Source organism: Notechis scutatus, chromosome 1 (assembly GCF_049901735.1).
Source record: "Notechis scutatus isolate UNSWTSFEM ecotype Mainland chromosome 1, rNotScu1.2, whole genome shotgun sequence".
Classification (NCBI taxonomy): Eukaryota; Metazoa; Chordata; class Lepidosauria; order Squamata; family Elapidae; genus Notechis; species Notechis scutatus.
Window position 1 is genome coordinate 319,771,567 of NC_142009.1, and position 115,358 is coordinate 319,886,924.

At 41.1% G+C, this 115,358-nt stretch overlaps 1 protein-coding gene and 1 long non-coding RNA gene across 5 annotated transcripts; both read left to right on the forward strand.

The window, feature by feature from the left end:
• Positions 1 to 35,114: 35,114 nt before the first annotated feature.
• LOC148133505 (uncharacterized) lies at positions 35,115 to 62,895 on the forward strand. Its single transcript, XR_015746919.1, has 4 exons — positions 35,115 to 35,215; positions 42,195 to 42,246; positions 42,750 to 42,800; positions 62,825 to 62,895. It is a non-coding gene; the product is annotated as an uncharacterized LOC148133505 (long non-coding RNA).
• An 88-nt stretch (positions 62,896 to 62,983) lies between these two features.
• Positions 62,984 to 110,552, forward strand: MIS18BP1 (MIS18 binding protein 1). Of its 4 annotated transcripts, none has more exons than XM_087952469.1 (16): positions 62,984 to 63,079; positions 67,294 to 67,874; positions 82,931 to 83,346; positions 84,529 to 84,611; positions 86,760 to 86,890; positions 87,772 to 87,862; positions 88,890 to 89,038; positions 89,794 to 89,960; positions 96,675 to 96,783; positions 100,428 to 101,274; positions 101,530 to 101,696; positions 102,224 to 102,363; positions 103,270 to 103,415; positions 103,844 to 103,919; positions 107,008 to 107,065; positions 109,949 to 110,552. In XM_087952469.1, exons 2-16 carry the CDS (start codon positions 67,304 to 67,306, stop codon positions 110,038 to 110,040), a joined length of 3,243 nt encoding a protein of 1,080 aa, XP_087808595.1. In that variant the 5' UTR covers positions 62,984 to 63,079; positions 67,294 to 67,303; the 3' UTR covers positions 110,041 to 110,552. The 4 variants fall into 4 exon arrangements, with proteins under 4 accessions (XP_087808595.1, XP_087808593.1, XP_087808596.1 ...); XM_087952467.1 differs by having other exon boundaries at positions 63,039 to 63,242; XM_087952468.1 differs by having other exon boundaries at positions 63,044 to 63,308.
• Positions 110,553 to 115,358: the final 4,806 nt, after the last annotated feature.

Sequence of the window (115,358 nt, forward strand, 5' to 3'; positions counted from 1 at the left end):
TATGATCAGAGCAACGCAGATGACATCAATCCCTTATTTCTGATTTTCATGTTCTCATTCATAATCAAACCTACAATTTCATTTTCCTATGCATATTCATGCATTCTGTTCATTCATTCATAGACATCTTCATTTTGATCTGTTACATCTTTCCCTTTTCTCTTAGTTTCACACACTATGGTTTTTGTTATGACTCCCCTTCAAATTCAAGCGAGCAAAACAAAAAGCAGTCGTTTCAGAAGTAATTCAAACAAAACAAAGTCCCACAAGATAACGGCTGGCATAAATACCAATCCACAGCATAAATCTTTACTCTGTCCGGCAAACCTGTCGTGGCAATAAATCTCAAGCCTCAGAGCTTCTGCTATAACGTCTTCACTCTCAATTAGTCACTTTGCTTCTGGCGAATTCTACCAGCCCAGCTGTGTCCTTTTATTCACTTAGGCAACGTGCTAATTTCCCTAATTATTGGCTCGCTCTCCTCCTTCTTTCTAACTGGGTTTGTCTCCTTAGTCTCCTTCTGTTCCTTACGTTTAACCACAAGTTTTCCAAATTCTCATCTCCACTAGAAGACTCTCTCATGCCTTCCCTGTCAGCCATTCCCGGCTGCTGATCAGATAAAGAACCAGAGGAGGTCAAAGGTCCTGACAACTCTAATACTTCAGGTCTGTCGTCCCTTGTTATATCCATCTCCTCATCCTAGTTACTATTCCAATCACTGAGCCATGCCGGCTCATATTTTTCTGCCATGTCCTCCTCACTTGAATTCAGCCACAGGAGCAGAATCCAAACCTGGAGCCACAACAGGTTTTTATCATCCAAGGCTTTCAAACAATGCTTTAGAGCAGCATTTCTTAAAGTACAGTCAAAGGATCCCAAGGGTCCCCCCAAACCCCTTCAGAGATCTGCAAAATAGAATTCATTATATTAGTGAAGATATTTGCAAAAACCTAAAACAATGTCATTCTTCTCATTATTATTTTTCTACTTCTGTTTTATTTATGTTAACATCTGTTGAGTTTTATACTGTTATTTCTACATGATATAATAAAAATTGATGCATGCATCCATTTTATTCTTTAACATAAGTACTGTATTTTTCGCACTATAAGACACAGTTTTTTTCCCACAAAAAAGTGGGTAGAAATGTCTGTGCATCTTATAAAGCAAATGTTGCCAGAGCCCCACCCATCCACCAGCCCCCACCCTTTGGCCTCTGCCTCCCAGTAATTTGCCTCCTTGCAGCAAACAGCAAACAGCCTGGTCAGCTTCAGCACAGCCTGATTTAGCACGAGCAGCTGATTGGCAGTTGGGTTGGTCTCCCGGAATAGTGCTAATCAGCTGTTCCAGGCTGTGGGGATTGCTGCTGCACATCGCCGCCATTACTACCGATTGCAGCCGCATATTGCCGCCTCTGTGTGCCCCATTTTTGGCTTCCACATATCCCATTTTTGGCCTCTGAACACCCCGTTTTCAGTCTCCGTATGTCCCATTTTCAGCCCGTTCCAGGCGCTGATCACTGTCATCTGGAATGGGCCAAAAACAGGATGAGCAGAGGCCAAAAACAGGATGTGTAGAGGCCATAAATGGGACATGCAGAGGCCAATAATGGGACGCACGGAGGCAGTGATAGATGACAGCTATGATCGGTGGCGATTGGCAGCGACAGTGGCTATGGGCAGCGGTGATTCCCGCAGCCTGGAACAGTGAACAGCCTGGATCGGTGCTAGTCTGGGAGGCCGATCCAACTGCCAATCAACTGCTCATTCTAAATCAGGCTTTGCTGAAGCTAACCAGGTTGTTTGCTGTTTGCTGCAAGGAGGCAAATTGCTGGGAGGCAGAGGCAGAATTTTTTTTCTTATTTTCCTCATCAAAAGCTAGGTGCATCTTATGGTCTGGAGTGTCTTATAGTGCAAAAAATACAGTATGTTTATATATTTAAGAGCCATGGTGGTGCAGTGGTTAGAATGGTTAGGATGCAGTATTGCAAGCTAATTCTGCTGATTCAAGGCTCCTCACTGGCTCAAGGTTGACTCAGACGTTCATCCTTCCAAGGCTGGTAAAATGAGGATCCAAATTGTTGGGGGCAATATGCTGATGCTGTAAACTGCTTAAAGAGGGATGTAAAGCTGTATATAAATAAAAATGCTATTGCTATTGCTATAATATGATCAATGTCACTAAATATAACCCATACAAAAAAAAGCTCTTTTAGGGTCCTCCATATTTTTTTAACGTGCAAAGCAAAAGGCTTAAGAAACTCTGCTTTATAGCAGGGGTCCCCAACCACCGGTCCACAGACCGGTACCGGTCCGCGGAACAACTCCTACCGGGCCGCTGGCTTGCTGGGCGCCGCCATCTTTTTGATGAAAAGTGCTTCCGGTGAGCTTTTCTGGGTACAAAGCTCACCGGAAGCACGTTTCATCAAAAAGATGGCGGCGCCAGCCTTCGTGAGCTTTTCCGGATAGAAAGCTCACGGAAGCACGTTTCATCAAAAAAGATGGCGGTGCCAGCGCTTCCGGTGAGCTTTTCCAGGTAGAAAGCCATTTCTACCCGAAAAGCTCACGAAGCGCTGGCACCCCATCTTTTTGATGAAAAAGTGCTCCGCTGATGCCGGTACTGGGCCACGGCGTAAAAAGGTTGGGGATCACTGCTTTATAGGATGAAAGGGAAGGGATATATTAAGTTACAGTCTTATATGTACACATGCTGTGTGCAGCATCCCTTGTTAAAGGTAAGGACAGTATTGATTAGTTTTAGCAAATTTTTGCTTAAATGCCACATGTGCAACCATACCTGAGTTTTCCATCAAGCACAAACATACCATCCCATACACGCTAGGATCTCCAAAATGATTTCTGAATGAATAGGATAGAAATATAAGTGATGTCACAAATATATAGCCATCAGTTCTGAAACTTCTAGAACTACATGGTAGCTGTTAGCAACAGGAAGGAAGGAAGACAGCAGGAGAAGGGAGAGACTGCAACAGCAATGAAGTTCTGTGCCAGGCTATTGTTTCTAATGTAAGAACCATGAATCCACCTTGGTCTTGGGATTCTTCTTGTAAAGAGCACCTGAATAAAAAACAAAGCCAGAAAGGTAAGAACATCTGGCTCAGATAATTGGTACCAAGGGGTGTCTTAGAAACTAATGCCTGGTGGACTGAGCAATCTTGTTTGGCCACATGTAGAGGAAAGAAGAGGAGTGAATGATTCTATGGTTGCTCTCAACTCAGTAATTCTTGAGAACATTAAAGAAATGGAAGAAAATGAGGAGAGTAACGGTGATGTACTACAACATAAAGAAAACGGAGACACTTCCCCAGTAATAGAAACAGATGTTCCAAAGGTGCAAGCTTCATCTAAACAGTTTGTAGATCAAGATACACAGTCTGATAGCAAAGTTAGCATTTTCAGACGAAAAGAATTCACAGACCAAAGTGATCAAACCTACACTCCTCCTACCTATGGAACCACTAGTATAGACTCCTTCAGAAAACAATCTAGAAATAGCCAGCATTTTGAAACTCAGGAAAAACAATTCCCAGGCCAGGAATCCCGCCGCAATAGTCAGCAACTCTCGGGCCAAGAATCCCGGCGTGGCAGTCAAGTGCTACCTGGCCAGGAATCCCGTCGCAGTAGTCAGCATAATCAGCATCTCCCATGTCAAGAATCTCGGCGAAGCAGTCATGGTAGTCAGAAGTCTTCTAGAACACAACCTATAAATGAAGCAGAAACAAAGGAACATCCAAGTTGGGTCAGTCCAAGGACAGGGAAAGTGATGAAATGTGAAAGCCAGCAGACAAGTAGAGTTTGGGAGTTCAAGCCACTTGCCGATATTCTTCAACCTTTTAATCAAGCAGTTCATAAAAGCAGAAGCATAAAGAAAGCAGCCGCTCAAATTTCTTCTCAGCTGGTAGGGCAAAAAGCAAAGATCAGCAGCCAAGAGCCAGGAAGTCAGGCTTCACAACAGGGTACTGAACAACCAAAAGAAGTTGTGTCTTGGATTAGCAAAAAAGGAAAGTTAGTAAAATGCACAAGTCAGCAGACAAGTAGAATCTGGGAACATAAACCCCTTGCAGAAATCCTTTCTAAACAAAAGATACAGAGCATCAGAGATACTAAAGAAAAGGCAATAACAGGAGGGATGGTTCTTCCCAAGGGGCCAGAAAAAGAACTGGCAGAAATAGCTAAGACATGGCTTATCAGCCAGGAAAGTCAAAAATTTCAGCAAGATGGTCAGAAAATAGAAGGACAGGAATCCCAGAAAGGGAGTCAGGAATTAAAAGGAAAGGAATCCCAAGATGACAGACAAGTAAAAGATTTGATAGCTGCAGCTGGAAAAGTAGCAGACATAAACTTACAGACTGACAGCAGTGTGAGCATTTTCAGACGTAAAGAACTGATGGACCAAAATGAACAAACAGCTTTGTCTTCTGGCAGTTCATCAAGCAGCAGAGGATCTATGCAAAGATTTCTACAAGAAAGACCACAACAAAAATCCCAGTTCGAAACTCAAAAGGAAGGGAAGGAATCAAGACGAGGCAGTCAAGATATGAAAAGTAAGCAGTCACTGCATGTTAGACAAGAATCCAAAGTTCAGGAATCCAAACATGAAAAGGAAGAATCAGAAGGTCTAGGATTTGTTGATGACAGTAAAAAAACAGATGCTAAAGTTCAGAAACCTTTAGCAGTATCTGGCATTGTTTCTGATGAGAAAATTGTCCGGGTGACTGGAAAAAGAGGTGCACAACTTAAATGTACAAGTCAGCAGACAAGTGAGAGTCTCTTCAAAGACTATCTAATAGAATTATATGGTTCAGTTCCTAAACAGAAAAAAAGCCAGACCCTTGAGAGAAATGAGTTCCTGACAGAAGGTCAAGAATTAAAAGTAAAAGCAGAAGTACAGCAGCATATTGTGCAGGAATCCAAAAAGAGCATCCAAGAGCCAGTCTTGCCAGGATCCAGAAAAGCCAGCCAACAGTTGGAAGCCCGAGGCTCTAGAAAGAGCCTCCAAGAATCAGAGGTACAAGGATCCAGAAAAGCCAGCCAACAGCTAGAAGCCCGAGAGTCCAGAAAGAGTCTCCAGGAAGTAGAGGTGCCTGGGTCCAGAAAAGTCAGCCAAAAGCTAGAACCCAGAGACTCTCGGAAGAGTCTCCAAGAGCAAGAGGTGCCAGGGTCCAAAAAAGCCAGTCAACAACTAGAACCCCAAGAATCTCGAAAGAGTCTCCAAGAGACAGAGGTGCCAGGATCCAGAAAAGCCAGCCAACAGTTAGAACCCCGAGAATCTCGAAAGAGTCTCCAAGAGGCAGAAGTGCCAGGGTCCAGAAAAGCTAGCCAACAGCTGGAAGCCCGAGAGTCTAGAAAGAGTATCCAAGAGGCAGAGATTCCAGGGTACAGAAAAGCCAGCCAACAGCTAGAACCCCGAGAGTCTAGAAAGAGTCTCCAGGAGCCAGAGATTCCAGGGTCCAGAAAAGCCAGCCAACAGCTGGCACCCCAAGAGTCTCGAAAGAGTATCCACGAGCGAGAGATTCCAGGCTCCAGAAAAGCCAGCCAACACCTGGAAGCCCAAGAGTCTCAAAAGAGTCTCCAGGAAGCAGAGGTGCCTGGGTCCAGAAAACCTAGCCAACAGCTGGAAGCCCGAGAATCTCGAAAGAGTCTCCAGGAAGCAGAGGTGCCTGGGTCCAGAAAACCTAGCCAACAGCTCGAGGCCCGAGAGTCTAGAAAGAGTCTCAGGGAGACAGGGGTGCCAGGGTCCAGAAAACCAAGCCAACAGCTAGAAGTCAGAGAGTCCAGAAAGAGTTTCAAAGAGCCAGAGGTGCCAGGGTCCAGAAAAGCCAGCCTGGAAGCCCGAGAGTCTCAAAAGAGTCTCCAGGAGGCAGAGGTGCCAGGGTCCAGAAAAGCCAGCCAACAGCTAGAAATCCGAGAGTCTCGAAAGAGTCTCCAGGAGGCAGAGGTGCCTGGGTCCAGAAAACCTAGCCAACAGCTGGAAGCCCGAGAGTCTCGAAAGAGTCTCCTGGAGCCAGAGATGCCAGGATCCAGAAAAGCCAGCCAACAGCTAGAAGCCCGAGAGTCTCGAAAGAGTCTCCAGGAGGCAGAGGTGCCTGGGTCCAGAAAACCTAGTCAACAGCTGGAAGCCCGAGAGTCTCGGAAGAGTCTCCAGGAGCCAGAGATGCCAAGATCCAGAAAAGCCAGCCAACAGCTAGAAGCCCGAGAGTCTCAAAAGAGTCTCCAGGAGCCAGAGATGCCAGGATCCAGAAAAGCCAGTCAACAGCTAGAAGCCCGAGAGTCTCGAAAGAGTCTCCAGGAGGCAGAGGTGCCAGGGTCCAGAAAAGCCAGCCAACACCTGGAAGCCCGAGAGTCTCGAAAGAGTCTCCAGGAGGCAGAGGTGCCTGGGTCCAGAAAACCTAGCCAACAGCTGGAAGCCGGAGAATCTCGAAAGAGTCTCCAGGAGCCAGAGATTCCAGGATCCAGAAAAGCCAGCCAACAGCTAGAAGCCCGAGAGTCTCAAAAGAGTCTTCAGGAGCCAGATGGGCCAGGGTCCAGAAAAGCCAGTCAACAGCTGGAAGCCCGAGAGTCTCGAAAGAGTCTCCAGGAGGCAGAGGTGCCAGGGTCCAGAAAAGCCAGCCAACAGCTGGCACCCCGAGAGTCTCGAAAGGGTATCCAGGAGCCAGAGATTCCAGGCTCCAGAAAAGCCAACCAACACCTGGAAGCCCGAGAGTCTAAAAAGAATATCCAGGAGCCAGAAATCCCAGGATTGGAAATAGTTAGCCAGCAGCTGGAAGCACAAGAGTCTCAAAAGAGTCTCCAAGAGTCAGAGGCTCCAGGTTTGGAAAAAGTTAGCCAACAGCTGGAAGCCCAAGAGTTTCAAAAGAGCATCCACGAGATGGAAATTCCAGCATCCAGAAAAGTCAGCCCACTGCCGGAAGCAGAAGAGTTTCAAGGGATTGTCCAAGAACCGGAGGTTCCAGTGTCCAGAGAAACTAGTCTTCAGCAGGAAGCACAAGAGTCTCAAAAAGGTGTCCAGGAGCCAGAAGTTCCAGGATTGGAAAAAGTTAGCCAGCAGCTGGAAGCACAGGAGTCCTACCACAGTATCCAAGAGGCAGAGGTGCTAGGGTCCAGAATAGTTACACGGAAGGAATCCCAACAGAGTAGACAACTGTATTTGGCTGATTTGACTAAACAAGTAGGTGCCTCTGAAAGCCAAGCAACTCTACATAAATTCATTGGTCATTTAGATAGGGAGAATAAAGCTTTGCAGACAAATAGCATAATTTCTATAGAAGATGGGATGTGGCTGAACAGAAAAACAGGCAAGGTTTTGGTAAGTCACACTCAACAAACCCAAGTTACCTCACGTCGGGACTCTAATAAAATAGCAGCAGAGGATGCAAGAATGGCAAGGCCTGGGAGCCCTATTGAAGGAGTAGGGCCTCAGTTGGAAGAATTAAATCGGACCAGTACTATAGATGAGGAAAAAACAGATAAGGACCAACAGCAACTTTTACACAAAGAATCCCCTCCTAGTAGCCAAGAAGTTGCTGGCCAGGACCAGCCTCCATTGGGGAAAGAACTTGAATCTGACATCCAGCAAGGTTCAAGTCAAGAACTGCTTGGTGATATAGAGAACCCACAAAATCTAGAACAAACTGAGAGAGAAGAGTACACAGATGATGTTGAACAATTGCTAACTCAGCACTTGAGTGAAGCAACCCTAGAAAATATAGCAACTGCTGAAGGAGATGATACATCTATACGGACATATAGTGCTGTCTCCTTAGAGGAAGGAAGCTGGGTCAATAAAAGAACAGGCAGAAAAGTGACGTCTCAGAATCTGCAAACAGAAGAATCTTCATTTGGTGGTGACAACCCACCAGAAGAATCTTCATTTCAGAAACATGAAAACACAGAGGAACCCCAGAATGGTGACAAGCCACCAGAAGAATCTTCATTTCAGAAACATGAAAACACAGAGGAACCCCAGAATGGTGACAACCTACCAGAAGAATCTTCATTTCAGAAACGTGAAAACACAGAGGAGCCCCAGAATGATGAGAACCCACCAGAAGAATCTTCATTTCAGAAACATGAAAACACAGAGGAACCCCAGAATGGTGACAACCTACCAGAAGAATCTTCATTTCAGAAACGTGAAAACACAGAGGAGCCCCAGAATGATGAGAACCCACCAGAAGAAGGCATGACTGAAATAACTGAGCCAAGTGGATAACACATGACAGCATGAGGAGATGAAGGAATGAAGAATGACCATGAACCCTAAGGCCACTATAACCAGTGAGTAATTAGCTCTTTGCAGAGTGATAGGCAGCACTGTCTTTTCCCTAAAAATAAGAATGGTGTTGAAGGTTTGCTCTGTCTTATTTAAAAAAAAAAGACAAAATATATGAAAAGGGGAAATATTTTAGGGAATCTGTTGGGTCTCTTTCATCAGAAAAGCAAAACTATAGTCGTGAAGAAGCAGACCTAAAACAGGACATATTTAAGCAGAATAATTATCTTTTGGGGATGGATAAAAAATCACTGCAAGTAGATCTGTATAGATTTAGTTAATTTTTGTCATTTTTAAAAAATTGAAACTACCAAAAAATTGCAAAATATAGTACAAAATGTAGAATTTCAGATACAAAAACATAGATTGGCAACTCCCTTGTGAACTGTATAAATTATACAATTATATTTGTATTATTCAATGTTTACATAATGAAATATGAATAAAAACTGAATCAAAATATCATCAATTAACATATGTTGCATTGAAATGTGTTGCTGATTCCTATGAATTTCAGCCTATGTAGAAATCCTTCAAGAATGCTGGAGAAGATGAGAGGGGAAAAATGTAGCCACAGATATGGAAAAGAGCCCCATTTACAATGAATGTACATCACTCAACATCTGTTCTATCAAAAGGAGCTGAAGTGTTGTCCACAATAGCAAATAGGTCAGTGGTCAGTGGTCCTCCAAGGATGCAGGCATCAATGGTCAGTGATTATTGGTATAGTGACAATTTAAAAATAAATAAAATTGTTTAAAATTATGACGTAGCCAGAATCATTGTATAATCTAGGACAGTGGTGGCTAATCTTTTTGGGCTCCTGTGCCAAAAATTGCATGTGCACCAGTGCGCACACACTTGCATGTCAGCACCCAGAATGCAATGCGGGCTCTCCCACCCCCTGCACATGTGTGCGCAATCCCCACCCCCACCCCCTTACCTGCACTGTGCCTTACAGCTGATTTTTCAGCTGGTTTGAGATCTTTTTCGGCCTCCTAGAGGCTTGGAAAAAGCCTCTGCAAGGCTTTTCAGGACAAATAATAGGCCCATTTCGTCACAGGAAGTGACAAAACAGACCTATTATTCATCCTGAAAAGCCTTGCAGAGGCTTTTTTCAAGCCTCTGGGAAGCTGAAAAAGGCCTCAAACCAGCCGAAAAATCAGTTGTGAGGCGCGCGCATGCGCAGTGAGGTAACTTTGCCTGCAGCTCGTATGCCAGCACAAATGGCTCTGTGTGCCAGTTGTGGCGTGCATGCCATAGGTTCACCATCACAGACCTAGGTCCGTGATGGCTAACCTTTTTGGCCCCGAGTGCTCAAAGCATGTGCGCATCCCCAAAATGCAATATGTGCATGTCCCTCGCACATATACCCCACCCCTAAACATGCAGGCACATCCCCCACGCATGTGCCCCTCCCCTTGCATGCGCCCCGCTCCCCACACATGTGCAGCAGAGGCCCGAAGAGCAGCTGGCCAGTGGGAGGCGCATGTGTGGCACAGCTGAGCTGGGGCAATAGCTCACTTGACCACAGAGAGGGCTCTGCGTGCTCCCTCTGGTACACGTGCCATAGGTTCGTCATCATGGACCTAGGTGAATAATGGATGGGGAAGAGAATAGCAGCAAGTTTTTATCATTCTTATTGAAACAACAAAGTATAAATATAAATAAAAGTAGATCTCGCCACTGAGATCAGGACACCAGAAATCCTTAATTGTAAATGTATGGATGGACCTTGTTAAACAGTTTCCTAAATTTCAGTAGGGAAGAAACCAGCCTGAACCCAGGGCTACCCAAAGGAGCCAAATAGAAAGTGCTCCAATCCACATAGGTTGAAAGAAATCCCAGATGACCTTGTAAGATGTTTCCCTAATTATCTCATTAGATTGCTCAAGTAGCATCTAATTCAGAGCAAATGTAAGTAATTATAGTTGCTAAGAATCTGGCAAATGAGTCACAGAAGCACGTGGAAAGGTCTCTTGGCTGGTTTTTCCACAACAGATTGCAGGTTATCCTCAACAAGGCTGCTAAAGGAGATTCTGCAGATGCAGAAAGAGAAAAGGAGGACCACTGTGCTGTTTGTCCTGCTGCGATGTTGGCACAAGCATATACCTGTATTTAATCATGTTCCTTCATAGTCGTCACTTTAGGCATCCTTTTTGTTGCCCGGACAAGGGAGTACTTTGAGATTAGTGAAAGAGAAAGACAATTTAGGAGTAATCATCTACACAGCAAGAGTGTCAAACTCCATTTTATTAAGGGCCACATCAGGGTTGTAGTTGACCTTGAGGGGCCAGGTGGGCATGACTGGGATGGGCATGGCCAGCTCAAGTCAAGAAGCACCTGTGGCAACCCAGGTGGGGTCGGGACAGCCCCTTGCTGTGTCCGGGGTGGCCCCATGGATCTAAGGCTAACCACGATCCTCCCTGGGAAAATATTAGATCAGCACCCAGCCAGCCTGAGCCAGGACCAAAGCATCTAGGGCCAGTCCTTCGTTGTTCTCAGGGCAGCCCTGTGGGCCAGATCTAACCACATCCTGGGCCAGATCTGGCCCACAGGCCTTCAGTTTGACACCTGTGATCTACAGTATTTTTGATGACTTCCATGGTAGAACTGGCTGTGATACACTGGAAGAACCCTCACTAACTTTCAGAGATCTAACTGGATTCAACTGGTCACTTGGAGTTGACCATTCAAAGGTACCTGGAATTCTGAGATTTATGAGAGATGTTTTACTTGAAGTGAAACCAACAATTCAGTTTTACATGAAAGTTTTTAAAAAATAGCATCAATTTTATCACTGACAATATGACCTATATCCTCCAACAACAAAAACAAACTATACACAAACACACACACACACAAACCACACACACACACACACCAGTGCATAAACATGAAACAATGGGTAAGGAATTGGAATGTCCAGTTTTGGAAGAACAAATGAGTTTCAAAAATTGTACAAGGTGCATCTCCTGACTTAAAAATGAAATGAATTCATTGAAAATGTTTATTTAATATTTATTGGACTCCTCAGATAATGTTTAAAAAAGATCAGATTTCTTGTGTTGGTAGTGTAAAAAATTACAATTAACTCACTTTATTTGCTCCTGTCCAGTCCTCTTACCTTTCAGTTTGAAATTTGACAACTCTGGCTTCAATTAAATGGGGCTTGCAAAGTGTTTTATGGGGATAGAAAATTTGTTATGCTTCTCAACTTAAGGAATGGATTCAAGAGATGTATTATTTATAAATGTTTGAAATGCCTTTATACTCTTAAATTGAGAATATGTGACAACATGTTTCTATATGGCCTAAAACAGCAGTGTCAAACTCAACTTCATTGAAAGCCGCTTTAGGGCTTGGTTAACCTTGGTGGGCAACTTTTTGCCTACTACAACATGCAGTCTTTAATAACAACTTTTTCCAGCTGATGGGAGGTCTCTTTATCTGGCTTTAGTTTAAGTACATGGCAGCAACCGCAGGACTCTGCAATTCATGTTCTCCCCCACCTTGTCACCTTGCAGCCACCAAGCCATATCAGTCTCCATCGATCCTGAGGCAGCCACTGACATTTGTTTCTTCTTTGCTATCCGATCTTAACTTCAACAGATGCAACAATAGCTTGATAGCACTTGAACTCAACAGGATAAGGCAGCTAGACCTGTTAACACATATAAAAAATATTCTGATTGCTAAATTGGAGCGTATAGAGTGGGATAAAAAGGAGAAATTATTTCTTCTATATTTTTTATCTTTTTTTGCTTTCCTTTCAGAAAATACTTCACTGCATGCAAGTATCTATTTTACAGTACAAACTGAAATCCAAGCAAAGACCCAATCCCCTTCTCTTAAACTGCCACCCAACAGAAAAATCAACCACAAGAGAATGTCAGCAAGAATTACTTCACATTCTGCTAAGCTCTGACAGCAAGTTCAAGCATTAGGTGTCCATCATCTGAGAGAAGTGACTGCTCGACACAAAGGACATGTTTGCCACTTAAAACTACTCCATGTTGAAACTCTACCCATATATCTGCAGTGTCTGTCCTAAATATGTATGTAAGAATGAGATGATGAACACAAACCTACTTCAATCAGGTCAGATTATCTATCTTAAGAACTCCTTACACATAGGAAGGGTCAACAGCTGAAATACATATTCCATCTAAGTCTGGTATCTTCTGCCAAGCAAGAGGTTTCTGTTCTACCTCCTTTTCAAGCTTCCATAGAATTTTAATAGTATTAATTTATTGTGTTTCTGAGTTGACTTTATGATTGTATGGTGGAGGGAATTGCTGTTCCCCCCTCTTTTTACATAAGGTCAGTCTGCCTCGGTTTCAGGATTACTCCTAGGCAGAAGTTCCTGGTATTGTTTTATGCTGGAATTTTATGCCAGTGTGAGATGGTTGGGAGGTTGACAATCGGTGGAGAGACCAATTGCCTAGGAATTCCTGCACAGTTCCATAATTTATGCCATCACAAAACTTAAGTTCAGTGCCTTAGTCCAGTACCCCATCTATGAAACAAAAACTCATAGAAAGTTTCTTTTCTTCCAAAAAAATCTAAAAAGCAATTCATTTCCATCAAATAGAATGAATATGATCAAACAAAAGAAAAAGTGCAAAGTAACTTTCAGCACAGCATTAGGTTTGCTTCAGTTGCTATAGGGTTTGACTCTTTTCTGTAGGTCTTATAATTTGCAGCAGAGATGCAGTCTGGCACTGTTGCTGACTCATCTCCTTTGGATACTCTGTATAGTCCTTCTGCTGTGCTTTGGTTAAAATCCTAAAACCAATTTATCACTGGTCTGTAAAACGTGGGAGGTCAGCCTATCAACCTATTCTCCAAAGCACCTGAAGGTGGAACAAAAAGCAATGGGTGGAAACTAATCAAGGAGAGAGAGCCAACCTAGAACTAAGGAGAAATTTCCTTAACAGTTAGAACAATTAATCAGTGGAACAACTTGTCTCCAGAAGTTATGGGTGCTCCAGCATTAGAGATTTTAAAGAAAAGATTGGACATAATTTGTGTGAAATGGTACAGGAGTCAGACTTATAGACCTCCAAGGTCTCTTCCAACTTCTGCTATTCTGTTAAACTGCAATGTTTCACATCAATTGGGCATTGCATTTGGGAGATGTTAAGATGACAGCCTTACAGCAGGAGTCAAAAATGACTCAGCAAACTCTTCTTACCTCTTCTACTGGTGTCAGATATTCATCCCCAGAAGCTGATATGGAAATGACTTTTGGATAGAAGTGGCACTTCGAGACCCAAGCATGATGTGACAGGATGTGCTCCTGTTCCTGCCCCAGGTCCTGCCAACCTAGCAGTTCAAAAGCAAACAAATGAAAGTAGATAAATGGGGGGCCTTCCTTGGGTTTGGGAAGGTGTTGGCCAAGGCTAGAGATGGCATGTGGAATATATCTTCACTTGATACCTCACATTTGTTTCTCAGTCCCCATACCAGGAGCCAAGATTCTAGATCTTTCTGTTTCCGTTGTTTAACTGGATGAACAAATACATAACACCCCTCAGAAGATACACCAAATATGTATTTTTCCATTGTGTCATGACAACAGCATGAGCTCAGGAACAGATGCGGTTGATGTTTTTAATACATGCTGCATTCTTCTGCAGATAGGTTTTAATCAGAGTTTGATATTCAGATTCAGAACTCTGCACAATCCTGGTGGGTAGATGTGGATTTAAATTAGCTTTCTGGTGGAAAAGGAGTCAGAAATCTGTGGGGAAGTTTCAAGATGTTGACAGGCTGCAGAAATTGCTTTCTCTCACACTATCTAGCCAATGAATCATCAGACAAAGCATCACTAAACAGGTATATTCTGAATTTCTCCCATCTTTTATCACATACTGCAAACTATATTTGGAATTCACTAAAGGCCTATCTCATTTTCATTGACATCTGAATTTACCTTTACTGTATTTTTTTTAAAAGTACACTTTAAAGACATAAACAGCATTTCCAGCTATTATATGTGGTGTTCCTTAACTGACCTTAAAAAAAAACCTTATTAGCCCAAATAGTTATTAATGTTTGAAAAGTATTAGTTATGCTATTGCAGAAGATCTATTAAGGGCAATGAAGTGATAGCTCCATTCTAGAAGAGAAAATAAATGTTTTTATATCTTCTGCTTATGGACAAATCACCAGGAGGGTGTACTTACTACATGCCAGATAAATCTTGTAAATTAAAATGCTATTCACCAAATTTTGAGAAAGTCCATCTCTCTGCATCAGCAACAGAATGATAGACAAAGTGTGATCTGTTGAAGAGAAAGGGAGAGAGAGAATATGAGGGAAAATACTAGTTTAAAATCTGAACAAGTTCTCTAAATATAACTTGGTTGTCTCTGGTAAAGCGTGAAGATCAGATGAAGATGACCTTTCATGGACTCAGCATAAAAAAGGGTTTCTTTGTGCCATGATTAAGGGCAACACGGAAAGGCCCTTGGGTATATTTTAGATAGCCTCAGTCTTAAAATTGTTTAAAATAATTCAGATCATCTTGGAAACTGAAGACCTGAGAGAAAAGATAATCTACAAAGCTGAATACAGTCTGTCAAAAACTTCCCTCAATACATATAATCCTCAAGTTATGACCACAATTGAGCTCAAAGTTCCTGTTCGTAAGTGAGACATTTGTTAAGTGAGATTTGCCCCATTTTATGACCTTTTTTACCACGTTAAGTGAATCACTGTACTTGTTCAGTTAGTAACAAAGAATCTGGCTTCCCTCTTGACTTTCCTTGTCAGGTCACAAAAGGTGATCACATGAACCCCTGGGACATTGCAACGGTCATAAATATGAGTCAGTTGCCAATTGTCTGAATTTTGATCACGTGACCATGGGGATGTTGCAATGATCATAAGTATGAAAAATGGTCATAAGTCTTTTTTTTTTCACGGCCGTTGTAACTTTGAATGATCACTAATCAAACTGTTTTAGATTGAGGACTACCTGTATTATGATGCAATAAAAGAGAAACTGAAGCTTGTTACCAGACGTGAGTTGCCAACTTTTTGATAAGGATGATGAGATTCATTATACTACAGAACCTCACTTTCATAAAATCCTCCCCCAGACTTTTCCCCTCTTCTTGCTTTTCCTAATTTCTTCTCTATGCAGCAGAGAAAAATTGCAATAATTAATATGCCTCCCTCCAATCCCAACACACATTTCAAAAGGAAATTGATATCATATTTGTATTGCCATCAATTGAGCATAATTTGTTGGAGTGATGTGTGCTAAAGGTGTCTGAACCAGACATCATGCAGAAGCAGCAAGAATAAATGCGTTGCTTGGTTCTGTATTAATTTTTCACCTAATTTTCATTCCCCCAGGGTATCAGATTCGTATCATTCACTGTTACCCTGTTTCAGAGCACTGGAAGAATCTTGTCCTATGATTGGTGTCAAATTCTTTGTAATTCTATTTATAACACTTCTGAAATTCCAGCTGCTTTCAGATTACCTGTTTTGTGTTAACTGGTTTTTCTGAAACCCACAAAGAAAACACCTGGACACAAGGTCATTTACAGCTATTAAACATGAACCAGCACACTTTACATTTATTCAGGAAGTTAAAATATGCATGTTTCTGATTACCTCATACAATAGACTCAGTTCTAAAGCTGGTTTAGTGAATCACCATATGCTAAGCCCAAATCATATGTGTGGTTCCAATATGCCTTATCATAATGCTTAATCATAAACTGCCCAAATCTATTTTAGCCTAATTTAATGTATTTTATAAATTCATCACCTAGTATTATGGATATATGTATGGGGGATGGCAATTACTTTTTATGTAATGAGCCGTGGTGGCACAGTGCAGTACGGCATGCTACTTCTGCTGCCTGCTGGCTGCCTGTAATTTGGCAGTTCAAATCTCGCCAGGCTCAAGGTTGACTCAACGTTCCATCCTTCCAAGGTGGGTAAAATGAGGGCCCAAATTGTTGGGGGCAATATGCTGACTCTGTAAACCACTTAGAGATGGCTGTAAAGCACTATAAATGCTATTATGTATTATTATTGTAATTATGGCACTTGATAATTAAATAAATCATTCTAGACCACCCTACTGACTCTCTTGAAAAAATATTGAACCAGGAAAGCAGAGTCACACTGAGAACAGTTTTTGTTCCCTGGGTGACAGTACAGGTTACATACATATAACATTGGCGGAGGGAAACTTGCTAGAGGGACTAAGTGAGCCTTACTACAGGAAATAACCTGATGTCAATTTCCACTTTCAATAATAGAACCCAAATCCTAAATCCTGTTAGATAGATTGTGGATGACTTGGGCTCATGTTTACTTCTGGTAAATGTCAGGTCTGTTGATGTCCGCCTTCTGAGGTAACCTAAAAGTACTAATTCTAGCTTTATTGTAAAAATACATTAATAGAATTTTTCAAGTCCTAAAGTACATCTCCCCTACCCTCCTCTTTACAGTCCAAGAAATGAGAAAAAATCCCTTCTGAGCTGTTTGCTACCCACAGTCCTTCTACAAGCTCAGCTGCTGCTGTCTGATCATAGTCTCATCTGTAGTTCTTCCACCTGTCTCCAAAGGAACTTCCTCATTCTGTAATAAACTTGGTTGTTAATGAATAGATGACCATGGCATATATTACTGAAATTTGGTTGGGTAAAAGCGGTGATATTGCTCTCTTGGAAATCTGCTCAGCTAGTTTTCAGAACTGGCAGCAACCATGAGGTCAGGATCAAGATAGTAATACTAACCTTACAGAATGGCTTATTAATGCAATTATATAATGAGAAATGAGGCATGGGCACCTGCATATTAAGTTAAAGTGAAAGAATAAGGCAAATATTCTGGTAAATCTGCTGACCTGCTATACAGGTTAGCATGTTACATGGTCTCAGTTAATTTGATTAACTAATGGTTTGAATTGGTCAGACTCCCCAAATGAGTCAATACAGATTAAGTATATTATGTGAATGCTCATATGTCATCTATTCTAAAACCCTCAAGTGTAATGGCTGGACAGGACCTTGGAGATCATATTGCAATCCCCTGCCTAGTGTCCTGATAACTCATTCTTACATTCTTTGACCTAAATTCATAATTTCTATTTGACAACTATTTTTGTGATGGTCTTTTGCTCCCCTAGTGAAATAGTCAAAATAGTTCCTTTCTTAAATTGCCTTTTTTCTATGAGTAACCAGCACTAGCTCCCTGTGAATTCATATCTTGGGATCAGTCATGATAACTAAATGGCAACATGATGAAGCATCATTTTGAGCTAAATGTTAGATCTGGAGGAGTGGGCGTAATAACGGAGACAAGGCATCGATAGTGACTCAACTCAATACTTTAATAGTGACTTCAGAACAGAGCAACAACAAGGGCAGCAGCAGCTCTTTTATAGAGCTAGCTGCTGTCACAACAACCAATGAATTTGAAGTAACCACTCTAAAAGCGTCCAATCGGAGACGGCCCGTTGTCAGCCAATCAGGTCAGCCAGAATCGGCCAATCACGATTCGCTTATCCGCGGGCCAATCAGAAGTGCAGGCTTACAAGCCTGCTGCTGAAGTAAGTTAGTATAGTTTTTGACGAATGAGTTTATTTAGTTCGTAACACCCCTCCCCCCTAGGTTCCGTCTGAGAGGTGGGGTGATGTATTCTCGTAAGTAGGCAGGCCGTTTCACCTGTCTATTTGATTTTCGCTGTTCCATCAGTTTCTGCTCTGGCGCTGGCTCCGGTGGGCTGTTTGTAGAACCGGGTGGAGAACACGGTTCCACTATTCCGCTCGGGGACTCAGGGCTGTCCTCTCTGTTGTCATCCGGGTTCCCTGGACTTGCTTCTATGGCCAGGCTGCTTTGTGGCAAAACAATCACCTGGCTCGGTCCACCTCCGGAAGGTGAGTATCCCATGGTTGGCTGTGCAGACTGCTGAGTGTCAGTTAGTGGGTCGTCTGCTATTTCTATTTCGGCCCCCTCGATTTCCCTTCCCCCCCCCCAGTTTGCGATTCAGGGGTTGAGATAGGGTTAGGTGCCAATCGGGAACAAAGTTGGTCTATATGGCGCTTCCATAATTTCCCATCGCTAGTTTGTAGACAGTAAGATCTGGGGCTCGTAATTTGAGTTATAGTAGCGGGGACCCACAATGGATCACCCGCGAAGTTTTTCGTGAAGACTAAGTCACTTACCTTGAATGCACGACACTTGCTACTGGAACCACAAGGTTTTTCTGGCGTGTAGGTTGGGTGTAGGTGATCGAGGTGTGAGCGAAGTTTCTGGCCCATCAGAAGTTCGGCCGGGGTTCTGTTTGTGATGCTGTGCGGGGTGATGTGTTGGAGGAGAAGCATTCGGGTTACTTTGTCGTCAATGTCTCCATGTTCCATCTTGTGCAGGTTCTTTTTTATGAATTGGACCATGCGCTCAGCCCTGCCATTGGCCGCAGGGTGAGCCGGCGAAGTTAAGGCATGGCGGATGCCCCGGTCGGCTAGGTACTGTTCAAATGCTAGGGCAGTGAATTGGGGACCGTTATCCAAGACTAAAACGTCAGGCAATCCGTGCGTAGCGAATAGTCTATTTAATTTTTTAACGACAGCTTCTGTGGTGGTGCTCGTCATTTTGTGGACTTCGAGCCAGTTGGAATAGGCATCCACAGTTATGAGAAAAGTGTGTCCCTTGGTGGGTCCCACAAAGTCAATGTGGATGCAGGACCAGGGACCATGAGGTGAGTCCCATTCAGTTGGAGGTGGGGTAGCGCAGATTTCCTGGCATTTGTTGCATGTGGCTACCCAGGCTTCTATCTGTTTATCGATACCTGGCCACCACGCTAACTTCTTGCCAATGCCTTCATTCGCACGATGCCTGGATGACCATCGTGCAGCAGTTTTAGAACGGTGTGTTGTAATTTTTCTGGAATGACGACTCTGTCTCCCCACAAGATGCAGCCCTTCTGGGAAAACAGTTCCGTCTGTCGATGTTTGAAAGGCGCGAAAGTTTCGTTGGGTTCGTTGTCAGGCCAACCTCGTTCCACCCAGCTGAGGACTCGAGCGAATACCGGATCCTTCTTTGTTTCTGCGGCGATGTCTCATGCAGTCAGGGGTGATGCAGGGAGAGTTTCGATTTGGAGTGCAGTTAAAGTTGGAGCTGGATCGTCTATGGCTTCCGGTAGCAGAGAACGACTCAAGGTGTCAGTGTGGGGAATGGCTTTCCCCGGGCGGTGTTGCAGTTGATAATCGTATGCGGCTAGAAACTCTGACCAACGGGTCATTCTGGGTGATAAGATGTGGGGAGTTGGTTTGTCTCCCGCTAAAATGCCAAGCAATGGCTTGTGATCGGTTATTATGGTAAACGGTCTGCCATATACATATTCATGGAAGCGTTTAATAGTGGATACAATAGCAAGAGCCTCTTTATCGAGTTGGCTGTAGTTTCTTTCAGTCTTCGATAAAGTTCGGGAAAAGAAAGCAATAGGTGCTTCATTTCTGTTTGATAGGGCATGACTTAAGATGGCTCCTACCCCAAACGGTGAAGCGTCGCAGGTGACCATTAAAGGCAAAGTCTCGTTATACTGCATTAATACAGCGTCTGAGGTTAAGAGATCTTTTACTTGCTGGAATGCTCGTTCTTCCCGCCTTTTTGTCGAGTAGTCTATGTAGGGGCTCAGCTACAGTCGCCTTTTGGGGCAAGAAGATGTTATAAAAGTTAATGAGTCCTAGGAAGGCTTGGAGGTCTGTTTTATTCCTGGGTCTTGGGGCGTTTTTTATTGCCGTTACTTTTTTTTCAGTGGGATGGATTCCCTTTTTGTCAAGAAGGTACCCCAGGAATTCAACCCTCTCCGTACAAAGTTGACACTTGTCTTTTTTTACTTTCAAACCGGCGTTTTTGAATTTCTGAAGAACCGTTCTGAGTCGTTTCTCTAATACGTCTTTAGTGGGGGCAGCTATCAATACGTCATCGAAATAAGGCACGACTTCTTTTATGCCTTGCAGCAATCGCTCCATCAGGCTTTGGAAGATGCCTGGTGCTACACTCACTCCGAACTGGAGTCTATTACATTTAAACGCACCTCTGTGCGTGACTATAGTCTGGGCCTCAGCAGTTTCTGCATCTACGGGTAGTTGCTGGTATGCCTGGGCGAGGTCCAATTTTGCAAATATTTTTCCGCCACCCAGGGAGTGAAGAAGATGTTGGACCACAGGTACCGGGTAAGCGCTCTGCTGAAGCGCGTGATTTAGGGTGGCCCGGTAATCCCCACAAATTCTTATCGATCCATCAGGCTTTATGGGAGTTACGATCGGGGTTTCCCAACGGGCGTGATCGATCGGTTCTAACACCCTCTGAGCTATTAATTTGTCCAATTGTTCATCGATCTTTGGCTTGAGTGCGAAAGGCACTCGACAAGGCTTAAGGCGGATGGGCGCAACATCGGGGTTGAGGCTAAAAGATATGGGGGATCCCTTGTACTTGCCTAGCTTCTCGGTGAACACGTCCTGGAATTCCTGGATGAGGGCCGCTTCCCAATCGCTGTTCCCAGTCTGGTGAATGCCAGCTAGTTCAATTCCCAGTGGAGCGAACCATTGTAACCCCAACAAGCTGGGTCGGTCTCGATCAACGATGGTAATAGGCAGAGTTGCGGTGTGGTCCCTGAAGGACACCTGGACGTGGCGGGAACCGGCAACGGGAATCCTGTTTCCCTGGTAGTCCCGTAATATGATTTTTTGGGTGCTGAGGTCCTGGCGACGGATGTCAGGGATCAGCTGCTTGAAGGTTTTCCACGAGACCATTGATAGGGATGACCCCGAGTCTACTTCCATTACGCATGGACGATTCTCAATGGCGACCTTCACTCGGATCTTTCTTGCATCCAAGGATGATGCGTGACCAATGGTAATGGTTTGATGCGCCTCTTCTCGCCTAGCTGACGCAGCAGGCACTCGATTTCTGTAGTGATAGTGGTTCCATTGGTGATTCAGATGGTCCTGATTTGCAGGTGGGCTGCCCATTTTTCTTCGGATTGGGCTTGACGCTCGCTTGCTTCTACAAACCTTTGCGATGTGGCCCCTCTTTCCACAGGAACGGCAGAGTGCGTCGAGGAATTTGCAGTCCGATCGCGGGTGATTGGCCCCGCAACCAGCGCATTGACGTGCAGGTTTCTGGCTCTTCAGGTCTCGCTGGTCGCGCTCTGACCTGAGTAGGTTGACCTCTTCTTCCTCACTATCAGACGAGGATTCGAGGTCTTCATGGTGAGCCTTTGTTGAGTGCCTCTCGGAAAAAGGCGTAGTGTCACTGGCGAGTTGGCGGAGCGGTGCGCTAGTGCGGCGCATTCAAGCGGCCAACTTCCTGGTTGCTTCTGCTGCAGTAGCGTCGGCGATGACATCCGCGAGGTCGATGTTCCCTTTAGCCATGATCTTGCTCTGCGCAGTGTGGTCATCTAATCCCAGAACTATGCGGTCTCTCATGGCTTCCTCGAGGTTTGCGAAACCACAGAGGCCTCCCAGGTTCCGGAGGTCCGCGATGAAGTCCCCAACGCTCTTGTTTTTCCATTGGTCCCTCTGGTAAAATTCGTGCCTTCGTATAAGCGTTGGTACCGTGGGTGCATAATGGGCTCGGAGGATCGGTGCGAGGGTATCCCAATCCATTGTTTTAACTTCTGCTGGTTTAGCAAGTACCTTAGCCATTTTAAAAACAGCAGGCCCGCAATGGGTCAGGAAGATCGCTCGTTTCTTGCCAGGTGCAGCGTCTTTTAGATTGTTGGTCTCCAGGAACATCTGGAACCTGTCTATATACGAGTCCCAGTCTTCGTTAGCTGGGTCAAATGGAGCGGGTGGTATGGCGCCGCTGGCCATCTTGCCATTGTTGGCGCGCTCTTAGCCACATGCTCTGTTCGGTACTCAGCGAGTGCTCAGTCAGCTCTATCGTCTCCGCATCCCACCTTCGTCGCCAGTGTTAGATCTGGAAGAGTGGGCGTAATAACGGAGACGAGGCATCGATAGTGACTCAACTCAATACTTTAATAGTGACTTCAGAATAGAGCAACAACAAGGGCAGCAGCAGCTCTTTTATAGAGCTAGCTGCTGTCACAACAACCAATGAATTTGAAGTAACCGCTCTAAAAGCGTCCAATTGGCGACGGCCCGTTGTCAGCCAATCAGGTCAGCCAGAATCGGCCAATCACGATTCGCTTATCCGTGGGCCAATCAGAAGTGCAGGCTTACAAGCCTGCTGCTGAAGTAAGTTAGTATAGTTTTTGACGAATGAGTTTATTTAGTTCGTAACACTAAAAATGTCATAACAGCTGACCTTGAGCTGCTGCTAATGAAAATGAACTAGTTTAAGGAAGCGGCCAACTGGAAAGCTGCAACTATAATTTTCTGAAGATGCTGAAGATACAAGGCCTCAGGGGTAATCTTTTTGTCAGTTTCTGGGGTATAATTAACTGTCTACATTTAACCATGATTAATAGACTTCAGATTCCAATGGGACATCAAATTTCTTTGAGATGTCATGTTTTTGGAAGAGTAGATGTCTACTTGAAAGAGGGAAAAACACCCTTAAACGAAACCCACCAAAGTTATATTAGTTTGTTGCCTTTTTGTAAACAAGAACATATTCTGTACAGGCCTGCAATATGAAGTGAAGCAGAACCAAACTTTTATGAGCCTGGGTGCCAGATGTCCTGTGAAGATCCTTCTTCTAACTGGTATTGAGCTTCTTGTATGGAAGAAGGGCCATGAATGCAAGTAAAGGAAAAATATTTCAATCCATTCAAATATAGCTCTTTGAATTGCTATGGCAACAAAACAGAAATGTGATTTTCTCCTCAAAACAAAAGAAATCTCTTCCAAATCTAGAGAAAGTCCAGCTTTCCCAGGTACGTTTTTGTCTCAAGTAGAATTGCAATTGTCAAAGAACTATAGCTTTCCCTTTTCCTGAAACAGCACTTTTTTTTAATATAACTAACGTTCCCCCATTATATGCATACAGGTCTTGGCCTTTAGGGAAACTGTCTCTGCTTAGGTGAAATGGACAACATTCAGACCTTCAATCCATCTGAAGGCTGTCATAGTGCAGAACTGGCTAACACATTGAAAATCAACTAGCTAACCTTCTAAACATGCACATTAAACAGTCTGATAATTGTATGACTTGTAGCTTTTCCAAAGAAAAATGAGACCTTCCTCTGTGCCTGTCCTAATAGTGGCATTGGAATATTACCCAGCCCACTGAGACAACCAGTGGAAGCAGGAAAGCTTAATTTGATAGGGCTAGGTGTTTCTAATTAGTTACCTCCTTACTTAATGATTTTATTGTCTGTGAAGTGAAGATAGAATAGACATCTCACCTGTAATATGTGTCTGTTCTGTATCCTATACAGATGCAGATAGATAAACTCCACAAAACGTCCATAACAAAGTACTTTTATTGGTTCATCAGGTATCCTCATAACTCACATTTGTGACAAAGTTCTTCTTTAATGACCAATCCTTTGTATATCTGTCTTGTAGGTAAAAAGATGATTTATCTTCTATCCTTTTTCCCTCATGTTGTAGCGATAGAAGTAGAAGAGTTACCACGAGTCCATGAGTTCAGCCAAGAGTGAGGAAAACCTCCCCCAACCCCTCGAGGGTCAATTTAATGATCAATCAGGATTACAGATGTGGTCATGTGACATGGACTACATTTCCCAGGATACCTTAATTACATTTACCATGATGCATTCCCTTAAGGGGACAGCTCACAAATGCTACCTAACTATCCAATTCCCATACACTGGCTGGACAGCACAGACTGCAACTCTTAAATCTCCATTTCAGTCAATACATATATTGGTTTGTTGGCTCGGGAACATGGGAGTTGTACTCCTGTACATCTAGAGGGCACCAGAAAAGATTAATGTAAGGTATATTGCAAAAGAAAGCAGTGTGACATAGCGAAAAAAATAAGGAAGAAATAATCAGGTAAGAGTTTATCTTAGCTTTGCTTTGAAGATAAGAAAGGTAGGGAGTGGAGATATGGAATGGGACAACTCACCACAGCCAACTCGCCACAGCCAATTCACCAAGGCCAACTCACCACAGGACAATTCTTTGCAAGACAACTCAACAATTCAATTTAATTATTTAAATTAGTTCAAAAATTATTTTAATTTTTGTCATTCACATTTCATTTTGTTCATTCTCTGGCGATCTTTCTTTAATGATTCTATTCCACTATTTATTCAATATTAATGTAATTCTTGTCTGGTGGGGAGTTGTCCCACAGTAAGTTGGCCTTGGTGAGTTGACTGTGGTGAGTTGTTGTAGACCCATGTTAATGACTAGACAGGACAGCCTAATGTAAGGCTCATCATACCATTGCAATGCAAGTTCCATCCTTCTTAGAATGTTGCAATGTCTCATGTACACCCACAGCTTGTAGCAGGACAGCATAATGCTGCTTTCATCTACTTGACAAAAGCAACAGGAGCCTGCAGACAATTGTAAACCTGCATTGTATAGGTGAATATTCAGATATGTTCCTCTGTATCTCCAGATAACAGGACTGGGAAAGTCCCTCTACTGATACCTGGACAATGACTTCCGGACTGTGTGGTCAATAGTCATCTCTGTTCCCAGACAGGAGGGATCCCAAAGCTTTATTTGGCCAATGAGTATTTTAACATATTGAGAGCACATCAGGGACACTGTCACAAAATATCTACCATAAGCAGAGTTTACCCAGTTTGTTCACAAATTGCAAACGTTTTACAGAAAGTAAACTGGTGCTAGCCCTTGTTACAGTTCTAGGCTGTTCCCTATTACTATAGCCTCCCTATTTTTTTCTAGGCAGGTAAGAATAATTCCAAACAAAACACTGATTTCGAGCTACCTACCATTTTAAGTTTATAATATATACACACAATGCTGGTAGGGGAAATTAATTTATGGCATGCGAGTTTCCCACTAATTTGTTTATGAAATTATGGTTACTTTTAAAAAGTTAAGAGAGGCAAGAGGATTTGCAAGAGGATTTACTTTGGTAACCAGGGCACCCACCCTGAAGCCCCCAGGATGACTTTTAAGCAAAGAAGATGAAAGAATCCTCAGGCTGGCTACATTCTTGGTTTTTAGCTTTTCTGTTTAATTTTTAATTGACTTCTAGCACTTCTTAAACTTTTTATTATATTGTAAGCCACCTGGAGTCACTGTATCAGTGAGATGGGCAGTAGAAGCATTCAATACATAAATAAATCCTCCTTGCAAATTTCCGTTTCACATGGAATTTTAAACTATAGCTACTTAACTAAATACTTACTATAGTTGTATATATTTATATAGTGATTATCTCACCTTTTCATTAGTTCAAAAACAAACAAACTGAAGCTAAGTGAGGTGTGCATGTTGCATGAATAACTATGTTAAAAGCAAAGAGAAAACACTACAGTGGGATCCAGTTTGATTCAAACAAGCTAATGAGAAGCAGAAAACAAATGGAAGCAGACTGCCTGAGAACAAGGACATTGGGATGGGGAAGCCATTTTACTGTGTATATTTTCTGACACACACACCCCGACACACTCACACACTTATATATAATCACATAAGCAATGTCCTGCTGGATTGGACCTTTGGCCAATCTAGACCAACAGACTGTATCCACTCTTTTCCACCACCTGCACAAAGAACTCACTAGGTTCATAGGAGGTGGCCTTGAAAGACAGTCCCATTGCCATCCAGGCTAATTACCACTGTTTGTTAATTTGTTTGTTTACATCCCATCTTTATTATTTTCACAAATAATTCAAGGGGCCAAGTATATCCAACACATCAGAGGTGGTATTCAGTAGGTTCTGACCAGTTCTGGAGAACCAGTAGTGGAAATTTTGAGTAGTTCAGAGAACCAGTAGTGGAAATTTTAAGTAGTTCAGAATACCATCTCTGATTGGCCCCGCCCCCATCTATTCTCTGCCTCCCGGGTCCCAGCTGATCAGCTGGGTCTTCTTTTGTTGCCCTGCACAGGAGAACAGAGATGGAAAGCAGGCTAGTGGGGTGGGGAGAGAAGGAGGATTTTACAGTATCCTTCCCCTGCCATGCCCACCAAGCCACACCATGCCCACCAAACCACACCCACAGAACCGGTAGTAAAAAAAAATTGAATCCCACCACTGCAACATATCCTCTCCCTCTGATTTTTTCCACAACAACCATCCTATGAGGAGAGTTGGGCTGGGTGAGTGTGATTGACCCAAGGTTCACCCAGTTGACTTGGATCCCTAAGATGGGACTTGAACTCACAGTCTCTTGCTTTCTAGCCTGGTTATCGCTATGATTTTCAGGAATTAGTCAAACTCTTTTTTGAAGCCAGTCAAGTTGGTAACAGGCACCACAACTTGTAGTAGTGAATTCTAAAGGTTTAATTACACCCACTGTAATTAAAGAATTGTAAGAGTCATGGTGGCACAGTGGTTAGAATGCAGTATTGCAGACTAATTCTGCTGACTGCCAGCAGCTTGATTCTCACTGGCTCAAGGTTGACTCAACCTTTCATCCTTTCAAAGTTGGGAAAATGAGAATCCAGAGTGTTGAAGGCAATGTGCTGACTCTGTAAACCGTTTAGAGAGGGCTGTGAAGCACTGTGAAGCAGTATATAAGTCTAAATGTTAGTGCTATTGTGCAAGAAAACATCCTTCTTTTGTTTGTTCTGATTCTTCCAGAATTCAATTTCATAGGGTGACCTCTGATTGTAGTATTTTCAGAAGAAAACAGTTTCTCCTTGTCCACTTTATCCACTGAATAATTTTGTGCACTTCAATCATGTCTCCTCTCATTTGTTTTTTTCTTCTAGACAAGAAAGCCCCAAATATATTTCTTCATTGAGGAGCTGCTAAAGTCCTTTGATCATCTGACAGACATACTGTTGTCACATCAGCCCTTTCTAGATATGAGCCAGATTTTTAAATCTGGATCTTTAAAACTCATTTCCTTGTACCTTGTTTTCATTAAGATCAGGTCAGAAAAATTTCTTCTGTAGCTAAGACCGTTATTCCAAAACTTTGATAAAACGCTAAGGCAACAGATGGGCATCACAACAGGCTGAAGCTTACACTACACGAGCTGAATAGATTTTGGTGTGAATGCAATCAGCAATCATTCAAACTATCCAGTTCTTTTCTATTACCTTCTTGGGGACTGAATTAGGACATTCACTATGCAAAATTAATGCTTTAGCATTGTAATGCTGTACACTAAAGGTCTTCAGCAGGGCTTCCATTTTAAAGCTAAAACAAAATCCTCACAATATGCAGCCAGAAAGATCTTTTTTTTTCCTGCTTTAATTTTCTATGGTGAAAAGTTCAACATTATTGAAAAGCTGACATATCATATTGTATGAATGTTGACTGATCCTAATTTCAGACGTTTTCCATTGTCTCAATAAATTTTCTTCTCTAGAGGTTAACTGTTTTGAGCTTTCTCTTTTGTTTTTCTTTCTACAAGCCTTTAAATAAAAAAAAATTAATGGGATTCCAAAACAAAAAAAAATCCAGGCTACCAAATAGGCATTGAAAAAAATCTCGAGTTCGAGGTCATTCATCACACATCAAGATTAAAATGGAAAAGCTTCCAATTAAAAATCATGGTATTTATGCTGTATGGAGTCTGTGATGAATGAAAATTTTATTGTGTCAATAACCTGTGAATAAAAGGTGTGGACAACGGTTTAAGAAAATATTGTAGGCTGAGGGAATTTTTTTACCCTACAAATTAAGCCACCAAACTACAACCAAGGGAAAACCAAAATAAAATTTTGATCACAAAATGATGAACAGGATCTTGGAGTCCTAGTGGACAATCACTTTTAATATGAGCCCAATCTGCTGCAGCTACCAAAAAAGTCTAGTCCTAGGCTCCATTAATAGAGGGATAAAATCAAGATCATGTGAAACATCAATACCATTTATAATGCTTTGGTAAGACCACACTTGGAATATTGTATCCAGTTTTGCTCACCACAATATTAAAAAGATGTTGAGACTCTAGAAAATAGTACAGAGAAGAGTAACAAAGATGATTAGGGCACTGGAGGCTAAAACATATGAAGAATGGTTGCAAGAATTGGATTTGTCTAGTTTAATGAAAAGAAGGACTAGAGGTGACATAACAGTGGTCCAATCTCTAAGGGATTGCCACAAAGAAGAGGCAGTCAACCTATTCTCCAAAGCATTTGAAAGCATGACAAGCAGCAATGGATGGAAACTAATCAAGGAGAGAACCAACCAGAAATAAAGATAAATGTCTTGACAGAACAATTAATCGGTGAAAGGGCTTGCCTTCAGAAGTTGCGGGTGCTTCGTCACTGCAGGGTTTTAAGAAGAGATTGGGCAACCATTTGTCTAAAATGGTAGTTCTGACCAAGGCTTCCTGAGATAGTAACAATCACATACTGTTCCCACAAACCTTGTTTTTATTTCAATGGCTGTAAATTATATGCATTCACAACCCATAATGAGTCCCAAACAGTTTATGAATAGTCCAACAGAAGTCTGTCACAGTCTTTTGGAATAAGGCTGATAAGCACCCACTTTTATCTCCCTTGAAATGCTGCCAATGATTAAATTGCCAATTAGCTGTACAAGGCCAAACGGAGCACAAAGTTAACATGGAGCTTCAGATTTTAAACCAACTAGAATGAACAAAGTTGCTTCCTGCAAAAGCTCATGTCCCTTTGCTCCTCCTTTGTCTTACTGTTGCAGCAGATCCTGCTTCCAAATCAGGACACAAGACCACAAAGGGCAGGAGAATACAGGTTTATTTACGCAAAAGGTTCAGAGCATTAGCATGGCAAATTCTGAACCCCCGGCTATTCCCGAGGGGTTACTTTTATGCAGCTTACAATCTCAGCTTTTCCCAGGGCAGTTTTCTTATCAGGCTATACCATAACATATGTACTACAAAAGGGAGCAGTAAGTCTAATTAATCATTTCGGACAATTCAGCATATACGTACTTATCTTACACCATCTGTTATTTTCCATACCCACCCTTGCCACCCTTGCCATTTAGCTGTTTACAGAAAATATCTAGTTCATAGGTCATTATACTTAGACTTAGATTCAGCAGATTTCCTGATTTTCACAATATCATATTAAGCAACTTCTATAATAATGTCTGCGATATAAGCTAAGAAACTTCTGCTAATGATAAGAATACTTTTCTGGTAACATTCCACCCTGATTCATTCCCCCCCTTTGAAACTTCACTTAAATCCTTAGATTACTGTGGAGTTTCATAGATGGGAGAGATATCTTCTACTGTGTTCAATTTCTCATATTCCCACAAAAACATAGCCTTGTCTGCAGCCTTATTTTCTACCAGCATAGAAAGACTGTTGGAGATTACTCGCACAAAGATGGGGAGAATACATGGTAGAATAACACATCCTGCTGCTATCATTCCAATGAGTGCAACTATGGCTTGGAGGCCGGGTAATTTAGGGAACCAATATCCAAATATCTCGCCAAATTCAAACCCATTCCATTTGTGAACAGGTACATGTGCAATGTTTTCTATATGTCTAGCACTTTGTTCAATGATTTCACCAATATCATCGAATTCCAGACAGCAATTTGTAAAGTTGAATTTTGCACACACTCCCCCTTCAGTGGCTAAGAGGAAATCTAGGGCCAGACGATTTTGGTATATTGCATCTCTAAACTTTTTCTGCTGGATTGCTATTGTACGTAGAGATGGAGCTGTTTCATTTGCAATCAATTCTATGACCGCTTATAATCGGATAATGCAGTTTAGCATATATATTGGGATGCGATAGCCATAACTGCTGTCAGTGGTCCAAGTGGCCGTGTACTAATACTGAATGACCCATTCGAGGGGCCACTCATCATCACTCCAGTCCCCTATCTTATAATCTGCTTTTAGTTGTCTACTCTTCCAATGGTCAGCCTTTACTACTTGGGGCTGATTAAGTGGTAACATAAAGAAGGCTGGGTTTATGATACCTAAGGTACATGCTCCATTCCATTTCAAGGGCAGAGTACTGTAATCCATAATGCCACAAATCCAGTGTACACTGGGAGGGGCTACAGTAATGTTTTCCAAGGGATAATTGGACCACAATTGGTTTGTATTATTTGGCCAGTACTGCCAAGAGTTAGTAGTTTGATTCCATTCATGTACCTCTAGACAGTCTGTTTCCCCTACTGATGGTCACTCCCCCTGTGAGTTTGCCAAACACCATTGGGCCACAATGGGAGTATCTAGTTCCCACCTGGACTGAGGCTGATGTCTGGGCATGGCCGTTAAATTATAGGTGATTGAGTAGTTCCATTCCTGGGCTGTCCATGGCCATTGGTCCCCCATTTTAGTACCCCCACATACATAGCAGCTAGTAATATTTAAAGTATGCACTATGGTAGAGGCCAATTCCAGAAATGAATTGTGGGCCTGCTGGGATGGTTGAAACTCGATATCAACTTCCTTCCAAAACTCAGATAAATATCTACTATAGTTTCTAGTAGGATAATACCTGGTTTCCAGAGACAAATGTATGATACCTCCCAGATCAGTGCCTTGTGTCCACAATCTAATCCACATCATTGACCCATATCTGGAAATCCATTGCTGAGGGTTAAGTATAGTAATGTTGACATAACTACATTGAAATGGCATACAATTTGTGAGCGCATGTACCCTTGTTATCTGGAGGTAAGTTCCCTTGCCCTTATTTGAGGCATAAGTGGCCCATGCAACACAATCCCAGGTTGGACAGAATCTCTCATCCGTGTTTCTACAGTCCCCCTTTCCAGTCCCTACTGGGTGGTTATAAGGGCAAATATAAACATCAGATTGGTTATACGTTCTGTGCCATGACAAGGAAGACCCGCAGGAAGTGGGCCACTGGGCCACTTTGCAGACATCAAATGAAATGGTACCTGGGCTAGTGGCTGACAATATCTGCATCTGGGAGATAACCAGGCCACTACTCGAGCCTCTACTTCTAGCTACCAACCATGTTTGTGCTGGATTAATCCTGGGGTCATAGCATTCATTCTTCTGGGCACAGATAGAGTACCAGGTTCCTTTATAGCAACAAGGAGTTACTTCTCCCTGACATCTGTAATGGGTATGATACACCAAAGTCGTGGTAACTGTTCTCCCTTTCAACACAGATTTAATACATACTGTGCAATTGTTGGGGCATAAGGGATTTTTAGTAGCTGGAGCACTTGATCTTTCAGCTCGCCTTTCTTTTTTTATGTGAAAGATAGGTGGGAGATCATCTCTATAACATAAAACTCCCTCCGTCCCATTACACCTTTTATATGTCCTTTGACCATATGCACAGGGGGGTACATGGAAATAGGTGCATGAATCTGGCTTCCCAATCCTGGCATGTAGAGCCCCTTCATTAGTTATGCATTGAGTACATGTAGCTAATCCTGTAAGTGCCTTTTCCTTAGGTGGACTTTCTTTATCTATTGTACTTTGGGGTATGCGGACATGCCTAATGGGTACCCATGGAGTGCGCAGAAGATGACATCTTATAGTGTTGTTGTACACGCACTGCCAATATCTAGTTCCCTCATGCTCACACTGAGGGAGATTAGTAGTGGAGCAATTAGGAAACTTGGTTACACTATAGGTAAAATGCCTGCCTGTAGGTAGTACCATAAAGCACATGTCACATGGCCTGGTGTCCCTTCCCTTATCCTGGTCCTCCTCCAGGTCCTGGGGTTCCTCCAGGTCAGTGGGGTCTGGTGAATACCACTCATCAACTGCATCCTTATCGAGGGGTATTTCTTTGTTTGTACTACCCTTCTTAGCCACCAACATTTCATATAAGTACATGGAGTTAAGGACAACACTTATTACTAACAGGATGGTTACAATCCAGATGGAGGGCATAAGGCCTCTGCAGATGCATGCAGTCTCCCGCATCCTTTGGTTAGCCTCCATATTGTAATGGGGGATATAGAATATCTCCCACCACCACCAATTCCCCCCTTTATAAAGAATTCCAATCCTTAGGTACACTTGACTTGCAGGGGAGGCCCGTGCATCGGGTGTTAGCTTCCAGGGTAACACCTGCAGGGGTCCGTTCCTCTTTGTCTCCCATTTGTAGAGAGACAGCTTCCAGAGTGTCACCAAAAGGGGAGATATACCATGTAGTCCTTCGGAGAGTCACCTTTAATGGATGAGTTGGGTGGGGTTCTACTTTCCACTGGGTAGGTGCAGCCAACTTAACTCGAGACCAGTGAATCCACGGTTTTATTTCAGCTACCTTAACAGCAAGGGGAGAACACATAACAACAGTATACGGCCCTTTCCACTTTGGGCTCAATACTTCCCTTTTCCAATCTTTAACCCAGACCTCCTGTCCTGGATGTATGTTATGTGGGGAGGTCACTAGGACATGGGGTTTACAGGTTAATACATATTGTTGTAATCTTTGGACTATCGTATTAAGAGCTTGTAGTTGTAGCATTCTAACTGTATCAGAAATCTGTACAGTATTTTGAATATTTGGATGAAGTAGATTGGGGACCCGACCATATAGTAACTCAAATGGTGAAAGTGAGACACCTTTCTGAGGAGCACACCTGACAGCGACCAGAGCCAAACTTAAAGCATCTGGCCATTTAAGGTGGGTTTCCTGACATATTTTGGCCAATTTTTCCTTAATAGTTCTATTAACTCTCTCAACTCTCCAGAGGGGGCATGGAAGCTACAATAGTGATACCCAATATCTTAGCTAATTGCTGGGTGGCCTTATGGATAAACTCAGGACCATTGTCTGATGAAATTCTAGAAGGTAGGCCATATCTGGGGATTATGATGTGGACTAGTGCCCTGGCAACTTCAGTAGCCTTCTTTGTGCGGGTAGGGATACACTCAGGCCATCCTGTGTAGGAACATACGATGACTAGCAGTGCATTGTAGTGGCCAGAGCGGGTCATGTCCGTGAAGTCAATCATTAGAGAATCAAACGGGTAACTGCCCCTTGGTTGGGGGCCTGGTGGTGGTTGGGGGCCTTGTCTAGGGTTATTTGCTGCACAAATTTCACACCTGGCACAGACGTTTGCTGCAATGCTGTGTATTTTGTTAATATAAACTTCTCTTTGCAAAGCCTTTGCTAAAGCAGTTTTTCCTAGGTGCAACTGCTTATGTGCTTGTTCTACTATGTCCCAAGCCATATGCCCTGGCACGAAAACCCGGTTGTCTGGTAGGATCCACCAGCCTCCTTCCAGTTGAGCCTCAAGTGCTTCAATTTGGTTCATGTCTTCCTGGGAGTAATGTGATTGGTGGTGTTTGTGTGGTATCCATACAGTAAGGCATTGTGCTTGTATTGTTGGAGTCCTTTGAGCCACCTTTCATGCCATTCTATCCGCTTTATCATTGCCTTTTTATATATCAGAGGCCACTTTTTGATGTCCTCGGCAGTATATGACTGCAACCTTCTGTGGGGCCCATACACTTTCTAGGAAGCGTAATATTTGGGGGCCATACTTAATATCCTTGCCTCCTGCCGTGATAAGTCCTCTTTCCTTATATAAGGCACCATGGACTTGAACCATGAGGAAAGCATATTTAGAGTCTGTATATATGTTGACACATTCTCCTTTTGCCAGCTCCAAAGCTCTAGTTAATGCTTGCAATTCAGCTAACTGAGCACTCGTGCCTGAAGGGAGGGGCTCCGCTTCCCAAACATCATCCAAAGTAACTACTGCATACCCTGTCCATCTGATTCCTTCGTGTATGAAGCTGGTGCCGTCTGTATATAGGGTGTAATTCGGGGAAGGAAGGGGTACATCAGTCGTGTCAGGGCGGCTGGCATACGTTTCCTCTATTGTGTGGATACAATCGTGAGTGGTTTCTGAGTTTGGTTCAGGCAATAATGTAGCAGGATTTAATGTGGTGGGTTGTATAATATTAATCATAGGGTTATGAGTGATTAAGCCTTGGTATTTCAGCATTCGAGGGTTGGTTAGCCACAGATGGCCCTTCATTTCCAGAACTGCTTTAAGGGCATGGGGAGTATAAATGTCAAGCTCTCATCCAAAAGTCAGCTTACTTGCTTCCTGAGTTAAGATAGCAGTCCCAGCCACAGCCTTAAGGCACGCAGGCCATCCTTTTGCAACATTATCCAGCTGTTTAGAGAGATAAGCTATAGGGCGATGCCATGTTCCCATTTTCTGGGTGAGGACACCCATTGCTACATTCAAGCCTTGAATTACATTCAAGAAAACCTAGAACTATGCCGTCTTCGGTCTGATTTAAGCATGGTATATAAAATCATACATTGCAATGTCCTACCTGTCAATGAATACTTCAGCTTCAACCATAACAACACAAGAGCACACAATAGATACAAACTCAAAGTTAACCGCACCAAACTTGATTGCAGGAAATACGACTTCAGCAACAGAGTGGTCAATGTCTGGAATACTCTACCCGACTCTGTAGTTTCTTCCCCAAACCCCAAAAACTTTAACCTTAGACTGTCTACTATTGACCTCACCCCTTTCCTAAGAGGTCTGTAGGGGGCGTGCATAAGCGCACCAACGTGCCTACCGTCCCTGTCCTATTGGCAAATCAAATAAATAAAATAAATAAAATAAAATAAATAAATAAACATTCTGTATCTACAAATAATTGAAACAGTTTATCCAAATCCGGGAGGCCAAAACTGGGGGCTTGCAACAGTGCTTGCTTGAGCGATCAGAAACTAGTTGCTTCCTGTGTTCACCACTGTAGTGGCTCCTTATCCTGTCCTTTGGTAGCTTCATAGAGGGGTTTGGCAATCAGGCTGAAATTGGGGATCCAGATACAACAAAAGTCAGTGGCTTCTAAAATCCCTCTCAAGTCTCTCCTATTGTTAGGTGTTGGGAGCTGACATATAGCCTCTTTGCGTTCGTGATCTAAGGTACGTTTTCCCTGTTCTATGTCATAGCCCAAATATCAGACCTTTTCTAAAACCAACTGTGCCTTTTTCTTAGAGGCCTTATATCCCAGGTCTTGCAAGAGAATAGCAATAAGCCCATCACTACATAAAGGCAGATAAAAAAAGATGTAAGACTTAAATCCAGAAGTTCATATACACTAGAACAAATTGGCAGATTCCTCATTAACTGGTCTTCATTATAAGTGCTTCTCGTATCTGCAGTAAAATTAGTGTTATCATAGCCTTGTCTTTTTCTATGCTAGACTCTGAATTCTGGTTAAATTTCTAGGGAGGCGTTTATTCCCATGTTCTGTGTGAAGCTCTGGCATCATAGTAAGGCATAAGCAAGCCACAGGCTTTTAAACTTTGTCTTAGAAATCCCAAAGGTTAAGTTCATAAATATAGCAGGGAAGAAAATCAACTGGACATATGCTCTTTCCTCAGGCATTAGGGACTAGATGAATGAAGTCCCTTTTTGGTTGTTTTATTACGTTGCTTGGTGACCATTTTATATTTTCTATTTGTTTGTTATACGGTGTGTTTTTTTAATTGATGACTTATTTTTTATGATATACAGTACATTGTTCAGAGTCACACTGTTAGAGTTGGGTAACATTGTAAATTATATAAATAAATATGCAAACCTATTTTTATAGCCCTGTAAATTCTTGAAGAAGTTGGGGCCAAATTTTCTGTCTTTACTAAAGCATAATGGAATGCAAATCACCATTCCATTCATTACAAATTTGGCTTAGAAAATTTAGTGGCACAGATTCATCATTACCTCTTACCTGCAATCCACAAGTGGGTAGTGGCATATTGATAGAGAATTCAGAATTTACTCTGTGTCCCTTCTTTATCTATCACTCTGATCATTCTTTGTCTAAGAGATTACTAATTTCAAAATACTTTCTTCCGACTTTTTTCTCCAGGCATAAATGCATAGAGCCAATGTTCCCTGACTCTCTTCCTGGTACAATATAGTTGGTTAGGTACTAGGTTTTACACAATCCTGCAATATATTACCTTAAAATTACACTCCTTTCTTGGACGGTTATAAAATCTGTTTCACTAATCATTGTTCAGGTCAGATTCCCACTCGCAGGAGCAATCATCTATACACACATAGCAAACACTTTGATATCTACCATGTCTAGTTTGGACAAAAGGTAGGTAGGTGGGACAAAATAAACATTTTCAAGTAGCTGAAGGGCTAATTTAGAAGACAAGGCAGAATTGTTCAGGGTTATTCTAGATGACATGGCTTTAAAAACAACAACAGCTTAAATGACAAAAAAGTAGATTTTGGTTGAACAATTATTTATTTATTTATTTATTTATTTATTTATTTATTTATTTATTTATGTCAATTGCTTACAAGATAATAGGTATAAGTAAAAACATAGTTATGAATACATGGATACATATAAGAAAAATAAAAAATAAAAGAAACAATAGGACAGGGACGGTAGGCACGTTGGTGCGCTTATGCACACCCCCTACAGACCTCTTAGGAAAGGGGTGAGGTCAATAGTAGACAGTCTAAGGTTAAAGTTTTTGGGGTTTGGGGAAGAAACCACAGAGTCAGGTAGAGTATTCCAGACATTGACCACTCTGTTGCTGAAGTCGTATTTCCTGCAATCAAGTTTGGTGTGATTAACCTTGAGTTTGTATTTATTGCTTGCTCTTATGTTGTTATGGTTAAAGCTGAAGTATTCATTGACAGGTAGGACAGAAAAAATTCAGAGAAACAGACTGCCTCAGGAAGTGGTAGACTCACTCACTGGACACAGAATGAAACTATTTGTCATAGCCAACTCACTGTGGGACAACTCTCCATGGCCAATTTTCTGCAGAACAATTTATCAATTCAATTTAATTATTTAAAATATATTTAAAAAGTGTTTTAATTTGTATCCTTCAGACTTCATTTTGTCCATCCTTTTGCATCCTTTCTTTTATGATTCTATTCCAACATTTCTTTGATATCAGTGCAACTCTTGTCCTGCACAGAGTTTTCCTGTAGCGAGTTAGCTGTGGCAAGTTGTCCCATGGTGAGGTGGCAATTGTCATAGACCCCACTGGAAAGGTTGAAACAGAGGCTGGATGATAGATTTTTGCACTTGGCAGAGAGTTGGGCTAAGCTACCTCCAATATCATTCTAAATTCATATATTCTATGATTCTATCAATGTCTGATCAAGTTTTTGTAACCTACATTTACAGGGAATCCTCAACTTACAATCACAATTCAGCCTAAAATTTCTGTTGTTAAGCAGGAGAATTGATAAGTGAACTTTGCCCCCATTTTAGAACCTTTCTTGTCCCAGTGAATCATTGCAGTTATTAAATTAGTAACATGGTTGTGAAGTGAATCTGGCTTCCTCATTGACTTTGCTTATCAGCAATAGCAATAACAGATAAGAGATTAACAGAGTTGGAAGGGACCTTGTAGGTCATCTAGTCCAACTCCCTGCTCAACCAGGAGACCATACACCATTTCTGACAGATGGCAGTCCAGTTTCTTCTTGAAAGTCTCCAGTGATGAAGCTCCCACAACTTCTGAAGGCAACCTGTTCCATTGGTTGATTGTTCTGTCAGAAAATTTCTCCTTATTTCTAGATTGAGTCTCCCCTTGATCAGTTTCCATCCATTATTCCATCCATCATACTTATATACTGCTTCACAGTGCTTTACAGCCCTCTCTAAGTGGTTTACAGAGTCAGCATATTGCCCCCAACAATCTGGGTTCTCATTTTACTGACCTCGAAAGGATGGAAGGCTGAGTCAACCTTGAGCCATTGAGACTATGAATTAGCCTGCAATTCTGCATTCTAACCACTGCATTATTGCAACTCTAGAAGGTCACAAAAGATGATCACATGACCTGGGATACTGCAAATCATCATAAATAGGAGTCGGTCAGAATTTTGATCACATGACCATGGAGATGTTGCAATGGTCATAAGTGTGAAAAATGGTCATTAGTCACTTTTTCAGTGCCGTTGCAAATTTGAACAGTCACTAAATGAACTGTTGTAAGTTGAGGACTACCTGAATGTGTGCCATGATATTCCAATGTTTCAAAGTCTAGTTGCAAATCTGATTGTAAGTTTGGGAAAGTATTAATTGTATATTCAATCCATCATCATCAAGAACAACACCTAAAAATAGGTAAAAGTATTTCTGCTTTGAACTCATAATATTGGCCTACCTTACATTTTGAAGGAACAAATTATTGTGAACTTCATTAGCTATTGCTCTTGCATTTGTGATTGTAGCTCCTGTCTATATATGACTTAACTTGCCGCTAATTCAATAGACATCAACCAATAATAGACAGTTATCCTTTTCTCTAAATTTTGCAAGATAGATTTATACAAAAAAATTGCATGTGAATATTCGCCTATTAGAGAAAGTATGTATGTATGTATGTATGTATGTATGTATGTATGTATGTATGTATGTATGTATATTCTTTATTGTCATTGTACATATATACACAGTATACATACAACGAAATTCACATAACACCCAGAGACCAGACTCAACAGGCACACACACAACAATCCCCAAACACCTCCCCACCCGTCAAAATTCTCACCTCCTAAAAACACATAAGCATCCATACAACAGACCAAGTAATACTGTCTAACAGCTCACTGATGGTGGTATTTACGTTCATTGTTAAGTGCAATTATAGCTCTGGGATAAAAACTATTCAGAAAACATGTGGTTCGAGTTTTAATTGTTCTGTATCTTCTGCCAGAAGGCAACAGTTCATAGAGATTGTAAGCAGGATGGGAAGAGTCTCTGAGAATGTTGTGCAACTTCCTCAAACAGCGAGATGCAAAGATGTCATCCAGGGCTGGTAGCTGGAGCCCAGTGATATTCTGGGCAGTTTTAATGATTCTCTGTAAAGCTACAGCTTTTTGTCCGCTACAGAGCTGCTCCCATACCATGCAAGAATGCAGTATGCCAGGGCACTGTCCCATGGTGCTGCGGTAGTAGGACAGAAATGGATACTGAGATAGATTTTTCTTCCTGAGCATTATATATAATGTATTTATTTAAAACATTTGTATAGCTGCCCTTCTTAAAATTAATTCTGGCTATTTTATAAAGTAATGCTGTATATACAATTATAAAGTCAGCAACAATAAAAGTAGAAAAAAGAAAAACCTGGTGCCATCACTGCACTTCCCAGATGCAATCCACATTCTCGTCTCATCCTGACATCACCCTTGTATCCTATATGGAAATCATGTACCAAGTAAGTGTATGAGGCATAATTTCATATACAAATAGATGCACAGTTTAATGCATTCATACATTAATGCAGAAATCCAACAGAATAGTCACACAGATCCAAAACTGATAGGTTTGTTCATTCCAATCTGTCTTATTATCATAATAACAAATGGCAATATATTATTTTTAAAATTCAGTTCCAGCACATGTCTATACCGCAAAAGAAGATACAGTCAAGAATTGCCTGACTGCTTAATTGGTTTTTCTTCTCTATGAGTTCACCTGGACTACTGCCAACTCAATCAAAAATTGAGGATTTTTTTTTCCTTTTTGGCACCATCAATATCAGTATTACCCTTAAAGTACAGAAAGTGCTGTAGAATATTACATTTTGTAGCCCTTGGTTTGGAAAGCTTTGCTGGTAGGCAAATCTTGTCCCTGTCAATGAGATGACTTTATTCAACTAAAAATAGAACTTTTGAGTTATATTATATACAAAGTTGGGTATCAACTCTGACTTGTTAAAAATGAATTCAGGCAGAAATGTCCGCTGCCTCCATTTCTGGAGATCTCGCTGGCCTCTAAGCTCTGATCCAAAACCTGTATTTTAATGCATTCATACATTACAATCTGACATTTAAAGCAGTATCTTTAAAATTTTCCACTGGTGGGCAATTAAATAAACATTCAGAAAATGATGGAACCACTAACCACATTAGCCAGAGACATGAGAAATTCCATTTGTCATTGATTCCAGACAGCTCATCTGTCTGGAATCCACACTGTATATCGGACATTAATACAATTGAGAAGTATTTCACGAGAAGAGTACTACACTCCTCTGCTCTCAACAGAATACCCTATATCATCAGGCTTGAAATTTTGGGCTTGGACAACCTTGAACTACGCCACCTATGGTTGGACTTAAGCGTAGTACACAAAATTATCTGCTACAATGTCCTACCAGTCAATGACTACTTCAGATTCAACCACAACAATACAAGAGCACACAACAGATACAAACTCAATGTAAACAGCTCCAAACTTAATTGCTGAAAGTACGATTTCAGCAACAGAGTGGTCAATGTCTGGAATGCACTACCTGACTCTGTTGTTACATCCTCAAACCTCCACTCTTTCACCCTCAAACTATCCACTATTGACCTCACCCCATTCCTAAGAGGTAAGGGGTGTGCATAAGTGCACCATTGTGCCTCCCATCCCTGTCCTATTGTCCCCATTTAATCATACCTATTTTCTGTATTCTTATTCATGTTTATACTTATACCTATTATCTTGTAAGCGATTGACAAATCAAATTAATAAAATCAAATAAATAAATTTCATCTGATGTGTTCAAACAAGCTAGTTAGCTGTCAGGGGTGCTTTCATCTGGATTTCTGTAGTGAGTAGGGAGTTGGATTCAGCCACCTAAATGAGCACCTGCAACTCCATGGTTGTTGTTATGAACTAATAAAAACTATTTAATAAAACTTGTCAACCTCATGATAAGCAGGCTTGTAATCCTGCACCTTTGATTGGCCCATGGATAGCGAACAGGGATTGGTCCTTACGGAGCAGCCTGATTGGCTATTAGTTGAACATCTCCCATTGGGCAAAAGTTAAGCATTTGGACATAATTCATTGGTTAACGGGTCTGCAGCCAGCTCTATAAAAGAGCTGCTGCTGCCCAGGGTTTTCTCGCTCTGTTTCTAATCCTTAATAAAGAGTTGAAGTTCACTAGTTCTCTGACTCGTCTCCGTTCCTTGCACCCATGCTCAGAATATAACAGTTGTCTCTTTCTGAACTACAGATTCTCCACTATTAGATGTATCAGATAGAAGTGTTGGGAGTTACAGCACAGTAACAGCTTAGCCTTGGAGTCATGTTTCTCAACCTCAGCAATTTTAAGAGGTGTGGATTTCCACTTCCAGAATGGCTGGGGGCTTCTGGGAGTTGAAGTCCATACCTATCAAAGTTGCTGAGATTGAGAAACATTAGCTTAGAGTGCAATTAATTCCCCTGATCTCAATGGCATCCATGCTGCAGGTGGGTGGAGACCAAAAAAATTAAGATGACAGTCACACCATCTGAAGCCCTTGCCCTCTTTTTAAAAATATGTGTCATCTTTGCATACACATATACGTTTCACTCATGCAGTTACAACCATTATCTTTGGTGTTTTTTTTGGGGGAGGGGGTACTCTTTTTTCCCCTTCCCGTGATTTCACTATCTCCCCTGCTTTACATTATAGTTCAGGGATGGACAATTAATTTTCCCAAGAAGCCACATGAGAAACTGGGTCCAACATATTACTTTGAAGGTATGTAGACATGCATGCACATACATACATACATTAAAAAAGTAGACACCTTCAAAATAAAAGCAATGCAGTTGTATTGCATGCATGGTGTACACTTATTTACATTTGATTTCTGATTTCTGTTTGTCCTCACGTAGATCAGACATTATCTTTTCTATATGGCCCAACTCCGTCCCATCATGATCTTGCTTCCTTCTCTCTGTTCCCAGGATCTATTAAATATTCTATTACATTTGGCAACTTTCAGAGTTTTTTGGATTATAATTTCAACAGTCCCCTTGCCATTGGCTATACCAATGAAAAATGATGGGATTTGAAGGCCAAAATATCTTGAAGTCATTTGCTTTCTTATGTCTGCATTAAAACCACTCATATTTTCATTTCTCAGTAAAAGCGTTCATGTTGGGAAAAAAGAGCCTCTTGTCAGCCAACACTATGTGGTAAGTTACAAGCATTTACAGAAAAAAATATTACTGTGTCCAAAGTGCATCTTTTTCACTTACAATAAAAAGTGAGATGCTAATATTTTAGAGCCTCATTTTTGCAATTTAAACAAGGAGGCCATAAAAATTATGAATTAGCGTCATCCAATTCAGTATGCAGCTAAATCTTTCCCCAACCAGATAGCATTTCCATATTTTCATCCTGTGAAATGCAAGGAACCAATCAACACAATAAAGACATTGCCACAAAATATTCTCCCTTGGGCCCATTTTATGACATGCAAGGGTTTTTTTTCTTTTGCACACACCTTGAAATTTGTATGAGTAAACAATAGTACAGAATAATCCAAGAAAATATACTGCCAAAGCATTATACCCATCATTATAAAGCTAGTTAAGTTGGTTATATAGAAGAATCCAAAAAAGCCAGAAATAATGAGGGTACCAAATATCTCCTGATGAATAATTCACTCCACCTGTTCTCAACAAATCTCTTCCAGCTCCCTCTACTGCAACAATGTGGAAGGAGTACAAATTGGTGCTGTTCAGCGGTGAGTTTTATCTTTTACTTAGCTCATTTGTTTTCAGTAATCACTGTTGAGCAGTTAGGTTGTTTTCCAAAAGGAAACCCTAGCTGAAACCACAATAATGGAACTTTAATTCCTGCCCTATATGAAGCCTCTGGTCACCTTTCCATCCAAGTCAGCATCAAAGATGGCCACACTGCCAAATTCTTTTAGCAAAATTCTTTTACTTCAGAATAAAGGTCAAGATCTTCAAAATTATATATTAGCATTCTCCAACTGATGTCTTTCAGTGGATTTGCCAAAAACGCCAACCCAGTCCTAGGCTGCATTAACAGAGGGATAGAATCAAGATCACATGCAGTGTTAATACCACTCTAAAATGCCTTGGTAAGGCCACACTTGGAATATTACATCCAGCTTTGGCTGCCACAATGTAAAAAAGATGTTGAGACTCTACAAAGAGTGCAGAGAAGAGCAACAAAGATGATTAGGGGATTGGAGGCCAAAACATATAAAGAACGGTTGTTGGAATTGAATATGTCTAGTTTAATGAAAAGAAGGACAAGGGGTGACATGATAGCAGTCTTTCAATATCACAGGGCTTGTCACAAAGAAGAGGGAGTCAAGCTATTCTCCAAAGTACCTGAGGGCAGGATAAGAAGCAATGGGTGGAAACTAATCAAGGAGAGAAGCAACCTAAAACTAAGGAGAAATTTCCTGACAGTAAGAACAGTTAATTAGTGGAACAACTTGCCTCCAGAAGTTGTGAATGCTCCAACACTGGAAGTTTTTAAGGAGAAATTGAACAACCATTTCTCTGAAAAGGTATAGGGTTTCTTGCTTAAGCGAGGGGTTGGACTAGAAGACCTCCAAGGCCCCTTCCAACTGTGTTATTCTGCTCTGATTTGGATGAAAGGTTCTAGCTTTTCAAATCACTCCATTGGCTGGGAATTCTTAGAGCTGTGATCTACTACAAAAGCTATAATTCTTTAGAGGATATTTTATCAATGTAATTATTTCCCAGTTAACACTTGACCCAGCCAAGTGTTTCATAATGTTGACTCCAAATGGCCATCATGGTTGAAATTATGGGTATTGTCCACATATCAGAAGGATATCAGATTGGGAAAGGATTTTATAATGTTAAAAAAAAACCCAGTCTATAAAAAAAAAAAACAGCAATGTCACATACAAATCTCCTTCACATTGGAATCTGGGTTTCAGGATCCTACAAGGGAATATTATTGCTAGCATTACAAATTGCAGGCATTTGTGCTCTGCTTATTTTTGTTTGTTACTGTCCATGACTAAACTTCTACACCACAGTTCATTCATTCATTCATTCACTAAGGGCAGCGTTTGAAAAGGGTAGCTTTACATAACATTTTCTTCGAGTTGTACTCTATCATAGCCTTCTCCATTCTGGTGATCTCAAGTTTGCTAGAGTTAATTTCCCATGCTCCCCACCTAAAATGACTGTTGTCTAAGAATTCTAGGACTCATACCATTCAGAGTCTAATTGGAATGGGCAATGAGCCCTGTAAATAAGTAAACAAATGTACCTGGATGGTACCAATTTAGGGAGCACTCACTGGGCTATGATGTATTTACAAGCAGCTGTTCCTCCAGATGACTTTTTAAAATCCTTTCTTTTTCAAAGCGATATGGTTCTGCTGGTTGGTAAAGAGGCCAGTACAAAACATGCATCATGATGTCAGGCTACAAACTGTATTATTTCTTGCGCAAGCAGTGGTGGTATTCTACTGACTTGGCCCAGTTCAACTGAACCGGTAGCTCCAAGGATCATCTGTGAGCGAAACAGTTCGCGCCAACGATCAGCTGCTGGGCCCTCTTGCCTGCCCCAGTTCTATTCTGACTTTTATTTCCTGGTTTTGAAGCTCAGCTGCTTTGCACGGCACAGTGGATTGCAGCACTTCAGCTGTTGAAGACACAGGGAAAGTGCAGGATTGCAGGAGAAGGTCAGTAGCAAATCCTCTGCGTGCACGCACAGTACACATTTGGCGTGTGCATGTGTGAAGCGCACATGCGTATGCAATTCATGCCCACCAAGCCACATCCACAGAACCGGTGGTAAAAAAATTTGAATCCCACCACCGCTTGCAAGCAATACTGCAACACAGGTATAAAGAGCAGAGCTTGTGCCATGACATTATGACACATACTTTGGCCTTGGGTGTCTGTGTTCAGGCTTGGACATCCATGCCATCATGGCAACAACTAGGGTAGCTTAAAGATTTAACATATTGACACTTAGATCTCTAGGACAGGTTACTGGGAGCAGTTTAAAGTTGTCCTTAACTGTTTCAGTGCTGAAGCAGTGTTTTCCCAAAAAGGCATTAAGAGTTGTTAACCTAATTTTACGTAGCTTTTTCTCTGATAATATTACACTACTAACTAGAGCATACAAAACATTTGCTAGACCAATACTCGAATACAGCTCATCAGTTTGGAACCCACATTACGTATCTGATATTAACACAGTTGAGAAAGTCCAGAAATATTTCACAAGAAGAGTTTTCCACTCCTCTACTCGTTGCAGAATACCTTATGCCACCAGACTCGAAATTCTAGACCTAGAAAACCTAGAACTATGCCGCCTTTGGTCCGATCTAAGTATAGTATATAAAATCATACATTGCAATGTCCTACCTGTCAATGAATACTTCAGCTTCAACTATAACAACACAAGAGCAAACAATAGATACAAAAAGTAAACTCAAAACTTGATTGCACCAAGCAACAGAGTGGTCAATGTCTGGAATACTCTACCTGACTCTGTGGTTTCTTCCCCAAACCCCAAAAACTTTAACCTTAGACTGTCTACTATTGACCTCACCCCTTTCCTAAGAGGTCTGTAGGGGGCGTGCATAAGCGCACCAACGTGCCTACCATCCCTGTCCTATTGTTTCTTTTATTTTTTATTTTTCTTATATGTATCCATGTATTCATAACTATGTTTTTACTTATACCTATTATCTTGTAAGCAATTGACAAAAATAAATAAATAAAAATAAAAAATAAAAAAACAACTGCTAACAGGTTACGCAGGGTCTTGTCCACTCTGTAAAATAGCAAAGAAACAGTCATCTCATGCATCCCCCTGCCCAATGCCTGTCCAGTTGTTGAGTTGTGATAAGATTTCCTCCAGATCTGCCCCCAGAGACAGGGCAGGTAAAGTCCTCCTTCCCTCACCTCTCCTTTGTTTGCCATCTCTCTCAATTTCAGAGCTGATACCCAGACTAGGAGAAGTTATGGCTATACTGATTGGTGAATGGCTGATAGCAATAAAAGCAATGAAAAGGTACATGGATGACACCATTCTCTATGTGGGAAACGATACCATCCTCTGGTTACAAACCAGAATAGAAGGAAATGGGATTAACAATAGAGCAGGGATAGGCAATCCTTTATGATGTGTGGACTTCAACTCCCAGAATTTCTGAGCCAGCAGGAATTCTCAAACATGAGCTCCACAGATTGTAATGAGGCCACAGTTGCCCACCTCTGTAATAGGGGCACAAAATCTAGGTTGATATAATTTCGGCAGTCACACAAATGGGAGCCATGGAGAATTCTTAGCGTGCTTTGCGAACCTAGCTAGTTTCATTAGTTTATGATTCAGTATCCCATGGGTGTCAAACTCCATTTCATTGAGGGTCGAATCAGGGTTGTGTTTGACCTCGGGGGGGTGTGTGGACAGGGTGGGCATGACTAGGGTTGGCATGGCCAGCTCAACATCACTCGTCGAGGCTCTGTTTTTGGCCGCAACGGCCTCCTGCAGCCCCTGCCAGCAAAAATGGAGCTCAGGGGGCTATGCAGGACTTCCCTGAGCTATATTTTTGCTGGCAGAGGCACCACGGGCAGGTCATTTTCTGTTTCCAGTTGGCCCCGCAGGCCAGATCTAAGTACCCCGAGAGCCAGATTTGGCCCTCAGGCCCCTGCAGTATACTATACTGACTCAAATTATGGATATTTAATTACTAAATGGTGTGAATTTTAAGAGCCCAGCCTGAATCCAAAAATTGTAATCACACACACACACACAGGGATGGAGGGAAGGAGAGAGGGAGAGAGAGAAAGGGAGAGAGAGAATAATCTTTCTTCTGACTAGAGAAAAGATGCCTCTGTCTTTATTATATCTAGATAAAATATAAAGAAATTTCACAAATGAAGTATTAAAAGATATTGTATAGAAAAATGTATACATGGAGGGGGTTATACATTTGCAGGAAATATACAGTACATGCCAAATTAATTTAAGTCCTATTTAATATTTTTTGGAGTTCTTTTTTTAAAACGAGTCTTGAAGAAATAAGAACACACAAGAAAAATCTACAAATACAGAGACCAAGTTTTCCACTGATTCATAAATCCCCATTCCTGCACTTGATTGGATACCAGAGTCCCCAGTCATGAATATTAGAAGCAACTTAATTTGGATGATTGAATATGATTGCAGAGCTTGGCTTTTCTCAGGGTGGAATATGAGAGACACAGCCCAGCGCAGAAGAAATTCTGATGCAAAGGAATTCAACTGGACGTCAGAGAATAAATATGTCTAGTAGCTATGGCAACTCACACAGAGGTTATCCATTTCTCTTCTTGCCCTATTCATGTTTTTCAGCAGCTGCCATCAAAGGATCATTATTAAGGCTGCCAGATCTGGGCTGCAAAATTCCTGATGATAGCAGAATTTTTGAAGTCTGTTTGGTGCCGTCTTCTGTTCATCTGGATTTTTGCAGCCTATATTTGGCAGTCTTAATTACTGTCAATGAATCTTTTCCAGTTATTGCTAATACAGCTTGAGAAACAATTCCATTACAAGGTGTTCAAATTATTTGTCAAGACTCAGAATGAATTGGACTTCAAGCCAGGCAATTACAACAAGAACTTTTAAATATGAATCTGCATAGTGTCCATAGCTCAATTGGGACACCTGCTTTGCATGCAGGGATCCCAGATTCTAGTTGGGATCAGCTCATAGCCTTTTTAGTTTAAATGAAAATAAAAAAATTGTTGACCTACCACCAGCTTGATAAACAATAAGGGACACTGGGATTTGTAGTATAGAATTGCCCTGGAGATTACAGATTTCCCACTCTGCCTTAAAATTAGACATATTTAGATATTTATATTTAGTATTATCCAAATCCAGGTGAAGCATTTAATCTGTGGCTAATTCCCATTTCTGGCCTGGAGACTGCAAGATAAATCTGTAATCGAAAACTCACTCTAGCACGAAGTATCAATGTCAAGAAACATATAAAATAACTGTAATCTTTCAACATTTTTAGGGAAATTACATAGTGCCAGAAAAATTGATAGCTGAGGGAAATCATATTGATACTTTGCAGTTAGGTCACTTTGAGATCACCTTTGCAAATGAAACAAAGTTGGATCAATATTTATTTTTTACTTCTTCAAAGCTGGCAGCACAATGGCTCAATGGTTAAAACAGGCAGCCCAGGTTTAATACCCAAGCATCATGTAATAGGGTGAGCTCCCATCCTCCCATCCTGCCAACCTAGCAGTTTGAAAGCATGCAAATAGATAAATATGTCAGAGTATATTCATGAACTGAAATAGAGCTTAGTAACAAGTTCAACCGATGAGAGCTGAATTGAGGGCTGAAACTTAAAGGGAGAATCTGGGCGGGGTTTATCTCTGTTATGTGCTCAGCTCTAAAGTGAAATTTGCTTGCTTGCCTGCTGAACTAAAGTGAAACTGATGTCTGTTTCTGGGCTCCTGAGTTGCTGTTCTGCTCTGAACTTGTAACATGTCTGCTTCTGTTTGAGTTTGCTCCATGTTGGAGAAATCTACAACTGGTACTGTAAAATTTACTTTATATGTTTATAAAAAAGTTAAAAGAAGCCTCAGTCATCTGTGTTTACTTTTCTGGCGCTGAATTTACACTGCAATATTCTGAACAAAATAGGTAACCACTTTGGTGGGAAGGTAACAGCACTCCATCATGCTATGCTGGCCACATGACTGTGGAAATGTCTTCTGGCAGCGGTGGCTCAATGGCTTTGAAACTGAGCATTACCCCGTATAGTTGGCAACAACTAGTAGAGTAAAGTCTGCAGAGAGTCCATTACCTTATTTTTTACTTCATCAAAGCCATTGATATTTGGCTGAGCCCATGAAACTCTACAGAATCTGTAGCACCACAGAATGAGGGAAAGGAAGGCCTCTTTCATTTTCTAATATCAGGTCATCCAAAATGCTTGACTGCAGATTGCTATGAAATAATGGCAGACAGAAGACTCTCAGATAGGTGACAACACAGAGAAAGGGAAAACTTACTGATGCTGTTCTACTGAAATGAAAACTTTCTGCATTTAATTAAAGAGAGGGGGAAATTCAATTGCAAAAGTTGTGAAAGAAAATAAGAGAGGGTGAGAAGTACCAATAAAGGAGAATATTTGTAGCTCAGGGTTGCAATGAGGAGGTCCTTGGTGCTCTCTGAGCTTGCTTGTTTTCTGGCTGACATTTCATTATGTCTAGACTCTAGACCAGAGGTCTCCAAACTAGGCAACTTTAAGACTTACGGAATTCAACTCCCAGAATTCCTCAGCCAGCTGAAGAATTCTGGGAGTTGAAGTCCACAAGTCTTAAAATTGCCAAGTTTGGGGACCCCTGCTTAGACAAACACTGATGATGTTACCTAGTTAGGGTAATGAAACATCTGCAAGAAAACTAGCAAGCTCAGAGAGTACCAAGGACCTCTTGAGGTGAGAAGTATTACACTATGATTGTCCAAGAGAGAAAAACGTAACCATGCTAGTTGCTTATAGATTTTTATACATTTCAGAGACAGATTACTTAATGCTGATCATCTACTGGGGCCAAGCACAGTTGTTTGGACACAGTATCATACATCAGCATTTCAAACAAATAAAACACTTTACTGTAAAGATTGCCTTGATAACATTGTTCACACAACATCTTAAACCATTGGTGGGTTTACTGCAATACCCTGAACTATAAACTATCCAGTCCAGGGGTGGGATTCAAATTGGTTTACCACTGGTTTGGTGGGCGTGGCTTGGTAGTGTGCTTTGTGAATGCACACGTGCTTTGCGTGTGTGCAGAGGTGTTCATACTGACCTTCTCCTGTACTCCTGCACTCTCCCCTTCAATAGCTGACGTGTGGCAATCTGCTGTGCTGCACGATGCAGCCAAGCATCAAAAGCAGGAAATAAAGGTCAGTATGGAGCCGGGGTGGGCAGGTGGGCCCAGCAGCTGATCGTCAGAGCGAACCGGTTCGCCAGTTCTGCTGAACTGAGACGAACCGGTAGAATCCCACCCCTGACTCAGTCCCTTTCTAGCTTAATCCAGCATCTTGTGAGTGTAGAGAAATTACTGTGAGACATTTCTGGTTTAGTTTGTATTTCCACACACCTGGTCAGTCTCTCTATCCGGATTAGAGCAAGCATACATGCTATTCAGTTCAAAATATTAGCTTGATGTTTGTTCTTAAATACTGGCAACTTCAGAATACTAGAATAAAGGGCAGACAAAAACAGGGATAGAGAAAAAGAGGTGAGTAAGAATTTAGATTATTCTTATTTCTCTAGATCTACCAACACAGAGAAATTTTCTGAGCCAGTGGAAACAATACTGTGGGCAATTAGCAGGAAGTTTCAAATGACAGATTGCTTTGGTTATTCCAGCTTTAACTCTTCTATCTACAGAGTATTAGTTAGAATAGGGACTTCAAGCAGGATTCTACCTCTGTTCTGCACCATAAAACAGTATTTCTCAAACTTTGGCAACTTGAAGAGGTGTGGACGTCAATTCCCAGAATTCCCCAGCCAGCATGGTGAGGATGAGATCCTCAGCCTTATCACTGAAAATGACCATTTCAGTTTCTTCCTTCACCTAAAATGATCTAAATGCCCACTTTTTTTATTAGCATTGTTAGTTTATTTGGTGGTATGATATCCTTTAAATTAGATTTGGATAATCAAGGAAAGCTTACTTTTAATTAGATAAAAATCCAGGAATGAAGGTCTGTCTCCTATCTATTATAAAACAATTCTGCTGCTTTTAAAAGGATTGTCCTTTTTGTTGGAGTAGAGTTTGGGAGTTAATTCCATCTTCAGTTACCATTGTTAAAAGACTGCTAATTAATGGCAGCTAGGATTATTCAAAATTTTCATTCCATTCATAGGGCAGTTTAAAAAGAAATGTGCAAATGAGTTTATTTGCCATCAAAACCAAGCAAATGTTGTTTGAATGAACATGTCATTTTGTTTAGTTCCTTAGAGTTACTTTGTTGATAAGAAACCATCAGTCCGGTACTTACCAAATTTTTCGGTGCATAAGACACACTTCCCCCCCTCCCCAAAAAGGTGGGTGGAAATGTCTGAGCATCTTATACAGTGAATGTTGCCAAAGCCCCACCCACCCACTGGCCCCCGCCCTTCAGCCTCTGCCTCCCAGCTGTTCGCCTCCTTGCAATGGTGATGGCGATCCCTGCAGCCTGAAACAGCTGATCATCAGAGGCCGATCCAACTGACAATCAGCTCTTTGTTGGGGTCAAAATATGAAACATCTAAAAGTCATGATGGACATGGAAGAATCCTCAGGATCTTTTTAGTTCTAGAAACAGTCCTGTATCAAATATTAAAATGGTATATTTCAGTGCATATGATTCCTATTTTGGTTTGTGTCTTATCTTGTGCTTTCCATTATATGCTATCTTCTTTCGAGGTTAAAAACAAAACAAAACAGAAAACAAGAAAAAAGAAATAGAGTAAGATCCGTTCTGGTTTGGTAACCAGGCCAGAGGTTTATTCATCTGAGTTTCGGACTCATGCTGGAGCCCATCTCCAAAGAACTTCTCTCTGCTACAGGGGTGTCAAACTCATGTCATCACGGCGGCATCTTGTGACACATCGGGACTTCCCCCCCTTCATTAAACCAGGTGGGGGCGGGGCCAGAACGTGACACATCCAGCCCACAGGCCATGAGTTTGACACTCCTGCTCTACTGGATATGTGCTTTGGGTTATTCCATGAGTCGTATTTATGTAGTGCCTTCCTATTGTTTAATTGGTGTGTTGATGGCTGGTGATTGGCTGTTGTTTGCTTGTGCTGCCAAGCCCTCAGCTCCTAAGTACCTGATAAGCTGGTGGTAAATCAGCGCTCCTGTTCACTGAGAAGGGGCCCATTTCCCAGGCTTCAATCATTTCTCTGGCTGTTTTTGTACCTGCATGGCTAACAATCTTAATAGCTGTGAAACTGAATGTATGTCCTTGTTCAGTGCAATGTGAGGCTACCAACAAGTTCGGGTTTCCTCGTCTGACCGCTCGCTTGTGTTCTTACAACCTGGTGGTTAAACTTCCTCCCCATCTGTTCTACACAATCACAGGAGCAATCCATGCAACATTATCCCAGGACACACATATTTTTGCCTTTATTCATGGAAAAAACAAAAGGAATTAAAGGCATGGGAAAAGAGAAAGCTAATAGAGTTAAATCTAATTTATACTGGTATCATTCACTAAATATCACCTTATCTTTCTAGGAAGAGAAAACCTTAGTTTAGTTTCTTCACTGTGTAATGTTTGTATTCCCCAAAAAGTAATATTTTCAGTCAGCAATAAGAAAACAGAATTTAGACAGAATTTCAGTGGAAATCAAATGAAGTTGTGTTAAGCATTAAGTGCTAAGTATTTTGTTCACACAATATGCTAAACTCTACATAAGGTTGACAATGCACAGTTGTTATTCTCACATAACAAAGTGTGTCTAAACATACTACGCTTGCCACAAGTAACATATTAAGTTCATCAGTGGTACAGACACAAATAAAACCTCTTCTCCATTACCTCTAAATGGGTCATGTACAAGGAAATCAAGATAATACACTTAGTCCTCATTTAATAACATTCATTTAGACACTGTTCGATATTATGATAGCAGTAAAAGGATGATTTACAATTATGATCTATGACTGGTCCTCGCACTTATGCCTGTCGTAGCATCCCTCCTGTCATGTGACCATGATTTAAGTGCTTAGCAACCTTTGTGCAGGTACAACAGTTGCAGCATCCTGTGGTTCCATGACTGCCATTTGTGACCTTCTCAGGCGGTTTCCAATAAGGAATCAATGGGAGAAGTCCACAAGAGGTCACAAGTCATGGTCACATGATCTCATTTAATGATTGTAGGTGATTTATGGCAAAAAAGATTATGGCAAAAAAAGGTCATAAAATCAGGGGTGATGCAGTGGTGGGATGGTGCCGATGTAACAACCGGTTCGCTAATCGTGCATGCACAGCTTTCGAAATTACTTACCTTCGAGATTACTTCAGGGAAGGAACACAGCTGAGGTGCAGCAATCCGCAATCAGTTGAGCAGATATAGGCAGGTGGGCGGGCCTACATGATCATTGGAGAGAACCGGTTCAGAGCCAGATGATCATTGGAGCTAGGGGTTCACCTGAACCGGTCCGAACCGGGAGAATCCCACCCCTGGTCACATGGTGCCTCATCTAATGACCACACTGCTTAACAATGAATAGTCTAGTCCCTAGTATGTTCATAAGTTGATACCTGTAGTATGCAATTGGTATTCATGTTGGGAAATTCTAGAATAGGAAAATTGTCAAAACCCAAGAGAGCCACCACAACAACACAGGTCCTTAGGCCTGACCATTCAATGTTTTAGAAGGCAATGTAGGGAACAAAGTGCCCTATATGTACAAAAAGTGTAAAGACTAATTATATAAGGCAACAGCATAAAATTAAACTAATAGGAAATTGACACGTGTTATGCATGTTTATAACTAGCATAGCCATCGCAATACTGCTATTGATTTTATTTATTTGAATTTATTAAGCATATTTCTATACATAGCAAACAGAAGACTCTCAGAGGCTTACACAGAAAAAGTACAACTCAAAACATCCCTGATAAAAAGATTAAACACAATAAACAATACAAGGTGCAATAATACTGGGAGATAGACCATACAACCAATTGCTGCTGAATAAAAATATTTTTTATTTATTTATTTATTTATTTATTATTTTATTTGGTTTGTCAATTGCTTACAAGATAATAGGTAAAAGTAAAAACATAGTTATGAATACATGGATACATATAAGAAAAATAAAAGAAACAATAGGACAAGGACGGTAGGCACGTTGGTGCGCTTATGCACGCCCCCTACAGACCTCTTAGGAAAGGGTGAGGTCAATAGTACAAAGTCTAAGGTTAAAGTTTTTGGGGTTTGGGAAAGAAACCACAGAGTCAGGTAGAGTATTCCAGACATTGACCACTCTGTTGCTGAAGTCGTATTTCCTGCAATCAAGTTTGGTGCGATTAACCTTGAGTTTGTATCTATTGTTTGCTCTTGTATTGTTATGGTTGAAGCTGAAGTATTCATTGACAGATAGGACATTGCAATGTATGATTTTATATACTAGGTTTTCTAGGTCTAGAATTTCAAGTCTGGTGGCATAAGGTATTCTGCAATGAGTAGAGGAGTGGAGAACACTTCTTGTGAAATATTTTTGGACTTTCTCAACTGTGTTAATATCAGATACGTAATGTGGGTTCCAGACTGATGAGCTGTATTCGAGTATTGGTCTAGCAAATGTTTTGTATACTCTAGTTATTAGTGTAATAAATTACCCACGTTTACCCAGTGCCTTTTTAGTCTAGTGTCACCTGTTGTGTAAACACATCTTTTAATGTTATGAAAATTCTGTAGTTCCCTGACAATGTCTTTCTGATCCTCAAAGTTTGAATAGGAAAGGAATCCAACTAGAAAAGGAGAAGATCTCCATCTAGTGGTAGAGACACAAAATATCTCCCATTAGCTTGTTGCAAATAAAAATACTTTTTTATGGCACATTATATTATGCACTCAATTCTTTGATTTAATGCTCCTTTGAGATCCATACCCTTTTTCTTTCTTTCTTTCTTGTTTGCAATTATACAGAAATAACATGCACCTAGCAGATTGGAATAAGGGACAGTTCCTCATTATACAGTCATTCCTTTGGCCTCTTGAGGAAGATATGTGGCAAATGTGTGGAGGAGGGAAAGGAAAAGGGCTCGAGTAAAGAAACTAAGTAGGGAGGAACAGGTATCATGTCAATAGGCAGAGCTTCCCTAGCATATTTTTCCCCTTTTTTCGCAGTAGCAATAACACTTAGACTTACATACTGCTTCACAGTGCTTTACAGCCCTTTTTAAGCGGTTTATAGAGTAAACCTATTGCCCCCAACAATCTGGGTCCACATTTTACTGACCTCAGAAGGATGGAAGGCTGAGTCAACTTTGAGCAGTTCAGGATCGAAGGAATCAAACTCCCGGAAGTGTGAGCAGAGTTTAGCCTGCAATACTGCATTCTAACCACTGCGCCATCATGACTCTTATAGCAACAGCACCTAGACTTACTGTATATACCACTTCATAGTGCTTTCTCTCTAAGTGATTTATAAATATCAGCATAGTGCCCCCAACAATCTGGGTCCTCATTTTATCAACCTTGGAAGGCTGAGTCAACCTTGAGCCAGTGAGGTTTGAAATTACTGGGAGTGAGCTGAATTAGCCTGCAATACTGCATTCTAACCTCTTTGTCTTCAAGATAGGCTGGATAGGTCTCTGCAGCGTCCTCACATATTGCATTACGGTGTGGTATGCTGGCTTGACAGCCATGGATAGAAAGACATTACAGAGGCTGGTGAGCACAGCACAAAACATCGTGCGCTGTTCCCTGATACTACTAGATGACCTCGCTAGGGCTCGCTGCCTTAGAAGATTGAGGAAAATTCTCAGGGATGACTCACATCCCGGTCAGCACTTCTTCACTCTCCTACCATCGGGTAGGAGATGGAAAAGCATAGCCAGCCGCACCCACAGGCTGAAGAACAGTTTCTACTCGTGGGCTGTCAGACGTCTGAATGGAAAATAACTTCATGTCAACATAGTATGATAGACTTGCGGGGCTGGCACGTTGTGCAATAAGGTCACATAGTGTAATAAGATTGGGACTGGGTTAGGGACTTCTCTCCTCATTGTGAGTTGTGTTGTGGGGGGGTGCTCGAAGGGAGGCTCAGCCAATCTCATTGTACACATGTTGTACTCTGACAAAAAAGGTAATAACAGCAAAGTTTCAGAAGTGGATTGCCATTGTCTCTGAGATTAAATTTAGCCCAAGATCATCCAGCTAGTTTTGTGCCTAAGGCACAAGAACTCACAGTTTCACAGTTTCTACCTTGGTACTTTAGCCATTATACCAAACTGATTCTCTTCTAGCATTTAGGAGGTAATTTTTTTTGAATGTTTCTTTATTATTTTAACTAAGTTTTAAAGCAGTTGAAATAAACTCATGAAGAAAGAGAATAATTTTACCAGGGGCTACCATCCATGTTACTTTAATGAAACTTACACCTTCTGACATCTATTGTCAGCAAATTCCTTAAGTTAATGCTGTACTTTCTCTAAGGAAATAGCCATACAAGTATCCAGGGCAGCACAAAGTGATGCCTACAATATATTCCAAAATGTCTGTCACTGAAAAAGAGAGTGAGCTCTGATTTTTCGGTAAATTGGGCTTATTATTTGTGATGTGAACCAATCACATACAAATTGCGATTGCACTGATAAGGACCTCTTGCCTGAAATCTCAGAGATAAGATCAAAGCAAAGAACTTTGTAAAGTTCTGATTATTAAAAGATTTAAATCTATTAACATTGATTTAATTTTAAAATGTCTGAATACTGGTGCCTTGCTCTGTGCGTTTGTGGGTGGGGGAGCATATTCTTAAGAGGGATGAGTGAAGAACATTAGGAGTGCATGCCAAGGCAACATATATTCACAGCAGAATCACCTAAGATGTGAAGATCATTCCAGGTATCCAGATAAAACAAGCAGTCATCTATATTGGGCAGCAGAGATGGAGAAAGATGATGGGGACAGATGATCACTTAATGCAGGGGTGTGAAACTCAAGGCCAGGGACCGGATCTGGCCTGCAGAGTGCTTAGATCTGGCCCATAGGGCTGCCCTGGAAACAGTGAAGGAACGGCCCGCGGTGCAGTGGTGGGATTCAATTTTTTTTACTACCGGTTCTGTGGGTGTGGCTGGTGGGCGTGGCAGGGGAAGGATACTGTAAAATCTCCAGGCAAAGGTGGTATTTACCAGTTCTCCAAACTACTCAAAATTTCCGCTACCAGTTCTCCAGAACTGCTCAGAACCTGCTAAATACCACCTCTGCCCTGGTGCCTTTGCCACTGAAAATGAAGCTCGGGAGGACCACACGTGGCCCTCCCAGGCTCCTTTTTTGGCTGTGATGGCCTCCTGCAGCCCTCTGCCAGAAAAAAATGGAGCTCAGGGAGGCCATATTTTCACTGGCAGAAGGCTGCAGGAGGTCATTGTGGCCGAAAATGGAGCCCGGGAGCCCATTTTCACTGTCAGAGCCATTGGGCCACCACAGGTGCCTCTGACATGAGTGACCTCAAGCTGGCCATACCCACCATGACCATGACCACCCTGCCCCCCGGAGGTCAAACACAAACCCGATGCAGCCTTCAATGAAATCGAGTTTGACACCCCTGACTTAATGACAAGGCATTCATACTGTGTGGAAGAAGGTGATGACAAGTCACTTCTCTATTTTTACAAAGAAAATGTGTCGGTAGAAAATATGATTGATTATATACACCATTAACTGGTGGTCCCCTGAGTTATGATGGCACCCAATGTGTTACTGAAGAAGAACTGAGGGTCTGTGAGAGTTCTAATAGAGGAGAATATTTGTAGCTCCAGGTTGAAATGAGAAGTTTTTTAGCACTCTTTGAGCCTGATTGTTTTCTTGCAGAATACCCAACTTTTTGGAATAGAATGCAGTCAGTAAACCAGAAGTATGTGTTTTGTACACTCTCCTTAATTTCACATAACTAAATAATGCTTAGGATCATACAATGCAGATTAGAGCCCTACATGAAAACGGAGATGCCAGATGTACAAGCGGGCTTCAGAAAAGGCTGAGGAATGTGAGGCATTATCCTTGATGGACATTCAATAACCGAGAAAGCCAAAAGAATACTTTCTGATGTGTTGATCATATCAAGCTGTGGAATATGCTCAGAAAAATAGGAATCCCAGAACATCTCATTGTCCTCATGAGAAACTGATATACAGGTCAAGAAGCATGGTGAAACAGAGAGGTTCCAGGTTGTCCAAGCAGTGCAATAAGGCAATGGATGCAGGGCTGCTAGACAATGGCTTTCTTTTCCAGTGAAGTGATCAGTGTAAGATAAAAGTAGATGGCATGCAAAGCAATGGGACAGTTCCAGAGGCCTGTATGAAACCTGAGTGCTTTTGATTATTTTTTAAACAACTCTGTTTGGTTCCAAAGGTGTTTTTTCAAAAGGCCACTGGGTTTTCTTTTTGTTGGAAGATGTTTCACTTCTTGGATAAGAAGTGAAACATCTTCAAGCAAAAACAAAGAAAATCCAGCGGTCTCTTGAAAAAGCACCTTTGGGACAACCATGACCTGAATGTCTGAGAATGTCTACACACAACTCCATTTGGAAATAGTCAATGCCATTTTCATTGCACACAATCAATCAATAATTAGCTGACAAAGATAAAATATAAAAGAAGAGTTCTCTCTGGAGAATTTGGGAAAAGGTCTTATTTTGCACTCCAGCTTTCCCAATATGGTGCTCTGGACTACAAAGTGAGATTCAATGGACTACAAACTACAAACATATTTCTACAATATGGTGCATTGGATTACAAGGAGATATTCAACCTGGAAATAAGGAGAAATTTTCTGATTGTGAGAGCAATCAACCAATGGAACAGCTTGCCTTCTGAAGTTGTGGGAGCTTCATCAATGGAAGCTTTCAAGAAGAGACTGGGCTGCAATCTGTCAGAAATGGCATAGGATCTCCTGCTTGCGCGGGGGTTGGACTAGATGACCTACAAGGTCCCTTCCAACTCTGTTAATCTGTTAAATATCTAAAGGCAGCAAGTTAACAAGAGCCCATGCCATTTCTGAATCTAAATGTCTTTGAGAGTGAAAGTTCGTTCTCCAAGCTTGAGGGTTGGTTTCCAAACATTTCATTACCAGGCTAGGTAAAATGTTACTTAGACTGGTAACCCACAAGTTTGCAGAATGAACCTTCACTCTCATCCTACACCCAAGCTACAGATATTGTCCACTATTGCTAAAAGTCTTTGCCCAGCACTGTGATTTGAGCATTACTACTTAAATGTTTTACTCCAATAGAATAGGGATTCAAATAGAGAAAATACTGTACATTTAACAAACATGTTTGAATATTCTACTAAAGGGAATTTAAATGAACAGACTGTGATTAGTCTGTCATAAGAGCTAGAGGCATGGCTGACATTCCCTACAGTATAATTTAATCTTGTTCTCGGCGACTAATTATATGAACAAACATATCTTCCATTAACTCTGCCTGATAAACTGCTTTGGGTGGATACCATCTGTAAGACAGAAGGCAAAATCCTGCTTATTTTTTCTCTTTTGCAAAGGAAAACTGTTTATGTATGCATACTGTATATGTATAAGTATGTGGCACAGTGTCTTTTTGATAGTCTGTTATTCTATTTATCCCCCCCAAAGTCCAAGGGGAAAAATAGAACAATGGTAAAACTGTAATAGAGCCAGAAAAATTATCTGTGCAATTGCAATAGTTAAACCACAATTTTTAGATGCATTCAGGAACTAACCATTTATGAAGGTTGAAATAATATGACTTAAACTCAGTTACAGCTAATGACCGGAAAATAAGTATAACTGGTTCCTTTCATTGACCAAGCAATAAGGCCAAGGCTCTACTGCAGAGGGGGACATATTTTGAACTTGGCTGATCAAAAGCCTGGAACATGTTGTTTTTACCAGTCCATTAATGTTTAGGACTTCGACAATAAACTTGTCTAATTAGGCTTAAAACAAAGCTATCCAAGCATATACATAGATGTCTCCAGTTCACAAAGGGGTTAGAAAATTTTACATAGCTGAGCACAATTGCTTAAGAAATCCCACATCTGAATGCCAGTTTTAACCTCTGTGTGAACCTATACTTTCACATCTCTGTTCAAGTATCCTTTTTGCAGTTTCACTGTATCTGATATGCCCTATTTTCCAGGAAGGAAGGCAGCCTTGAATTTAAGATAACCTTCACTGCAAATAAGGAAGATCAAATTAAAAATGTATGTATGTATATATGTACAGTATGTGTATATATGTTATCTATATGTATGTGTATATCTATATAGCTCCATATATCTATAGCATATGTATGTATGTATGTATGTATGTGTATACACACACACACACACACACACTGATATCTGTAATGGTAGCTTAATATTGATGATGTCAGCAGAGGCTGACGAAAGCTTAGTAAGTACAGTAAATATAATTTTACGTTCCAGAGATCACCAGATGTCTGTTTCTTCTTATAAATATATATTAAAAAAATAGTCCTGGAGATTTTACATCCCAATACATGTGGACAAAGAACTGATTTATACATGTTTGTGCATAGATTCATGTTTATATATGCAATGCTCAGAGACCACAATAAAAAAAAAAGCAGGATAAAATACAGGAACCAGAATTTATCAACCAGAATTAGGAGCAGTAATTCTGTTGCTAAGAGCTGCAGTAGCTAAGTGAAAAATCATGCGATTAGGCTGAACTTGTCATTTCTGCTTCTGTCATTAAGCAAATCACTGTGGTCATTAAGTGAGACATCACAGGATCATGGTTTGTGATTTAATTTCTGACTTCTCCATTAATTTTGCTTGCTGGCTGTGAAGTTCACAATTGGTGATCGTGTGACTGCAGAAAACTGTGGTAGTCATAAATGCGGACCAGTTGCGAAGACCCTGAATGGTAATCACATGATTGTGGAATACTGCAAAAGTGGTAAATGCAAGAATTGCATCACGAATGTGTTCTTTTCCCCCCCCACCTGTTGTAATTTTGAATGGTTGCTAAATAAGGCAGTTGGTAAGCAAGGACTATCTGTAAATAAATAAATAAATGATTGCGCATACACAGATTTATTTGGGATGGTATAAGACTCCTGCTTTGAGCAAGGGGTTGGACTAGAAGACCTTCAAAGTCCCTTCAAGCCCTATGATTCCATGAAATCACACACAATCAGGCAAACATAAAAAAGAGAAAGACTATGGGCATCTCATTTAGCAATCATAAACAGTATATATTTACTCTGTAATAGGTCTCATTGACTTCACTAACTCTTACTCCTCAGTAAGCACATTAAGGAATTTGAGTCCTGATCTCTGTGTATACTACCTGCATTCTCCTATCTTTTCCCTCCCTGTGTACTGGGGAAATTGTTTTTGTCCATTTGAAGTCTTCATTGATTTGAGAATCTTGATTTTCCCCCCAAGTCCTTATTTGCATGGACAGCTACCATAGGTACCAGCCAGAGGTGGTATTCAGCAAGTTCTGAGCAGTTCTGGAGAACCGGTAGCAGAAATTTTGAGTAGTTCGGAGAACCGGCAAATCCCACCTCTGACTGGCCCTGCCCCCATCTATTGGCTTGGAATCGGATCAGATTTTACTTCCAACACGATCCCAGGACATTGCAACCATCATAAATATGAATCAGTTGCCAAGGATATGAATATTGATCACATGACCATCAATATAGAGGTGGTATTCAGCAGGTTCTGATTAATTCTGGAGAACCAGTAGTGGAAATTTTGAGTAGTTCAGAGAACTGGCAAATACCACCTTTGACTGGCCCCGCCCCCATCTCTTCTCTGCCTCCCGAGTCCCAGCTGATGAGCTGGGTCTTCTTTTGTTGCCCTGCATAGGAGAACGGAGCTGGAACGCAGGTTAGTGGGGTGGAGAGGGAATAGGATTTTGCAGTAACCTTCCCCTGCCATACCCACCAAGCCACGCCCACCGTCAGCTATGCCCACCAAGTCACGCCCACAGAACCGGTAGTGAATTTTTTTGAATCTGACCATGAAGATGCTGCAATGGTTGTGTGAAAAATAGTCATAAGTCTAAATGAACTGTTATAAGTGGAGGACTATCTATATGCTAAATGAGAAGCATGAGCCAAGCAGATTGAAGAAATAACAAAGATCCCAGATAGAAAGCAGATACAAGTTTCTTAGGACACACTTCCTGAAGTTAAAAATGTAGAAGTCCAGGAAATAGGGACAGTATCACACTGGATATTAGCAGCCCTAGTAACTCTGCAAATAATGTATCTATATGTATTACTGAAATGTTATAAGAATGTTTATACACAGATACAATGACCCATAGGGGAGGATATTGGTAGCTCAGGTTGAAACAAGAGGTCCTTGGTGCTTTCTGGGCTTGGTTCTTTTCTTGCAGACGTTTCATTACTCAAATGAAATTACCTAGTTTGGGTAATAGCAATACTATTTAGACTGATCTCAAAGGTACTTTTTTGATGAATGAGCTGAAGAAGCTTCTTGGATGAGATGCAAAACATCTTTAAAGAAAAACCAGAAAAACCAGTTACCTCTTGAAAAAAAGCACCTTTGGGACAACCATGACCTGGGTGATTGAGAATCTCCATAGACATTTAGATTTATATACCACTTCACAGGGCTTTACAGCCCTCTCTAAGCCGTTCAGAGTCAGCATATTGCCCCCCAACAATCTGGGTCCTCAATGAAATAAAACGATTGCAACAAAACAACCAAGTTCAGAGAGCTGCCAAGGACCCTTCACAGATACAATTATTTCGTTGCAATATTGAGAATATGATCTTTTCGTCAAAGGTTAATCGCGCGGCTCAATCATTGCAAATGAAATAAATAGTGAACTAACGAAGAACTAACAAATTATACATAGGTTTCAGCTAACTGGATATAACATTGGTGAAAATAATGTTATAACAGAAAATATAACACTGGTCCGGATTACAGCTCGCTGTTACTCCGGCAGCTGCTCATTTGGTCCTTGCGACAAGGCACTGTCTTCTTCTTCTTCTTTTTTTAAAGGTTCGTTGCCGACGTCATCCTAAAGGGACCACCCTTCGCCTGACAGTCTTTGCCAGCCTCCAAAATGTCCCACCAAGCCACGAGCAGCAGCGGCGGCGACTCTTGATGACGTCCGCCAGCCTTCCGCGCTCGTCGGCCAATCAGCGGCAGGGAGAGCGGCGCGCAAGGAATTCGAACCGCTTGGCGGTTGATTTCCGCGCTTCTGCGGACGGACGGCCGAACGGACGGAGGGAGGGACGGGCGGAGGGAGAGAAGGTAGGGGGGAGAAATGGCTACCCGGTGAGGGAGGGGCCTTTGTGAGTGGGAGAAGATTTTGCTTGCATTCCAACGAAAGCCCTTTTTTCTCCCCCCCCCCCCCCCCCGAGCTCCGGATGACAACGCTACTATTTCCCTTAGGGTGTTGACGGGAAATCCTCCGGTGGGTTCTTTTTAAAAATTGTTATTTCAGCCTATTTTTGAATTCCTCCGTTTGGGGCTGGTTAAGGTAAGGAGTCGAAACATTGGTGGGAAAGTCGGTCCCATATTCCAGAGCTGCAGTAGTCACAGGACTGGCCCTTTGGTCATCTCGGAGCAGTTCCTCCAGTCCGTGGAAGACTGGTGCACCCAGGTGGAGGAACAGCTGCTCCAGAATGACCAAAGAGCCAGTCTTGTGACTACTGCAGCTCTGGAATATGGGACTGACTTTCCCACCAACGTCAGCAAGCCACTGTCAGTCAAAATTCATCATAGTGGTCTGCGGGATTTAAAATTATGAGTTTGGTGGTGCCTGAGGTTCGAAAGGCCAGACAAGGAATAATGGATGGAAACTGAACAAGGAGAGATTCAACCTGGAAATAAGGAGAAATTTTCTGACAGAACAATCAACCAATGGAACAGCTTGCCTTCGGAAGTTGTGGGAGCTTCATTACTGGAAGCTTTCAAGAAGAGCCTGGACTACCATCTGTCAGAAATGGTGTAGGGTCTCCTCCTTGGGTGGGGGGTTGGACTAGATGACCTATAAGGTCTCTCCCAACTCTTATTCTGTTCTGATGCTAAGTGGGATCCTTTCTATGACTGCCTTGGTCCACCTGTCATCAGTTCTTTTTGCTATGTAACCAGCCCATTTCCATTCTTTTACTCTTTTGATGGCATTGTATATTTTTGTTTGTTCTGTAATCCATGTGCGGGTCTTTCTGTCTTGTCTTGTGATGCTGAGCCTGTATCTTTCCATGACTCTTTGTGCCACTTGTAGCTTTTGTAATTGATTGTGAGGTTAGTGTCCATAGTTTCACCAGCATATGTTAAGAACAGTTAGCACACCCTGATCGAAAACTTTTCAGGCATAAGAGGAAGTTGCTCTTGAAAATTATGCTTTTAGGGGCAGGAATATTGTAATCCATCAGTTTCTCTAGAGCGCATTTATTTTGGGAAGGTAGTTACAAAGTACTGTACTTGCAACTTGATGTCTGATGCAAATGTTTAAGTTTGGAGTTTTGTGTCATAATGCGTTTATCTTCTTGTTCCTGCTCAATTTCTGGTCACCAGTGTCTTTGCCAGTTCCAGCCATAGACGGGTAGTCCTTGACTTACAATTGAGCCCAAGATTTCTGTTGAAAGATATTTTATGATCTGTCCTGCCAAGTTGTTAAGTGAATTGCCACTGATAAGTTAGTAATATGATTGTTAAGTGAATCTGGCTTCCCCACTGACTTCCCTTGTCAATAGGTTGCAAAAGGTGATCTCATGACCTTGGGACACAGCAACAGTCATAAGTATGAGTCAGTTTCTAAGCCTTTGCTTTTTGATCACATGATCAGATGTCATAATTGTGAAAAACGGTCATGAGTCACTTTTTTTCAGTGTGGTTGTAACTTTGAATGGTCACTAAATGAACTGTTGTAAGTTGAGGACTACCTGTATATGATATGGCTCTACTCATTTAGTGGGCTAACCTTATGAAAAAGTTTTATATGTGATCCTAAAAAGGAACAAACATGATGCTGTTCTTGCTCTGTGGAAGAACTGCAGCCTTGGTACAGTCCTCTTGTATAAGGAGGTATTTTAGTCTAGAGTAGACAAATATCAGAAGGAAAATGGTAGTGCTCAGAAAAGCCTATGCCTTTTAATACAATTTCTTACTTTGAAAAAGTACTTTGAGACTCCTGATTTTTGATGTAATTTTGAGTGACTTTGAAATAAATATTAACATCACTTGGGTTTACTAAAGTATCCATTGCCTAATGGATTGTTTATGCTCGTAAAGTACAAATATCTGTTGATTTTCTTGAATGTTGCAGATAAAATTAATATTCTTTATATCATGGGTATCCAACTTTTTGGCTTGCCTGGCCTGCATTTGCGTGAAGAGGAAGTTTTTGGGACTGCATATAAAATATACACTGCTCAAAAAAATAGAGGGAACACTTAAACAACACAGTGTAACTCCAAGTCAGTCACACTTCTGTGAAATCATACTGTCCACTTAGGTAGCAACACTGGTTGACAATCAATTTCACATGCTATTGTGCAAATGGAATAGACAACAGGTGGAAAGCAGAGGCAGTTAGCAAGATATCCCCAATAAAGCAGTGGTTCTGCAGGTGGTGACCACAGACCACTTCTCAGTTCCTATGCTTTCTGGCTGATGGTTTGGTCACTTTTGAATGCTGGCAGTGCTTTCACTCTAGTGGTAGCATGAGACGGAGTCTACAACCCACACAAGTGGTTCAGGTAGTGCAGCTCATCCAGGATGGCACATCGATGCGAGCTGTGGCAAGGTTTGCTGTGTCTGTCAGCGTAGTGTCCAGAGCATGGATGCCCTACCAGTAGACAGGCCAGTACAGCAGGAGATGAGGAGGCCGTAGGAGGGCAACAACCCAGCATCAGGACCGCTACCTCCGCCTTTGTGCAAGGAGGGACAGGAGGAGCACTGCCAGAGCCCTGCAAAATGACCTCCAGAGGGCCACAAATGTGCATGTGGTTACTCAAACGGTCAGAAACAGAAACATGAGGGTGGTATGAGGGCCTGACGTCCACAGAGGGGTTGTGCTTACAGCCCAACACCGTGCAGGACGTTTGGCATTTGCCAGAGAACACCAAGATTGGCAAATTCCCCACTGGCACCCTGTGCTCTTTACAGATGAAAGCAGGTTCACACTGAGCACATGTGACAGATGTGACAGGGTCTGGAGATGCCATGGAGAACATTCTGCTGCCTGCAACATCCTCCAGCATGACCGGTTCGGCAGTGGGTCAGTAATGGTGTGGGGTGGCATTTCTTTAGGGGGCCGCACAGCCCTCTGTGCTCGCCAGAGGTAGCCTGACTGCCATTAGGTACCGAGATGAGATCCTCAGACCCCTTGTGAGACCATATGCTGGTGCGGTTGGCCCTGGGTTCCTCCTAATGCATAACAATGCTAGACCTCATGTGGCTGGAGTGTGTCAGCAGTTCCTGCAAGACGAAGGCATTGCTACTATGGACAGGCCCACCCTTTCCCCAGACCTGAATCCAATTGAGCACATCTGGGACATCATGTCTCGCTCCATCCACCAGCGCCACGTTGCACCACAGACTGTCCAGGAGTTGGGGGATGCTTTAGTCCAGGTGTGGGAGGAGATCCCTCAGGAGACCATCCGCCACCTCATCAGGAGCATACCCAGGCGTTGTAGGGAGGTCATACAGGCACGTGGAGGCCACACACACTATTGAGCCTCATTTTGACTTGTTTGAAGGACATTACATCAAAGTTGGATCAGTCTGTAGTGTTTTTTTCCACTTTAATTTTGAGTGTAACTCCAAATCCAGACCTCCATGAGTTGCTAAATTTGATTTCCATTGATAATTTTTGTGTGAGTTTGTTGTCAGTACATTCAACTATGTAATGAACAAAGTATTTAATAATATTTCATTCATTCAGATCTAAGATGTCTTATTTTTGTGTTCCTTTTATTTTTTAGAGCAGTGTATAATTGATGTATATAAAAGTTTACAATCTTGTGGAGCCACACGCAGTATATAGGCCTCAGGTTGGACATGCCAATGTTACATCATACATTATGTATTCAACCTTTCTATGGATTGATTGCTGAATCTCTTATATCATTCTGGTGCAATTTCCATGATACAACAGCCTTATATTATCAGATAGAAAATGTCCTTTAATGTTTTATAACTAAATTTTCAAAATTCCACTAGGGATTTAAATTTTATATAGTGTTACATATAGTGTCATTCTACGGTATTATATCTCATTTATAATTTAAGTATTAAATAATTTAGGGAATTTAGATGCATTTAGCATGCGGTATTACAGAGTTTGTGTTTCTTTGTAACACATTTTTAAGTAAAAATGTAAAGGAATACAGTTCACATTTGCAGATATCAAACATTTTTTAATTTAAAAAAGCATTTACAATAAAGAGATTTTGTTTTTGCAGCTGCTGTACTTTTTGAAAATTGAAGAATTTTAACATCTTTTTTTCTTTTAACAGGAAAGAAAAAATGTCATTGAAAGCAGTTTCTTTACATAATATCCCTAGTGGTACACCTTTAAAGGATTTTGTAAAATTCCAGATGAATTGTACTTTGGATTCAGCTAAAATTCCTCCTTCAGTGGTTCGTACTTGCCAAAATGTTTGCTCAGACCAAAAAACTAAAGGAATAAATGTTTTCCAGTCCACTGTATTATCTGGCAATATGCACACACAAGATTTCTTTGATATCAGTGAAATAAAACCATCATCTGAAGGAATCCTGGGAATGATTTCTTCATGTCAGAAAACTAACTATATGACAAGGAGTGCTGTTCAAAAACGTAAAGCTTGTAGGCCATTATCTGTTGAATCTCCAGCAAAAATCTTCTCAAGAATGAAACAAAGAGCAGCTCTTGTCAAAGAAAAAAACAAGCCTCCAGAAGCTATGTTGTTGGACCCAAAGTATACCACAGATTATATTCCTTCTCCTGAAAGGCAGCCTGCCTTTCTACAAAGACCAGAAAAAATACCTATTGTTGAAGGTAAACAAAAGACAAAGCTGGATGAGAATTTTCTTGAAGAATCCAATGTAAAAACAGGTTGGTTATGTAATTTCTTCTAGTATCATACTTAGATGTTTGAGATACAATTACAAAAATAACTCTTGGGCTTCTAGCCAGCAGTGATAGAAATTGGACAACCTGCTCTCTGCCTCATTAATTTAGACGCACCTTCAGTATTGATTGAATTCATATGCCACTCATCTTGCTGTTTGGGGTGGCTCTGGGTGACTAACAACGTAGTAAAAAATAGAAATATAAAAGCCATTATAAACATAAAAACAAATTTAAATTATAAAAGGTTACATAAAGAGTAAAAGATAATGAGTTTAGAGGTGAGCAAATGTGGTGCCTTTGTTGTCCCCAATTTGGATCTGAGCCTGGTGCCGAAGCCAGTGATGGATGCCAGACACGAGGTGCAGATTTTCTGATTGCTTTTTATTGGAGTACTCCAAGGAAAAGGGCTCCTGGCCAAAATGCCAAGAACAAAGAATTAAGTAAACTTTATCCATTTTCACTAAAGGAGAGGGCGGGACAAAGCGAGATGATAAGAAATATCCAATAAAACATTTTAGTAATAATTCTACAGTTTGTTCTATTGGTCTCTAGCTATCCCTGTTCCTAAACCTTGGCTAATGAATGCCTCAGGAGTTATTTAATACACATTTTATTTGCTGCAGGCCATTTCTATTCCTAACTTTTAGCTTTAGTCTGCAAGTTGCCTAACTCTCCTTACTTTTATCAGCTTTCTAACTACCCAGAATTGTTACAGGCTTTACACATGATGCACATTTCCTGTGGATAAGCATTCTTTGTTCTTGCCAGACAGACTCCACAATTACAGTCTTCCTAATTTACTTTCAAGTGTGTGCCATGACCCGGCTTTATTTTATCAGACAGCCCATCACCTTCTCTGGTTTCTGCATCAGGCAGAGCAAGATGTTAATGTTCTTCCTAAAAGTTAGAAGGGGTTGATTTCACCTCTGGTGGAAAGGTGTTTCAAAGGGTGTGGGCCATGGCAGAAAAGGCTCCTCTAGACTTCTAACTAGCTGGAATTCTTTACTGATGGGATCTGTGATCTTTGCAAGAACAAGTGGTTGGGTCAATCCTATTGGAGTAAGTTGGTTCCTCGGATACCTTGGACCCATTCCATAAAGGGCTTTAAAGGAGATGACCAATACCAATATTTTGAATAAGCTGTTGTTGAAAGGCTGGAAAATGCCTTTCTTCTGAGGATTCGGTTTTCCAGCTGGGGGAACTCCAATGCAAGGATTCAGACAAACTGCTTGGAAGCTGGGTTTATTTTTCAGGAAGGCGAGAGATAGCAAGAAGTCTGCGTTCCTGGAGCTAGCTCTCTTTGTATAATAAAAACCCTGATTTTTATACCTTTTTTCTCCTTTTGTGTGTGTGTGCTTGTGTTTGTATTTCTTAATGTTTTAAATCCTGTCAGGGGTTGTCTTCATTTCCGCTGGAGGGTAAACTCCGTGGGGTGCAGAAGGCAAACTTTGCAGGGTAGTTTGATTGGATTATCAGTTTCCTAATGTTTTCTTATATTTGTTTTGTGGCAATCTCCTGTCTGCTATGGAATTTATTTCGTGTCTTTTGTCTTTTTGTTTAGCTGATTTGGCATGTCTTGTGTTTGTAAGGATTTTCTTTTCTTGTTTCCTTAGTTTTCTTAATTACTTGGCTTTTGTCTTGGGGGCTTCTTTCAATACCTTTTATTAAATCTCTTTTCCTATGCAAGTTTGTTTTATGGCTGGCCTGATGTTCCCTTTAGGCTTTTCCTGCTTGGGTGTCACCACTGTCCTCATGAAGTTCCCTTTCCACAATCCTTCATATATATATATATATATTTTTAAGAGTGTGGTCTCTGATTGAATGTCTGGGTATACTTGGTATTGTGATCAATCTGGATCATTATCATGGCTGCCTGTCTCCCCTTTAATTTTCTCTTCTGAGAGGGAATACAGGCCTTTAGGCAGCTAAGGCAGGGCGGTATGCATCGACAGAGGCAACACATGAGGGCTCCAAAGACACAAATGGTGACTGTGGTTGTTATAAGGATTTTGAGCCAATAGAAATCTGGCATCCATGAGAAGAGCCATGAAAAAGTCCAGGAATGATTGCTCCTGACCAATATTCTGAGATAGCTCTTTCAGGTGGTGGATGTTCTTCCCTACGAGTTCTGAGGTTTCGTTCAGATTGAAGCAACACATCCCTTTGAATGTTTCGCAGCCATAGTTATGCTTCAAGAGAAGGAAGTCTATTGCTGCCCTATTCTCCAAGGTGGCTTCTCTGACCTCCCTCAGTTCTCTGTTAAGGGCATCCAGGGCATGGGAGGTCGAATTCAAGCTTTTTTTGCCAGGGTACATGCTAGTCTATTCAAATTGTTAGAATTTCTCACTGCCAATCCAGGTACCCCTACCAGGGATATTGCCAATGAGATGTATTCTGTTTTTTGTGGGAAGGGAGACTTTGGAATCACAGTCTGAGTCTAGGGTTTGGAAGGCTCTCCTGTGTCGTCTCTGTAAGGATGGCATAAGCATGGTTAACCTTCCCAAGGTGCAGGGACCATTTGAGGCATTTGCAGGAAGGTATGAGTAGGCTTTTAAGCCACAAAGGAAAAACCATCCTGGTGGGAACTTCAGGTAACTATATGAAAATGATATGGTCTCTGTATAGTTGCATTTTAGTTCTGTGTTACTAAGACTGGGGCATTCTGTGACCCTAGGTGAGCTGCACCCAGTCACATTATGATTTCCCTCCTGCTAAGCAAAAGTTAGTGGTGTTGAATATTTCTCTTGCTAAACATTCCCATATGTTTCCTTTCTCTGGGATAAGCTTTGGTTCCAGGAACGCAGTTGTTTGTGTTACAAATGTTACAATTGTTACAGATAATAATACATAGTATATATTGCATTTCATGTTCCCCATTGCTAGATTCCTTTTCTTCCCTTCCTCCCCCCCTCTTTTTTTTTTTTTTTTTTTTAGCAATGTAAGAAAAATGTAAAAGGTCAAGTATCAAAAAATTATGAGTAAGGTATGGTTAAAGTCCTTTTTGTTAAAAAAAAATACGATGAAAAAAAGTTTAAAAAGGAAAAAATGGAGAAGGTGAGAGAAAAAATAATAATTAAAAAAAAATAGTCTATAACTCAGCACCTGGGAGTCCAGTTTTGTGTAATGCAATGTTTGCACTTGGTTCCTCACAGTGGTGTGGTTCAACAGTGTTGGAGAATGCTGCAAGCGTCCATTGATCTGTGTCCCAATCTTTCTTGAGTTTGATGGGTGGGATTGATTGTGGTGGAGTTTGGCTATGGTCTATGACTGCTGGCTTTGCATGTGTCCAATGTAGCCAAGAGTCTTGTTCTGCAACCTTTATGGTGGTGTGTATAGTCAGTAAAACTTGGTAGGGTCCTTTCCACTTGGGTTGTAGAGGGGAGGTTCTGGTGAAGAGCTTGATCCACACCCAATCTCCTGGCTCATATGGATGCAGGGCTTCTTCCAGGGGTAAGGTCTGTGTCAGCGCACTCTGGGTCCAGAGGGTCTGTAGTCTCTTTTGCAGGGCTGTAAGATAAGAAGAGAGAACCCTATCCCCCCTATCTAAGCAAAGGGAATGAGGATCTAGGCTTTGTAGGGTATGCGGGGGGTGACCAAAAAGGATCTCAAAGGGGGAAATACCTATATCTTGTCTTGGTCTGGTTCTGATATAAAAGAGGGCAATTGGGAGCACTTGTGGCCAGGAGAGGTGTGTCTCCTTTAAGTAGTCCCACTTCTGATGCATCCCAGCCCCATAAGGAGGGTGGCAGGCTTTTAAAAATCTTCATGAAGCCCTGTGTTGCTGGTTATCAGCCTGATTGTCTTGTGTGTGCCTTTTCCTGGGATTTCCAATTGCAGCCCCTGTTTGCCTCGTGTTATGGTAGCTCCCATTTTACATAGGAGATCCCTTCCTAGTAGAGACAGTGGGGACTGGGGGCAAATAGTAAATGCATGGTCTACTGTGAAAGGTCCTAGTTCTACTGGTACGTTGTGGGTAAGTTTTACAGGGATTATTTCTCCCCCTCCCACTCCCATTATGCTATCCTGAGCCCCTTCAGCCACTGAAGCTTTATATGGTGGTTCAGTAATTAATGAGGAGGTGGCTCCAGTATCAACTAGGCAATTGTATTTCTTTCCTCCTATAAGAATGGTGACAATGGGTTCCCCTTCTGGGCCATTTTCTAGGGGGATAGCCAGCCCATTAAAGGTAGCCATGAATTCAGTGCTTTCATTGTCATGCTCTAGTCAAGAGAGGGGTAAATCATGTTCTCCTGGGAGCCGTTCGGATCATCCAGAGAGTGGGAGGTGCTTCAGTCTGCGTCGTTGTAGGCTGAGCTTAATTACTGAGGATTGCTCCGCCCTTCACCACGTGGCTGCCTTGCAATCCCCAGTTTACGCTCAGCCTTCGTCAGATTAGGCTCTGTATCTCCCACTCTTTGGCCGATTCAAGTTCCTTTTTAACAGCTATAGAAAAGAAAAAATTTTCCCTTCAGGTTTGCCTTGCGTTTCGGGTTCTCCTTAGCCTCTGCGCAATTGGGGTGGCTATAGCAGGGGAGCGCGTTCTTCGCCCCAGGGGGATAGGGAGCGGGCGGCTTGCGCTCCGGCGCCAATCCTCCCCCTTCCATTCGGCTCCTTTCCTGCCGCTTTTGCGTCGCTATTGTGGCGGCTCCACTCGTCAGCGCTGATAAGCGCAGCTGGTGATCCCCCCACCGCGACGCCGATCGCCCCAAAAGGGGCGAAAAATTGTCTCGCTGCCTCTCTCGGCCTCCAGGTTTGCCGGAGAGCTTAGTCTTGCCCTGAGCGGCCCGTTTTTAAAGGGATCGTGGGCGGCCGCCATTTTGGCGCCGCCACGTTTTCGGCGCTTTGTAACAGGCCTCTGCGACTGCGAAGAAACTAGTCTTCTAATCATAGGCCTCCCAGCCTGTGAGAACTTACTGCATTCTTAGACATTGGCAAATTGTTGGCTTTCCGCAGCAGCTCAGGGCAGGGAATTGCAGCCTATCCCTCCCGGTGGTTGCCTGGGAGCTCCAGCTGCCAGAGGCCTCACTTCAGCCTCAGGCGTTCATTTGGACAATTGGAGAATTTAACACCGTATCTGGGGTCACTCCCTCCTGGGAGCGCTGAACAGGCCCCGTTTATTTCTTGTCAAAAAGTATTATTATTAAAAATAATAATAATAATAATAATAATAATAATAATAATAATAATAATAATAATAATAATAATAATAATAATGATGATGATAATGATGATAATGATACATAACTATATACATATACATATATATGTTTTCTGAGGTATATATATATTTTCATATATATTATTGGTACTGGCAATAACGCATTACCAACACTGATTGGATTTCATATACAGTGCTTATTCGCATGTATATATATTTATATTAATAATTATAACAATAATAATATTGTAGAACTTACATATCTAAATTCCAAAAGGGGCGCGGGCCAGCTGAAAGGACACCCGGCCTTTGTTGTAGGCCGAAACCTTGGCGAGCCAACCGCCTTAAATTGGAGCTAGAGTCCTTTCTTCTATAATGGCAGATGACAATTCCACTAGAGGCTCTTCTTTGAAGGCCAGATCTAAGTCCTACCACCTGCGCAGACAGGCTAAGGAAGCCTCTAAGGAAACTTCCAAGGCTTCTCAGAGAGAGGCCCTAAGGCGTCATAGGGCACTGGAGAAAGAATCTGACAGGCGATCTAGAAAGGCACAACCAGTGCCCCCAGCCCTCCCACCCTCCATTCCTTCTACCTCCAGACACCCCCCTCCCCCAGATTGTTCTTCCCCTCTCCAGGCGCAGCTTATCCCTGGGACGCCAGGTCCCGAATCAACAGCCAGACGGCCGAGAAGTACTTTCACGCCCACGGCTGCTGGTCTGCGCCAGGAGGAGGCCGCCACTGTCGAGATTTCTGCGCTCATGCAGGCATGGATGGAACGGGCTATCCGCCAGGGGATAGCAGAGGGCATTCAACAGATGTACAGGTCCGGTCCCCCTCGATGGCGCCCGAACACGACTCGCCATCAGTCAGGTCCTCGCCTAGATTGGACCCTACCCATGGTCAGGTACCTTTATGGGGGACAGCCCCCTCCCAGAAGGGGAAATGGAGGAGGCTATAGAGGACCTGGATAGGTTCGGGGAGGAGGAGGATCTTGATGGGGGTCTACACAAGGGGAATCCCTATCGGAGATAGGCCCGATAGAAGGAGACATGTCCGAGGACAAGGGCCTCACTCCCGATCAACCCACCTTCTGGGTTTGTTCAAGCCACACATGCTTAATCACTACTCTTTAAGGCCAAGAACATTCTGGCCTGTCGGTTCAGTCCTCTCCGGCTCTCCCTCCCGGCAGAGGGACAAGAGGACGCCATTTTAGGCAGCCCGTGGTGGAGGCGAAGGTTATTCCGCCCCACCCATATTCCACGACCTAGTTTAAGACCAATTGGACTCTACAAGAGCTTCCCCTGCCCATCCAGCCAGGACAAGAGGTTCTTTAACCTCGAGCTGAGCTTTTGCAACTTGCTTAACACTCCCGAGGTAGACAAGCCCTTCGTTGGTTCAGTATCCTCGTCCTCTTCCAGTGACCCCCTGGAAGCCCGAAACCCGAGGACAAAAGGTCCAAACTGGCCTTACGTGGGACTCATCAGGCCGACACCTGGGCCATTAGATCGGCCATGGCCGCTTCCCTTTCACCAGGTCCTCGATCCGGTGGCTCCGCCAAGTGAAACAGCATGTTCCCCCTCTAACACAAGGGCACATCAGAAAATCGCAAAGTTGGCGGCCGCAGCAGAATTCTCGGCCGACGCCACCTACCACGCGGTGAAGTCCTCCGCCCGAGCGATATCCTCTCACGTTACAGCTCGCCGCCTGCTCTGGCTCAAGCACTGGCAGGCGGACATAAAAACAAGGTTAAGCTGGCCACTGTCCCCATTAAGAGGGACAGACTCTTTGTGCCGCCCTGGAGCCATTGCTATCCGAACCCGAAGTAAGAAAAAATTTCTTCCCCCTTTCGGAGGTCAGAGTCAAGAGCCCCCAGCCCTTTCGGAGAGGTCCCTCCCGACCCTTCTACCAGTCATCTTTCCGGCCCAGGTATCCGAGACTCCCCTCCTTCCGGCCACTCCAGCCCCAGGATCGAGCCGATCCAGGTGACAGGAACAGGAGGGGCGGCAGCTACAGATGTCCCTTCAGGGGCTCCGGAGGGTAGCCCTTCCGGCGCACCAGATAGACCTCGTCCCTCCCTTCCCATCGGCGGACGCCTCAAGCATTTTGCTGACCGATGGGATTCCTCCACTTCCGATGCCGGGGTCCGGGACTCCATCAGACTTGGTCTCGCGCTTGAATTCCAGCGCACCCCCTGACTTCCTTATGGCATCCCCCTTCAAGGGACCCCACTAAACGCAACTTAATGGATTCAGCCATTCAGCATCTCTTTAGCATACAGGCCATACATCCCGTCCCACCATCCCAGCGGGGCAGGGTTTCACTCTCACCTCTTCGTGGTCCCCAAATCCTCAGGGGATGGAGGGCTATTCTAGACCTGAAACGCCTCAACCGTTACCTGATTTACCGCAGGTTTAAGATGCACACTCTGCAGTCCATTCTCCTGGGCATCAGACAGGGGGATTGGCTAGCCTCTATAGACCTTCAGAGGCGTATCTCCACATTCCAATCCGGCCCTCCCATTCCATATTCCTCAGATTCTGCTACAACCACCACCACGTCCAATATGTGGCCATTCCCTTTGGGATGGCCTCTAACCCGGGGACTTTCACTAGGGTCCTCACGGCTCTGGCGGCCCACCTCAGGAACCTCCCGGTTCGTCTCCATTGTTACCTGGATGACATCCTCATCCTGCCCCACTCCAGACTCCAAGCAGAGAAGGATGTCAGAGCTACCCTCTCTGCCCTCCAAGACCATAGGTTTCCGGTAACTGGAAAAAGAGCCAACTGTTACCTTCTACACGCATCACCCACTTGGGGGCCGTCATTGACTCAGTTCGGGGAAAGGTTTCCCTTCCTCGGAAAGATTCCTTAGCATTCAGGAAACCATCACACACATCAGACGTTCAATAAGGGTAACACTTTTGGATCTGTCTAAGCTACTAGGTAAAATGGTCTCATGTATTTCCATCGTTCCCTGGGCCCGGTTACACACCAGGTCCCTACAGTGGTTCCTGCTTCCGTTCCAACGGTCCAGCAGTAGCAATTCAAAGGTCACGGTCAAGGTGCCTTCAAAGGTCTTCACATCTCTCCTCTGGTGGACCAGTCCCGCCATCAACAGGGACATGGCCTCAAGAAGCCCCGACGCCTCACCCTCACCACAGACGCCAGCCTGTTCGGAGGGGGCGCTCACATCCACTCGCTTTCGACACAGGGCAGATGGTCTCAGGTAGAACGGGCACACAGTATAAACTGGTTGGAACTCCGCGCCATCCACCTGGGCCTACGCCACTTCCTCCCTCAGGTACGTGGGCGGCATGTCCTTATACTTACGGACAACATCACCGCCAAGGCCCTTGTCAACCAACAAGGGGCACCCAGTCCATCCGTTTGATGAGAGAGGCGAGCGCCTCTGCCGTTGGGCGGAGCGCAATCTCCTCTCTCTCAAAGCCGAGCACATCTCAGGGGACTTAAACACCCAAGCAGACTGGTTGATCAGGACCACGGGGACCAGCCCGAGTGGAGCCTCCACCCGTCACTGTTCAGGGAGGCGACCGGGCTGTTCGGCCTCCGTCAGTGGACCTCCTCGCATACCCCTCATCACTCAACTCCCCAGGTTTTTCTCGAGGTACCCTCCCACGGGGCCGAGAACTACAAAGCCCTCCGTTGCCCCTGGCCCACAGGGTTTCTATATGCTCTCCCTCCCGTAGCCCTGGTACTCAGGGCCATCCAGAGGTTCATCTCCAAGACAGCAGAACTGATTCTGATGGCACTCTACTGGCCCAGGCGCCCATGGTTCGCGGACCTCCGCAACCTATCGATGGCCCCTCCCTGGGAAATTCCTCCGAACAGGATTCCTTTCTCAGGGTCCCCTCCAGCACCCGGACCCGCAGTGGCTCCAGCAAGCTGTTTGGAGGTTGAGCGGGAGCGTTTAAGAAAGGAGCAGTTTCGGACTAGGTTATTGATACCATCCTAGCCGCCAGGCGACCCTCCACAGCCCGAATCTTTAATGCCACTTGGAATAGTTTCTGCAAGGGTGCCAGGGTTTCCAGGTCAACCCGCTTTCACCATCCATAGCTCAAGTGTTGGAATTCCTCCAGAGGGTCTGAGGAAAGGTCTTTCTCCGAACACCCTGAGGCGTCAGGTCGCAGCCCCTTTCAACCGTCATTGCTTGTGGCAATCTGGGGTCCCTTTCCCTCCACCCTCGCATTAGGGCATTCCTCAGGGGAGCCACTACCTGTGTTCCCATCAGTTCACAGATACCCCACTTGGGACCTCAATAAGGTCCTTGTGGCCCTTACCAAACACCCCTTTGAGCCGCTCAGGGAATCCACTCTCCAGTTCCTAACATTCAAGGTTGTGTTTCTAGTGGCCAACTTCGGCTCGCCGAATATCAGAGATAGCGGCCTTGTCGGTGAGGAAGGACCTTTGCATCTTCCATGCCGACCGGGTAGTTCTTGCCCAAGGTCAACTCAGCCTTCCACAGGGCACAGGAACTCACACTTCCGAACTTCTGCCCCAATCCCTCGCGGGAAAGGGAGAAGCCTTGGCATACCCTAGACGTAAGACGGGCCCTCTACATTTACATTAAACGTACCCAGCCCTTCAGGAGATCCGAATCCCTATTCCTTTCCTTTCAGCCCAAATCGTTAGGCCACAAAGTGTCCCCGTCAACCATCGGCCGCTGGATTAGAGCTACTATTTCCCAAGCTTAACTGTCCCAGGCCCTGCCCATTCCCAGCGGAATAACGGCACACTCCACCAGAAGTGCTGCTACCTCAGCTACTTGGGCCACCCAGGTTCCAATCGCTGACGTTTGTCGGGCGGCCACTTGGGCCTCCCCATCTCCCTTTATTAGATATTATAAGATCGACATACTTGCTTCGGCGGAGGCTTCGTTTGGTAGACGAGTCCTCCAGCGAGTCCTCACGGAACCGCAGAGATTGCAGGACCAGACGGACTCCCTCCCATAGGACAGCCAAGCTTTGGTATGTCCCACTCTCTGGATGATCCGAACGGCTCCCAGGAGAATGGGCGTTGGTTCTTACCTGACACGCCATTTCTCTGGAGCCGTGAGGATCATCCAGCCCTGCTATTAAGTTTTCCGTCTGGTGGGGTCTTGTTTCGGCCAATAAACCCTTTAGCATAGTAAGATGAGAGCAAGATCTTCTCTTCACTCTCGACTTCACGTAAACTGGGGATTGCAAGGCAGCCACGTGGTGAAGGCGGAGCAATCCTCAGTAATTAAGCTCAGCCTACAACGACGCAGACTGAAGCACCTCCCACTCTCTGGATGATCCTCATGGCTCCAGAGAAATGGCGTGTCAGGTAAGAACCAACGCCCATTCTCTTCTTTGTTCCCATTGATGTCTATTGTTATTATTTATCGGAGGAAAGGGAGCGCTGGGTGGTGCCTGGTGACTGAAACTTTGTTGGTCAGTGTAATGGACTGGATTATTGGCTGGCCTCATGTTCCTAGGTGGTGGGTGATACCGGTTGCAGGAGGGGGGGGTGTTGCCTACATTGCCTGCTGAAATGACCTTCCTGTCTGCACCTATAACAATGCTGATATTTGCTTTGCGACCATCCTGCTTTGTCGCAATGCCAGTATTTCTTTGAATTATAGGGGGTTTTACCTGGCGTTTGTCTGGCATCATGTTTCATTACAGCAAACATTTTTAAGTCTTCCTGTCTTTCTATTCGTCTCTTTCTATCTTTCTTTTCCTCTTTCAGCTTGTCTCTTTGATCATAGACAAAGTTAGCAATCCTGCGCAACTCTGCTATGTCTAAGGTTGGCCAGTTAGGGACAAAACGGTGGAAATGTTCTTTAATATCTAAGGTGGACTGATCCACGAAGGCTGAGGCTAAAATCCTTTGGTCCTTCAGGCAGCTAAGGTCTAGGTGGGCATATGTAATAGCTGCTTCTGTCAGGCGGACCCAAAAGGCATCAGGGTTTTCCTTTTCCCTTTGTGTTGTTGTTGTTGTTGTTTTTAAATTCAGACTAGTTTAAAGGGTTTTTTCTTTTTTTCTTTTTTCTTATTTCCTCTAGAGCTTCTTAGTAAATTATCTTTTGCTCTAGTGTTCATCCCATTGATTGGTATCATTATAGTCCCGGTCAGGGTGATGTACTGGCCATGCGATGTGGGCTGGGGCTGCCTGACCAGGGATAGTTGGTAGTTTGGCTATTTGGTCTGTTTTGTTTTTTCCCCAAACAGTTTTAATAGTTCGTCTTTTCCTTAGAAAGACTTGTAACAGCTGAGTCATGTCACCCCAGGATGGATTATGGCTGTCTATGATAGATTTCAGGGTTTTAATAACTGTTTGAGGATCAGCCCTGAAAGCTGGGGTATCCTTTTTTTTTTTTAGATGACTAGGTCAGAGGCAGAGAAGGGGGTGTGGGTAAAAACACATTCTAGTTGTCCCCTATTTCTGCCTGGCACTGGCTTGCTTAAAAGGGGAGCCATAATCCGTGCCTCAGTATTCCCTTCCCTGAAATGGGTTTCAGGCTTTTCCTTATTATTATTTTTTTCTCGGTCAGGTCTTTGGTCCTAACAATTTCAGCCCAGCAGTACCAATAGGGTATTTGGCTGGGCTTAATGCATGTTCTAAGTGCTTTCAGGGTTTTATAATCTAAAGTACCGCTATCAGGCCAAATTTGTCTACCTGTGTCATCTCGCAATAAAGCCCATTTTTTTGCAAATTCTTTTTGCATCTTTTTTATTCATTCCAGGCAGGACAGGCACTAGCCTTTCGTCCCAAGCCTCAAGTATCCAAGGGGGTCTCTTCCATTGCCCTCGAGCTACAACTTCCCATATTCCCTACCTGATGTGGGGATTACTTTGGTTTAGCCGGGCTACCGCCGCGTCAGTTTTCAGACAAAAAGGTCTGGAAAGGACTCCGGTTTCCCTACACACGGAGTACGGGCCCCTTTCTCATAGGGAAACTCCGCCGTCAGTTTTAAGACCCCCTAAAAAGCGGGGAACTTGGAGGACCGTCTGCCCCCTGGCAGCCCGGTGCGAGGCCCCTCCTCACACTCCGCCGTCAGTTTTCAGATCTCCCTTAAAGGTGGGGATCTGGAAGGATCTGCTCTGCTTTGTAAGGCAAACTATTTCCAATTTTGTTTGCCAGCAGCCGGTCACGGGCCCCTTCTAAATGCACAGGGCTTTGCTTGCGAGATGCACCAGGACTATTTATTCTGCTTTCTATTTATTTCCCAACACCAGTTCCTTTTGCAGCCCGCTCGGTTTTTCTTACGTCCTTCAGAAGGACTCACACTCTGTGATCACCCCTTGCGTTCCCAAATCCAGCCGGTCACGGCTTGTTGGAGCTAGCAGCTGGCTGGGGTGCGGCTGGTAATCACAGAGGAGGTGAGATCCCACTGTTTCCGCAGAGAAAACCCACAATCACACACCTGGTACACTCACGCTTCCACTCCCCTCCCTAGTAAGATTATAAATTTGAAGCGGTACTCACCTGCTTTCAAGCAGCTGTTGAGCAGAAAAGCCCAAGGACTCCCTTTACTACCCTTATGCCTTCCGGGCTGGGTCCCTGGATGTTTTCCCTGGACAAAGAAGGTCCATGCCGGCTGGGTTTGGATCCGCGGGCCCGGTCCGGTGGCAGGGTTGGCTGGAAAACCTTCATGGTCGCCAATTGTTGAAAGGCTGGAAAATGCCTTTCTTCTGAGGATTCGGTTTTCCAGCTGGGGGAACTCCAATGCAAGGATTCAGACAAACTGCTTGGAAGCTGGGTTTATTTTTCAGGAAGGCGAGAGATAGCAAGAAGTCTGCGTTCCTGGAGCTAGCTCTCTTTGTATAATAAAAACCCTGATTTTTATACCTTTTTTCTCCTTTTGTGTGTGTGTGCTTGTGTTTGTATTTCTTAATGTTTTAAATCCTGTCAGGGGTTGTCTTCATTTCCGCCGGAGGGTAAACTCCGTGGGGTGCAGAAGGCAAACTTTGCAGGGTAGTTTGATTGGATTATCAGTTTCCTAATGTTTTCTTATATTTGTTTTGTGGCAATCTCCTGTCTGCTATGGAATTTATTTCGTGTCTTTTGTCTTTTTGTTTAGCTGATTTGGCATGTCTTGTGTTTGTAAGGATTTTCTTTTCTTGTTTCCTTAGTTTTCTTAATTACTTGGCTTTTGTCTAGGGGGCTTCTTTCAATACCTTTTATTAAATCTCTTTTCCTATGCAAGTTTGTTTTATGGCTGGCCTGATGTTCCCTTTAGGCTTTTCCTGCTTGGGTGTCACCACTGTCCTCATGAAGTTCCCTTTCCACACTGTCTTTCCCATTTCATCTGTTGCCTATTGCTTTTTTTCTCCAACTTCTTATGGTTCATTTTTATATGCATAAACCATGCACAAAGTTGCTTTAAACCAAACTTGAATCATTGTTTCCCAGCACCACTTCTTAAGAAGAGCAACCAAGAGTGATGAGGAAATAACTATATAATTAATTAATTGTCCAATTATGTATTGGGCACCCCTGATAACTTATAGAAGCACATCTGGACTTTCTCAGTGATAACACTTGTCTATTAGATTAGTTGCATTGTATATTGCCATGCAAATATTAAATTCCACATTTCCTAAAAGATTATTTTTCAATCTACCAAATATTGAAAACTATTTATGAATGGGTTTTGTCCTTTCAGTTTCAATGAAAGATTTTACTGCGGTGAACAAAAATATGTGTACTACAGTAATAAGTCCTCCATTTTTGGAATCCCCCAACAAGTTCTTCTCCCGTGTAAAACAGAGGTTGCAGAAAGGTAATATTTTTCTTAGGTGATGAGAAGGTTTGCATATATTTTTGTCTTGAAATTCTGTCTTCAATTTTTCTACCTGCAAACTTGTGGTCACTTTGTAATTTTCTTGTAAAAGATGGAACGTTCTGTTTATAATAACTAAACTGACATAGCAAACTGCCAAATAATTTGTACTTGCTTTTATTTGTTTACTCATCATTTGCCTTAAGTTTTTTTCAAACCTTTGCCCCATAGTATTCTGGTTCTGATTTTTAACTTATTTCATTTTTATTTATTTCATATTTAATATTTTAATGTTTTGTACCCCTTTTTATGTTTGTAAGCCACCCAGAGTTGCTTGTCAATGAGATAGGTGGCAAATAAATAGGTTAAATTTAAACAGAAATAGTCATCAAATAGCATGTGCACCATTCAGCAAGCTCTTCGTTATTGATACACACACACATTAACACATACACAATAGCTAGCAAACTATATCATCATCATCATCATCATCATCATCATTTATTAAGACTTTTACTTAAGTAAAAGATAAATGTAAAAAACAATTAGGAAGAAAAAATAGTTAAAGAAATAATCAAAACAGTAAGCAACTTGCAGTTTTTATAACGGTTATAAACAAACTCATTATTATTCCTGCCTCTTGATATTACAGAGATCTCTTCAACTCCTTATTTAATCATTTTTCAAATTGTTACAGTTCGCTTTTTTCTATTTTCAGTAAAATGTCCATAAAAAGTAATTGTGTCTTTTACCAAATAGCTTGGATTTGCCATTTGCCCCATTTCTGTCATCTTTAGAATCCATTCCACAGTTTTGGGAGCTTCAGTATGCCTCCATCTCTCTGCACATAATAATTATGTTGCAGTTACCATGTATAAAATTAGTCTTCCATCAGACTATTCTAGATGGCTATCCATAAAACTTAATGAAAAGAGTTCTGTCTTTTTCTTGTTATTGAGAAAAAGTTATTGTCTTAAGTCTAAGAAGTTAGCATGACTGAGGAAAAAAATGATTTAGGCATAACAACTCATCCTGAAACAATAGTTATCAAGAGAATATTTCCTGTAGGAGATATTTCACTGTATTAAATTTAAAATGTCTCCCCTTTACCTACAGCTAAGCACCCGTTAATCACATCCCAACCAACAAAATTTTTTAATAATTTTAATGAAGAATACCTAAGTACTGCTGTTAGCCAGAAAGAGAAGATTATTGTGGAAACTGCTGAATTGGCCAGTGAGACTTTTCCAATAATATCTAATCCTGTGATTATGAGTGATGATCATGTTAAATCTAGAGAATTCTTGAAGGAAAGAGCATCTGGAAAACTTCCTCAAGAAAAAGCAGTGGTGACTCCATCCAAAAATATATATGGCTATAAAGTGGAAGAAAATTTAAGTGTTTCGCCACAAAAACCTTCCCAACACCTGTGTGATACAATTTTTGATACTCCAAAAGTCCATATACCAAGGAAACGACAGCCTGCTACCAAAGTGCCCTTGGATGAACCTGACACAGGAACAAATGAAAAGGTAGAATCTTTTATTTTATCCATTTTTATCCTGTCTGGCTGGAAAAACAACGCACACCAGCCATTAGTCAATCACGAACATAACTAAAGGGGATACCACAACTATCTTTTCTTGTGTTACAAATGTTTTTTCTACTACATCAGAATGGGTAATCAGTATGGGTCATAAGTGGTTCACCAGGATATTTTCTGTTGGCTATTTCATTGAAAAATGGAAATAAATAGACTTGCACAAAGCTTCAGGTTCTGTTTCAAAAAGGTATTTTTGAGTGTTGAAGCAAATGAGTAAGCAACTGTTTTGCTATTCTAAAATAGCTGCTTTTCTTGGCATCATCTGGCAGCTGTGGCCAATAGATTACATTCTCAGCCCTAATTGCAGCTTAACTTAGCTTGTCATTTATTTTCATATTGCTCTTTTAGATGATATTTTTGTGGACGAATAGTTTTGAAGTGCCATAAATCTGAAAAAAAGCTCTCTCTTTTAATAATTATACTTTTAGAAAAATCCTAGAAACTACTAGCATCTTATTTACATTAATTTATTTATATTTTGTATTAATAGACCCCTAAAATCTACCCCTCATCTCCCTAAAAGAGGCAAGTATTTGTTTATACCACTGTGAAGATCAAAGATCCAATAAATGATCCAGAGGCATGCTATGTCCCTGCAACTTTTATTTAAAAAAATAACATTGTTTTTTAAAATTTCTGTAATATAACGGAATTTCCATTTCTTTCAAAATCTCAGAATAATTTCAGAAACTTAGAATTTCAGAAAAAAATACATCTATGAACTTCAAGATTTTCCTGGATTCAGTCCCTACTTTGGGACTGTTTATAATGCTAACAAAATACATAAAAGGAACCCGTGGTGGGCATATCATTCTCTACAAATATTTGCTTGAATGGTATAACGTATACATGATAGGAAGGGTACATTACCACACTAGCTTTGAAAGTTATTTTTTTCCTAAATTCAGCAGAAAAAACTTAATATTTAGGTTCAAATCATAAAACATGCGCACAGTTTGAATTTAAGTAGTGATCAGAAATATAAGGCAGAAGTATGAATCCAAGAATGTCATTGAACTGTTGATATACATTATATGATTTTGCAGTCAGGTACAAACCAATAATTATGGCAAAAATTATATTCCCTTTTTTTCTAATTTATTTCTCAAAGGAAAAACAGATGATATGTATCAATGAATGGAGAATCAGAGTGATCAATGACAATACTGCTGTGTGTCTGGAAGGAATACGGAGGCAAGTGACTGCTTTTCAGCTTTGTTCAAATATGTCTAAATGGGTTTTAATCACTGTCAAGGATGTTCCTTACATTAGTCTTGTATTGAGTTAGTATTAGTATTGAATTATTTGGTTTGATTTATTTCCATAAGCTTAAAGTTTATCCCTTAGGAGCGTAGAGCAATTTAAAAGAAAAATTATAAATACAGACAATCTCTCAAGCAAAAAACAAAGGAAAGCAAAATAAGCAAACTTAAATGGAGCAGTTGTTATGTCATAAATTTAGCAATGGACAGCTTTGTAAGAATGAAAAGTTGAGTTTAAATTGATTTTCCAGTAATACAGGTCGCCTTCGAGTTACGAATGAAATGGAGCCTGTCCATTCCATTTGTAACTCAAGGATTTGTGGGAGTGAATCTTGTGCCTTGAATGGGATCACTCCCTCCTTTCGCCCACACATTCGCTAATCGAATGTGAGGCTCGTTAAGTGCATATGAGATATTTCAAGATGGGGAAGGCCATGTGTGGGGCGGGTCTACTGATGGAACAGCCCACCTGCCTAAGACCATCCAAGGCCTCCCCAACCCACTGAAATACCTCATGCTCCCCACAATTGCTTCCCTCCCCACCCAACCTGTTGTGCTGGGTCACTTAACCATGCGAAGATCCAGCAAGCAGTCTCGTCTCCAGCCTCTCAGCCATGTGTCCATTTAGGCCTCCAGAGGCCTCCCCCAGCATGTCTGTTCCTCAGAAGCTCCATTTTGGCCTGCAACGTGCTGGAGGAAGCCTGAATGGTGGGGGTGGAGCCTCCTTTCCAAACTGTCATTTTGGCCAGCAACGTGCAGGACAAATGTTGCAGAGCTGTTGTTCATAAAGGCGAACAACTGCCGCGGTGCTGTAAGATTCGTTGTTTTGGACTTGTTCATAAACGCTAGGGAGTGCTTATTGCATAACTTTGAATATTTCCTAAGGGAATGCTCATAACCCAGGGATTACCTATACTGTGGATGACAGTTATCTCCTCTCCCATGTTATTTTTTTTTAAAAAATATTGATATCCAGTTCCCCGCTCACTCACTCTTTTCCTTTGCAATCTACACTTTGTAAAACTAAAACGATGGGGCTTAGGTACTAAATTGTGGTAAGTTTTGCTGGAAATTGTAATGTGATTGATTGGCTGTGATTATTAACTAAATTTCCTCGTGTATTTCTTTTATTTTCAGTCTATGTTTCTGTTCAATCTTGGACACATAATGTGGCTTACAATTTAAGTTCCCAAGAGTAAATTGAATATATTCTAGATATTACCTACATCTTGAATAGACTTGTGTATTTATCAAAATTTATTCAGTCTGATCCATCTTGTGCCAGTTAAATAGAACCATTAACAAAGGCTTTAAGTCCTTTATAACAAATTCAAAAAATGCCTGCAAATATTTCTTCATAAGCAAAATACTTGACAAGTCTGTCTTATGTACCAAAGCCAAGGGAAAAAACATGCGCAGGAAAAAGCCACAGTAGGAAGCAAAGATTTCTCCCCCCTCTCTCTGAAATAATTAATGTCGCAATCAGTGTGGTGCACCCTTGGAGACAAATTGGTTGGGAGGTGGAAAGATATTAAGAAACAACTCGACTGTTTTTCGTCCAGTTTTATTTTTATTTATTTATTTTCCCCTGAAAAAAGCAGATCGCTCAACGGTGTCACAAAGAAAGGGAGAGGAATTGAGTGCCAGCCTGAGAAAGGCGAAGCTGCCTCTCTAAAGCATTTTGGTGGCTTTGTAAGTTTGGGGGAAAGGGGCGGGGTGTCAATCAGAATTATATCCAGAATACCCCAAGTGTTACAACTTACCGTATTTGCAGGCGTATGACTTTTTGCCCTGAAAAACATGCCTCCAAGTGGGGGGTCATCTTATCGACAAGTATATAACAAACTCTATATTTTGAGTGGAAATGTTGGGGGCTCGTCTTATACGCCCAGTCGTCTTATACGCCGGCAAATACGGTATATAGTAAGATACACAATTCACAATATAAAACACATACATTGGAAAACGGGAGAAAGAAATTATAATGGGCTCACATTACTTTTCGAGCTGGGATCCTAAGGAAGTATAATGGTGAGATTAATTATTTTCAAATTATGATACTACGTCCTTTTTATTATAGAGATATGGATAATGTCTTCTGGCATAGCAATGCAATTGTAGAACGCATTGCACACAATCAAGTCAAAACCTTGACAGGAAATACCTACATATTAGATGGGCCTATTGATGCAGTTAACATGAAGAAAGAAGGTAAGAGAAAAGTTAAACCATAGTGGCAACCTGGAATTTTTATAAGTTTATAAAAAAATTTATAAGCTCTTGAAAAATGGCTTCTACCTTGCTGCTTCTTTTCCAACTGTTCATGCTGACCTATTACCCAAACTGTCAGTCCCTAGTAATTATTGTAGAGTTCTACATTGTCCTACATTTGGAGCTATGAGGCACCTGCCCAGACTGTTAACATATAAAAGGTGGTAGATCACTGTGCTACTGAACACAGGTACTTTATTATTTCTAGTTTCCTTCTGGTATTCAGTGAAATCTAACAACACATATCTGATCTGTGCTTGTCATGTAAGATTTAAAACTATACCACATTGCTAAATATTAATTTGTTTCAAATGATATCTCGAATAAGTAATAGTGTTTGCAGGAAGGACAATATCTTTAATATATCACTAAATTTGCTTAATGTGACTGGAAATGATGATGGATATTGAAACACTCATAAAAAGCAGCATTTTATTTATGCATTTTGCCCAATATGATCTAAGCTACTTTTCATGTTTATATGCTCCCCCCCTCTCAAAATTTGCTTTCTTTTTCAATTTAATTTAATGCTGATTGTGCGCTAGCATCAGCTTGTATAGAATCTTACATGTCATAATTTCTACAATGCATAACTTTCTTCTATCTAGAAGTTTTCAAGATAACATTTGCATAAACATAAAGGTAAGCATTACAAAAAGAGAGACGGTATAATACAGATTTATGATATTGGGATTTTCCTAAAATTCTGTAATCCTGTAAGATTATCCCTGTTTGATCTCCAAAGGTTTGAAAAATGGGTATAAGAAGCACCCTTCTAAAACGTAACAACTGTCCAAAGGCTATACCTTTGTTTCAAACAGGAATACCACCTACATTCATAAAGAGGTTTGGGACAGGAATACCAAAAAATTGGAAAATGCTTGTTGATGATTTGCTTCGTTATATGAAAAGGTCAGTGTCACTGAAAATGTTTATGTTTTTGAGTCTTTGTGATAGCTGTGTTGGTAAGAATTTTTGAATCTTCAAAATATTTAAGAAAAACTGAAATTTCTGCTACATTTATTTATACTGTTATATTTAGTCTGTATGATAGGTCGCGTAGTTAGAGTGTTGGATTAAAGGTTAGCAAGCCCATGTTTGAAACCCAAGTGTTGCTGTGAGGTGGGGTGAGCTCCTGACCTTCACTTCAGCTTCTGCTGGGGACATGAAAGGAGCTGCCAAGTGGGTGTCCCCCGGGCAATGGTGATATCGCTGGCTAACCCTTTCAATCCCGAAGCGCTTCAGTGCTTCTGACACTAGTGTGATGCCATTAAGTCTGTGACCTCCGATAGTTTGTACTAATTTTATCCTCTTTATTCTGTTGAGTAAATTTCTAGAGTATTTCTACGGACAGTTCCTCAAATTGCCATCAATAATGCCTCAGTGGAAAGACTGGTTATCTTGTCTCTTTGAAATAAAAGCAAAAATAAGCCACCTTATCCTTTTTTTTCCTTTTTCCTTTCCTCTCTTTTTTCCATATTCACCATTTTTCTTTTCTTTTTTTCTTAGATGTGAATTATTTTACTGTTGCATTAAAAATCTTCCATTAAAGTTTTTAAAAAAGAAAACCCCACTTGAGAAGTTTGTATCCTGGTTTTGCAGCAAAAGTTTGGAAAACTCCTGCCTTCTCTAGCTACTTTAGGCAGAGACCTAGGAAACAAATATGTTTCTCTGTGGAAAGATGGATGGAAGCAGGGCTTGGGGTTAATGAAATTGCCACCTTCTGTTGAAGACAGCCTTCTAGAACAAGTAGAGGTCTGGATAGTCATCTCAGGCTTCACTTAATTCCTTGTATCCGATCTAAACAAACTACTTCAGAAAAGAGCTGCCACTGCAGCATAATTACTGCAACCAGTGTTTAAACGTTTTAAAGAAAATACGAAATCTGCTTAAAAGATTGAGGTGATTAATACTACTTATGCAAACCTTTAAATCTTAGGAAAGAAGAGAGAGCATTTCCTGTAAGTGGTAATAGCGAAAAAAATAAATGCTCAGAAGAACTGGATCTGCCCCAAAATATTGAGAGAAAATGTAAAACGAATAACACCACTTATGATGTATTACCACTGCAAAATAATAAAATACATGGTATGCATGTTATTTCCTTTGTTTTTTGAAGATTTTGGTCTTTTTCAAAAAAATACTGTTGTATTTATATTTCTAACCCTAGTAATTTCCTATAAAATTGACTTTTGTTCACAATGGGAAACAGTAATAAAAATTGTGCACGCTTACAACCAGATTTTGGGCCTGATGACAATGTATGCTGGAATGAGAATAATGCTGTAATAATAGCTGTACGAGAGAACTTTACCTAAATGAGATGGTAGCAACCAGTGATCTTTGTAGTATGTGTCTTTCTTTCTCTTCCTCAGTCATGTTTCCTTACTAACCTTTTCACTTCCAATTTAACAGACTGGTTGCTAAATGGGGAAAGAGTGTATTAGCCCAATTAATCCATTAACCCTGTTAATACTATGCTCTATATACGATGAGAATGTATTTCATGGATTGTGAAAGAGCTATATTTAGATTAACCTAATGTTCAAATGCAGGTAAGTTATATGCCAGGAAACAGCCTTTCATATTAAATGTTGTTGGTTTTTTTAAAAAAAAATCCAAAATATTTTCATTACCAATAACTTGCTTCTATAGACTCCGGTTATTTTAAGCTAATAAAAGTTAACTAAAGAGAATTAAATGCTCAGTAGGACTACTTCAACTTTTCTTTGGATCATTTAAGAGGGTGCTTTTAACTACAGTCAAGTACCTTGTTACACAGAGAGAAATTTGTTGTTGCTGAAGAATATTTTTCGTGGGTGTTTGTTTGTTTTCCTTGTTAGGTATGCTGATGAAAACAATTGATTTACAGAATGACAGTGAGAAAAGTTTCACCCGTAGTGGGCGGTGTATTAAGCCACCTATGCAGTACTGGTGTGGGGAACGGATACGTCTCGATCAAACATTAAATATCACTATAAACAAAGGAGGTGCCAACTACTTATCACCTGTAAGATTTCTTTTTTCTCACTATATGTAAATTATTATTCTGGAGCGATGATAGTGATAGAAATTTTAAGCAGGTGCTTGTAGACATTTTGAATTCCTACAAGTTGAGAGTATTATGGATTGTGTACAATTTAACTTGGAAATGATTGTACTTACCCTGAGCCTAAAGGAGTAATCTGAAAATGGCAACTGGAATTTGTTAGTTTTTTCCTCAATAACATTTTGCTTCTCATGCAAGAAGATTCTTCAGTACTGTCTGAACGGAATGGAATGGAGTGGGGAATGGACTGATCTATATTCTTTGCAGTCATCTGGTTTTTAGCGCACTCTGATGGTCATCATTAGCTCTCCAAGAGTCGTTGAGGCCACTTGGGGATTTCTCTGTATCCTCCAGTTCACTTGAACCAGAGTGCAAATGGGTATGGAACCTTCTTGGGTCTGTTGAAAGGACAGTGTTGTAGACAGGAGATAGGTGGTGTTATATCCCTCCCCCTCTGTTGAGAGAAAGCTGCCCAATTTTAACACAGATGGCCTCTTTGGCTCCTTTCAAACCAGAGGTATTCTCTCTCCAGAATGTGAGCTTTGCTGTCTTCAAAAGAGTGACCTTTGGTCTTTCAAATGCAAATGGGCTGCTGAACCTTGTCATAAATTCATACATGCTAGAGTAGCAAGCACACTAACATTCAGAACATATTATGTTAGTAGTGTCTCAATAATACATGTGGTTTCAGAATTTCTAAGCCCAGTTTAAAAATGCTAGGTTTGGACATTAAGGAATAAAAGTTTTGGTTCATTATTTTTTAAAACTAAAACACAAGTCTTCCCTAGTTTGCTCCTTCCAATTGGCTCCAGAAAGCCAAACCATTCTTGCATGACATTAAATGATCTAAATAGTTCAGAATTATCTGTAGTAGAGATACTTTGGGTTTCAAACATTCAGAACATACTTCTTTTTTTCTTTTTTTAAACGAATTTTATTCAATTTTTCCAAAAGAAATAAAAAAGCTCTTTTCGGTGTACAACATAATTCCGGAACACCACTTTTACATGCAAACATGACAATAATTATCTATTCATTTTCTACATTCAATTTCCTATCTTATCCATTTTAACTTAATTCTCCAACTTTTATATAAGTAAAGGAACAAATAAATTAATCCTGTTCACTAATATTACTTTCATTTAAAATATCTTAAATTAATTTCAAATATTTCTTAGGCATTAACATTGCTTTTAAACATGACCTTTTCCATAATACTCTTTTCTCATTTAAGTCACTAATAATTCAATATCTTCATACTTGTTAACTTTTAATTCTTTTACCTGTCAGGTTTGCAATTCTATCGCATATTCTTTCCATAGATTCTAGATTTATACAAGCTTTTACACACAAAATAAAACATAGATTTCCCCTCCCCTTTTACTAATTTGAGGGTGTCACCTCAGTGGTTTGACTATACCTTATTTCCCTCATCTTAATTCCCAATATACATTTATTTTAATTAGTTATAATAATAATTCCCTAAAAAAGAACTACATAACATTGTACTTCTCAGACAGATTTCACAATATATTTTCCCCTTTTAACTTCCACAAGGTTTTATTTATAATACCAAAAGAAAAATAGCAAAAACAAAGGCAATTAATCCATTTGGCTAGTCCTGGTCACTGATATTAATCTCATTTAAAAACATCCTTACAGTTCATTTCAATTATTTCAATATATATATACAGGTGAAACTCAAAAAATTAGAATATTGTGCAAAAGTTCATTTATTTCAGTAATGCAACTTAAAAGGTGAACCTAATATATGAGATAGACTCATTACATGCAAAGTAAGATAGTTCAAGCCATAAGGTGTCATAATTGAGATGATTATGGCTTACAGCTCATGAAAACCCCAAATCCACAATCTCAGAAAATTAGAACATTGTGAAAAGGTTCAATATTCTAGGCTCAAAGTGTCCCACTCTAATCAGCTAATTAAGCCATAACACCTGCAAAGGGTTCCTGGGCCTTTAAATGGTCTCTCAGTCAGGTTCAGTAGGAATCACAATCATGGGAAAGACTGCTGACCTGACAGTTGTGCAGAAAACCATCATTGACACCCTCCATAAGGAGGGAAAGCCTCAAAAGTTAATTGCAAAAGAAGTTGGATGTTCCCAAAGTGCTGTATCAAAGCACATTAATAGAAAGTTATGTGGAAGGGAAAAGTGTGGAAGAAAAAAGTGCACAAGCAGCAGGGATGTCCGCAGCCTGGAGAGGTTTGTCAGGAAAAGGCCATTCAAAAGTGTTGGGGACTTTCACAAGCAGTGGACTGAGGCTGGAGTCAGTGCATCAAGAGCCACCACACACAGACGGATCCTGGATATAGGCTTCAAATGTCGTATTCATCTTGTCAAACTGCTCCTGAACAACAAACATCAGAAGCATCTTACCTGGACTAAAGAAAAACAGAACTGGTCTGTTCCTCAGTGGTCCAAAGTCCTCTTTTTTGATGAGAGCAACTTTTGCATCTCATTTGGAAACCAAGGACCCAGAGTCTGGGGGAAGAATGGAGAGGCACACACTGCAAGATGCTTGAAGTCCAGTGTGAAGCTTCCACAGTCTGTGTTGATTTGGGGAGCCATGTCATCTGCTGGTGTTCGTCCACTGTGCTTCATTAAGTCCAGGGTCAACGCAGCCATCTACCATGAGATTTTGGAGCACTTCGTGCTTCCTTCTGCAGACTAGCTTTATGGGGATGCTGACTTCATTTTCCAGCAGGACTTGGCACCTACCCACACTGCCAAAAGCACCAAAACCTGGTTCAGTGACCGTGGGATTACTGTGCTTGATTGGCCAGAAAACTCACCTGACCTGAACCCCATAGAGAATCTATGGGGCATTGCCAAGAAAGATGAGAGACATGAGACCAAACAATGCAGAAGAGCTGAAGGCCACTATTGAAGCATCCTGGTCTTCCATAACACCTCAGCAGTGCCACAGGCTGATAACTTCCATGCCACGCCGCATTGAGGCAGTAATTGCTGCAAAAGGGGCCCAAACCAAGTACTGAGTACATATGCATGCTTATACTTTTCAGAGGTCCGATATTGTTCTATGTACAATCCTTGTTTTATTAATTGCATGTAATATTCTAATTTTCTGAGATTGTGGATTTGGGGTTTTCATGAGCTGTAAGCCATAATCATCCTCAATTATGGCACATCACAGCTTGAACTATCTTGCTTTGCATGTAATGAGTCTATCTCATATATTAGTTTCACCTTTTAAGTTGCATTACTGAAATAAATGAACTTTCGCACGATATTCTAATTTTTTGAGTTTCACCTGTATAATAAACATTAACCTTTATTGTAACAATGAAAAAAAGAACATACATTCATGTTCTGTCTCACCTGTAGCCACGAGGTGAGAATCCAAATTTCCAAAGGAAAATACACAAACAGACAGGAACAGGAACGACAGAGTTAACTTTCTTTGGCTGAATCCGTCCTTGGCAGTTTTCCAGAAGCTGCCTGCCAAGTCCAATAACGAGCAGAACCATAAATCAGAGGCTAACGCCACACAGATAATTTGTCCAAACTGCTAACTCAAATAAACAAGTTGACCTGAACAGGGATTCAGAGCTAACACGCCCCCTTATATTCCCTGAGGGGCGTGTCAGTCTCTTTTCTCAGTCCCTGATTTGACATTTCCTTTTACGTTGTATTTCACGTTCCTGCCTGCGTCTTTGCCTTGCATCAGACCAGCATTTCTTGGCTTGATCTTCAGCCAATGACTCCGGCACGCTCTCCTGATTATCTGCCGACACCTGAGGCACAATCAGGGAGGAAGATTCTGGGGAGGAAGATGATTCCGAAACTTCCAGCAAAGCAGGCTCAAACCTCAGAGCCTCTTCCTCCTGACTCCCGTCTGTGTCTCCCAACAAAGCAGGCTCAAACCTCAATGCCAGATCTTCCTCATCACTCGAGCCTATGTCTTCTGACAGAGCAGGCTCAAACCTCGGAGTCACAACACATTCATCTATTTAAAAAAAAGAAATATCAGTGCCCTTCCCCCTCTCAATGGTCTATATTCCCCTATTGTCTAAGTAACTTATAATTGCAAATACATTCTTATTACCCCTCATATCAATGCGGAATCCCCTTTCTTAATTCATTAACCATTATCCCTATGTACTCTAAACAGTTTTTCCCATTATTTTCCAATTCCAATATTCCTTTCTTTCCTGTTCCTGTTCCTCCTTACCTCTCTTCCCTTGTATTTTCTCAATCCTTTTCTCCCTCTGATTTATATCCTTCTCCCTCTTTATATCTTCCTTCCCCCTTTTATTTTTCTGCTGTTTCCTCCTGTCTTTCTCACTTTTACAGGTATCCCTCTTTTAGTTACTTTTTGGATTCTCCTATTTTAATCCCCTTTCTTTTCCCTCCTCTTTGTTGTATTCTTTGCATTAATTGTCTATTTAAAATGGCTTCTTCTTGATCTGGCTCCTCCTTCTCTGAAGTTTCTTCTTGTTCTTCAATCGCCATTTCCATGGCTTTTAACACCGAGCAAAATGATTCACCTCTTGCATCTAGTAGTTTTTTCATATTTTTAAGCATCATTTTTAATTCCCACAAAGATATCATCGTTGCACACTCTGGTTTCTTATAATTTTAAAGTCCACAAAGCAGTTTCTCTTTTTCTTTTTTCTCCTTCAGGCTTTCTGAATTCACAACTATTCCAACACTGAATTTATACCAAAGTCACCAAATTAGTCCAGCAGTTCAATTTTCCTTCAACTTTCACTTTCTGGGGTACTTATATTATTGTTTCAATATTTCCTTTTCATTGTATCAAGTCAAGTTCATAGAGAAACAAGTTTTTTCTTTATATTTTCCAGTTTAAATTTTTGTCCACAAGATGGCACTCTCCTTTATACAAAGTCCTCACTCTTTTTTCCTCCCCGTTTTATTGTTGGGGGTTTCCGAGCCTCAATATTCCAAAACAATCAAGTCTCCAATTTGTATATTTCCCCCTTCTTTTTAATACTCTTAAATCCAGTTTTAGTTTATGCCTGTTTTTGCCAATGTATTTTAATTCAGTTTATTTAAGTTTCTTGTTCCGGCTTCTTCCTCTCCCTGTTCGAAGCCCCATTCAGCTGTCAAAGTTAATTTCTTCTCCCCCCCCCCTTCCCTTTTTAATTCCGCCGCTTTCTTTTCTTTCTTAAAAATTCTTAAAGCATCAATCCCGGGGTACTTTTTATTTAGTTGTTGCACCAAATTTTCCTGGTTCTTATGTTGTCTACCTCCTTCACTCCTGCACAAATCTTAGTCCAGCTAAGTCGTCCTCTTCAGGGTGGCCATTTTGGACCACCGCTCAGTTGTCTTTGGGGGGAAAAATGCCAAACCCAGAGGGGGGAGATGTGGTTCCCCTCCACCTGGCTGGTGACTTCCCCTTTCTCTACCGCCCCTCTGAGGCAGCTTCAGCCCCTAATCACAAGGATTGGGGCTCTCCGACGAAGGAGCATGGATCGAAGCCGCGGACAGTCACGGTCCCCAGTCCGTCAGCGAGGAGGGGAAGTCAGTCAGAACATACTTCTGAAGTCTGATTCTCCTGAGAAATGTTCTAATGCTGTAACAAATAATAAAATAGTGCTAGAATATTCTTGATGGATACAAAGAATAAAAAGTTTTGACTTGAAACATTTTGAGCACTTCTCTCTGTAGACATTAAGAGCCTGACCAGGAACAGTTTTGCATTAGTGGCCCCACATTTGCAGCATGTTTTCCTTAGTAAATTTGGGGATGAGGGATTGGAATTTTAAAGAGAAAACAATAATATTACTGAATTGCTAATTCTGCTGAACAGTTTTAAAGAACATATAACTTCTGGGTTTTTTGTTTGTTTTTTTTTTTTTGGTTATTTTTGACACTAATTTCAGTACTGTTATTTTTTTTTAATAATTTCTGAAATTGTTATTTTGAAATCTTGTGTATTACTTTAAAATAGCAACTGTTACCTGAAACATACTCTACATTCAGATAATAAATCTACAGTGCATAAGGCTTGAACTTTAAATGAACTGAGAGTGTAATTTCAAATCCTTAAGTCATAAAGCTCGAAAAGACCATTCAAACCATCTCCTCCAAGAAATCAAAATAAAGTTTCTGCTTGAAGACATGCAGTAAAGAGGAGACCAATAGTTCAGAAAATTTTAGAAAATTCCAAAGCGGTACATTAGGAAGTTGGTATAATAGTCAGTTAGAAAATGTCTTCCTGTAAGAATTTACTTTATAGGTAAAGACAGGGGTCCGCAGTCTGTTTTCCAAATAGGAAAATTGGTGGGCGATCACGTGCAAAACCATCCCTTCTCCCCACCACTCCTCCGCTGGTCCGCTGAGCTGGAAAAGTTGGGGAATGCTGGGCTAAGACTCTTACACCGTAAATGATTGTGTCCATTTAAGTGAAACAACCTCAGGTAGCTGAAGAATACCTGTCTATAATTACCCAATTGTCTTTTCTCATGGCTAAATCTTTACTTGCAAGACAACTTTTATGCCCTGATAATCCTCATTGCATTTCTTACAATCTATTCCAATTTGTCTCAATCCTTTTTAAAGCATGGTATTAAGAAAATGAGCAGAGTCTTGAAGGTGGAATTTGACTAGTACAGGATAAAATTGCATTTTTGAAATTATGTTTGCTTATGTTCTTTTGTTCCTCAAGACAACGAGCATCATGCCCCCTCTGAAGAGGCAGACTAACAAGTTTCCAAAGAAAAATGGTGAGGGCCTTTTAAAAGATCATAAAGAAGTGCCTTTGAAACAACCAAAAGGTAGAGAATATTTTAATTCACTTTATTCTTGAAATTATTGATTTAAAAATTCTAATAATGAACAGGTTTCCCCACATTTACTTGAGGACATGGTGATTAATGGGCTTAAGCCATGTTAAGATCATAGGTGCTATTAAGTTGCAAAATATTTTTCTTCAGGTCAGCTAAGTACATGATTAGAAAGATCAATAGATGGGTAGGAAGTGTATGTATTAGTTTTCTTTATTTTTTTACTTATTTTATCACATTTTAAAATCATCCTCCCTCGCAGGAACTCTGAGGCAGTGTACAATAAAATATTTAAATATTTATAGATGGCAACTTTCCCCCTCCTATTTTATAAGTCATGACTTGTACTTCTTCAGGTACGTATTACAACAAAGTTGGGGTAGTTTACAATATTAATGCTGCATGAGCTGCTCTTGATAGCATTAAGGTTCCCTTAAATGTCAGAAATGTCCCAAAATTTTTCGCCTCTTCTCCCTTTCTGCTCTAAGACAAAAGTCAGTTGGATTACTAGGATTCGGGTAGTGTTGTAAAATTATTTTTGCCCCTCCTTTCTCTTCAAAAGAGCCACAATCATCATATCAATAAAAATTAGACAGTTAAATGAATGTAAAGTAAAACAGTTATTCATTCTAGTCACTGCAGGACAAAGGCCTCTTCTACATGTTTCCAACCAATACAATCTTGAGCTTTTCTTTGTCACTTGGGCCCCTAATACTTGCTGATGTTGTCAGTCTCTTGTTTTAGATCTCTTGTGGATGCTTTTTATCAAGTGGGATCCATTCTATGACTGCCTTGGTCCACCTGCCATCAGTTCTTCTTGCTATGTGATCAGCCCATTTCCGTTTCAATTCTTTTATTCTCTTGATGATATTGTATATTTTTGTTTGTTCTGTAATCCATGTGCAGGTCTTTCTATCTTGTTTTGTGATGCCAAGCATGTATCTTTCCGTGGCTCTTTGCACCACTCATAGATTTTGTATCCATTGTGAGGTTAGTGTCCATGTTTCACTGGCATATGTTAGGGGCAGGTAGCACACACTGATCAAAAACCTTTCAGGCATAGGGGGAAGTCGTTCTTGAAAATTATGCTTAGGGACAGTAATAATGTAATCCATCAGTTTCTCTGGAGAGCATTTATTTTGGCAAGGTAGTTGCAAAGTACTGTACTTGCAACTTGATGTCTGATACAACTATGTAGGTTTGGGGTTTTGTGTCATAATATATTTACCTTGTTCCTGCTCAATTTCTGGTCACTAGTGTCTTTGCCAGTTCCAGCCATAGACAGGCAGTCGTTGACTTACAATTGAGCCCAAGACTTCTGTTGTTAAGTGATTTTTGCCCCATTTTACAGCCTTTCTTGCCACAATTGTTAAGTGAATCACCGCAGTTGATAAGCTAGCATCGTAACATAGTTGTTAAGTGAATCTGGCTTCCCCATTGACTTTGCTTGTAAGAAGGTTGCAAAGGTGATCACATGACCTTGGGACACAGCAATGGTCATAAAACTGATCAAAACCTTTTTCTCTTCAGTCATAGGGGATGGTTGTTCTTGAAAATTATACTTAATTTGCCAAATGCCTGCCGACCACATTTAACACGCCATTTAACACACAAAATTACCATCCTGTTTTTGTATCACCTTCCATTGAGATCCATTGGCCATAAAAAGTAAACATAAAAACATTAAACATAATATTAAAACTGAGAGCTAAACTATATCAAAAAAGCTGTAAGAAGATGATCCATAGGAAGATTTCTAAGATGAGATGAGTAATTCTGTAGTTGTTCTGATAATGCTGATGTCAACTTGTAAATCATTCCTATGCCTGTTTCCGAGTTGCCATAAGAAGGAGGGGGTGGGAAAGGCCTGAGGGAGCAGTGTGGCAGGTGAAGGCCAGAAGCACATTCCACACTTATCTTGTGGAGATTGTAGCCTAGGCTGTTGGATCTTCTGCCCACAAAAATCCTGCATTGGAGTGTGTGATTGATGACACACAGCTCCCAGTTCCTTTGAGAATCTGATTGATGACACATGGGGGCGGGGGGGACAGAGTCATAGGTGATAGTAAATTACGTGTCTCAAAGCTGGCTTCGTACAGGTCAGTGGTAGATATGTTGCTCCTAATAAATCTTTTGGATTCTTTTGAAGCTTGGCTTGAGGCTCATGATTTAATTAGCGCAATCATCGGAACTCTGACAGCTGAATTCTTAATACCCAGAAGCCCCAGCTAATATGTATAATGATGGGAGATGATAACCATTATTAACAACCAACATAGATTCCCAGCTCTACAGAATGTTTAGCTCACCTTTACAGTATCAGTGTGGCCCAAATTGCAGATCTATTCTGTTTCAGAAGGACAGTATTGTTGTACGGGAATTGATGTGTCAACTCTTCATAGTTTTAAGTGCAAGCTGTTGCATTTGGATGGCCAGAGCTATGCAGGGATATGGTTTATCCCCGTCTTCTGTCTTCCCAAACTGGCTACACTAATCTTGGTGTGGCATTAAATTAACCTTTCTCCTTGTACTGGGAGATTACATTGTTGGGGGAGCTCAGTTCAAAATGATCTAAAAAGTCATCTCTGATCATCATGGTCTATCCTAACAAATATTTCACTCCATATATCAATTTGTGCACACACTGGATTTGATGATCTGTTTGGATAGATTTGGTGATCCAAAAGTGAAAAGCCCTACATGTTAGGACAGATTATCTCCTGGTTGATTGGTGCAAGCCCCCCCAAATGTAGTTAAAATGATCCAGGCCAGATAACTGATGGATTTGAAAAGAAGGACATCTGACATTAAATCAAGACAAAGCAGTGGTGCTGTTGGTAAATAGGAAAGTGGACTCAGGGATTGAAATTGTCATTTTGGATAGAGTTGCGCTGCCTTGAAGCAGCATAGTTCAGAGTCTGGGCATGCTCTGTGATCCTGAGCACTTACTGGACATGGTTGTGATGAGAAGGGTTTCCATACATGCCTGTGCAATCTTTATTGCACCAGGCAAATTTCACTAGTTTTCTACACCTTGGTGATCATGATATTATAACTATACAAAATACTCTCTGTAGGCTGGGCTTGTCTGGAAGGTGCAGATGATATTAAATAGGGTGATTTGTCTGCTAACCAATGAAAGATACAGGGATCATTTACCTGTATGGAAAAGATATGCAGTGGTCGCACATTTTGAATTGTTGGGGCTTAAAGAAAGCGTTGCCCTCATTTTACAAATCTGTCTCAGTCCTGTTTTCAGTACTACAGAAGTGGTTGTTTTGAAAATGCCCCCTCTGTTTAATGCCCCTCCCCACTTTCTGGCATGTAAGAGGATTTTCTCATGTTCCAATAGTAAGGAACACATTCCCTTGGAGCTGATTTTTGCTCTCTCTTGTAGTATTATTAAAAGATACATCTTTTGTTATGCTTCTAATAGTTAATTTTAGTGCAAGATTTTGTATTTTGTATTTTATTTTTAAAATTGTATTTTTTGTGTTTGCTGTTTAAATTCTGTCAGCTGCCTTGAATACCTGTAGAATAGAAAGGTGAAGAAGAAATTAATTCTATTAACAAATTATAATTTGATTGATTTAGAACCTAAGCTAACTTTTATTTCCAAAACTAATTTTACCTAGGAAATATTAATATGAAATCTAAGAATATAACCAAAAAAACCAAATGTAAATTGAAGCAACTGTCACAACATGTTATTTCAGACGCTGAGGAAAATAACTCTGAATTAATCATTAAAGATATTTACAAGAAGAGAGCCACTGTTATGCTGACACCTCTGAGAAAGAAAATAATGCAAGAAAAGCAGCACTCCAACAGGAGGACCAGAAATGAGCAAAATGTGACGAAGGAGTATGGAGATATCACTTGCTATGAAAAAAACTTGGCTGATGGTGAATTAGACACTTTGAACTGCCCATTAAATTTGTTGAAACAACTTCAACAAATTGATGAAGTTGTAGAAAATATTCCTTGCACAGATGAAGATGCATCTAGTGAAGATATCCCATGTATTAAAAGGAAAATACGGCCTTCTTTCAAAAGAGCAACATTCAACAAGGAGTGTAATAATATCCAAGGACCATCATGTGAGCAGAAAAGTGCAGAGAATTGTGTGGCATCTTCTCAGAGCCGAAAGACAAAACGTTCTTACTTTGGCCAGGAGGACACTCTAGAAAAATTAAGTAACAAGAGTTCTTCTCCTGACTTGGATACCAGTTGTGATCTAGAGGAGAAGAATAGACAAAAGTCACAGAAGTGGTTCAAGAGAGCCAGAAAGAATGCTCTTGCATCAGAGATCGAAAGTGATAACAGCCTAGAGGAATTTCTTGTGGAAGAAAGTAAGATAAAAATACCTACCAAGAGATTTAGTGGTCACATTTCAACTAGTCCAAAAGCCAAGTTAGGCATGGGGTCTCTTCCAGACACTAATGAAAACTGGACTGAAGAAGAATTGGAAAAGTTGTACAGGCAAGTACGATAACAAAATCTGATTCCATATTAGTTAACAAAATTATTTGTAAGCTTTATTTTTCTAATCCCCTACCCAATCCTGCAAATGATTTTCCTCCTACAAACACCCAACTTTTTTTTTTGCAAATTCCTGATCTTTTCTTCTCTCTTCTACCTCCCCTTTTAGATTCTGTATAATGTCTAACTTTAATACCATCTGCACCAAAGTCATAACGTAACGTGCTTCACCAAATCCTTCATATTTTTTTATAGGGCAATAGCATCTTTTCCTAAATACAAAAGTGGTTTCTGGATGGATGTGGCAAGGATTGTGAGAACACGATCTGCTGAAGAATGCCAGGAAAAATACATGGCAGAGCGGGAAGGGAAGAAACGCAGCTCAAACAAGACCTCCAAGCCTGGAAAAAAGGAAGGAAAAGGTTCAAGTCCTGATGTCTTCCCTGTGTTCTTCCATGCAAAGCCAGACATGTGTCAAGATTCCCGTTCTGGGAGCACGGAAGGGTGGGAGCCTGGGTAGACTTTCAGCAAAAGCATAGCGTTTTTCTTATTTGTTTAGGGGTGCATTTGAATTTTGCAAAATTAGGCAAGCACTTTTCTGTTTTAAGATGAATAAAAGCTGTTTTTTTGAATCTGCACCTGAGAATATTGGGAGAAATTTTCAGAATTTTGGAAAGAGATGCTTGGGTAATTATAGGATGCTTATGTGTATTATTGTTCACTTGTTGGAAAAGGTGGCTAAGTACAAACTAATTCTGTCTTTAAAATGGGTTGATGAAGCTGTGTGTATATGGTGTTGTTTAAACACAGGGTATCCAATCTAAAAGTTCAGGTTAATGAAAATAGCACTTTTTTTAAAAAAATTGGCTTTTAACCTTTGTCTACAATTTCCATTCTCTTGCAAAAAAGAAAGAATTTCCATGTTAGTTTGTATCATTCTTGTTGGTAGATAAGGGGACCCAACAGCCGTTGGCAAAGGTGGGAACCCTGAAAAGGAAACAACAGATGCGGAACTTCCTCGAACAGATGCCCAAGGATAACCACGATGATATCTTTTCTGCCACACCTTTCCAAAATAGGAACATAAAAGTAAATATCACATCTGTTGTTTATATTAGAATATTTCTATCAGGGTTCAATCAGACAGGATGCTAGAAATGTTCAAAACAAGATGGAAAGCTGTTTTCTTTTTCCTGGACTCAGATGGTGGGAAATAAATTCATTCTTGATTTTGTGCTGGTCTTCAGGAATAAATTTATAGAATCATGGCTTATGTCTAGATCTTCAGATTAGTCCCAAATGTATATATCCCTACAACAGACATTCCCTAACATTTCTGGCATCCACTGGGATTCTAACCATTGCAGAGAGTTGCAAATACACTGTTAGTTACGGGTAATTAGTAGAAGAAAGTACAAAAGAAAGAAAATACAGAAAAATTATACTCACCCCATTACCTTACTCTGTTTTTCTAAGTGTTATGTATACATGAGCCATTCTCTGGAATTCAGTCCATCGGTAGCAGCAAACTTTTGGCCCTTTAAGAGATTTGTTTAAAAACTTAGGGTTTAAGTTTTAAAAAATAGTTTTTTACTTTACTAGCGTAGACTTATTAGATTAGGCATCTGCCTTTTCCATTTGCTTATCCTTTATTCAACTTTCTATCTGCTTCTGGGCCTTTTCCCCTTAAAAATCTTCACAACCTCGAAACTCTTAACAGCTTTACAATCATTACCCTACCAAAATAATTCTTCCTGTTGGTAAGGCCCACTTCATGTATTGAAACTATGTTAACTTTCATCTAAATAGTTAAAAATTCTATCGTCACTTTAATTACGGATAATTTATAATACATGCCTCATCTTCTAATGGGTGGAGGGGGGGAATGAAATGGAATGCAGGTAACATGAGAAAGATGCTCTTGGATGGGAATAATATAGTAAACTTACAGCAAACACCTTCTCTTTCTGGGGATAACCAAGATATGATCTGTAGTTGCCTCAGTTCTGCCTGGCCCCAGAGGAAGATGTTTTCCAGTTGAAAGACAGGCATCCTATTACACCTGCTTCAGCTATTTTCCCCTGGCTGAAGACACCCCAATGTGACCATATCAGCCCTGGCATGCTGGAACCTCTAGATAGGTAGGTACTCTGGATAGATTCTATTCATTATTTTGAATGGTAAAAGTAACTGCCGTTTTATGAGCAGAACTCATCCTAGGTTCACTGAGATCATTGCTGACAAGTGTGTAAAATTCACACATAAATAGTAAATACACTGTTCCAACAATAAAGATAGGACTGAGTCAAGCAACAGGGAGGTTGGATTATGTGGACATTTGAGCATTGTGGAATATGCTGTTTTGTGATGGGTGGGCACATGCAGGAAGGCAAATACCAAAAAGAAGGATAATTAGGAACAGATTCTTAGGAGGGTGGTAAGAATAAGCAGCTAGTGCTACTACAGCCTGACAATAAGCAAATTAGACCTTGCTTCTTGGGAGTAAGTAAGTAAGTGAGACACATTCACATACACTGATTCTCCATTTAATTTTTTTATTTTATTTTAGGGAAAGCTGTGAAAAACATGTTTTCCGTATGGAAAAAAAAATCAAAGGCACACGGCTGGATATAAGGAAGAAACCGGTAATGCCTTTCCTTCCTTTATCACATATGAAGACAAATTAGATTCCTGCATCTTTTAAAAAATAATTTCATGCATTTTCCTTATCTCTTTGAGGGGATCTAAAGCTATTCATAGGACCGGGTTATTTTCTCGGTAACAATGCATATTTTTTTCTGAATAAATAAAAATAGTTGTCAAATCCACTTCAGAAGCAAACAGCTTTGACTTCCGGTTTGCAACCTTTCGGCGGCGGCAGGGATTCGCGACCGCGCGATCCCTGCTGCGTTCACCGCCAAGGTTCCCCGATCCATTTGGATCTGGGGGATATAGCTGCCCCGCAGAGGCAGCTGAAGACGGGGGATCCGGCAAGGGGTTTGGGGGTGTCGCAAACCCCCTCCCCAGCCGGCTAAACCCCCTTTTCCCGAGGCGGAGGAACGGCAGTCAGCAATGGCCGCCACGAAGAAAGCTGCAGCCGGACAAGCAGGTGCAGGAGGGAGGAAGCTGAAAGAAAAGTGAAAGTTGATTCTAACCGGGACAAGACGGGAGAAAATGACCTGGAATCTTGAAGGCTGCTAAGTATATATTGTTCCCTGTGAGAGTTTTAAGCTGCGAATATTCTAAAGGGGAAAGTTTTTTCTTTGTTCTACTCTCCTTCCTAAAGTGACAGCGGAAAAAAAACAAAAAACCTTTTTGGCTGTGAGTGGGAAGGGAGAGTGAAAAAAAGAATCAGAGCAAAATTTGAAAATAAGAAGATTGCCTAGAATTACAAAGAGTTTAAAAACTTCCAAAAAATATATTTGAAAAGGATTTGTGATTACTTTAACCCCAGAAAGAGAAAGTGAAGAAGAAGAAGGTATCTAAAAGAAATAGTCTGTTTGGATTGTTTGGTGACTTTGGAACCTTTGGAAATTACTTCTGATTAAATCATCTGGGTGGTTGTTTGGAAAAACTTTTTCTCTACACAATGGCATCATCTATGGATGAATTGGAATTTATATATCAAAAATTTGAAAGAGAAAAACAAGGAGGGGAAGATGGTCTTGACACTATTTTTCAATACTCAGAAATGGCGGTTTATACATATGTGAAGCAGAATGAGGATGATGGGGACAAAGAAGAAGGAGAAGCCATCTTTGATGAACAAATGACTTTGACTGGAGAAGAGAAAAAGCAAGAGAAAAAGGGAAAAAGGTCTTTAAGATCTGGAAAAATAGCCCAAAAAGAGAAGAATAAGGTGAAAAGGGGACATTATGTTAAGAAACAACAGAAAGGGGGAAAGCAGAATAAAAGTGAGGTGGAGAGACAAAGGGGTTAAAGAGGACAAGGAGAAGAAGAAACAAGAAAGAAAGGAAGGGATGGGAAGTCCTAATGGTGGGGAGCAAGATGTTAAGAAGCAAATTTTTTTTAGAGATAATGGATAAGCTTTATGGTTAAAGGGATTCTAGAAAGGTACATAAGATTGCATTTTTATACTTGTATTTAGAAGTAAACATAGAAAATTAGAAACAATATGTAACCTAAAATGTGATAAAATATTTAACATAAATTAGTGAAATTTTTGGTTAAGAAAAGGGAGTACTATGTAAGAAACATGATTCAAGATTGTGATGTGGGGGGTGTAATAATCTTTGAAAAGCATAAGTGTTCCCACAAAGGCATGATATTTAATTGAAATGGATAAAATGTTTAAGATATAAATGATTGTTAATATTAATGATTAGAATATGGTATACTAGCGAAATTTCTTGTGAAATGATAATTGAAGTAGAAGAAGGAGGTACTTTTTAATGAAATAATGAGCTATAATATATGATGAGGGATATAATATATAACTATGGAAAATAGGGCTCCCATAAAAGTATGTGATTTAATTGAAAAGTAATGAGTTAAATGTTTAAGATATGAATGAATATTAATACTAATGAATAGATTTGTATTATTTTTGATAATATAGTATAATTTTAGAATGTACCAGACAGAATCCCAATATATGTCATGTGTTTTATATTAAGTATTATAAATGTAGGGGAAAGAGATAAAGGCATCATACTCCATATAGTGTACAGGAGAAGTTTTTTCTTTTTTTTAAAGAAGGAAAATAAAGGGCTGGCTGGAATAGAACAGACAAAGAATAATAAATATTATGATATGAATTGAGAGGAGATAAATAAAATAAAATAAAATTGAGAAAATTTAAAGGAAAGGAGAAGACATATAGAAAACTGAAAATGTTAATAAGATATGAAATGGTATGTAAAATGAATATGAATTTGAATTTGTGTCTGTACCAAGAGTTTTAACCCGGGACTAAGCAACTTTCAGATAAGAGATTTTTTATGCTTTTATGTTTTGTTTTATGTGTATCTATGTATTGTTTGTCTTGAAAATAAAACTTGTTTTTTTTTAAAAAAGAAGCAAACAGCTTTATTAACAGCTAAAAATGGGAAAGGGAACCCGAAAAAAATTAAGAGCCATGAGGCGGTCAAGACCAAGAGCCAATTAAGTTTCTTAATTAACCTCCACGCAGGACCTTTGTGGTTCTGAGGTGTGTTGAATTGACAATTCGTAAAGCCATTTTCCAGTAACAAGCTGTTATTTTCTAATCACAGCCTTGAAAAAATAATCCTCAGCTGGTTACCTACTGACTAACCTAATCTAGAAACTTTAGCATCTCTTTCCTCTGTCTGCAGGGGTGTAATTATACTGTTTTGGCCGAACCCCTTCCTCTGAAAATCACTGGCAGGGAACTGGTTCGCTGCGACTTTCATGTGGGCCTGCCCACCCCGCCCTGCACTTTATCTACCTTTATCTTCTCAGCTGATTAGCACGGCACAGTGGATTGCCACTTCTCAGCTGAGTTACTGGAGTAGTGTGCGTGAAAATTGGCCGCGCACAAAGTGCATGATCACCAGTTGTTAAACCGGGAGAATCCCACCTCTGCCTGCCTGCATATAGTAGCTAGGAACATAGCATGCCAGGAAAGCTGGAGCATAAAATGTGCATTCCGTGGCTTTATCGCATCTAAACTGCAGTCTAGTGTTCTTCGCTGGCTTGTTTGTTTGTCATGAACCTTTTCTACAAGTTCTTTGTATCTTTTGTTTCCATCAGGCTACGACAGTGTTCACTACTCCCATATCTCGAAGAACAAATGTCTTTAATTTTGAAGGTAGGCCTGTTTCGTTTGCTTTATACCAGGGGTCGCCAGCCTTTTGGATCTCAAGGACCACCAAACTCATAATTTGAAATCCCAGGGATCACTAACTGGTCCTGTGGGAGTGACCTAATTTGTGGGTGTGGCTTGGTGGTCCTGTGACTGGCTGGGCATGGCTTGCATGTAAATATTACAAATATTTATATAAATATTGAATTTTTTTTATAAAAAAGAGCAGCTTTTACTCAATCAGGCAAAGCAGGCAGGCAGATTGAGTTGCTCACAGAATCACAGATTCATTCAGAGATCTATCTGCTATCGGCTAGCTCAGTCTGTCACATAAAATTTGCTTGCAAGCAAACTCATCAAATTTGCTAGCAAGCAAACTCACAAAATTAACTTACAGCACACCAGGTATGTAAATATTGAATTTTTAAATAAAAAATAGCATCTTTTACCCAAAATCAGGCAAAGCAGGCAGGCAGATTCAGTTGCTCACAGAATCATTCAGAATCATTCTTCTACCATCAGCTAGCTCAGTCTGTCATATAAAATTTGCTTGCCATGAGTCTGGACTGAATAAGAGAACCTTCAGTCCTAAGGGAGGTTCGGCTGTGCTTAAAAGCAGAGCCGAAGATCTAAAGACTAGCTAGAAAGTAAGAAATCCAATGATTTCCTGCTTTCTAGCTAATCTAAATCTCCAAGCACAGCAGAACAGCTGATGGTCGGAAAAAGAAAAAAATAGCAATTTAGCAGGCAAGTTTGCCGAGTAAGGAATGAGTGGGCAGGGAGGGTTATCACAGGCCATGTGGGCGGCACAGCCTTGTGTTTCTGCACAGCCTGGATTAATTGCTTTGGGGAGTGTTCTGGGGGTGACATTTCTCTGTGGCCCACCAAAATTTTCTCACAGCCCACCAGTGGGCCACGGCCCACCGGTTGGCGACCACTGCTTTATACAACGTTGGCAGGATTTAGGATTAGACTTTGGAGTCCCCAGTATGGCACCATCAATGCAGTTGGTCCTTGATTTAGAGTTATTTGTTTAGTGACTCTTCAACATTATAATAGCATGGAGAAAAGTGATTTACAACTGGTCCTTGCACTTACAACTGTCACAGCACCCCCAGGGTCACATATTCAAAATCCGAGTGCTTGCCAACCGATATTTATCACAATTGCAGCATCCTGGGTCATGTGACCTTCTCGGGCAGCTTCTGGCAAGCAAAATCAATGGGGAAAAGCCAGGTTCATTCAACCACCACAGGATTCATGTAACATCTGCTGTGATTCACTTAACAACCATGACGAAAAAGGTTGAAATTGATTGTGGTTCACTCCTTGCTTAGCAATGGACATACAGGTCCCAATTCTGGTCATTAGCTGCGTTCTATCTGTATGGCTATGATGGTGCTGAGTTCTTAAAAGAAAAAAGAAAAAGAATTTTAAATAATGTAACAAAGTTGGAAAACTGCAGATTGCAAAATAAACAGTATTTCATAAATACAGATATATTATTAATAGGCAAACATCCTATTTGTTCTCAACATTCAAAATGGCTCTGACAATCCAAAAAGGCTAGAGACCTATGGGTTGGATAATCACAAGAACTTCCTCATTATCATTGCCAAATGAAGAAAAGGAAGTTCTTGGTCTTACATACAGTAGAGCCGTGGTGGTGCAGTGGTTAGAATGCAGTACTGCAGGCTACTTCTTCCTGCTGGCTGCCTACAATTTGGCAGATCGAATCTCACCAGGCTCAAGGTTGACTCAGCCTTCCATTCTTCTGAGATCAGTAAAATGAGGACCCAGATTACTGGGGGCAATATGCTGACTCTGTAAACTGCTTAGAGGGTTGTAAAAGCACCGTGAAGCAGTATATAAGTCTAAGTGCTAGTGCGATTCCTCCTGTGAGGTTTCAAAGAAATTTCTGTGCACGATATGAATATGAGGGTAGTAAAGGTAGTCCTCGCCTTATGACCTCCATTGAGCTCAAAGTTTCTGTTGCTAAGTGAATTTTGTCCTATTTTACGATCTTTCTTGCCACAGTTCTTAAATAAATCACTATAATTGTTAAGTTAGTAACACAGTTGTTAAGTGAATCTAGGCTTCCCCATTGACTTTGTCAAAAGATGATCACATGGTCATAAATGAATCGGTTTCCAAGTGTCAGAATTTTAATCATGTGATCATGGGAACATGGCACTGGTCAAGTATGAAAAACGGTCATAAGTCACTTTTTTCGGTGCCATCGTAACTTTGAACAATCATTAAAACTTTTGTAAGCTGAGGACTACCTGTGTCAAACGAAGGGCTACAAAGGAAGCCATCTGTTGCATATATGAGTGATAGTGCAGCATGCAGTAATGAACATGGCATGTTTCAGGATTTGTAATTTTGAAAGTATTTTCTTCTGCACCATTCATTTGCAAACCTTAACATGAAGCCAGCAGACAAAGTAGCTCATGAGGTTTAGTGACTGCAGAGTTAAGAATTAGTTCCAGATTTAGGCACCCAATTTTATTTTCCCCAAGTATATTTCCCAGGGTGGGAAATCTCAATTTTAAATGAAGATATTCAGAAATTGAGATCCATAATTATGAACGCTTGATTGCCCCACACCAATTACAGAGGTAATCTGCTTTTGTGGACATTAAAGTCATTTCTGTATAATTGTTAAAAGGTAAATTAATCAGTCCTGACTCCTGGGATTATGAATATCTATGCATATGGTTTCTTTTTAACTTAGTTGGTTTGCAGTGGGTTTTCATGCAGTATAAAATTTATCTCCAAGATCTGTTGAGCTTTTCATGTTGGCTATAAGATTGTATCTGAGGATGATATTATAGGGGACCATTTTGGATACTACCATCCCTGGGTTTTTTTCTTACCTTGCCATAGATGCAGCAACTTCTGATGGAGTGAGGAATCTCTTTGAAGTGGAACAAGGAATGCAGTCTGATGAAGAGGAAGATATGTATTTTACCACATAGCCACCTGATCAAGGCTCCAACTCCATAGATATAGATGTTTTTAATGAACTGCAAACAATTGAGTTTTGATTCCAGGCTGTTTTGAGATGAATTGTGCTGTTCCATAATTCTGTACTCTCAAGTGTTCAGAACAGAGAAAAATCTACCACACAAACTTAACTTTCTGTTTTAGAAGTTGTGATGCAGATATTATGTAAAGAGATAGCTGTGGTAATTACCTTTTTAGTGGAAGTAAAATAATGTATTTAAAAGTTACTTGTGCGATAAATGTCAAGAGTATTGTTTGTAATAGCAAGAATCTATATTTTCTGTTCAGCAGTGCTTATGTATTTTTGTATTAAACTTGCATAGTACCTTTTAAATGTTTTTGGCCTTTTTAATTTGGCAATTAGAGTGTAACTGGATACATAACTGAAACATGTATTAGCCCACTCTATGGTTAATTTGTGTCTGGTATGTTGTGTGAACCAAAATTAATGAGTTCAATAAATCTGGAGTAATGCATTATGTAAACGCAGCTACTCTATCAATGTATAAACTGATAGTATAACTCTTCTGAACTTTCTATTTAAGGCAATAAGGTTTTCTGAAATTCTGCTGACTCTTCTAAGTCAATAATATTCATTACATATTTTATAACACACTGATAACTCTCTCCCCAGCATCTGCATACATATTACATTTTTTAAAAAAACACTTCAAAAAATTAGTATATAGTACATTTAAACCACAGTGACCCATTGTCATTGTAGGCAGTGGACAGGGACGAGGGAAAATAATAAGAATAAATTCTGTCATTAAACTTTTTCTCATGGTAGGCCTACTGAAAACAATTTTACTGTACTATATTTATGAAGGAATATTACTGCTGGAAATCAGTGTACGTTTAACACCTGTGATTGGCTCTCATAGGAGTTATTTGAAGTGCATAAATAACTTTCTTTCATGGTAAAGAAAAACTTTCAGTGATAAAGTAAGACAAATGTTTCCAAACAGTTAATTACCAGGCTAGGTAACATCTTCAACGGAGTTGAGGAGGTGTCAGTGCTCTGTTTATAAGGGCTTCAGGTGTGGGTTTGTCAAATGTGATGGGTCACTTGTGTATAATCTTATCACAAGTTCCATCACAAGACTTACTGATGACTCACAACTGACCCATCACAAGACAGACCCACACCTGAAGCCCTTGTAAACAGAAGAACACTGACATCCTCTAAACTCTGCTGAAGATGTTACCTAGCCTGGTAACAAAACATTCGGGAAACCAACCCACAAGCTTGAAGAATGAACCTTCATCCTCATTTTGGGCTTAATTTTGATCATAAGTTGAGGATTTCCTGTAGTTACACTGACAGCATCGAGGATTCTGTCATCAGGTTTAGCAGGATTAAACTCTTCCCAGATAATCAGGTAAGACATCTCTAATGGACCTTCCTCTCGTTTGGACTCTTACTGAGAATAGGTTTATTCTCCTCTGAGTCTCAGTCAAATCTTTAAAGTGCAAAATCTTAAAAGAATGTATTAGTAACTCTACATAGTTGCTTACATTCCCAAACCTATAGATGTATACTTTTAAGAGCTTTAAAGGAAAGTCCTTTATCATCTTTGGAGCAGGTTCTGGCTGACCTAACAATATTTACTATTAGTGGCTGTAACAGTTCACTGACCAATAATTACAGATTGCTTCTAGACAGTTTTTACAGTAAAATCTCTCAATGTTTTTTTTAAAACCTAAGGGATAGAAACAAGTTAAAAGCAGCTTTCTCTACACAGCAAACCAGATGCACAGCCCAATTTATTTCTACTTATTGAGAAAATTGCTTGTGGTTTCCTAATTTCTTTGTTCTATCTTTTCTGTTCCTCCTAATGTTATCTTAATGAGAATTTCAATAAGGCATTTGATGGCTAGCTCTATTTTGCATGTTGGAAAGACCTTGGGAAAAGAAATACGCAAAATACTGAGTTTGCAATTTGCTCCTCGAGCCGTCTATAATGGGAAAGGATCTATGGGAAGGAAATTACGTCCTGCCACCATCTAGTCTTCCCACCATTTATAAGGACAAATGGTTAAAAACTACCTTTTAAGTTGTTGGCTGTTGTTTCCTTGTACAGGAGAAAAGATAAGATATTGCAATGGACTCAAATACAGAGTAACATATGGCAGAAGTACCAGCCTATTCAGATGAACATCTTTTCCAGATGCCAGAGATCTTACAACTAAACAAATGAAGGCATGTGCCAGGAAAACGTTGCAGGATCCAATATGGGTTGGTCACTGGGACCAATGTCTTCTGTGCTTTTGGACTCATGCTGGAGCCCATCCTCAGGGAACTTTACTGTGGGCTTTGGACTGTTCCGTGTGTGTGGTATTTATAGGGTGCCCGTTGCATGTAGCTTTTTAGATGTAGATTGGGAGTTGATGGCTATTAAGTTTGCTGTTGTTTCCTTGTGCTGTCAAGCCCTTGCCTCCTAAGTGCTTGATAAGCTGGGAGTGGCCTCAGATTGTAATAAACAAGGTGTCGGGCTCCGAGTTCGTTACTGAGCCTGTCAGCTCCAAATACACCTCACAGCAAGTCAGCTGGCTCTCCTGACGCCTGATCTGTATTGCTGCTTGTGTGCTAGCCGATGGTGTTGAAGGTTGCTTTAGAATGACTCAGCAGAGCTGTGAGCTGCAGGATGGATTCTGAAGCAACTGCAGGATGGATTCTGAAACAACCGTGGGCTGAAGGATGGATTCTGAAACAACTGCGGGGTTGCAGGATGGATTCTAAAGCAACTGTGGGGTTGGAAATGGCTTTTGTCATGTATTGATGTGCATATTGTTAAAGTGGGTTAGAGTACATATAGGTGGTGATTAAGCATTAAGACATGGTGAAGGTGGCACCAGGAGGGGATCAGTGAGGGTCGGAATAGGTTAGGGATATAGACATGTTATAGGGTTAATAGTATTTAGGGATAATGGGTTAGGCGTGGCCAGAACTAGAACTGCGTATAGGCCTGGGTGTGGTGGGATGTGTCTCGTGATAATGGTAATAAAAGGAAAGAGCAAACTCAAACCCAACGCTAACCTTGCCTGACTTTTAGCCATTCTTGCCTGATTAGAGTATTTGTTGTTTGCTGATATATATTGAATACACCATTGTTCTAAAGAGGAGCTGGAGTTTGGATTCATTTAAAGACAAATCTTCAGTACTCAAGGGCTGGCTGAGACAAGGGCATACATTCAATTTTGCAGCTACTAAGATTGTTGGATGAGCAGGCACAAAAACAGTCAGGGAAATGATTGAAGCCTGGGAAACTGGCCCCTCGTCAATCAACAGGAGTGCCGATTTACCCCCAGCATACTTAGGAGGCAAGGACTTGGCAGCACAAGGAAGCAACAGTCAACAACTTAATAGCCAGCCATCAACTTCTCAGTCTACATCTGAAAAGCTACACACAACAGGCACCATATAAGTACCATACACAGAACAGCCCAAAGCACACACAGAAGTTCCTTGAGGACATCATGAGTCCGAAAGCAAAACCTCTGGTCCCAGTGACAGACCCAGATTGGATCCTGTTTCTTAATTAAATAACAAAAGATCCTTGCTGCTTCAATCTGGATGCTAAATAAGCAGAAACCACAACAGAGCAGGGTGCCTGACTCCAGAGGAAACCCAACTAAGTTCACTTTCTTGGAATTCCTAGAAGGTGGGCACATTTAGGGGTGCTTTCAAAAGACAAAGACTAGGCTTTCCGTAAAGGGCTTCTGGGGGAGGGTTCACCATGGCTCCCTCAGACTCAGTCAATTGTGCCCTCAGAAACAAACTTCACCTCTTTCAATCAATTACCTTTGTTCTTCAGTCTGAGTTCAGAAACAAACTTGGAAAGATTTCTAGCATCCATTGTGTTTTGTTCAGCCTTGGAACAAATGAACCAAAAAAAAAAAAAAAAAAACCCACACCCAAATACAAAATATTGCATTTGACATGGTTTCAGATATTTTAGCCTGGCCTGATTAATTTGCTTTCAAACACTTTCCAAACCAAATGCATTAGCTAATTAAACAGCAGGCACAGGATCTATTCTGAGAGGAAGGGATGGGTGAGCGTTAAGAGATAAGCACACATGTGCAGGATTGGAGAATCTTTTTGGATGCTACTGCTCAAGTATCAGTGAAGACTATAGACCCAAATGGATCCTGAGGAGACTAATGGAGTATTGGCGAGGTAACTGTTGCATGACTATCCCTACTCCATCCTGCCTCCCATAATCTATTTAATCCTCTGTACTTAAAAGTCAAGCAATATTCCGACTGGTTAAGAAGGAGCTTTAAATTTTCCCTCTGCTTGCTTTTTACCACCTTACAATTCTCTACCTTCTCAAAACAGCCATCATCCCTCCAAATATTATTTTCAGATTCAGCCTTGGAAGAGCTGTCTGAATATTTAAGGTGGCTTCTGTGGAAAATTGTTCTACAGAAGGGTGAGCATTACTGAGGGAGTCTTAACAGAGGTTTGACTTCCAGTTCTCACTGGATGAGTAAAGTCAACTTGGAGAAGTGGGCTAAGAGAGAACCATATCCCACATGCCCCAACTGTAAATGCAGCTATTAGCAGTGTGACATGAGCAAATCTAGGGGTACTGCAGAAACACTGCAAAGCAAGTGATCCACACTCTCAATCTTTGCAAGGAAACCAAAGGGATTTGCATTGTCAATGGTACAAAAGCTGCTGAGAGATCCATTAAGCCCTGAAGGATTACATTCCCTTTTCCTGGTCTTGCCAAATGAAGGTACGTTCCAGTTGCTCAAGATCTAAAGTCTTGGAACTTCAATACCAACTCAGGAAGAGATGAAGGTCTGCAGTAGGGAAATACAATACAATAATAAAATAACAACTCTGCCCCCCACAACCACCACAATCTGTCCTACTATTTTATCCTGTTTATAGACTATTAACAATCCTATAAATATATTCTGGCTATGATGTTCATGGCTCACGTTGGTCTATTGTTGCTGCTTCATGGCTGAGTGTACTTCCTTATTGCTACCATCATTCACAATGGGAATTTTAGAAATGCATTTTTTTAAAAAATTAAACTTGTTGACTTAAGATGATTGGTAGCATGATTAGTACCCTATCTATCTGTAGCTATCTATTTCTGTAGGTTTTAGTATCCTAGCTATTTCTGTAGCAAAGGGATTCCTACTCTTGTAAAGATCATTCAACAGTCTGAAGTTTGTTTTGCTGGAACACTCAAAATATTTCCAAAGAAATTCTGAATGAAACTGTTTTATTCCATGTTAAAAATTAAAACTTTTTATGCCCGTGCTA

Coding starts and splice junctions, on each gene's coding strand:
- MIS18BP1 (XM_087952469.1), top strand. CDS start 67,304: ATGTCATTGAAAGCAGTTTCTTTACATAATATCCCTAGTGGTACACCT. Junction 89,961..96,674: donor GTGCCAACTACTTATCACCT/GTAAGATTTCTT, acceptor TTGTTCCTCAAG/ACAACGAGCATCATGCCCCC. Junction 107,066..109,948: donor AAATGTCTTTAATTTTGAAG/GTAGGCCTGTTT, acceptor ACCTTGCCATAG/ATGCAGCAACTTCTGATGGA.